This window comes from Brassica napus, chromosome A1 (assembly GCF_020379485.1).
Source record: "Brassica napus cultivar Da-Ae chromosome A1, Da-Ae, whole genome shotgun sequence".
In the NCBI taxonomy this organism is placed as follows: domain Eukaryota; kingdom Viridiplantae; phylum Streptophyta; class Magnoliopsida; order Brassicales; family Brassicaceae; genus Brassica; species Brassica napus.
Genome location: NC_063434.1, coordinates 18,863,872 through 19,004,213, shown reverse-complemented (window position 1 = coordinate 19,004,213; position 140,342 = coordinate 18,863,872). Strand labels below are relative to the sequence as shown.

At 36.9% G+C, this 140,342-nt stretch overlaps 13 protein-coding genes, 6 long non-coding RNA genes and 2 pseudogenes across 51 annotated transcripts; 10 read left to right on the top strand and 11 right to left on the bottom strand.

Annotated features, from left to right (window-relative positions):
- Nucleotides 1-5,593: 5,593 nt before the first annotated feature.
- Nucleotides 5,594-6,856, top strand: LOC125610208. The gene has a single exon (XM_048782308.1). The coding sequence runs from the start codon at nt 5,594-5,596 to the stop codon at nt 6,854-6,856; it is 1,263 nt and encodes a 420-aa protein (XP_048638265.1).
- Nucleotides 6,857-11,513: 4,657 nt separating this feature from the next.
- On the top strand, nt 11,514-13,054 carry LOC106449227 (putative F-box protein At1g53550). Its single transcript, XM_013891021.3, has one exon. It carries the CDS (start codon nt 11,550-11,552, stop codon nt 12,861-12,863), a length of 1,314 nt encoding a protein of 437 aa, XP_013746475.2. The 5' UTR covers nt 11,514-11,549; the 3' UTR covers nt 12,864-13,054.
- A 333-nt stretch (nt 13,055-13,387) lies between these two features.
- Nucleotides 13,388-15,612, top strand: LOC106449216 (phosphoglycerate mutase-like protein 2). Of its 2 annotated transcripts, none has more exons than XM_013891014.3 (10): nt 13,388-13,631; nt 13,825-13,886; nt 13,955-14,062; nt 14,148-14,227; nt 14,377-14,539; nt 14,635-14,709; nt 14,787-14,875; nt 14,987-15,106; nt 15,195-15,239; nt 15,309-15,612. In XM_013891014.3, exons 1-10 carry the CDS (start codon nt 13,520-13,522, stop codon nt 15,397-15,399), a joined length of 945 nt encoding a protein of 314 aa, XP_013746468.2. In that variant the 5' UTR covers nt 13,388-13,519; the 3' UTR covers nt 15,400-15,612. The 2 variants fall into 2 exon arrangements, with proteins under 2 accessions (XP_013746468.2, XP_022575131.2); XM_022719410.2 differs by having other exon boundaries at nt 13,522-13,692.
- Nucleotides 15,613-16,520: 908 nt separating this feature from the next.
- Nucleotides 16,521-22,006, bottom strand: LOC125576246. 10 transcript variants are annotated; one of them, XR_007314675.1, is made up of 14 exons: nt 21,531-22,006; nt 21,310-21,451; nt 20,841-21,185; nt 20,661-20,725; nt 20,552-20,562; nt 20,397-20,443; nt 20,140-20,296; nt 19,885-20,065; nt 17,853-18,224; nt 17,534-17,760; nt 17,332-17,383; nt 17,132-17,243; nt 16,877-17,053; nt 16,521-16,779 (listed from the first exon to the last, which is right to left on the bottom strand). It is a non-coding gene; the product is annotated as an uncharacterized LOC125576246 (long non-coding RNA). The 10 variants fall into 10 exon arrangements; XR_007314674.1 differs by having other exon boundaries at nt 20,552-20,725; nt 20,841-20,933; nt 21,063-21,185; XR_007314663.1 differs by having other exon boundaries at nt 20,552-20,725; nt 21,531-21,610; nt 21,720-22,006.
- Nucleotides 22,007-25,796: 3,790 nt separating this feature from the next.
- Nucleotides 25,797-28,626, bottom strand: LOC125576236. 9 transcript variants are annotated; one of them, XR_007314634.1, is made up of 8 exons: nt 28,330-28,567; nt 27,968-28,119; nt 27,774-27,886; nt 27,479-27,676; nt 27,175-27,285; nt 26,764-26,840; nt 26,611-26,672; nt 25,797-26,475 (listed from the first exon to the last, which is right to left on the bottom strand). It is a non-coding gene; the product is annotated as an uncharacterized LOC125576236 (long non-coding RNA). The 9 variants fall into 9 exon arrangements; XR_007314641.1 differs by having other exon boundaries at nt 26,769-26,840; nt 27,158-27,285; nt 27,774-28,119; nt 28,330-28,626; XR_007314639.1 differs by having other exon boundaries at nt 27,158-27,285; nt 27,774-28,119.
- Nucleotides 28,627-30,442: 1,816 nt separating this feature from the next.
- LOC125576235 lies at nt 30,443-32,760 on the bottom strand. Its single transcript, XR_007314629.1, has 5 exons — nt 32,037-32,760; nt 31,785-31,960; nt 31,620-31,693; nt 31,354-31,449; nt 30,443-30,993 (listed from the first exon to the last, which is right to left on the bottom strand). It is a non-coding gene; the product is annotated as an uncharacterized LOC125576235 (long non-coding RNA).
- Nucleotides 32,761-34,301: 1,541 nt separating this feature from the next.
- LOC125576234 lies at nt 34,302-35,342 on the top strand. Its single transcript, XR_007314628.1, has 3 exons — nt 34,302-34,657; nt 34,750-35,201; nt 35,273-35,342. It is a non-coding gene; the product is annotated as an uncharacterized LOC125576234 (long non-coding RNA).
- A 7,966-nt stretch (nt 35,343-43,308) lies between these two features.
- LOC125576233 (putative nuclease HARBI1) lies at nt 43,309-46,115 on the bottom strand. Its single transcript, XM_048735735.1, has 3 exons — nt 45,568-46,115; nt 45,271-45,499; nt 43,309-45,192 (listed from the first exon to the last, which is right to left on the bottom strand). The coding sequence occupies exons 1-3, from the start codon at nt 45,814-45,816 to the stop codon at nt 44,945-44,947; spliced, it is 726 nt and encodes a 241-aa protein (XP_048591692.1). The 5' UTR covers nt 45,817-46,115; the 3' UTR covers nt 43,309-44,944.
- Nucleotides 46,116-46,476: 361 nt separating this feature from the next.
- Nucleotides 46,477-48,919, bottom strand: LOC106362163 (annotated as a pseudogene).
- A 267-nt stretch (nt 48,920-49,186) lies between these two features.
- On the top strand, nt 49,187-61,043 carry LOC106449195 (protein SABRE-like). Of its 5 annotated transcripts, none has more exons than XM_022719408.2 (23): nt 49,187-49,499; nt 49,656-49,767; nt 50,024-50,290; nt 50,407-50,669; nt 50,832-51,051; nt 51,193-51,363; nt 51,445-51,522; nt 51,922-52,173; nt 52,355-54,460; nt 54,583-56,386; nt 56,528-56,625; nt 56,885-57,241; nt 57,333-57,451; nt 57,707-57,953; nt 58,173-58,397; nt 58,568-58,707; nt 59,019-59,091; nt 59,252-59,353; nt 59,451-59,600; nt 59,685-59,984; nt 60,057-60,224; nt 60,309-60,657; nt 60,761-61,043. In XM_022719408.2, exons 1-23 carry the CDS (start codon nt 49,429-49,431, stop codon nt 60,868-60,870), a joined length of 7,782 nt encoding a protein of 2,593 aa, XP_022575129.2. In that variant the 5' UTR covers nt 49,187-49,428; the 3' UTR covers nt 60,871-61,043. The 5 variants fall into 5 exon arrangements, with proteins under 5 accessions (XP_022575129.2, XP_048591666.1, XP_013746462.2 ...); XM_048735709.1 differs by having other exon boundaries at nt 59,007-59,091; XM_013891008.2 differs by having other exon boundaries at nt 56,522-56,625.
- Nucleotides 61,044-63,249: 2,206 nt separating this feature from the next.
- LOC106449178 (BEACH domain-containing protein B) lies at nt 63,250-76,656 on the bottom strand. 2 transcript variants are annotated; one of them, XM_013890976.3, is made up of 28 exons: nt 76,460-76,656; nt 75,875-76,327; nt 75,610-75,768; nt 75,376-75,525; nt 74,792-74,947; nt 74,639-74,680; nt 74,205-74,549; nt 73,693-73,866; nt 73,438-73,598; nt 72,935-73,253; nt 72,405-72,831; nt 71,797-72,127; nt 71,482-71,670; nt 70,461-70,722; nt 70,140-70,331; nt 69,843-70,061; nt 69,584-69,760; nt 69,046-69,161; nt 67,272-68,637; nt 66,886-67,191; nt 66,351-66,803; nt 66,219-66,265; nt 66,041-66,134; nt 65,736-65,942; nt 65,261-65,386; nt 64,751-65,122; nt 64,438-64,669; nt 63,250-64,184 (listed from the first exon to the last, which is right to left on the bottom strand). In XM_013890976.3, the coding sequence occupies exons 1-28, from the start codon at nt 76,487-76,489 to the stop codon at nt 63,502-63,504; spliced, it is 7,788 nt and encodes a 2,595-aa protein (XP_013746430.2). In that variant the 5' UTR covers nt 76,490-76,656; the 3' UTR covers nt 63,250-63,501. The 2 variants fall into 2 exon arrangements, with proteins under 2 accessions (XP_013746430.2, XP_013746436.2); XM_013890982.3 differs by lacking the exons at nt 75,610-75,768; nt 75,875-76,327; nt 76,460-76,656 and having other exon boundaries at nt 74,205-74,544; nt 75,376-75,396.
- Nucleotides 76,657-81,219: 4,563 nt separating this feature from the next.
- Nucleotides 81,220-86,166, top strand: LOC106449145. Of its 6 annotated transcripts, none has more exons than XR_002664520.2 (7): nt 81,220-81,422; nt 81,513-81,757; nt 81,907-82,021; nt 82,101-84,617; nt 85,199-85,260; nt 85,334-85,426; nt 85,763-86,045. It is a non-coding gene; the product is annotated as an uncharacterized LOC106449145 (long non-coding RNA). The 6 variants fall into 6 exon arrangements; XR_002664518.2 differs by having other exon boundaries at nt 81,233-81,422; nt 81,497-81,757; XR_007314623.1 differs by having other exon boundaries at nt 81,513-81,641; nt 81,907-84,617; nt 85,763-86,166.
- Nucleotides 86,167-87,020: 854 nt separating this feature from the next.
- Nucleotides 87,021-89,800, bottom strand: BNAA01G21670D. Its single transcript, XM_013817420.3, has 3 exons — nt 89,599-89,800; nt 88,257-88,400; nt 87,021-87,394 (listed from the first exon to the last, which is right to left on the bottom strand). The coding sequence occupies exons 1-3, from the start codon at nt 89,684-89,686 to the stop codon at nt 87,183-87,185; spliced, it is 444 nt and encodes a 147-aa protein (XP_013672874.1). The 5' UTR covers nt 89,687-89,800; the 3' UTR covers nt 87,021-87,182.
- A 6,539-nt stretch (nt 89,801-96,339) lies between these two features.
- LOC106362142 lies at nt 96,340-100,286 on the top strand (annotated as a pseudogene).
- LOC106449123 (protein NETWORKED 2A-like) lies at nt 100,257-103,547 on the bottom strand. The gene is made up of 2 exons (XM_013890933.3): nt 103,205-103,547; nt 100,257-103,114 (listed from the first exon to the last, which is right to left on the bottom strand). Exons 1-2 carry the CDS (start codon nt 103,377-103,379, stop codon nt 100,401-100,403), a joined length of 2,889 nt encoding a protein of 962 aa, XP_013746387.1. The 5' UTR covers nt 103,380-103,547; the 3' UTR covers nt 100,257-100,400.
- Nucleotides 103,338-104,350, bottom strand: LOC106447358 (protein EMBRYO DEFECTIVE 1674-like). Its single transcript, XM_048775922.1, has one exon. The coding sequence runs from the start codon at nt 104,348-104,350 to the stop codon at nt 103,541-103,543; it is 810 nt and encodes a 269-aa protein (XP_048631879.1). The 3' UTR covers nt 103,338-103,540.
- Nucleotides 104,351-105,485: 1,135 nt separating this feature from the next.
- On the top strand, nt 105,486-107,063 carry LOC111215875. Its single transcript, XM_022720079.2, has one exon. The coding sequence runs from the start codon at nt 105,486-105,488 to the stop codon at nt 107,061-107,063; it is 1,578 nt and encodes a 525-aa protein (XP_022575800.1).
- A 10,811-nt stretch (nt 107,064-117,874) lies between these two features.
- On the bottom strand, nt 117,875-119,938 carry LOC125579242 (high mobility group nucleosome-binding domain-containing protein 5-like). Its single transcript, XM_048743161.1, has 2 exons — nt 119,858-119,938; nt 117,875-119,774 (listed from the first exon to the last, which is right to left on the bottom strand). Exons 1-2 carry the CDS (start codon nt 119,936-119,938, stop codon nt 118,044-118,046), a joined length of 1,812 nt encoding a protein of 603 aa, XP_048599118.1. The 3' UTR covers nt 117,875-118,043.
- A 137-nt stretch (nt 119,939-120,075) lies between these two features.
- Nucleotides 120,076-121,053, bottom strand: LOC125610179 (uncharacterized protein At3g43530-like). The gene is made up of 2 exons (XM_048782176.1): nt 120,886-121,053; nt 120,076-120,792 (listed from the first exon to the last, which is right to left on the bottom strand). The coding sequence occupies exons 1-2, from the start codon at nt 121,051-121,053 to the stop codon at nt 120,076-120,078; spliced, it is 885 nt and encodes a 294-aa protein (XP_048638133.1).
- Nucleotides 121,054-129,820: 8,767 nt separating this feature from the next.
- Nucleotides 129,821-132,174, top strand: LOC106360673. 4 transcript variants are annotated; one of them, XR_001272809.3, is made up of 7 exons: nt 129,821-130,021; nt 130,398-130,510; nt 130,663-130,722; nt 130,795-131,115; nt 131,204-131,380; nt 131,466-131,501; nt 131,675-132,174. It is a non-coding gene; the product is annotated as an uncharacterized LOC106360673 (long non-coding RNA). The 4 variants fall into 4 exon arrangements; XR_001272808.3 differs by having other exon boundaries at nt 130,647-130,722; XR_002653518.2 differs by having other exon boundaries at nt 130,398-130,722.
- A 2,352-nt stretch (nt 132,175-134,526) lies between these two features.
- LOC106360674 (mechanosensitive ion channel protein 3, chloroplastic-like) lies at nt 134,527-139,279 on the top strand. 2 transcript variants are annotated; one of them, XM_013800311.3, is made up of 14 exons: nt 134,527-134,761; nt 134,836-134,967; nt 135,054-135,107; nt 135,443-135,603; nt 135,817-135,940; nt 136,031-136,128; nt 136,197-136,310; nt 136,566-136,626; nt 137,085-137,234; nt 137,316-137,426; nt 137,581-137,748; nt 137,837-137,950; nt 138,034-138,090; nt 138,343-139,279. In XM_013800311.3, exons 2-14 carry the CDS (start codon nt 134,896-134,898, stop codon nt 139,018-139,020), a joined length of 1,962 nt encoding a protein of 653 aa, XP_013655765.1. In that variant the 5' UTR covers nt 134,527-134,761; nt 134,836-134,895; the 3' UTR covers nt 139,021-139,279. The 2 variants fall into 2 exon arrangements, with proteins under 2 accessions (XP_013655765.1, XP_013655764.1); XM_013800310.3 differs by having other exon boundaries at nt 135,814-135,940.
- The last annotated feature ends 1,063 nt before the right edge of the window (nt 139,280-140,342 follow it).

The following is a 140,342-nucleotide window of genomic DNA, read 5'->3' as shown; positions in this document are numbered from 1 at the left end:
TAGGATAAGAAAGGCTATCCAAGTTCTAACTAAGAAAAAAAAAAGAAAAACAAAATCTAAATAAAAAGAAAGCTAAAGACAAAAACATTTTACCTTAGGGTTTCGACTTTTTCGAGCTTCTATGGTTAGGGTTCTAAGCATGAGAAATGACTAAGGGGGTGGTCTGCTATTTATAGGCTGGAGAATGAGCTCAGGAGAAGGTATAGGTCGTGGGTTACAAGCAGGAGCTGTCCTGGATGTCCCATGCAACCAATTGGAGAGATATTGGTGTGCAGCCACAAATCTATCCAATTAAAACAAGTTTTGTGGCCAGCCACCAATTCAACCAATAGGACATTAGCAAGAGCTTCTTGGAGGATTCTCTAGTAAAGGAGTAACACATGTCTAGCTGCTTAAGAAGGTAGACAAGCAGCTGCATCCTCCAGAAGCTTCCAGATATGCGTAACACATCGTAGATGGGCCCGAATGGGCCGTATTTAAATCCCGAACATGTTATAAGCTTATCCGAGCTGGCGGAAATGTTTCTCCTTGACAAAAACCTAGATTTCTTAGACCAAAACATTTCTAAAATAACTCTAAGGTCATTCCTATCTTAAGGCCTTATAATAAATTTTCGATTAATTTTCTCGTCCGACTAGGACATTCTAGGCCGAACCGCGAGCATTTTCAATCCACTAAACTTCCTGAAGAATTTATTTCTTCAGATGCAAAACTATTCTAAGACTTTCTAAATCTTTCTTATGTACCTTGGGATCAACAAACATCCACGGGAACAGATCAATCCGACTTCCATTTACTTGAGTAATTTTCTTGGCTGTTACAAGATTTTTCCTTGTCTGCGTTTTACTCTTTAAAGAGGGTTATTACAACACAAGTCCCATCCGGTCCTACCGAACCAAGAAGCATTGACGTCGACCTTCCCAGATCTGACACAAGAAACAAAATGCTAGCTACAGGGACATAAAAGACCAACCAAACCATCATAGGCGCTAAAGCACAACGAGCACCACTACCAGTTGGTTTGGAATCAATCTGGTGCAAGACGGAACATCGGCAACACGACCACTCGTGTGCATCAAGGTGATGAGGACGTTTTGACGACGGCTTAAAGCATCAGCCAGTCGGTTGGATTTGCCAGAATGATGCCGAATAGAAAAGGTAAATTGTTGTAGATACGCGATCCATGAGGCATGACGAGAAGAAACCTTGGCATGGCTATAAAGATGACCCAATGCATGATTTCCAAACAAAATAAATTCGTGATGGACCAAGTAATGGTGCTAATGCTTGATAGCTTGAATGATCACATAGAATTCCATATTAAAAGTGCTATAACGCGAATGTGGACTGGCTAGTTTCTCGCTATAATAAGAAATCGGCCATCCACGTTGACTGATAACTGCATCGATTCCAAGTTTTGACGCATCACTATGAAACTCGAAGGTCTCGGAAAAGTTAGGCAAGACGAGAATATCAACAGTTGTTGGCTTTGTTTTGATGAGTTCGAATGCTGCAGTTGTTTCTGGTGTCCAATGAAATTTGCCTTCCTTTATAAAACTAGTAATAAGAGTCATAATGGAGCTAAAATGGCTAACAAACCGTCGATAAAAGGATGCCAATCTATGGTAGCTCTGGACCTCTATGACGGTCGTAGAATCAGGCCACGATCGAGCTGCTTCCATCTTTGATTAATCCATCACCGTCTGTAGTTGTGGTCATATTCCCCCAATGAAACGAGAAACTAAATGAACTTCGCTGTCATGAATCTCATTACGAGTTAATAACAATGCCAATTCTTCAGCATTTTCGTCCAAGCTGCGGCTACATTATCGCAGGTTTTGCAGCTTTGTGTACATGGTTCGTTCTTAGTTATGTGGTAGAAATGTTTGGTGAAGATGTTTTGTCAATTTTCCCAAGAGTGAATCGGTTTATTGCCCGTACATGAACGTGTCTTCTTAAGTTGTTTCCAGCGTTGCAGCAAGGCGACAAGAGAGATACGACGATCCAGAGGTACTTGCTTAAACTCAAGGATTTTTTTTCAACTGAGACTAGCCAATCAATAAGATCGTCACCACAAAGACCTCCATGGAATTCCGGTATATCTACTCTAAAAATACCTTCCCAGCGGCTGTCATAGTTATCACGTTCCCTCAGATCCTCATGATAAATGCGACGATGAATTTAATCTTCGTCGTCTACGATTGAATTTTGACGTTGGTTCCTATGTTGATGTTGTCTGTCTTGTGGGTGGGGCGGAAGGAATTGTTGTTGACGGTCCTGTTGGTGTGGCATAGGAAGTTGATGTTGATGTCGATGTTGGTGTGGTGGTGGGTTTTGTTGTCGTATTTGATGCTGTGGAGAAAGTTGTTGCTGAGCTCGTGGTGGTGGATCATGAATAACGTGTTGGATTTGAAGGTCCAAGCGAGTCGTCAATGCTGTGGTTAAGGCGTCCAGGCGATCTGTCAAAGTGTAGCCTAGTTGTTGGATCAAAGATTGTGTTGCTGTCTACAGCACGACGAGTAGAGTATGTAACTCAGTTAGCTCGGACGTGCTTCCCTCCAGGTTCTGATCCCGGTTGTGACCATTGTGACCAACTGCGCCTCCCATTTCCTTTGTCATTGAAACGTGATTTTTTTCCCGAAACATACTGATTCTGATACCAGCTGATGGAGAGCGAAAGCTATGAAACATAAAGATCAAGGGTTCGATCTCTAAATCATTGACATGCTGGTGAAGGTAACTCAAAAACAAGAACAAGGTCGTGAATATTCTTTGCAATGCTTATCAAATCTCTTAAAAACTCAACATCTTATAAGTTCAAAAGTGTCTTTCAATAATTGATTAGGTATCTTTATATACTAGCTAAGAAAGTCTTAATCCTAAAAGGATTAGTGAGTTTCTTTTTCCTAATAGAAAAAGTCAAACGATAAAAAAGAAAATAAAATCCAACTTAATTAAAAGGAAAGTCGTATTCCAACGTGAGGAGGAGTTGTGATTGCTTTTGTTGAGCTGCATCATAAAGTCATGGGATCGCATACCGAACCATTGCCTGTCGACTGGAGCAAGCCGAGAGATAGCTCACCGCACATTGAACCAAAGCTTTCGAGCGGTCAAGAAATCGACCAGATCCAATGAACCAATCACGCTCAGGCCGCCTACCTACCCAATAACAGAGCACAACCATAAGAAAACACATCCCACATACTGATACGAGTTTTAGAAATGCTGATACGATTTGTGTTAATTTGCCGATGGAGTTTCTTTCGAGACCTGCAAACCATTCTAGGGCATGTATGGTAAGGTTTTCGGCAAAGAAAAGGCAGTAGCCAGCCTCTTTGTCATTGTCATTGAGGTGAGCTCTAGATATGGCCATTGGCAAGGCTCAAACATGGGCTTTTGGGTTGGTGTTTCCGGAATATTCTAGGAATTTGATTTTTCCCACATCATGTAGTCTTATTCTAACTATTTTTTTTGTGAAGAGAGTTTTTCGTGTCTTTTCTATCATTCCATCGATGTAAGAGTCCAAGCTCGTTGCCATGTGCATGATGGCGTGTATTTTTCGGAGCTCCGCATTGTTTCTTTCTACGTAAATCTAGAATGCTCAGAATCAATGAATTTTCTTGGGTACTATTCAAGCGTGTACGGACATACATCAACAGAATTCAAAGCCAGAATTTCACACCTAAATAAAAGATCGCTCTTGCGGCACTAAAGAACGGTCTATGGTTCTTCTCCAAGTTCAAAGAAAAAATGTAAGTTCAAGCTTTCATCTCGCTCGACGATGCACTTCATCGAACCTCATACTTCACATCACACAAAAAAAAGGCAGCTCTAAAAGAACAGTATAACACAAACAAATATACATCAGCATAAACAAAAGACCACAAGTCTCAAAGAACCAGCTATCCGAGAACAATATTTTTTCGGGACCAACAGCCCAACCCAAAGTATACCGTTCACTTTCGACCCCAGCAAGCACCTGATAACCACCTAACAAATTTATCTTTAAAACAAAGTGAATGAACAAATACGAGTTTAAAGTTTTAAATGATTTTTTTTTTAAATTGATTCTTTGAAAGAATAGTTAAATATGTATTTTAAAAGCTACGTAGCATGGAATCGTCCGTTGTCAAGCGTTTCGTGCTTCCGAAGCGGAACCGGAAACGGAATCGTTCGGAATCGCTCGGAATCGACATGGAATCGAGATTCGGTTTATGAGACGTTTGGAACCGTAATGGAAGCACGCGATTCAGAATTGGAAGCTTCGATGGATATATAGCCGGAAGCATTTTGAAGAGATGAACTCTTTAGGTTTATAGAAGCTGAAAATTGTTTTGGTGGGCTTTTTAATTTTAATTTGTTTTGTGAATACGTGACCCAATTATCCCATTGTAATAACAAAACTCTACTTAACAAATAAATAAAAAGATTTAAGTTTTTGAAATTCACTTGCGTAAGAAGTTTCTGATACTTCTCCAACCTTTGTCCAGAATTGTGAGAGAAGAGAGTAAATGTACGTAACTCTTGATTTGATAAATAATCAATTATTATATTTTGCTTGATGTGTTGTCACTTGTTTGTATATTACGTTGTTTGATCGTGAGTCACGACGTGTTTCATGTAATATTATAAAAAGAAAAATTTGTAAAAAAGTGATATATTATAAATTGCTTATTTGTATCATATTTAGTAGCTTAAGCTATTACTATTCATACAAGCTTGAACTCTATTTTTATGTTATGTTTAGTTTTTTTTTCTCTTTTCAAATTTTATCCGAATTACAATATTTTAATTATGTTTTAAATGTTTATCATTTAAAATAATTTTATTTTTTGCTTTAATATATATATATATATATATATATATATATACATGCTTCCAATACGTACCCGCTTCTTAAATATTTTTAAAAATGTGCTTCCACGTTTCCTTTCGCTTCCGCTTCTGCGTACCCGCTTCCGTTTCCATGCATCATAGTTTAAAAGTTTCTAACATATGGGTAAACAATCATATGAAAGATTTGAATAATCGGATAACCACTTAACAAATTCATAGCTAGCGAAAACATTTGACCAACTTCTAATTGGTTAGTCAAATACGTTAAAAATATAGTCATTAGTTATTATTTCAGGCTACAATATTATAAGATCCCGAATACATAGCTTAATTTCTCAAAATAATTTTTTAATTAAAAGTCTCAACTAAAGTACATTTTCCTATTTTATTTTTGGTAAATAATCCTAAAATTCAATTAATAATGAAAGTGTATATTTGCGCATTTATCTATTTTCCAAAATAATTAATATAGCAGAAAATAGTTAGTTAAATTGAAAATAAAAGTTAATGATTTCACTCCCTCTTTTGGGCTCCCGTTTTCTCTCTTCTCGTTAGAATATTCCACCTAAGGGAAGTAGAGCTTTTGACTAGGGTTTTTTCCTCTTTTGCACCAAAAAACACAAAATCTCTATATTTTGGGTGAGAATCTACCAAATCATTAGGTTTTTCACCGGTTTTCCTAGGGCTTTCCGCGAGCCGCCATCTTTTTCTTAAAAAAGTAAGAACAAGGGTTCTCAAACCCTACGCTAGAGAAGAGATGGGAAATGTCGATCATGCGTTTGAATCAATGTCACTGGAAGAAGATGAAGTTCCTTTCGATCTGCCTGACTTACCGCAATTCAGTGCGATAGAAAGAAACAAGATGAGTATTTTGGGACGTACTTTAAACCCTGATAATCAGAACATAGCTGATCTTATTAGGGATATGCCAAGGAAGTGGCAGGTGTATGGAAGGGTACATGGGATTGTTCTGTCAAAAACAACTTTTCAAATTGTCTTTAAGTATGAGCATGATCTGGAGGAGGTGCTAAATAAGAGGGTATGGACTTTCAACGACTGGAGCATCGTAATAGACCGCTGGACAGAGACGCCAGACGAGGATTACCTTAAGTACTTATTAGTGTGGGTTCGGATTCGCAATATTCCGGTGAACCACTACACGGAGGGAGCGATAACAGCTCTGGGGGATATCATTGGGAGAGTGGATGTGGTTGCTTTCGACCCAGATAAACCGCAGACAAACGACTATGTGCGTGTGAGAGTTTTCTTTGATGTTTCAAGACCAGTGCGAAGATCAAAAGTGGTGAACCTACCTAAAGGAGGGGGATCTGTCACGATTTTGTATGATTTCGAAAGGATCCAGAAACGCTGTTATCATTGTCAGCGCTTGACTCATGAAAAGGATAAGTGCCCGATACTGATCCAGGAGCGGCAAGATAAAGCAAAGGCATGGAGAAAAAAAGTAAGCGAGGATAACCAGAAGGAAGAAGAAGGAAAGCAAACCTTTATGGTTACTATCGACAAAGATGATCCTTTGTTTGGTGTTTTAAATGAAGATCAAGTGGGTGTGGATAAAGCCACTGGGCGGAGGAAGATCAACCCGGAGGTCCTACAACAGATGAGGGAGTACATCTTGGCTGCTGAAGGAGGAGAGAAGCGTATAAGGCAGGAACGGGTTCGTAAATCTGTATCTGACTTGGATAACGATCCGCTAGGGCAAAAGAAGTTTCTGCGCCTAGAAGCGGCCCCTCTGATTATCCATGAAGTGGACAAAGGGAAAGGTTTTGTCTTTGGTTACTCTAATCAAAATGAACAAAACCACAGCAGGGAAGATGGATCACGGGGGTCTAGCTCGTGGGTGGAGAAGGAAAAGGGTCCCCTACGGTCAGGATCGGGGGTTGGTAGAGGAGACAGAGACTCAAACCCAACAGAGAAGGGGAATAATTTTTTCTTTGAATGTTCAACGGGTTTTAGTAGTGGATTCTCTACTGCTAGCTCTTCCGGGACAAAAAAAGACTAAATTGTTTGGGAGACATAGGCCTCCCAAGAAGTTCCGCAGACAAAAATCAAATCCAGTCATATCTCAGATTGATAGAGGAGAGGAAGGCGAACAGCAGGCAAATCTAGAATCAAAGAGGAAGGCGACAGAGGCAGCAGGAAATTTCTCAAAAATCGCAAGGCGTAATAAACCAGAGGTGGTCCCAAATGGGGGACTGCCAAATCAGTAATGAGTATACTGAGTTGGAATTGTCGAGGCTTGGGACGGTCTCAAGACTTGACGATTCCCCATCTCAAGGAGATACGTAAAAAATATCTTCCTGAGATAGTTTTTTTGATGGAGACAAAGCAGAGAAAGAACATGGTGGTAGATTTGCAAGTGGTTTTGGGTTATGATAGAGTGTATACGGTAGAGCCAGTCGGGTTGAGTGGTGGATTGGCATTGATGTGGTCACATAAGGTGAATCTGTGTATCAAATATGCAGATAAGAACCTCATTGACGCAGAGGTCAGTTTGGGTGGAGTGAACTTCTCTATGTCCTTTGTATACGGTGAGCCTGGATATCGGGGCAAGGAGATAGTATGGGAAAGACTGATGAGATATGGGGTGAATAGAAAAGGATGCTGGGGTTGGGTGGGGGATTTCAGTGAAATCCTACACAACGGAGAAAAGATAGGGGGTCCAAGTAGGAGTGAGGGATCTTTCGAAAGTTTCAGAGACTGTGTGAGGGTTTGTGAGATGGTGGAGCTTAGTGGTTTTGGTGATGGGTTTACGTGGTCAGGAGTGCGCAACAAGAAATACATACAAAGTAAGCTTGACCGCTGTTTTGGGAATAAAGAGTGGAGGTGTAATTTTTCCCTTGCAGTCCACGTATTTATGGAAAGATTGGGTTCAGACCATAAACCGGTTTTGGTGCGTCTGTTTGGGCATCAGCCGGGACCTCGAGGATGTTTCAGGTTTGATAAGAGAATGGTTGGTAAACAGAAGGTACGGGAATGCATTGTGGAGGCATGGAACAATCAGAATGGAAATAATCCGGGATCATTGGTGGAACGCTTTGGGAATGTGCGAAGGAGTTTGGGGAGATGGAAGAGAGAAAATGGCATAAATTCAAAGGAGCGACTGTGTGTTTTGCGGAGTGATCTAGAGGCAGAATACTCATCTGGATCTCCTGACTGGGAAAAAATAAAATATCTGAAATCAGAAGTGGCAAAGGCATTTCGAGATGAAGAAGAATACTGGCGCTAAAAAAGCAAAGACAAATGGCTAGTGGCAGGAGATAACAACACCAGCTTTTTTCATGCCTCCGTGAAAGACTCAAGACAGAAGAACCAACTGTTGAAACTAGTAAATGAGACGGGGCAGGAAGCAACAAATGTCAACGCAATGGGTCAAGTGGCTGTGGAGTACTTTACTTCTTTGTTCTCTACGGGGGATGGTGGAGATCTCTCGGATATGCTCGATGGTTTCACTGCGAGGGTTACAGCGGAGATGAATGAAAGATTGACAAGGGAGGTTACTGATGTGGAGATTCGTGAGGCAGTGTTTGGTATCAAAGCGTCGAGTGCACCGGGTAAAGATGGTCTGAATGGACTTTTCTTCCAAAAGTATTGGGACATCATTGGGCCTGATATTACTAAGGAGATAAGGACTTTCTTTACAACGGGTACTTTTCCTCAGGAATGGAATGTTACTCAGCTATGTTTGATTCCGAAGGTAATAAGTCCAGAGAGAATGGTTGATCTGAGACCGATCAGTTTGTGTACGGTCGTGTACAAAGTTATATCCAGGGTCCTAGTCGCTCGTCTGAAACCGTGGTTGGACAAGGTGGTGTCACCTACACAATCGGCTTTCGTTCCAGAAAGATTGATCTCTGATAACATCATTATAGCGCATGAGGTGGTTCATGGATTACGCACTCATAGAGTGATCTCAAAGGAGTTCATCGCAATCAAAACGGACATGTCGAAAGCATATGATCGTATAGAATGGAGGTATATGGAGAAACTCTTGACGGTTATGGGTTTTGAGAAAAATTTTGTGGACTGGATTATGTATTGCGTGACCTCTGTCACCTACTCGGTTTTGATTAACGGAGAGGAGAAAGGAAGCATAACTCCAAAGAGAGGTTTAAGACAGGGGGATCCTCTATCTCCCTTCCTATTCGATCTGTGCACTGAAGGCTTGTCTCATCTCCTGAATAAAGCCGAGAGTATTGGAGCCATTGAAGGGATCAAGTTTTCTGAAGAGGGTCCTGCGATTCACCATTTGCTTTTCGCGGATGACTCTCTGTTAATGGTGAAAGCGACTGATGAGCAATGTACAGAGATTCGTAAGATCTTGAGAGTGTATGAGGAGAACTCTGGACAGATGATCAGCCTTGCTAAATCGTCCATTACTTTCGGTGGAAGGATTGAGATGTCCAGGAAGGTAAAGATAAAAGAAATTCTTGGTATAGAGCCTGAAGGAGGTACTGGAAAATACTTAGGTTTACCAGAATGTTTCAGTGGCTCTAAGGTGGAGATGTTACACTACATTCAGGAGAAGATGAAATCCCGTTTTCATGGGTGGTACGGTAGGTTCCTATCTGCTGGGGGAAAAGATATTTTGCTAAAAACTGTGGCGATGGCAATGCCAGTCTTTGCAATGTCGGTGTTCAAACTCCCAAAGACCACTTGTAAGAATCTAACAAGCGCGATGTCAAACTTCTGGTGGAATGCACAGGAGGGTAAGTCCAAGATTCACTGGTTGGCCTGGGAGAAGCTAGTCTTGGGGAAGGATCAAGGAGGGATGGGTTTTAGAGATATTGAAAATTTTAATCAAGCTTTGCTTGCGAAACAAGGCTGGCGGCTACTGATGCATCCTGATTCTCTATGTGCACAAGTCCTTCGTAGTAGATACTACCCAAACGGGTCTTTTATGGAGGCATCTATGGGGTCAAGGCCATCTTACGCGTGGAGGAGTATATTATTTGGCCAACAGTTGTTGGTGAAAGGGCTGAGAAGGACCATTGGCTCAGGACAGGATACTTATGTGTGGTTAGATAAACGGCTTTTCAGAGATTCTCCAGTAGCTCCCCTACGTAAGCCTATTTTGTTTGATGTGGATTTAAAGGTCTCTGGTCTTATTAACCCTCAAACTAAGTTCTGGGACAGGGGAAAATTGGAGGAGAATTTTTTCCCACCTGATATTGAACTGATTTTAAAACAGAAGCCAGTTCTGGAAGAAGTTGATGACTATGAATGGGTTCATACTCATTGGGGAGGGTACACTGTAAAGTCGGGGTATTGGTTGGTTTCGCGACTAGAGTATTCTGATGTTCAAAAGGAATGTCTCGCGCAACCTTCAAACCATGGTCTGCTTGGGAAGGTTTGGAAGGTGAAAACAGCCCCAAAGATCAGGATATTTATGTGGAAATCCCTCTCAAATGCACTTGTTGTAAATGATGGTTTGTTGTCTAGGGGTTTAAAGATAGATTCCCGCTGTCAAAGATGTGGTATGGAGGGTGAATCTATCAATCACGTGCTTTTTACCTGCCCAGCGGCTCGGCGTGTATGGACTGAGTCGAATTTTCCTTTTCCCCGTCGAGGTTTTGAGCATATGACCTTGTTTGAAAATTTCAACTATCTTCTCTCCTTGCCAAGTAATCTTGATGTGCCAAGTGAAATTACTCGCACCTTCCCGTGGATTTTGTGGATTTTATGGAAGAATAGAATCTATTTCTATTTGAAGGTAAGGAGTACTCGGCGATTGATACGGTGGCAAAAGTTGTTGAGGATTCAAGTCACTGGTTTGAGGCTCATAAAGGTAGGGATGAAGAGGTGGAATCGGAAAACAGAGAGATGAGGGCTAGAGACAGGTGGGAGGCGCCAAAAGCAGGTTTTTTCAAATGTAATGTTGGCGTGCAATGGTCAAAACGAAATAAGATGACTGGAGCAGCATGGGTTTTAAGGGACAGTGGAGGAGGGACTGTACTGCATAGTAGGAGGGCTTTTGAAAATGTAGGTTCTTTTCTGGATGCGAAATTCTATTCTTTGATGTGGGCGACAGAATCCATGCGAAGTCATCATGTGGAAAAGGTTATCTTCGAAGTAGAGTCTGCGGATTTGTTTGGTGCGGTTACCAAGCCCAAGGCTTGGCCTGCTTACAGATACCAAGGGACGGAACTGAGGAAAGCTTTGGTGGGTGTTCAGGGGTGGGACTTCTCGGTCGTTAGCGCGAAGTCAAACAGATGTGCACATGCTATTGCACAAAGTGTGACGAAGGAGAAGAGGCACCAGTCCTATGTTGCGATGGGTAACCCACAATGGTTGAGGGATCTTTTTGAAGCTGACAGACAAAGGCTAGGTTAACTGCGGAGGGCCTATTGGGTTCATAAAATGTGGAGGTTTTGGTTTTCGTAAGGGTAGAGCTTCATGCTCGGTTCTTGCCATGAGGAGTGCACGGGTTTTCTATTGGTTCTGTTTGGTTTTATTTTGTTCTGGATGATGTTTCAGTTTCACATTCTCTATATCAATGTTACACAAGAGTTAAAAAAATTGAAAATAAAAGTTCAAAAGAAATGAAATTTCTTATATATTTACAGATAAATGTAAAGTTATCAAAAATCAAAAATACCGATGACCAAAAAAAAGTGACTGGTTTATTTATTTAGTTGAACCGCACCATTCATATTTAACAAATTAGGTGGTGTGTAAAATTATAACACTGCCTGATGTCCTCGTGGTTGAAAGGAGTCTACAAAAGTAAAAGGAACGGAGACGCCGAAGTCCTCATGGCACAACGAAAACAATCAAATTGGTCAATGATCTCCGCCGATAACCTCTCCGGATCCAACAAACGGTCTTCAATCTCTGGGCAAGAAACCCGTTACTCCGTTTCGATTCCCGTTGATGTAATCATCAATATCTTGTCGAGACTCCCATTGAAGTCTATAGCTCAATCTCGTTGCGTGTGTAAGCTCTGGTCTTCCATTGCTCGCCGTCCTAATTACAACCTCTTGTTCCCTGCCAAGTCTCCCGACGATCCACCCAGGATCCTATTCGCCTTCAAAGTCGGATCTAGCTTGTTCTTCTACTCCTCGCCCCAACATCATCAAAACAACCCTGATAACAACAACAACAGTTCAGCCATTGTAGCCACTCGTCACGACATCAATCTCGGCTCAGATTTGCAGCAGTTATGTCGGCCTGTTCGGGGTCTGGTCTGTAGTCAACACATTGGTAAGAACTGTTCCTGGGCTGTGGTTTCTAATCCCATCACGGGAGAGAGTGTAACCACACCGAAACTGGCAATAGAAGGGATTCACTTGAAGGAGCGTGTAAGAGGCAAAGCAGACTATTGTTTTGGGTATGATCCAATCGATAAACAGTTCAAGGTGTTGCGTATCACCAGGTTGTGTGGCAGCCCTGAACACAAAATATCTTTTTACGCAAAGTATCATGTCCTGACATTAGGGACGGGAGCTTGGAGGAAGCTCCAATGCAGCACACTTCATTACCCTCTAGATGAAAACGGGATATGCGAGAACGGGATTTGCATCAACGGTGTTTTGTTTTATCCAGCGTTGGTCAAACATAGAAAACATATGATTGTTTGCTTTGATGTTAGGTCTGAGAAGTTCGGTTTTGTCAGCGTTGATGACGTTTTAGGATTGCCCATCCATAGATATTCGGTTCTGATAAACTACAATGGTAAACTAGGTGTTAACTTTTGTGACGCTGCCTGTAAGCATTTTGAGTTGTGGGTATTGGAGGATGCCACTAAACATACATGGTCCAAGCGTGTCTACGTATCGCCTCATGCGTCGCTGAACTGGGACAACTATGTGCGCCCTGCTGGAATGATTGGCAGCGGAGAAATTGTGTTATACCGAATGTATACACACAATCCTTTCAACATCTTTTACTACAATCTCGACAAGAAGATTATCAGAAGAGTAACATTTGAGGTCCCAGTATTGGAAAAGTTTGATCATTTTGGAGCTTTCACATTTGCAAACTATGTAGAGGATGTGAAGCTTATGTAAGTGCTTTAAACAGATTAATCATTTGATCTGTCTCTGTCTCTGAAACAAATCTTGAATTAATAAAAAAAATGTGTTTTTACTTTGGAGAAAATCTTCTTTTTTGCCTCTTGTTGGCTTAAAACAGATAAGAGGTTGGTTGTAAATTTGTAATTTGATGGCTTGAATATAGCAGTCCTAGTATTTCAAAACCCTGATATTCTCTGTTTTTGGATTCCTTAGTTCATCTTCTTTCTTCGTGTATTTGGTCCATGTGTTCCTCAACCCTGTCTACAAAACAGAGAAGAAAGATTCAAACAAAATCTCTTTCCTTTTTTTTTTTATGGTAAAAAGAAGCAATTAGTAAAAAGATACTGACTATCTAGTTTTCCTAACTCGCATAGGCATTAAAGAATGATTCGAGAATCACAAAAGCATAAGAATCAAGATCAGAAAATTAAACAGGAAATATGGACAAAAGTTTTTTTACTCTTTTTTTTGTCATTCATTAGTTCAAGCCAAACAGAACAGAACCACAACAAAAGGTGCTGCTGATGGATCCGGAATATCCCGAAAAGTCTTACTCATGTAATGACAAAAGAGAGAGTTAATAAAGGAAAAAGCTTGGACACACGGATCGACCACAGTTCCCGATATTATTTATTATTAAACTCTCACCAATGAACTCAACTCTTTCATTTCCCCACTCCATTTCCATTTCCTCTATTTCTCATCTTCCATCGCCTCGGACTCTCTCTCCTCCTCGTTGTTGCAACTCTATTCCTTCTCAAGGTATCTCTCTCTCTCTTTCTGTTTCTCTTACAGTCTCTTGTCGGAATCTGGAGTTTTGTGGGTATGTTTTATCTTTAGAGAGTTTAACGCTTAATTGTTTTTGCTTTCCATTTAAAAACGCTTCATGGGTTATATGTGAATCTAAATGATCTTCTTTTTTTTTCATTTTCTGGTGGATGAATCCGACACTAAGATATGGAGGCAAAACCAAGTCAAGGCCTTTACCCACTTCACCGTTGCAAAACCATACATCTGGTTCGTGTTTCTGATCTGGCTCTGTTTTTCTCAGATTCTGATTCGAGATCTCTCTCGTGTGTGTTTAGGTGAGACATGCTCAAGGGGTTCATAACGTAGAAGGAGAGAAGAACCATGATGCTTACTTATCTGAGGATCTATTTGATGCACATCTTACACCTCTCGGATGGCAGCAGGTATCATCATCATGTTCTTTTATGGGTTTTGTTACTCGGATTTTGCATAGAAATATGAATGATATGTTGAATAATGCTATTGTAGGTTGATAATCTACGCAAGCATGTTAAGGCAAGTGGGATCTCTAACAGAATTGAGTTGGTTGTTGTGTCTCCGCTACTCAGGTAATGATGGGCTTATTAGTATATATGATCCTTAATGACATTTTTTTCATGGTTGGATTCTTACTTCACACAAGTCGTTTAGAGTGAATAAGCTTAGTGATTTATATTATGTTGTTTACCCTTCACCACAATACTTTCTTTTGTTTTAGGACTTTGCAAACTGCAGTTGGAACTTTTGGAGGGGAAGGTTATATAGATGGCGTTGATGCACCTCCGCTTATGAAGGCAGGTGCAGGAGACAGCGACCGTCCTGCTATATCAAGCTTAAATCGTCCACCGTTCATTGCAGTTGAATCTTGCCGTGAACATTTGGTATGTTTTTATTTTTCACACACATTTTGTGCACTTGCAGTTGCACGAGGGTAATAGAAAACCAGTTGTAATGAATGATATTTTTTTGGTTTCAGGGTGTTCATCCTTGTGACAGAAGAAACAGTATCACCAAGTACCGCGAATTATTCCCTGCAATTGATTTTTCATTGGCAAGTCTCCCTAACCAATTCTTTGTGCTCTTCTCTCTTTTGTTTTTACTATTATCTCATATTCTGCCGATTTACAGGTACAAACTGATGAAGATGTTTTTTGGAAGCCTGAGGTCAGAGAGGAGGACAAAGATCTCGCAGCCAGAGGCGTGAAATTCATGAACTGGTGAATATCTGCAACTCTTTTAAACATCTCTATGTACTTGATAGGTTTATTCTCACATAAGACTAGGTTAGTATGATAGTCTTGACACATGATCTTTCGATTGATCTACAGGTTGAGTACAAGGAAAGAAAAGGAAATTGCGGTTGTTACTCATAGTGGGTTCTTGTATCACACATTAAACTCATTTGGAAACGATTGTGATCCAGCTGTGAAAAGCGAGATTTCTTCACAGTAAGCTTCCTCTTCTTCTTCTCTCTTTTCGATCATTTAGTATTGTAGTATTGTTTTCTCAATACCCCCTAACTTATAACTGTTGCAGTTTTGCTAACTGTGAGCTTCGTTCAGTAGTTCTTGTGGATAAATGGTAAGTTTATTTGATACATACACAGTTTCTATAGTCTTATTTTTGCCTGATCTGCCTGTTGAATTGCAGCATGAACGGTTCGGATCCTCCTGTGACTAACTATCCCGGAAAAATACCGTCCGGGGAAGATCTTCCGAGTGATATTGCTGATGAGAAGTAGTTGAAGAGACAGAAGTGATGATGAATTATGTTAAACCTTATTATGAATCTCAAGAGTTTTATTAATGCTTTTTAAAATAAACTAACAAAGTTGATTCCTTGACATTGACACTGAGAAGGCCTCTTTGTGATGATATTTTGGGATTCAAATATTTGTTACTAGGGTCGGCCCGGGCTACGCCCGAGTTTTTTGTTTAAATTTTAATTTTGATTATATATTTTGTATATTTATTTAATATATATATATATAGTATAACCTATTATAAAAATATAAGCTATTAAATTATTTATAACTATGCATTTTTTTGTCTTATGAATTGAAAAATTTTAAATCCAAATTTTAATATCCAATTTTTTATATTTTGTAATTGGAAACTTTATATAAGGTGAAGAGAAAAATTAACAAAAATTAATTAAATTTTAGTTATAGTGTTTGATTGGTTGGACTATAGATATGTTTCATTTCACTTACACCTTTTTATATCTTTTGTTTCCAATTAGTTCTAAGAAATTTAATTGACCATCCCCCTTGAAATCTACAATCTTACTTAATGTTTTTTTTTTCAAAAATCAGCGGTTAAAATGTTATAATATTTTCTACATCAAAAATTTACAATTACATCAGCAAAAATTACATACTAAATTATTTAAACAAATTTTCTGCATTTATAACTAACTAATCGGACCTATAATCTGAATATTTTTTTATCTCACTTATATAAGTTTTTTGATTACATATTGTTAAATGGACAACCCGATAAAATTTTATTTAAGTTTTAGAACCATTGAATTCTTAACTTTAATAGGTGTTTGAAAATTTGTCTTTCCAATTTTGTATGTTCCGCTTCATCATGCAATATATTTTGATGTAATTGCACCATCTATGTTTATATATATATTATTTCAAAAAAAAATCTTCTATATATATATATATATAAAGTGGATATATATAATCAATTTTGAACAATGACCATAATCGTATAACAAATTGTCGTTACCAAAGTATAACAAATTTTGTGTTGTTGTTTTTATTTATATTATAGCAGTGATGTCACATGATAATGCACAAATATGTGGAACTCACGTTTCTCCTCTTTAAACAAAAAATATAGACTGCCAAGCTAAGCTATTAAAGTATGTATTGACCTGTGAAACTCAGGTTTTTTTCGTTTTTGGGGTTTTTGCCTGTTCCAAGCAGCAGTAAAGTAATTCACAGTTAACAAAAAAAACAGATGATACATGATAGAGCACCTCCAACAATCTTGGAGGTTTATGCTTGTAGCAACAACTATTAGATCAACACAGAAGCCTTCCAGGTGGTTGTGAAACGATACAGCTTGAGAGTTGTGAGTGGAACAAACTCAAAGTCAGAGAAACATCACTAACAATGGAAAATCAGAGAAAGATCTGTTCAGACGTTTTGTTTCTTTTCTTTAAAACGTATGAAAGTGATAAGGACCACAATATGAATCAAATACCTGTCGATTTTAATTGTTGCCATAACATGACTGAGCACCTCGAACAATCTTGAGGTTTATGCTTGTTGCAACATCATCATAACTGGGAGCAGCTGGAGCCTCCGGTCATGACACGATGTTTTCCTTGTGTAGGGTCACTCACAATACTCTTCACAGCTGTGAGCTCACAGATAAGGTCTACAAAGAAATCAAGATGTCAATATCTAATCACTTTCCAATGTTGATCCTGGGATAAAGAGATATGAAGACGATTACCGGGAAGGTGTGTGTTCCTGTTGGCCAGCCAAAGTACCTCACTGTGATTATGGAACTTGAAGCGTTCTTTAGGAATTGGTAGAACCGTATCTCTTCAAATTCAGTTGAAACACTGAACCGTAAAAGTAGAGGTGAGTCAGAGAGCCTGTAATTCTGATTGCAGCGAGTTATATCAAATCAGTCAAAGGAGTACATCAAACCTGCCTTAAAATGATGCCGGTAAGCCGTGAGACGGTGGCGGTATGAGGGTTGCTTGAAACATTAAAAAAATGAAAAAAATAATCAATAAGGGGATTCAACACCATCAATCAGAAAGGATTAATATATTGTTGAAAACATAAGCTTGATAAGATTATAAATGCTGTCCAAAACCGAGGATGATAATAAGGTTAGAAATCAGACCTCAGAGTCGAGGAGAAGCTTGTCCACGCCCATCAGCTCGTCACCTCCTTTCACGTTTCTCGAGAAGTAACACCACCACAGTGGAAAAACACTGACGGCCTCCAAATCAGCGAGCATGAAAGTTTAAGCGATGAAATCGAAGAAGATGAGGTTTTGCTGATATTAGGAGCCGGGAGGATGATTTTCGTAAGGTGAAGTCTCCCCTTTTTATAAGTGAAGATCACTGCCTGCAAGGAAGATAAGAAGCATTCAATGAATCAGTCGTGGTTGGCATGGGTCCAAAGGTTAAAGAACATGTTAGGGTGATCAATCACTTAACTGCGTAACAGATCAGAGGAGGTCGAAATCAAGCGTAACGACGGGAACTATAAACGACACAAAAGTTTATGAAGATCTGACTTGAGGTTCCTTCCAGAACATCCATGCTTGTTTGACATGGTCGGATCTAGGGGAGATGACGAACCCCTAGCTTCTTCTGTCGACATTCTCGATGAAGGTGCAAGAGGAGAGACGAACTCAATTTTTGCGTAATCAAACTTAGGGTTTTCGATTACAGGCTGCCGGGCCGCAGAAGAAAATATCAGCCCAATCACGTTTCACAGTCAAAGCCCATCGGATTAAATGAAGTGATGCGTTTTGCTTGTCTGGAACACGTGTCACGCTCACATAACTCGATTTTCTGACCTGTATGCTGAGGTGGCATCACCAGGAGAGAGCAAACCATACTTTATATATAAAGATTCCTTGATGGATTTTTTTAAGAGAATATAATTTTAAATATAATCTTTATATTACACTAGTGGTTTTCCCGGGCTACGCCCGGGTTTCTTATATAAATTTTAGTTTAGTTTAATATATTATATTACTATTTGATTATATATAATGCATATCTATCAATTTTTACAAAACATAAATTATAAAATGAATTTAAAATTATCTGAGTGCAAACGCTAATAATATTGAAAATGGATATTATATGACTTTTACTTTTCTTATAAGTTTTATTAATGTTTTAGACGTACTTTTCAATTAATTGTATTTCCTTATTGCGATATTTTTATTTTTTTAGAACTACTTGTTTTCATAAAATTAAATATTTTTATGATTCGAGAAGGGGTTATAATTATTGATATAAAAATAAAAAAAAAACTAAATCAAGTTGGGATTAAAATCAAGTAAAATTTGGGCTTTGTTAATTTACGGCGTTTCTTTTTTTACGGTATTCTTCTTTATAAATACGGACCTCTCACCCAAATGAAATAAAATGTAAATATATAGATTGTATTTTTACTTGTCATCATTATTTTGTTGTGAAGATAAAACAATAGTTTAACAGATACTGAAAATTAATGTATGATGTTTCAATTCTTAATTTTCAGTAAAAGAATAATAATTTATTTGAAAAAATAATTTTTATTTTTAAAAGTGTATTTTAAAATTTAATCCTTAAATTATATATAACTTCTAATAAACTCCGCTAGCTTGCTTTTTGAAGTATTATCTTAAGATATAAAAATGATTGACCGTGTGTGTATCGAATGAAATAGACGAACTTAATATTTGTTAGTGTAGCATTGATGTTTGTTTTGGACATTTACTCCGTATCTGTGAGTTGCAGTTGTGTTATTTTTTTTAACATTATGTCAAGAATGTTAGTCTATTTACTTTTTGATGTCATTTATGGGGTTTCACATATTTTTCCATCGTCTAAAGATACATAACTTTTTTTGGGTTTGTTTTGGTTGAATCTGGTTCTAAATGTTAAAGCATAGAAGGTGGTTTTGTTTTATTTAATATGGTAATAGATATGGTGGACAAATATTCGTCAAATGATGAAAATAATTTTGGTAATTAGCTTGTAATAGTAACATGTGCTGGACCGGTCAACTATATTGTAGCGGTAACATGTAATAGTTTCTCTTATACCTCTGTAATTTATCAAGTAATATTCAAGTCCAGTGACTTTTATCTAATATTAGAAACAGGTTTATTACTTGTAGAACTCAGCAAGAATTTTTTTTTCTTCGAGTATATTTATTCTAATCATATTATAGTCAAACTCTTGATTCGAAATAATGACGTGGTTGGAAGTGTGAAATGGATGGAGGTGATGACTATGGACTTATCAAAAAGCTTGGGATTTGTAAAGTAAATATGGTATGTAACAGCGTAGCTAATTCATTCCATCAAGTACTTTGATATTTTTTTTTGGAAGGCAATGACTTAGTTGCGGAGGAGTTGATCAAGTGAGATAAACCAAACATTTATCTATCGAAACCGTTAAAGTTTAAGCTGGTAAAAGATAAGTACCAGAACAAAATAATCAACTGAAGATGTAGACGTAATATTACCTGTGTGTAATATGTATATTGTTGTGATAACATTTAGCATAATGGACCAGGAACGGAATGCACATGCGGTTGACAATGGAGGACATAAGCGTTTAGCTCAGAGACCGTCATAGTTTAAATTTTCTGAACACCCCCATACTTTGTCGAACTTGTCGAGCAGTTCATGTCAGGCTCACCAAAACTGCTGTGTGAATATACCTTTAGTTGCAAGTTTAAAGACATTTAACCTCGGGACATCACATTTGAGCAACTTACCAATCTGACCTGAGCTTAATCATAATGAGCTTCTAAGTTCCCGGCTGATTAACATTTTATCATGAGGAAATTTCCTTAGCTAGATCAGCACACAAACCTGCTGCTAGATTAGCAGCAGGTGCTCAATACTTATTAGTATGTGTCGGCGGTGAAGTAGCTGGCAAACAATAGGAAATTATGAGCAGTGAAAGACAAAATAACACAAGCAAATCATGTTTTGCATGATGACCCCTGGAACGTTGCAGGTAAATTCAAACCTATAGAGAAGCTGGCTTGTGAAATTAACATGCTCTAAAGTGTAGACCTTAAATTGAAAGAAAAAAATCAGTTAGTGACTTGTTTGCAAAAGTAAGGAAATAAACAAACTACGCGCAGTTAGATATGTCTCTAAGACAATTAAGTAGCAGCTCACCATCTGGAGCTCTTGCGAAATAATTGCACGAAGAAAAGCTTTGGAGGTAAATAAATTGTATTGACGTCAACAGATATCTCATGAAACTATAACAGGTACAAAATCATACTTCTGAGTGCAGCAACATTATCTCCTCAAAACCAACAGCTGTTGAGCTAGCTGCAGATGAATTTCCTAAGATCAAGATAAAAGAGACGTGAGCTTGCTTAGTGTTACTTGAAGTTAGGTAATGTGGTACCGAAATAGCAATATATCTTAACGACATGTTCAAAAAGAAGCAAAATCTTACCTCCACATTTCTCTTCGACTTCGGTGAGAGACCAGTGTCTTTTAAATAACAGAGATGCAAAATATCCATGCCTCAGCCAAGTAATTGCAGACGCTGGTAATGATAAGATCAGAAACAAAATTATTCAAACATGAAAAAGTAAGCAAAATATACATAACAATGAACCATATCACCAGGATTTGCCATAGTGCAATTGAAGCAACACCATTTCACAAACTCAACTGGCATCTTCTGCTGCAGAGGTTCCCAATCACTATAGCCGTCCTCATCTTCTGCATTCAGCAATGCCTCTGCACCGTAAATATTTTGAAAAGTCAACTCTCCTCTTGAAACCATAGCTGTTTTCTGCATAAGACATTAACAGATACATGAACCCAAAATATTTGTGGCATAAATAGTTAAACGTACAGAGGAAAATCAATGGTTTAAAGTTACGGATGATGATACCCCAGTGACCGGAACTACTAACCAGTGTCTCCATTGCTAAGCTCATTGAAATGTGTTTCACCACCATTGCCATGTTTTCTTTTTGAAAACACAAAAGAACTCTCGAGAGTTTCTACACCATTGTTACCTCACCAGTGACCGGAACTACTAACCAGCAATCTTCTCTGGGACAAAGTATAAATAGGGTAGCTATCAAAAATTAATGTGGAGAGACAAATCAAAACCGAAACTTGTTTTATTAACCTGCATTGCCTCCAATTGTTTTAAATGTCGTCACAGTGGTGGCTCTATATTTCTATTGTAACCATGGATTTTCTCCAAACCTTTTCGAAAAGCATAAGATTCTTAAGCCATATATATGATAGAAAAAAAAAATCAAAGAGAAGCTAGCCGGTTCTCTGAGTCAGGCATCCGTTTCAGTTTCAGTCTCACTTTCACGCTTCACACCTTGCGAGCTTCCCGCCTCACACCAAGTATGAGGTTGCAGCCTAAAAAAGAGCAATCTAAAAGATAGAGATTGCCACCAGCAGGTGTGTATTAATCACGTGCTTTACTGTCCGTGTAGGTAAGGCATATAAACAGCACGAAACATTACTAAATCATTGCACTTCACAATTCCTGTGAAGTGGAGCTGATTGGTCTAGGGTTTGAAGGTGAGAAGACGAAGTGAATTGGGATGAGGAGAAGAGCCTCGCAGCCTCGCGACTTCCTCCCGTAGAGAGCTAGGTTTAGGAAAAAAAAATTGTACGGCAAAACAAAAAACAAAAAGACCCATAACCTGTAATTGAAACGAAGCCCATAAAATCAAATCCGAAGCCCAATCCGAAAGTAAAAAAACTCTGATTGGTCGATTAATAAAATGATGTGGCATGCTTAAGGGGAGAGGAAATTCCCCTTTTAGTATGACTAGATCATTTCTCCGCGCTACGCGCGGATAATATATTTAAATTTGTTATATTTATCATTTTTATTTCTATGTAAATTTTTGTATATTAAATTATATATAACTAATTTTTAAATTTGATTTTTTTATATTATTAGTTTGAAGTAAGTATTTCTACAATATGTAACACAATTAACTAATAAAATATGAAGAATCAAGTCCGACATTTTAAAGTTATGTAAAAAAAAATATAATTATGTATAGAACATAAATTATCTTAGTTTAAAACATCGGAATCTCATCTCAAATAAATTCACGAAAAGAAAAAGTACTCCAATAACCTACTTAAAATATAAAACCCCCTTTTCAAAAAGAAAGTGTACTTAATAATATTTTTTTATGTGTAATAGTTGAAAACTGACAATTGAATATCGATCTAGAATATTATTTTAATATATCTAATGGTAAAATACTAATTGTAATAAACAAATTTTGATTTTTTTAATACTTCATGAATTAGAAGTCTTTAAAATATATAATCTATTTTATTAACATAATCTATTTTTTATTCATTTATTATTTTTACGTTACAAAATATTGCTTTAGTTTTATTTGTATATTATTTTTTTTAATAATTTAGTTTCTTTTTAAGTATTTTAAAATTATCAAGAATATAATATATTTAAAATTATTTATTTAAATATATCCAAATATGATGTCTCATTTTTATGTGTGTTTGCGTTAAGCATATTAAATTTGTAGTTTGTATATTTAATAACACTTTGTGGCGTGTTGTTCTATGGTTTTAATAAATGTGTTGTCATTTCATTTTTATTACTACTAACATGATGTTTTAGTGATCAGTGATAATGTATTTTTAACGTTATGTTTTATATTTTATCGTATATTTTCTAACTCTTTATGTTGGCACTTTTTTGGAATCATTTTAATTAGATAATATGTTTAAAGATGTAAATAAAACTGTGTATGTTGTGAATTTAGACTTTTTAGTGTAGCTGAGCACTATCAATTATGGAAATTATATTATGATTTTATTTTACTAAATTTTTCTTTTATTGTATATTTTTTGTTTTATTTTTTTATTTTTAAAATTTTATTACCTTATTCTTTAATTGTAGATAATTGCTATTTCTAATTTTTGTTTCATATACCTTAAAAGTCTTCGGTTGATTTTTTATTGTTTTCTTTCTTCAATTACAATGTACAGTTCAACCGTTTTTTTTTTGAGATCAAACTACTAATATCATTAGATAGAAAAGCTTAATCTCCAAGAATGGAGTGAGTATTTGTGCTAGAGAAAACTGATTTAGCCACTAATATAGTGAGATATTATAATATTAGAAGGTATGAAAACTCTTCTATGTTGGATATAATTAAGTTGTTGTCAATTGATTATATATTTGTGATAACTGGAAATACATCTTTATGTCTTCTTACATCATCCTTCATTGATTTACGGTTCGACCATTTTTTAATATACTGAAAGTAACATAATATTAAATGTTGATTATCTCCTTCCAATTAGGAATGCACAGAATCAGAGAAATTTAAGGTGATACCACTTTACAAATTTGTCCTCATATCTATATAAAGTTAGTCTATATGTTTCAAAATGTAATCAGTTTTAATTAAAATCTATAATATTTAAAAGTTATTACTTTAGAAAACTGTCATTTAATATATAAATTTAATCAATTACACAATAATTTACATAATTTAATTGGCCACACAATATCAATAAATATAAAGTTACATTGAAATATAAAAACAATTTATATAGTGAAACAAAAAACACTTTTAAACCATTATATTATAAAACAAAAGAAATATTCAAATTATATTGAAGCATTAGAATAGTAAGAATTAGAAAAGCTGAAATTTCAACGTCGATCATTTACGTCGGTCATGCCTTAGACCATCTCCAATGTATTCCTCTATTTTTTTTCTCTAAAATAGAGGAATTTCATAATAGAGATGGATTTGTCTCCGATGTATTTTTCTATTTTCTATCCTAAAAAGGAATATTCTTGATATATTCTTCTCTAAGTTTACAAATAATATATTTTATTTGTGAAAGTTGAAACCAGCCCAATTTCTTTTAGTATTTTATAAAATTATGATATTATTTACACTAAATATTTCTTTACAAACTATTATGTAAATAAAAAATATAATTATATTTATATAAATAATATATTTCACTAAAAATATATTTTCGGTTATAATTGCTTAAGTAAAAAGTTAAATGATCATTTTGTAAAAAAAAAATAGAGGAGGTGACATGTCAAAAAATATAGTTTCTCATTGGACGATTATTTTCGCCTACGTGGACACTCTATCTGAGGCTTATTTCCTCCAGTTTTAATTAAAATCTGTAATATTTAAGAGTTATTACTTTAGAAAACTGTGATTTAATATATAAATTTAATCAATTACACAGTAATTTACTTAATTTAATTGGCCAAACAATATCCAATTAATAAAGTTACATTGAAATATAAAAAAAATTATATAGTGAAACAAAAAATAAATTTCCATATCTACGAAAATTCTACATCAGAAAAGGAAGGTAGTATAATTCCTTGAATCGAGATTTTTAAACACAAACATCCAAAATATAATCAAGGTATGACAATGTTTTACTTAAGAATTGAGTTATTGGTATATCAAAAAATTTGAGAAATAATGAATTATTAAACAAAATAATTCAAACTTTTAACATTTGAAAGATAATGAAATATATGAAGTCATAACTCAACTATTTTAATAGTAAAATTTGGGCTACGCAAAATATCCAAACCCAAAGATCCGACTTAAATCAACCCGAAAATCAGGCTTTCGAACTCGATCAGATATGTGATAAATAACCGAATGGGTCTTAAATTGATGTATCTGAAGATCTGGAACCCAATCTGGTCTAAACCAAGAATCGAATGAGTAACCGAAGATATCCAAAATTTATATATATATCTAAAAATATTTGTTACAATTGTACATATAAGTATTTTAATAATTTAATTTAAAATCATAAGTTAATTATATTATTTAATTTCAATATTTTGTGTGTTTTCGGTTAAAATAGGATAGCGTGAATAAAAATGCTCAAAAGTGTATATAATGAATTTTTTTTGGTTATTATTGGTACATTTGGATAGTTTGGATACAAAATACTTGAACTAAATTGGGTAATATGGTTACTTTTAGTACAAATATCTGAACATGTTTAAAATACATTGCTAATTCGGTTATTTTCAGGGTAAAAAACATTTTGTAATTTTGTATAACATTTAATATATTTTAATTTTGTTAAATTATTTATTTTTTACTTCTATGTCAATTTTTATCGTTTTACATTGTATTCAAATTAATTCTAAATTTTAAATAAATAAATTTTATAATATAATAGCTGAATTTATTTGATTGGAAATTGTTTTTTTTAGTTAAACTGAAATGAATATTTTTCTTTTCTTTTCTTTTTAGAAAGTCTCGATCTCACCGTGGAGCTTCGAGTTACGATTTCAGAACCTTGTAGCCAGAGATTACTCAGAAGAAGCATATGACAATGGTTCCATCAAGGTTTTGCCGATGAGTATCTCAACTCGATCTCACCGGAGAATCTTGTTCTTTTAATGTAAAGAACACATACAAAGAAGAAAAGTTGGATTGTATTAGCTTTACTAAGTTTAACACTGATACGTTTGGTATTTGGCACAATAGCAGCACAGAAAGTCATCTGACACTGTAAGAGAACTGACCAATTCCCAATTGTTGATATCTTCAGAGGTCCATGAGCTTTCATAAATGACTGCAGGACGTCATCGAGAAGCCAACTTGATTTGTCATGTGCGATTCCAATTATGTGGAAGATACATTCAACTCCGAGCAACAACTCCCATCTGAGCAACTGGCAGAAGCTTAGTAGACGGCTGAACAACTTCACAACCTTAGCCAGAAGGCTTTTCAGCGCTAGTGGCGGGTTACGGGTATATCACGTCTAACAAAGGAAAACCCATCCCTATCATCTTCTTCAAGGTTACTGCCCCTTTAATCTAAATAAGATGAAGAAAATGAACATCTAAGAATGTACATATCCTGCAGGAGTACGTATCAGTGTACCAGTTACATGCCCCAAACTTATGGAGAGTTTTCCCATGTACGATTTTAGAGACAATGATGGTTCTTGAAGTACTCCTTCTCGAGTGTGGTTGGATATCAGGTGGAAGGTCGAGGACGTCAAGTCCTTTTCTACACGCCAGATCACACACAGTTTGTGTTCTATTGTGCCTGCACACAGTTACACCAATTCGTTACAAACAGTGAAAGTCACTGACACATGTCTTTTAGAAATGGTCACTGAAACATCAAAAAATACAGGGTATTGATGCCGTTTCTGGATATGATTTGGGATGATGCTTATACCAGTCTTATAAAAAAAATCGCTTTAAACATGAGTCCTGCTTTAGTTTCCATTTGCTAATCAACTGCAATTGTTCATTATATGGTTAACTGAACAGTTTATATGGTGCAGAGATACAAAGTAAGAGAAATAAAAAAAATTTGATGAATGCTGACCTTACAGATTTTTAAGCTGAGACCAGTTGCCAATACACTCTGAGATGGTTCCCTAGAAGTGATTGTCACTTACCCTTCTGCAGTTGAAAACACAAAAACAGTTTAGGACTATTAAATTTACCTTCTTGGACTACTTATAGGTTTTCTTGACGACCTCGTTGTTAACTGAGGTGAGAATTCATAAGTTTCAAAGAATTTCATACTACAGAAAAAAAAGTATACATAAAAGTCAGGAAGAATTCAACATGAAAACTTAAAAGTTAAAACCCAGAAAAGGTTTAGCTCAAACTTATATTACAACTCTAAAAATTACTCCACTGCATCCAATCAAGAAAAATATTCAAATTTACACACACAGAATTAATATTCTTATGAGGGCTAATATTGATCTCACGGTAGACGGAACTGTACTTGATTCTGACTATGGTCATCCGTGTTGTTTTGGGAGCTCTGACATGATCGGAACACGGGTTATGCTTCAAAACCAACAATCGTTCTGATCTTATATCCATGCCTAACTCCCTGCTTAAATAGAAAGGTGATTATGTGAATGAAAAACAATGCTATGATTTTGCTGTTTTTTAAGAATTAAGCTAACATCAATGAAAGGGTTCAAAAAAAAAAAAAAGCTAACATCAATGGATCACGCAAAAAGAATCGAAGGAACTATTTTGAGCAGAGTAAAATAATGAATATGAAGAGAGTAGACACAAACCTTGATTGTTATAATACAGGACGATGGGAGACCTTCCCGTGGAGACAAAAGACTTTCGTGGATTAAGCAGTAGGTACTTGTAAATGGTTATTCTCAAAAGTGTGTTACAGGATCCGACTAAACTATCATATGAAGTAGAACAATCTGGTCGTTGTGCCATCAATACGCCTCAAGCCTCAACTTAATCACTATCAAAGTCTACATAAATCAAGTATATAGTTTTTTTTTTGATCAATTAAGTATTTAGTTTCTACATTAAAACCAGAGAGGAAGGTAAAACCTGGTTACAACTTACATTAGGACGGCACTGGCTTCTTTGGATACCGATGGTGATGAAGGTGGAGCCAATAGGAATTTGAGTTTCCAGACTGTGTTTCACCTCAGTTCCATTTTGGTGAAGCCATCTCGCTGTTAGAAAATCTTGAAGGATTTAACGGTGATGAATCTGATGTAATGGAAGATCAAGAACCCAAAGAATGAGAACTTAACGATTAGGATAAACACGTAGTTTGGAGCTCATGGAGACCAGTTGCAGAAGTCTGGAAAGTTGGATGATGACTTTCTGTTATCCTTGGCTTTTGAAGATGGGAGTTTGCTGATTTCTTCATGATCAGTGTTTGGTTGATGACAGAGATTTAGCGCTGGAAATACAAACCCAAAAATCAACTCGACAGGTTCAATCATCAGTCGATTCAAAATAAATAGAATCACTCAAAAAAAAAATATCAGATCCAATCAATCTTTAAACTACAGCTTAATTTGGTTTTGACCTAAAAACCCAATATCCAAATACACAGAGAGCTTGCATATATATTATAAAACAAATTTAGAGGGGGAGAGATGAGAGCCACCTTGATCCAGAGTTGATGACATTGGCATGACCGGGGAAATATAGATTCTACGTTGTAGTTCTTCTTCTCCTCAGCAAAATTGGATGTGAAGAGGTAGATTATATAGTGATTGCACTAAATGATAAAGCTTTATGAGTCACAATTTTAATGTTACAGAGGAGAAGAGGTGAAACGGTTGGGATTTCTTCGAGGAAAAGGAGGAAGACGAAGTCGTCGAACTAATTTTGGATGTGTGAGGAACATATGACATGGCACAATACAACTCTATGATTGGTCTGAATTATTAATGTGACGTGGATCCCTTCTCCATTGAGAATATCTGGCTTTTAGTATAGTATAGATGACTAGATCCTTTCTCCGCGCTACGCACGGATAATATATTTAAATTGCTTATATATATCATTTTTATTTGTATGTGAATTTTTGTATGTTAAATTATATATAACTAATTTTTAAATTTGATTATTTTTTTATATATTTTTAGTCTGAAGTAAGTATTTCAATTATATGTAACACAAATAACTAATAAAATATGAAGAATCAAGTCTGACATTTTAGACTAATATCAAGATCGGAATCTCATCTCGAATAAATTCACGAAAAGAAAAAGTACTCCAATGACCTACTTAAAATATAAAACCCCCTTTTAAAAAAAATATACTTAATAATATTTTTTACGTGTAATAGTAAAAAACTGACAATTAAATATCGATCTAGGATATTATTTTAATATATCTAATGGTAAAATATTAATTATAATAAACAAATTTTGAATTTTGTAATATTACATGAATTAAAAGTATTTAAAATCTATTTTATTAACATAATATATTTTTATTCATTTATTATTTTGACGTTACAAAATATTGCTTTAGTTTTATTTGTATATTAATTTTTTAATAATTTAGTTTCTTTTTAAGTAATTTTAAAATTACCAAGAATATAATATATTTAAAATTATTTATTTAAATATATCCAAATATGATGTCTCATTTTTATGTGTGCTTGCGTTGAGCATGTTTAATTTGTAGTTTGTATATTTAATAACACCTTGTTGTGTGTCGTTCTATGGTTTTAATAAATATGTTGTCATTTCATTTTTATTACTACTAACATGATTTTTTAGTGATCAATGATAATGTATTTTTAACGTTATGTATTATATTTTATCGTATATTTTCTAACTTTTCATGCTTGCACTTTTTTTAGAATTATTTTAATTAGATAATAGGTTTAAAGATGTATATAAAACTGTGTATGTTGTAAATTTAGATTTTTTTAGTGTAACTAAGTACTATCAATTATGAAAATTATATTATGATTTTATTTTACTAAATTTTTCTTTCTGTGTATATTTTTTTGTTTTATTTTGTATTTTTACAATTTTATTGTCTTATTTTTTAATTGCAGAGAATTGTTATTTCTAATTTTTGTTTCATATACCTTAAAAGTATTCGGTTGATTTTTATTTGTTTTCTTTTTCCAATTACAATGTACAGTTCGACCGTTTCTTTTTTTGGATCAAACTACTAATATCATTAGATAGAAAAGCTTAAACTCCAAGAATTGAGTGAGTATTTGTGCTAGAGAAAACTGATTTAGCCAATAATATAGTGAGATGTTATATGAAAACTCTTCTCTGTTGTCCTACGCTGTACATAATTAAGTTGTTGTAAAAATTGATTATATATTTGTGATAACTGAAAATACATCTTTATGTATTCCTTACTTCATCCTTAATTGGTTTATGGTTCGACCATTTCTAATATACTGAGAATAACATAATATTAGATGTTGATTATCTCCTTCCAGTTAGGAATGTATAGAATGAGAGAAATTCAAAGTGATACCACTTTACAATTTCGTCCTCATATCTATATAGAGTTAGTTTATAGATTTTATATCTATTTTAAAATGTATTCAGTTTTAATTAAAATCTGTAATATTTAAAAGTTATTACTTTAGAAAATTGTCATTCAATATATAAATTTAATCAATTACACAATAATTTACATAATTTAATTGGCCACACAATATCAAATAAATATAAAATTACATTGAAATATAAAAACAATTTATATAGTGAAACAAAAAATAGTTTTAAATCATTATATTATAAAACAAAGGGAATATTCAAATTATATTGAAACATTAGAATATTAAGAATAAAAAAAGTTGAAATCTCAACGTCGATCGTTTACGTCGGCCATACCTTAGACTATCTCTAATGAAAAAATAATATTTTTTATTTGTGAAAGTTAAAAACTAACCCAATTGATTTTAGTATTTTATAAAATTATGATATTACTTACACAAAATATTTTTTTTCAAACTATTATGTAAATAAAAATATATAATTATATTTATATAAATAATATATTTCACTATCTCCAACAGTGCTTGTCCTTATCTGCAGGGTCTTCATCTCCAGCCTGCTTGTTTTCACCACCACCACCACATCCTGCTCTCAGAAATCTCGCCTCTAAAAGGGTTTTTTTACTCGGATCATCATCACGGTACGACGTTTACCTCAATCATTATCTGTTGAAGCATTTCTATGATTTCCTCAAACTCTGGTCTGTCTTTTGGGTCTTGGTTCCAGCATCTCTGTAGAAGTCCCTTCACTTTTGGATGTGTCTTCTTTGGAATCTTTGGTCTAAGACCCTGTAGAAAAAAGAAGAATTCAATTTAGCCAAAAAAATCTTGTATGTGACGTTCTTAAAATAAATACAGTATCTTCTGAACAACGCCAACAGCCGCTTGTAGTGGAGTCAAATAAGCATATGGGATCTGTTTCCATTTACAATTTAGTCATAGTATCTTTAATTAGCATGTAGAACAATTCAGAGAAAGAATTGTAAGCAGAACTGTTACATGACCAGTCAAAAGTTCCCATATCACAATCCTATAACTGAACACATCTGCTTTGTGACTGTAAGGTTTGTGTTCAATCACCTGGATCTCAGAAGTAAATTGTCAAAGTGAGTGAGTGAGAGATTAAACAGAGAGTTATGGACTTCATACCTCCGGAGCCATCCATCGATGTGTCCCTGTTTCAGCTGTCATCACCCCTGATTCAATCTGTACTCTGACAACTCCAAAATCAGCAACCTTGACAATCTGCTCAGAAAATAAACCCAAATTTTAGAACCCCAGAGAGAGAGAGTCTCTGTTGCTTCTACATGAATAACCAGAGAGAGAACAAATCTTACTCCGTATCTTACAAATCTTACTACGTAAACAAATCTTACTATGCATTCCACATCATGATTCAAATTAATTGCATTAACCTCATAGCAACCTTATACGCTCAGGTTTGAGAAATTTGATAGCAACCTCCAAACTGCAATAAGTGCCTCTGTGCCTGCATAGGAATCAAAAACATATTAATGTCACTTCTGGATAAAAAGTTAAAACACTTTTTAAAACAAATCTTACAAAACAATAAAACTCACAGATCCCCCCATATGAACCAAGATGCCACTTTCTTTTCAATTTGGAACTGTTTCACGTCAATTTCCCACTCGTCAGTTCCATCCGTGGGTATCTCAATGCAGGCGGGTATCAGATAGTTGCTTGAATTGTCACGCTCAAAGAAAGAAATAGCCTTCTGTCTTGAACCAAGTTGATCCTGTCGAACACACAGCCAAAGGAAACTATATGTACAGCCTCCAAAATCAATTTGAGAATCAGGATAGAGAAAATACCTTAAGCTTCAGTATCTCATTGCCTAATGCATCCTTTAGACAACCTGTTTCCTATAATTCCAAAGTTTATCAACCAGTTTAGTCACAACAAATACATAAAGTTATAATAACTTACCAAGGCATTCACTAAGTAATAAACATTACGGCCAGAGAAAATAGAATTATGATTCTAAGTTCAATTAATCTGACAAAAAAAATTTACTATTCCTCACAAGGTCTAAGAGGAGAATAGATATGCAACAAAAATAGGAGCCTCACCCCCACATCGTTAAACCAAACCGAGCGAAGACTTACATTACCTCAACCCTTACCAGGAAGCTAGGCTGCAAGAAAAGTGCTCCCAAAATCAACCCCTGGTGTGAAAAAAAAGAAGAGAATCAAATCAGAATTGATGAAGCATAAAATCAATGGAAGCCATCGCAAGAGCAATGGCAAAAAATGGCTTCTAGGATCAACAGGGCAGTTTAATTGAAACTGGCACTATTTTGGTTAATTGAATAACAAACAAAAGCAAGATAGTGGGACATATTGAACTTGCCGTTTGGTTTCTTTGCTATAGTTTCAGCAGAGGAGGTTTTCGGGATTGAATCGGATCAACTTAAGACAAAGTGGTTTATACGGAAGGAGATAAAGAAGGAGGTGAAACGAAGTGTACTGAAGAACACCATTGATTGATGGTAGATGAAGCTCAGTAACGGAGACTGGATGAAGAGGAAAGGAGAAGACGAAGTCGAAGGATAGAGTCGATAGGGTTTCTTTACCTGTGTTGCTGGGCCGCAGAATGACGAAGTCCACTGAAACAATAATTTTTTTTCTCAGACAGAAATCAATATGACATGGCACTTTGTAAGATTTTTATTGGATGATTTTTAAATCTGACGTGGCAGTCTCACCATTGAGTATATGCTGCTTTTAGTATTGTGATTACTAGTTATAGCTGGTTCTGACCGGTTTCCATAGATTCAAGCCTAATTGTGTTAGCCATTGATTTTGTTTGTGTTTTTATTTGTTGAAACGATGTAAATTTGTTTGTGAAAAGGAAGATCATTTTTGATTAGTGCTCTCCTCAACTGATACATGTGACCGTGTCGAATCACAACTTGAGAACAAGTTTCCCAAAGCAATTGAACAAGCTGTAGAAAAATACTAGAACACATTCTTTTGCGAAGTTAATTATTGTATTTTTTTTTTGGTTTTTATTTATCTATCCTATACTAAAAGGGGATTTCCTCTTCCCTTAAGCATGCCACGTCATCATAAATAATTGGCCAATCACAACATTTCATTTTCGGTTTGGGTTTCAATTTTTTATGTATGGGCTTGGAATTGGTTTTGATTTCGATTGAGCATTTCAGGTCTACCTAAACCTACGTCTACGAGACCAAGTCGTGTATCTCTCCGCCTCTTCCCCATTTCTCTTCGTCTTCTTCCTTGAAACCTCAGCGTTTCAGTTCTGATCATCCCCTTCTTCACTTTTGGATTCTTCCCAATCAATTTCGCAATCAATTTTTTCAAGAAAGCCAAACCGATTGCTGGTTCTGCCTCTCAGAAGAACATCCAGTATCTGAGCATGGAAGCTGTGATCTCAGCTCCAGGTAAATTCAATAATCGTATTAGGTTGTTCAACCATTACAGACCAAGCAAAAGCTAAAGAAATCTCCTCATGTTACTTCAGCCATGCCGTTGATGACCGTGTAATCAATCTATACAAAACCAATCACGTCCTCTTCTTGAAACATTCATCTGCTCACGATTCGGTACGACGAATCTCTCTCTGCCGTGAAGAAGACCCTCGAAGGAAAATCAGATTCGGCCAAGTGTTAAAGTCGGTGCTGATCTCTTAGTCTTCAATAAGTGCTAAAAGCTGCCGATGAGTATAGTAGGAGCTTAACATCACAATACTAGGCAGCTTTGAGAGGCTTATGAGGTAATATACTCGCAAAACTTTTTTCTTTTTTTTTTCCTTTTGTTCCTTGAAGAAGTAATGTTTCTTTCAATAACTCGATTTTGTCATGAATGGAATCATGCTGATGTAATTTTTATCATTGTAGAATGTTGGAAACCACAGGAAAGAGAGTATCCAGATTGAAGCTTTTGGTCAGTAGACACAGAGAAAGACGAAGAATACTTTTATGCTGATGGGAACTTTGTAGAATATGTTAGGGACAAGGAAGTCAAGGTTCGAAGTACTCATCTCTAATAGTACAACTTATACCTGACGTGCTTTTTAGGTTGTCTTACAAGGTTTGTTTTGTTTTTAGGATGCATGTCCTGACAGTATTGACATTAATCCAATGTAACTATGTCGATGTGCTGCACATGATACTGAGAAGAATGAAGATAATGGGGACAGTAAGGCCATAGGATTAACTTTCTCAAGAAGATATTGGAGTCATAAAGATGTGTATTTCTTAACCTGTAGAAAAGGCGAGTCATTTTGGAAATATTATTTTCAGATTAGCATTGTCGATTATGCATACATCACACACTTAATCTACCTCGGGTTCATTATTACAGGTTTTTCTAGCTTTAAGGAGATTGAAAGGGAACTGGAATAGGATAAGATGACATTTGAGACACAGCTTATCATTAGTTTTGCTAATTCCAGAATGGTGACTTCAGTTAAGTCTCATATTGATTTTGCTATATCAAAAGCTTTGCTAAAATAAAAATGGTGTCCAGTTAACATTAGTTTTCTTTGCATGTATTCAAGATATTTATCATGAGGAACAATAAGTTTTCCAGCGTGAAACTGGTTAGAGCTTTCTTTTTTTTTTTCTAAGCAACAGCTGGTTAGAGATTTCTAAATCTCATGATATTTATTTACTCACAATATAAGGGAACAATGGGTTTTGCTTCACCTTTTCTTCTCTATTGTAGTTTGCATAGATAAATATGCAGCGACGGCGGTGACGAAAATATTAATCGAGCTGAAGCCTTGCAATCTGATTATGTTTATATATACCTTTATCTCTATCTCTATTGCATTGGACTACAATAAACGAGCTCAACCTTTTTCACTTGAGTTAATGACGACTGATTACCACTGCCTGGTCGATGCTCCCTTCCATTTGAACTTAATCGTTCCAAAGGAAACTCTACCACAGAGCCTTAAATTTCCCTACACACCCTTCTGCTACTAACTTATACAAGAAACAATCTCAGGTTCTTTTCTTTGTGTCTTCCATATGCACTACTGTGTTTAGCTAAGACAGTATCTCCACTTTATTACACAGCACAAGCAACAGGGATCGGTAGGCATTGGCATATACATATACGGTGCTTTGACTGCTGTCCCCCTAACTAGCTTAGTTAAGGAATGATAAGTTGGCTGTTTGTTGGATATAATATGGTATCCTCTTTGATCTAATGTGCTCGAGTTGATATGGTGTACTAGGTAAATGTCCGAGAATGATCCACTTGGGATTATCCAAGAAAATCAAGAATGTGGCGCCAAAACATGTTCTTGAGAAAGCAGAAGAGGCAATGGATTATCAGTTGGTGGATGGATCCTGGTTAATGCTGCTTCCACTTCATATAAGCCACACCATTGACTTGAGCATCCTGACATGGAATCTTTGGCAGATGACGAATGACACTCAAATTCAAACATAGATAGGTAATACCAGATTGACTATTAGCGGAATGAAATTGTTGTATGTCGTATCTTCTAATGACGATGTTGAAGAAGAAAAAAACCATAGTATAAATATCTATTTATCTTTTGTTGGTTAGTCTACCATCACAACAGAGTTAGCTCATCATTATTTTGTAAATTCATTCATTAATTTTTCTTTTTAACTGTTATAGGAGGTAAATGAAATACTGTCCCCAGAGGCAGCTGAAGCTGCATATCGCAATGGCAGGTGGACGAATCAGATTCAGATGTTTGCCAAAAATGGTTGCTCAAACGCTAGCCCTTTGTTCAGCTCTTTTGCTCAGTTGGCGAGTGGGTTGATTGCCTCATCTGCCTGTGAGGTGTGAGCTGGCAACACTGAGCAAAACACAGAATATGAAGCGCATTACATTATCCATTGAAGGCGCTTCCTTTCTCCGTGTTCTACAGCTATTGATGATAGCAATACTGGAACCAAAGAGGGAACAAAACATGAAGAACAAACATTATGAAAAAACTAAACGTTGTATTAGAGGCTTAGAGCTCCTTCGGCAAGAACATAGCCAGTGTATCAGTATGACTGAGTTGCAGCTGGATCATAATGCAGCTACTACAACCATATCCAATGTAAACCCCGGTGATCATGCCCTTGGAGTCTCTTCTGTTCCCCCTCTTTCTTTGGGAACTCAGAGGTTTCTATTGAAATTTTCTTTGTTCTAAGTGAGACAATTCGAACTCCATCAACAGCAGGATCATGCGAGTGTGATAGGCAGAGAAGTAAGGAATTCCGCTTATAGTTCATCATCTGCAACGCTGACCTTATGTGTTGGAAGATTCATAGAACCAGTTACCTATGTGATCCCCAGAAGATATGAAAGGACGTCTGATGTGCAGTTTGAAGTTGAGGAATGTATTGATGTTGGTGCTGTTACAAGAGAATGAAATCAGTTAATTGTTAAATAATTACAGTTGTTTTACGTAAACAGTTTGATAGTTTAATTGTTTTAAATAAAAAATGATTTAAATATATATTTTGGACCGACAACTTAAAATTTATGTTGTCACATTATTAAGTTAAAGACATCAATTTATCATTTAACTATTTTATATTTGATGGACATATATAATTGTTTTAAGAATTACAGATTAATAAATATTTCATGATATTGTTTCTTCTGTATATCTGAATTACAAAAGTATTGATAAATACGTTTGATGTGCGTAAGACTATTAGATTGCACTGAATCATAGAAGTTTTCCAAAAATCAAAGTAGTATTTTTCTAAAATAGCTCTTACATGCCAAGTACTAATTTTGTTATATATTTCCTCTATTACATAAATGTCTTATTTCAAGTTTATTTATTTAATTTCAAAAAAATGTCATCCTACAACATCACTATAACTATTTTGAATAAAATAAGAGAAGTGAACTAGCAATATAAAATTAAATACACATATGTTCGGTTATTTTTGGATATTCATTCGGGTTCATTCGTCGGGTTAGGTTATTACACGTTCGAATTTAGATATCCAATTTTTTCTAACTCAATATATGTTTAAATATTTTACTACTTCGATTTGAATTTGGTTCGATTTTTCGGATCAGAATCAAATTCAGGTATCAGGTAAATGCTCAGCCCTAATCCGAAACATCAACTTGATACGATCTCTCAAACATATTTGCTATAAAAAAATGTTATTTATATATTTTCTATAGGAGCATCCACACTCATCCATATAACATGTTTGAGTTTTTGTAGATATAATATATGCCTAAATATTATAAGTGACTTTTTGTAGATATCATGTCTTTTACCGCATTTAACCTAAAAATATATAAATTAAAACTTATATTCATTAATCATATGTGACATATATTAAAACTAATGTAAATAGTGCAGAAAAATTAGTATTCACCATAATAACATTAACACAAATTTACTTCAACAATTTCATAAACATTACTCAAAATTTTAAATGGGAATTAAAAAATACAATAAAATATAACATTATATCATGTATAAGTCAAAAGAGAATAACAAGTGAAAAAGATATATCAAACTAATTTTCCTATTTAATGTGTTAGTCATGTTATCCATTATTTTGTTTCACAACTAGAGAGTCTATTTGATAAAATTAAAACATATGTGGTACAGAGTATAAATTTTTAAACATATATCTAATTTACTAGAAAAATAAAGCAAATGTAAGAAAATTATATAGCTCATAAAGATTTATAAAAAGAAATCCATACTTAAACAAAAAAAATTATATAGTAACAAATTCAAAATGCATAAACCGCATAGCGCGGTGAGGATGTTATCCTCTAATACTAATATGTTTCTATTATAAAACTGTTCAATATGGTTTTAAAAGTCAATAATTATAAAGTTATAACAAAGTTTAAATCGGCTTTAAATTTACAATTGTTTTATAAAAAACCTAAATAATAAGACAATAACTAGGTCTAATTAACACTCACTCATCTTACTTATCAATCTATATATGATTTTCTTTAAAAATAAACAAAAAATTGTGAGTTAAATTATTTGAGATTTTTTATACACAAGGCAATGAATAAATACAAACGAATTTAAATTTCTTACCAAACTAATAGTTTAAAATCGATTGTAAATGTATAAACACTTCGTATTCAAATAATATTGTAATTTTCCGAATTTAACTAGAATTTATACGAATGTCCCGGGCGTAGCCCGGGAAAAGTCCCTAGCTTAAATAGAAGGAAGAACACAAACAAAAGTGGACCAGGGATCCTTTAATTCTATCGAAGTTTAAATTTTATCAAGAGAATTTTGGAGACTAAATCTAACTACACTAGGTGTTTTGTCCGCACAAGCAGACCTATTTTTTTTTTTGAATATTTATTAGTTTATGTTTTATTAATTCAAAAATCAAAATGATAATTTTTTATTTATATTTTTCTTAAATTAAATCAAACATCAAATTATTTATATATGACAAATATTTTTATTTATACAAATGTTTTTTATTAATATTTAATTATAAATAATTTCATATCTTAATTTTCAATTTCTATAATAGAAAAATATTATTTCAAGATAATAATACAATATATAAGATAACAACACAATATAATAAGAATTATCTTATTCTAAAGTATATATATAAATTATCTTTTTTTTTAAATATATTTTTGATTTTAGATAATTCTTAGCTAGTTTTAATCACTTATAATATTAAAAAATTAAATTCGTTTTTATTTTCTACTAATTTATATATTTAATTTATTAAGAGTATAATTGATATTAACCACTCTAACTTTTACCGTGGGAGCTCCGTTGCTAAAAATTAATTTTTTTAATTATATTTTTTACAAAATTAAATCAAACATCAAATTATTTCTATATATGACAAATATTTTTATTAATATTTAATTATAAATAATTTCATATATTAATTTTCAATTTTTATAATAGAAAATTATTATTTCAAGATAACAATACAATATATAAGATAACAACACAATATAATAAGAATTATCTTATTATAATATATATAGGAATTATCTTTTTATTTTTAAATATATTTTTGATTTTGGATAATTCTTAGTTTTAATCACTTATATTATTAAAAAAATCAAATTGGTTTTTAGTTTCTATTAATTTATATATTTAATTTATTAAGGGTATAATTGATATTAACCACTCTAACTTTTAACGTGGGAGCTCCGTTGCTAAAAATTACTTTTTTTCATTTATATTATTTTTTAAAGTTAAATAAAACATCAAATTATTTATTTATGACAAATATTCTAATCTATACAAATGTTTTTTATTAATATTTAATTATAAATTATTTCATATCTTAATTTTCAATTTTTATAATAGAAAAATATTATTTCAAGATAACAATACAATATATAAGATAACAACACAATATAATAAGAATTATCTTATTATAATATATATAGGAATTATCTTTTTATTTTTAAATATTTTTTTTGATTTTGGATAATTCTTAGTTTTAATCACTTATATTATTAAAAAATCATATTCGTTTTTATTTTCTATTAATTTATATATTTAATTTATTAAGGATATAATTGATATTAACCACTCTAACTTTTAACGTGGAAGCTCCGTTGCTAAAATTTACTTTTTTTTATTTTTTTATTTTAAAATTAAATCAAACATCAAATTATTTATATGACAAATATTTTTATTTATACAAATGCTTTTTATTAATATTTAATTATAAATAATTTCATATCTTAATTTTTTCAATTTTTATAATTGAAAAATATTATTTCAAGATAACAATACAATATATAAGATAACAACACAATATAATAAGAATTATCTTATTATAATATATATAGGAATTATCTTTTTATTTTTAAATATATTTTTGATTTTGGATATTTCTTATTTTAATCACTTATATTATTAAAACATCAAATTCGTTTTTATTGTTTATTAATTTACATATTTAATTTATTAAAGGTATAATTGATATTAACCACTCTAACTTTTAACGTGAGAGCTCCGTTGCTAAAAATTACTTTGCAAATAACAGTATAGATTTCTAATTTTACATGAGGCGTTTATTAGATATAATATAAATTCAATATACCAATATAATTTTAATTTTATCTAAGTTTAAATAAAAATAAAATTAAAAATCCTACTATATATTAATTGATAAGTCACTTAAGTGATTTTTGTTTAGGTGTCATTCACAGGTGAAGTTTAGAATTAATTCTCTTAATTTGATTAGTTGTTAGTATTTGAATTTTTATTTATTAATTAAAATTTAAAAAAGGAAACTAATACTAGAACTACCTAATCTAATCTATATTACCATAAAAATAATTAAAAAATTTAACGTTAGAAAAATTAACATAATTCGTTTGTATAAACTATTAAATATCATAGATTACATTATAAAAACTTAAAATATACATATAAATATATATGGTATGATAGAAATAATTATATAAACGATTTTAACATATTTATATTAATAGTGGATACAATAAATTATAGATTAGAGAAAACTAATTAGCCTAAACCTAATAATATTTTTTATACTCACTATATATATATATATATATTTAAATGTGTCCAATGATTGCAAAACAGTCAAATATACAACTATAAAAAACATTTAGTCATTTTTCAGTGATAAATGTTGATTGTATAGTTGGGTTATTACTTTCAGAAATGATTAAATATTTGTATATTTAAAAACAGAAAAAAATTATGGTAAGTATTTTAAAATAATATGAATTAATGAAAATATTTATTATAAAATAAAACTGAAATATTGGAACATTATACTAATACGAGACTAAAGTTATTATACTCTATTAATATAATGCTTACAGCTTTGATTATAATAAAATTATATGGTAAATTCTTTAAAATAATATTAATCAATGAAAAAGTTTATTATAATATATAAATTGAAAATCAGAAACAATATATTAATACGAGACTAGAGTTGAGACTCTATTGATATATATTGTTTTGATTATAATAAAATTGATATGCTTATTTTGTAATAGGAAAAAATAAAGGATACATATATAAAACATCAGTGAAGAATAATAAAACTGATTTGTTGTATTCTTGGTTTTATTCTTTGTTATTTTATATTTTTACGTACTTAATGTTTTATATTTTTTGCCGAAATACATGTGTTTTACGTAGTACTGTAACTGTTAATTAATTATTTGTAACTATTTTACTTCTAAATAAAATAAAGTGGTAGAAAAAATAATGCAAAAATAGAATGTGTTATAAAATAATTTCTTGTTTACTAATCTTTTGTTTTTTTATTAATAAAAAATTATGTCATAAAAAACTTTTGAAAACATTATAAAATTTATAGAATTAACACTATATCTCAATAATCTTTTAAGATTATACAATATCAAGACTTTGATTTTTAAACTATTTATAATAAAAGGAGTATTTTTAATATTGATATTGTATAACCTCTGAGTTCCCATTCGCTCTATGCAGTTTTTCTACCTTCCTCTAGAGAGAATTTTCTCTCGAGTATCGCTTTTTATCAAACACACATATTTCAAAAGGGAAGGGAGAGCTTGATTTTGTTTTGTTATGTAATATATTCGATCATTAAGATCGATTTTGTCTTCGCATGGCGAGTTTGTTTGTGTGTTCTAAACCAAAAATCCGATTATGCTGTTATTATTTGCTTATGGGTATCAATCTTTACTCCCACGTGTGTGAGCCATAAGAGGCGTATGAGTAAAGTTTCCTTGATGCAAAGCAGTATGTATTTGTTGGATTGACCTCAATTGTTTTTTTGGAGATTTAGTAGAATCGATATCTCTATCTCTAGTGATGGTCCGATAAAAAATCTATCTTTGAATAAAATATGAGTTTCCCAATGTAATCAATCGGCGTTAAAGGAACCCTGGCCATAAACGACGGCTGAGGTGAAAGATTGGAGTTAGGTGAGATCGGAAAGGGATTTATGAATTTCATAAAAGGCGAGGTTCTAAAGATTTGTGTGAATCGACTACGGTGGATCTTGCGGTAAAGGAACATCAAAACGGCAAGATAGATGTCGTCTCGCATGAAGACCATGTGTTGATACACAAGTCATACAGATGCATGTGAAGTTGGCACGTGTAGACTGAAGATGAAGTTGAGTTGGTGTTAACACAAATGGGTTAAATTATATATTGTTATTGTAATGGGCCTCGTTTAATAAGTCCGATTTCTTTGTACTTTGCCCTTTGAACCTGATATTAATAAAACAGGTTTACAGAAGAAAAAAAGAGAGGATATTTACCCTATAGAAATATTCTTTGAGAAAAATATTAAAAAGTTTTAGGTGCATATCTTTAATTAATTAATTTTCTAGACATATATTTACAAATTTATTTACTATTTTTCCAACTAAAGGAATACTAATAAAGTTTTGGGTGATTATTTTATTTAGAAATGGGCAAGATACATACTCCATCTGTTTCAAAATAGATGATGTTTTAGAATTTTTTTTGTTATTTTAAAATAGATGAGGTTTTGATATTTTATATTATTTTTAATTTTACTCAAAACTTTGTAACCAATTAGATGATGCAAGTCATCTATGTAATTGGTTGATTTAAATTATATTTTTTAAACTAATTTTTTGAGAAAAGTAAAAATTTTAATATTTGTGCATTACAGTAAAACATCAATGTATTGTGAAATGGAAGGTGTATTAATTAATTAATTTACTCTTTTTCCAACTAAGGGGGTGTATTAAATTAAGGGGTTTGGGAGATTTTGGAGAGTTTTAATTTTGGTGAGATTTAGGTGTGTTTTGAAGTGATTTGAGTGATTTTAGCAAAAAATTATAAAATAAAAATAAAATTTAACTGAAAATTTTAGAATTGTTTAGGTAATTTGGCAAGATATTTACTGAAAATTTTAGAATTGTTCAGGTGATTTGAAATAATAATATTTAACTCATAATATTTGAAATAATAATATTTACCCTAGCAACACAAGGTCGATGGTGTTTCATAGATGGTTCATGGAAAGATAAGGATTCTTTTTCAGGGCAAGGTTGGTATAGTACTTTACCGGGGTTTGATGGTCTGTTAGGGGCAAGGAATGTAAGGGCATGTCTTTCACCCCTCCATTCGAAGGTAGAGGCTTTGATTTGGGCAATGGAATGTATGAATAATTTAAGACAGTTACAGGTAACGTTTGCGACGGATTGTTCTCAATTGGTGAAGATGGTTTCGGAACCAGAAGAATGGCCAGCATTCGAAAGCTATTTGGAAGATATCAAACTTCTCAAAAGAAGTTTCCTCAACTCAGACATCGTTCATGTTCCTCGGACGGCGAACCTTCGGGCGGATAGCTTAGCACGCAATGCTAGGAAACAATCGTCCTTTGTCGTTCACATGGATGCAGAGTTACCAACTTGGTTTACAGAGTCAACATGAGTCTGTAAATTCTTTGCTGTAAAAAAAAAACTCATAATATTTTCTCCAGTGTTGAGAAAATCAATTCTCAAATACGCAGATCTATGAAATAAGTACGTATAGTTCTAATCATGTGAACACATGAATTCATTTCAAAGTTCACTTTTTTCCCTTTTGATTAATCAGTGTTTCTGAAATAGTTGCTTTATGTTGTGTTTGTTTGTGGTAACATGTCCCTAGCTTGCATTGTGGTAATGACATCTCCCTTTTCTTTCATCATCTTGCATCGTGGTAACCTGTCCCTAGCTTATCTTTCTCTTCTTGATTAATCCATGGCCTGATTAGATACTTTGTTCATGATGGTCTTATAGAGTGGGATGTCTTTCATCAATGAACCATTTCCAGCCTCAGTTATTGCAGGTGATCTAGGCTGTCTGATTTCATCCGAGAATTTGTTTTCAAGTTCCATCTCTTCAAACAGCCTGCGGTCTCTGCTTCTGTGCCAAGAGCGCTTATTCTCTGCTTTCCAATCCTCTTCTTTTCCCTAACAACTGCTTGCTCGATACTTTTAGTTCTTTACTTCATGTCCTGCAATAGCACACTTCCATTGTCTTGGTTGGTACTGCTATACCCTTTAGGTTCTTCAGATATTACTGCTTCTGGATACTCACCATCATGAAGAAATTGAAAGAGTTTAGCTACTGAAGAATATAAAGGCATATATGCAACATGCTCATGTTTCACCAAATGGAAGGCACCAACAAGGTCCAGCAATAAAAGTTAATCGCTAGAGGTGACATGTCATTTATAATGATATGAACATGTATATTTGTCTACAACAATCTCCCTTTTCCCACTAACAATTGGTGTTGCCATCACTATGACGTATACGTACTTTCTAAATGAAACATGGTGGAAAAGTTTAGTTATCTCAAGGGGAAAACACTCAAAACAAAGTTTATGTCCATAATTTTATGAAAATCAACAAAAAGACTTGTGACTGAGAGCTTACTGCCAAACCGGTGAAGAAAAACATGACCTTCCCTTTGCCAGCTATTATTTTCTTTGTGGAAACTAAAAAATTGTCATTACAAATAGTCTAGAAATAAGAAAAAAAAATGTTGTTGCAATCAAGATTACATTTGTGTAGCATATGCCCACATAATTACTGCAATATTTGCTCTCCAGTTATTAGCATTCACTCTTTGTTGTTATTCAATACCCTGAAAATTTTCATCAATTGTTTTCCTCTTCGACTTCTTCATCTCTACTTTCTTCAACAATTACGTCTTCAGGAAGAAACATATCTGAACAGCATTCCTTACGAAGATAGCTGTGTAAAACAACACATGCAAGTACTAACTTTCTTGCGTCTTATACGTAAATGGTGGTGCACATTTGAAGATGAGAAATCTAGATTTAAAGATGCCAAAAATTCTCTCTATTACATTTCTCAAGCTTGAATGACGATGGTTGAACAATTCATTTTGATTTACCGGATCTTTTCCTTGTCCTCTAAAATCTTGAAGATGATAACGGGTACTTCGATATGGAGCTAGAAAATTACGACGATTAGCATATCCACAATTGACCAAATAAAACTTTCCTGAAATTTTAGAATGTATACAAATATGAGAAATACGTAAATTAACATAAGATTTTTTATCATAAGAAAAATATGTACCTTCTGGAACTTTTAGCCGGTTGCTACTTCTTGTTAAAGCATCTTGTAATATTTTTGCATCATGAGCTGAGTCTTCCCATCCACTAAGAACATACATGCATTCTAAATCAAAATTACATGCAGCTAAAACATTTTGCGATAGTTGTCCTTTTCTGTTATGATAACTAGATGAATCTTTTCCAGTTATCATGGAAAGAATATGTGTACCATCAATAGCTCCAATGCAATCCTAAGAAAAATATGAAGTCAGTGTTAAAATTTAATTACACTTAAAGAATACAAAAAAAAACTATTTACCTTAAAGTAAGGATAAAACCTTGTGATGTCTCTTATGTTTTGAGGCACCGTAGTTCCATGTTTAGCTATATAGCTTGAAGCAAGTGCATTTAATACCTTGAGAATTGTATTAAAGCTCCTACTTATTGAGAAACATGGCTTCTTGAATCTATTTTGAGCTTGAATATATCTTGAATTTTGACCAACAATAAACATAAACGTGGCCAACATTTCTTCGACTGAAACATATCTTGTATCTTTTACTCCCATCCGTTCTCTAATAATAAATCATAGCTTCATAAATACATCAGGATACATACGATATAAATGTCGAAAATGAGCAGGATATTCAACCAATGCATTTTGTATGTATTCATGTCCAAGTCTTGTAGTTGATCTTCTAATTGGGTGTTGTATTTGCAAAATCTGCGAAGTCAAATACCGGATCTTTGCGATGATGGACAAAACCAGGATCATAATATCAACATCTGTTTTAAAATTTGCCATCTTCTTTCTTTTCTTCCTAGCTTGTACCTCTTCACTTGCATACACAACGTGATTCATTGTATATCCTCATTCATAAACTCACAAGAAAGCAAAGCGGCGGAGAGAACACTCTTCTTACTCTAGAAGGATGAGGACAAATAAATGTACATGTAACCCTCACTCCACCCGCCAAATTAAAACATAATCTTTGTTGGTTTAAGAGATCCACTTCATAAGGAAATCTCTCTTTTTTTTGTTATTTATTTGCTAGATTCTTCGGTTATATATGGTAACAACATAAAGATATTGGAACAAATCAAGCATAACAAAATCTAAACATCTGAATCGTTGAGAAACAAGATAGAGAAGAAATTGATAAGGTCAAATAAAATTAATAAAGGTAAAGGTAACAACCATCCCACCGCCAAATTAAAACAGTCTTTGTTGGTGTAAGTAAACTTTATAATGTATATCTATACGTTTCTTCAAGAAAAAGCATATTTGTAGGAGCAGAAAATATTTTATTGAATGATCTGAAACTAGATAAATAAATAAAAAAACTTTGAATTGTTGCTAAACCAATGAAATAACCATAGCAATTTGCTAAAAGTAATAATAAAAACTCAAAACCTAAGAAAATTGAAAAGCTCCACAAACGGAAAAACCACCCGTAACACTTCAACCCTTTGTCAATGCATTGAACCTCATCAACTTTGTTTACGAAGATTTTTTTTTATCCATCCACGACGATCAGCTACAGAAATCTTCACGAATCCAGATTTCATGCCTAAACTGTGAACAAGAGTCATAGCTTCATACCGTAAATCATCATCCAAATCAGGAATTTCGTTGATAGCATCCCACACATTGTTAGCTTTGTCATCAGCTTCTTTCTCTTCAGCTTCTTTTTCCCATCGTTTCTGTATCATGCCAAAGATTTGGCTAGTGATTTCTGTCACCTCCTCACAAGCCTTATCTAAATAAGAATCAGTTCTGGCTTTTTTTCTTGGGGGAAGTTTTTCTCCAGTACTTTTTTCTGATGAAGAAAAAACTACGTTTTCATAACCTTGTTGGTGTATTATATCTTCTCCACTATTCATCATATGGACAAAACTTATATCATTTGCCTTCTCACTGTCTTCAATTTGGGAGTTAAAAGGATTAACATCATCATCTAACAACACATCATTATGCCATGTTGCAGTGTTTTATCCAAATATCATTTGTAACTCCTCAAAATCTTCAAATGAATCCTCACGCAAGTATTTATTATTGGGATTAGCCTAATTAAAAAAGAAAAATATCATTACAATAAGATTCATGCATATAATCAACATCAAAATATTCATAAATTTCTAGATATAATTTATACTTTTAAATAGACTTTCCATACTTCATCATCTGCTGTGAACTTGTTTGTTTTCCCACCCAAAACCAGAATTACAACGAAGAAAATCTGTCAAATTATGGTACCTGGTTTTCAGGATCTTCATCCTATTTTTGTCGTAGCCATATGTTTTCTTCGATCCAAGTTGTTGGTGTAGAACTGATAATACTCTTGTCTCGATCGTTAGCTTATTGAATTTACCACTAGCATCACGGAAACCATTGTTGATCGCATCCACTAGTGACCATAATAACAATCTGTTTTCAGGTCCAGACCATGAATGATATTGACCCTTACCTTTTGCATCTTGGGAATCTCCCATTGTATTGTATGGAAGCTAACTAATCACAAAGTACAACAGGGATGGTAAGAACATTATGCAAAGAAAACTATATATATTCATGAAAACATAACAAAGTATTAAAACAAACGTGGATGTAAAATAAAGTAAATAAAAATACTACTCACTATGATAGAAAAGAGGATGATCTTTGAAGTTCAATAATAATTTGGAAGCCTCTCCCTTTTAGAATATAAGATAACTACGTGATATTGAACATATATAAACACTGATATCTAACAACCTAACCCTAATAAATAACAAAGAAGCCCATGATTATATTTTGTCAGAAAACAGCCCATCATGCATAAAGTCCAAGCTAATGTTTTTTGCTCAGAAAACAACCTATAATTATATTTTGCTCGATGATGATTATGAACAGAGAAAAAAAGGAACAAACCTTGCAAGGTTGAGGACACGGTGGATGTCAAAAGAGAAGAAACAGAGCTTGATTCATGACATATAATGACGATAAGAGACAAGTTCCTTCAAGTAATTAGTGAAGGTTGGCCTCCAAGATCGATCCTTTTAATTGCGTAGCTGCGCGTGGTGGAGGATGGGGACATCATGAGTGAAGAAGAAGCCACAACGAGGCTGCATCGAGTCCATGAGAGGATGAAACCAGCCTAACGACTAGCCTCATAGAGGTGGACAAGGGATTAAGGATTAGCGAGCTGGAGATAAGAAAAGCTAAAATCCTTGACACGTCGGTGGCACGTTGAACCGAATGGAAGGGATAGAGAGGGGTAGCTTGGTTAGGAGAAGAGAAGAGCAGGTAAGGGTGGGGTGGAGAAGAGATCGGTGGCTAGGTGAGGAAGTGTGGGGTGGTACGGAGAACTAATTCATATGTGCGTATGTTGTGTTCATACATATATTCAAAATATATTAATTAATTTATTTCAAATATCTTCAGATAACATCTATAGAGATGTTATTTTACAAGACCTATTTTTAACTAAAAAAGAACGTGAAGTCTCCTAAAATCTATATCACAAATTTTTCTTGTTAAATATTGTTTTCAATTGAATAACAGGAGATTTGATATAGTTTATACAAATTGTTAATTGAATAACAGAGGATTGTAAGAAAATTGAAATAACTTTTCATAAATCACATATTGAATAACAGGAGATTTTAAAAGATTTTATAAAATGTTTGATTGAATAATAGGGGATTTTAATAAAATCTCAAAATCTCCTAAAATCTCTTAAAATCATTAAATTCAATACACCTTCCCCTAAAGGTGAGATGTAAAAGTTGTACAAAAAAAAAGAAACAACAATGACTAAAAAAGAGAACAATGAGGGACATTCTCTCTAAAAAGAGTCCTCAAAACTGGTTTCAATTCAGACACAACTGAAACCACAGACCTTACCATACACCTTACCGCACTGGATCCCAACTACCCTCTCTCAACCCGCACCAGTCCACACATGGTCAATCATCAGACCACGAAAAGAGTCTCTCTCTCTAGCGATCACACTTGACAACTTCGCTGGATCTGATCTTTAAGGAAGAAGCTCTATATACTCTCACACTCTACCAGAATTTCGATTGATTTTGAACGATTAGGGCTTTTGTTTGCTTAAAATGGTCTGTTGCTTGGAAACCGTTTGGTTCAGTGCCGGCGGCGGGTGAAACTCTCTCTCTCTCTCTCTCTCTCTCTGAGATGGCGGGTTCACCTGCTAAGTTCTTGTTCGGGTTCCTGATTCTTTCCATGGTCTTGTGGATGATCTTCGTGTGAGTTGTTAGTTCTAGTGATGATTTGCACATTCTCTAATTTCCTTCAGTAGCTGAGATTGCATTATATGATTTAGCTGCTATAGTCGGTGGTGGTGTGATTGTTTGTAGCTTCTTATTATTTATTTATTTATTTATTTCATTTTGACTCTCCAGACTTTGTTCAAGATTCTTTGCCTGGATTCTTAGCCGAGTGCTTGGAGCATCTGTTGTCTTCCGTTTTGGCGGTTGGAAATGCCTCAGGGATGTCGTCGTCAAGTTCAATAAGGTCAGAAGCACCCCAAACTTCTCTTAACAAACTGCTTCTGTAGAAGATCAATTGCAGGTTTTTTACATTATCTTGCTAGTGCTATGGTAATTTTAGTTTTCTTTTGCTTTATTCCTTGTGTTTCTACTGTGTAGTTTTATTTCTTCTGTGCATTTTTACATTATCTAGCAGTATCATTTTTTTGATGATTGATTGTGTTTCTTCTACTTGGACTATATAGTTCATTTGCTTTTGGTTTGAGTGTTTTTTTTTTCAGGGTGCTATTGAGTCGGTGTCTGCTGGTGAAATTAAACTAAGCTTACGACAGTCCTTGGTCAAACTCGGCGTTGGTTTTCTTTCTAGAGATCCTAAAGTGCAAGTCTTGATATGTGATCTTGAAGTTGTAATGAGGTCATCGACTTCAGCAAAAAATGTACCCAAAGCCAAAAGTCAGAAACCTCGTAATTCTGGCTGGGGAAAGTGGATGCTGGTGGCTAATATTGCCAGGTTTCTTTCAGTTTCCGTCGCAGATATGGTTGTCAAGGTTATTGGTTTGAGTTTACCATCTTTCTTTCTTCATGTTAAATACAATACGGAGATTTGATTGCTTTTAGGAGAGATCTCTGGAAATAATTTTCTAACAATCTTGGTGAAATGCAGACCCGAAAGGCAGTAATGGAAGTCAAGGAACTGAAGTTGGATATATCGAAAGATGGTGGGACAAAGCCAAATCTATATGTAGAGCTGCATGTATTACCGATTCTGGTTCACTTATGTGAGTCACGCATGACGTCTGATCAGTCGTCTACCTCAAGCTTTGAAAGGTCTACTGCTTCCCAAACGACCTCTGCCACAACAGACAGATCCTCTGCTGCTTTGTTTTGTGATGAGCTCTCTCTTTCTACTGAGTTTGGACATGACAGGTACCTGCTTTACTAGATTACATCTATAGACTGTTTTGGGAAACTTGCACTCTCTAGATTGCTCTCTGACCTTTTAAGATGCTTCTGCCCTTATTTGTCAGAAGATAAATCTTTACTCAATCAGTGGTTTGCTCAGTTTTTGTTGTTTGTTTTTTAACATAGGGCTGTAGGTATTTTTTTACGAAATGTGGAAGTTATATCTGGAGATGTAACACTGACTTTTGATGAGGATTCATTTCCAAAGAGCAAACAGTCATCATCTACTCTTCATTCAGATGAAGTTGTAACGTCAACTAGTGCTGATTCATCTGCCAAGAAATCTCCTAAAGAGCATCAACTGGTGGCAGCTCTCGCAAAATATTCTTCATCTTTTCCTGAAATGGTTAGTTGGCATATGAAAATTGACTTGGCCAGTGATTTTACGTGTCTTCAGTGAGTCTGCGTTACATAGATTAATCTTATATAGAAAGTAAAGTCATTATTTTCATCTAAGCTCTACTGATGCTTTGGTCTTGCTGACCAGATCTCATTCAAACTACCCAAACTGGATGTGAGATGTGTCAATCGAGAACATGATCTGGCTGCTGAGAATAACATCACAGGAATTCAACTTAGGAGTGTTAAATCAAAATCTTTTGAAGACACAGGAGAGAGTACACGTCTCGATGTTCAGATGGAACTCAGTGAAATTCATGTATGATTGTGTAAGGTCTTTCAGATATATGATTTCCAAATCTCTTATTTACTAATTCTATGCTCTTGTGTTTCCTTGCAGCTTTTTAGAGAAGCTGAGTCCTCTGTTGTGGAGATTATGAAAGTTGATGTGGTCTCTTTTATCTACATCCCAATTCAGGTTCGAAATCTCATGACATTATACTTTTTCACTTTCTATTTCTCAAAGCTCTTTTTATTTGACTCAACACTCTGACTTGGGAAAGCTGTGCCTACTTTCTTGTTTCCTTACAACTGACATAGGTTTCTGTTTGTGGTTTTACTCCTCAATTTTCCCATTAGATCATGGGCTCTTTTAGTTCTTGCTTGACATTGGTAACATCATTTCGATCTCCAAAATATTGGTTGATCTAATAAATGGACAATCTACTTCATATCACCATAAAGGAAATGCACTTTATTATTGTATCACATGAATTTATGCAGAACGAAGAGTATCTTATGTTGGTATGCATCAGTTTGAGTTATACTCTTTAAACCATGAAAAGTTTATGTTGCTACATATTATCTTTTTTTTCAGCCGGTTCTGCCTATTAGAGCTGAAGTTGATATAAAGCTGGGAGGTACACGATGCAACCTATTCATCTCTAGGCTACAGCCATGGTTGCGTCTTCATTTCTTGAAAAAGAAAAAACTGGTGCTACAAGGTCCCACTCACACACTCGGTAAATCAAAAGCTGCTGATACGAAAGCCATTATGTGGACAGGCACAGTTTCAGCCCCTGAGATGACTGTTATGCTATATGGTATTGATGGTTCGCCTATGTATCATGTAAGTAACTCAAGTATATCTCTCTGACACAGTTTTGATTAAATTTAGACTGTAGTCGTAAGATAGGGCCACACAAGCCTTTTCACCTGATTGATTATTTTTGTTGTTCGTTTGTTGCGCACATATGAATTTGCTTTACTATATGCTAAACAGTAAAATGTTCTTGGTGTCTTATATGCAGTTTTGTTCGCAGTCGTCGCATGTGTTTGCAAATAACATTTCGAGTACGGGCACAGCAGTTCATGTTGAACTTGGTGAATTGAATCTGCATCTGGCAGATGAGTACCAGGAATGCTTTAAAGAAAACCTTTTCGGAATAGAGCCGAACTCTGGTTCGTTAATGCATATAGCAAAGCTTAGCTTGGATTGGGGAAGAAGTGACAGGACATCATCTGACGAAGTTGGTTGCAGAAGTAAATTGGTACTCTCAGTAGACGTGACTGGAATGGGTATTTACTTTTCTTTCAAGCGTGTTGAATCCCTCATAACAAATGCTATGTCCTTCAAAGCTCTCTTCAAGACATTATCTGTTTCCGGAAAAAAGATGAATCAAACGGGAGGAGTGCAACCATCCAAAGGATCTGGGAAAGGAACTAGGCTTGTGAACCTGAATCTTGAACGTTGCTGTGTGAATTTCTGTGACGATACAGGATTGGACAACACACTTATTGACGATCCTAAAACCGTCAATTATGGATCACAAGGTGGCCGAGTTACGTTTAGTTCATTGGCTGATGGCAGACTACGCACAGCGAGCATTCAGTCTACTGCTTCTAAAGAGTGTAAAAGACTGAAGTACTCGGTCTCTCTGGAAATATCACATTTTAGACTTTGTCTCAACAAGGATAAACACTCAACGCAAATGGAACTTGGAAGAGCAATGTCTATCTACCAGGAATATTTGGAGGAGCATAAACCTTGTTCAAAGGTCAAGTTGTTTGATATGCACAACGCGAAGCTTGTACGTCGATCTGGTGGTCTCAATGAAATAGGTGTCTGTTCTCTTTTCAGTGCTACTGATATTTCACTGGGTTGGGAACCTGACGTCCATCTGTCTTTCTATGAACTGTTTTTGCGGTTGAAATCCCTGGTTTTTGCACAAAGGCTTAAAGAACATGAAAGGGAATGCATCTCTAGTGTGAAAGATGGTGGCACGGGTGAAGAAATAAATCTGTCCAATTCTGTTGACAAGCAGAAGAAAAAGGAATCTATGTTTGCTATTGATGTGGAAACGTTGACAATATCAGCTGAGGTAGGAGATGGGGTAGAGGTTAAATTGGAGGCACAATCAATATTTTCTGAGAATGCCTGTATAGGAGTGCTTCTTGAGGGGCTTATACTTGCTTTTAATGGATCTCGAGTGTTTAAAACTACAAGAATGCAAATATCAAGAGTTCCTTCTGCCTCGTCGAGTTTATCTGATGCAGTCCCTGTAATGACAGGTGGTCCTTGGGACTGGGTAGTACAAGGGCTTGATGTGCATATTTGCATGCCACACAAACTGCAGTTGCGTGCCATAGATGATTCGATTGAAGACATGTTGCGAGCCTTGAGACTTATAACTGTAGCGAAAGGTAAAAACATTTTTCCAGGAAAGAGAGAAACCTCGAAGCCTAAGAGTAAGAAATCTAGTCCAAAATTTGGCCGCATAAGATTTTGCATACGCAGGCTTACCGCAGATATTGAGGAAGAACCAATTCAGGGTTGGCTTGATGAACACTATCATCTGGTTAAGAAGGAAGCTTGCGAGTTGGCTGTCAGATTGAAATTTCTTGAAGATTTTATTCACAAAACTACTCAGTCTTCTAAAGGTGCTGAAACAAGTGATCCTTCAGATGAAAGAAAGATGCTTTTTGATGGGGTTGAAATTGATGTCAAGGATCCTTTAGCTATTAACAAAGTCAAGGATGAGATTCATAAACGGTCTTTTCAATCGTATTATCAAGCATGTCAGGGTTTAGCTCCCTCAGAGGGTTCCGGTGCCTGTAGGGAAGGGTTTCAGGCAGGTTTTAAGCCAAGTGCTGCTAGAACCTCTCTTCTCTCTGTTTGTGCCACAGATTTTGATTTAAGCTTGACGGCAGTTCATGGTGGTGATGTTGGTTTGATGGAAGTCTTAAAGAAGCTTGATCCTATTTGTCAAGAAAATGACGTACCCTTTTCTCGGTTATATGGAAGCAACGTTGACTTGAAAACTGGAAGTTTGGTAGTTCAGCTAAGAAATTACACACTCCCTCTTCTCTCTGGCACTTCTGGCAAATGTGAAGGTCGTATTGTACTTGCTCAGCAGGTTTGATTATTTCTTGCCATCTGTATATTTATGATTAATTTTTGTTCTCTGACTCACCGGTTTCTGGTAATGGCCTCAACTGACTAATTATATGACTGCTTGTGATTGTTCTTTTATATTAGGCAACGTGTTTTCAACCACAAATTTCGCAAGACGTATATGTAGGAAGATGGAGAAAAGTGCGAATGTTCCGGTCAGCAACTGGCACAACTCCGCCGATGAAGACCTACTCAGATCTGCGCATACACTTTCAACAAGGACAAGTTTCCTTTGGAGTTGGATATGAACCGGCGTTTGCAGACATTAGCTATGCTTTCACAGTGGCTCTTCGTAGGGCTAATCTGAGTTATAGGAGTCCAAGTGTTCCACCTCCCGTTAAAAAAGAACGAAGCTTACCTTGGTGGGATGATATGAGAAACTATGTTCATGGCAATATCACTTTATCTTTTTCTGAATCAAAGTGGGATATTCTTGCTACAACAAATCCGTATGAGAGTCTTGATAAACTTCAAATAGTGACTGGTCCTATTGAACTTCGGCAGTCAGATGGTCGCGTGTTTGTCAATGCTAAAGACTTTAAGATAAAACTGAGCAGTCTGGAGAGTTTGATTAGCCGACACTCTTTAAAAGTTCCAGTCGGCACCTCTAGAGCTGCATTTATTGAAGCCCCTTTGTTTAATCTCGAAGTTACAATGGACTGGGAATGCGAGTCTGGGGATTCTTTGAATCATTACCTATATGCATTTCCAACTGAAGGAAAGCCTCGTGAAAAGGTTTTTGATCCGTTCAGATCAACATCACTCTCGCTTCGGTGGAATTTCTCCCTTAGACCGGAGAAATTTCACCAGTCTTCCTCAGGTACAGAGCAGTCAACAGACACTGGAACTGTCTATAGCTCGCAAGACAAGCCTGAGACACCCACAATGAATCTTGGAGCTCATGATTTGGCATGGATACTTAAGTTCTGGGGTTTGATGTACTATCCTCCTCACAAGTTACGTTCTTTCTCCAGATGGCCTAGGTTTGGTGTCGCCAGAGTTGCAAGATCAGGAAACTTATCTCTAGATAAGGTTATGACGGAATTTATGCTCCGTGTAGATGCCACTCCTTCCCTGATCAGTTACATGCCTTGGGACTCTGATGATCCTGCCAGAGGATTGACGTTTAACATGGCAAAGCTAAAATACGAATTATGCTATAGTCGTGGGAAGCAGAACTATACATTTGAATGCAAGCGAGATGTGCTTGACCTTGTATATCAAGGTCTTGATCTTCACGTGCCTAAGGCTTTTATTAACAAAGATGTGCATCCTTCCATTGCTTTGAGGAAAAGCACTCAAAGTGCTTTGATAGACAGAATACCCTGTGGAAAGAATCGCAAGAGGGATGAGAAGCATCGCGATGAAGGTTTTCTATTGTCGTGTGATTATTTTACAATCAGAAGGCAGGCCCCAAAAGCTGATCCGGAAAGGCTATTAGCTTGGCAAGAGGCTGGAAGAAGAAATCTTGAGATGACATATGTGCGGTCTGAATTTGAAAACGGAAGCGAGAGTGATGAACACATACGATCAGACCCTAGTGATGATGATGGATACAATGTTGTCATTGCTGACAATTGTCAACGGGTCTTTGTTTATGGCCTGAAACTCCTGTGGACCATTGCGAACAGAGATGCTGTTTGGTCTTTTGTTGGTGCAATATCGAAAGCATTTGAGCCTGCCAAACCTTCTCCGTCGCGTCAGTATACACAGAGGAAGATTACTGAAGAAAGCCAAAAAGAATCTTGTCAAGAAACGCATCAAGGGGAAACGATGAAGTCTTCTGCTAGTCCTGGAAGAAATATCCCTTCACAGCCTATGGAGATGGCAGGACCTCTTTCATCACCGTCACACTCGGTGAAAATTGAGAAATCATATGACAGAGCTGGTATGTCTTGATTTTATAATCAATGTCAGTTTTGTTCTTTTTTTATCTTAATCAAACTTTCTTTAAGCACTGGAATTTCTAAGAGAACTTACTGCTTTATTCGCGATACATCATACTTACGTATATTTGACCTAGATCTAGGTAAAGTTGAGAACAGTGAATCTGAGGAAGAAGGCACTCGTCATTTCATGGTGAATGTCATCGAGCCACAGTTTAATCTTCACTCTGAAGAAGCTAATGTAAGTAATAATTGTCTTAGAAGTTAGAAGAATGGACATTCGACACCATTACCTATTTTAGGGTCTTGTCTGTTTAATTCTACTTAGTTGGCCTTCAAACCTCTGGACGCATATATTAGAGTCTCGTGTTGGCAAATATATACTATTTGGTTGGACAAGCTGCATGATGAATGTAGTACCCACTAAAATTGACATGTTATTGTTTTATGTAATAAAAATCGAATTTTCTTACTGGTTGATTAATGTCTATGGATACCAGGGACGCTTTCTGCTTGCTGCTGTTAGTGGCCGTGTTCTAGCACGATCGTTTAATTCCATCATGCGTGTTGGTGTAGAAGTGATTGAACAGGCTCTAGGCACTGGAAGTGTCCAGATTCCAGAATGTAATCCTGAAATGACATGGACACGGATGGAAATTTCTGTAATGTTAAAGCATGTGCAGGCTCATGTTGCTCCGACTGATGTTGACCCGGGTGCTGGATTGCAGTGGCTCCCAAAAATTCGTAAAAACTCGCCAAAGGTGAAACGTACTGGGGCTTTACTTGAAAGAGTCTTCATGCCTTGTGACATGTACCTTAGGTATACAAGACACAAAGGTGGAAATCCTGATTTAAAGGTAACGCCATTTCTAATAGTTAAGATTTCTTTATATTGTTTGAACTTCCGTTTCAGAATCTTTTCAGAACCAAATTCCTGTTACCTCGCAGGTGAAACCACTAAAAGAACTCACTTTCAATTCACACAATATAACCGCTACGATGACTTCTCGGCAATTCCAGGTTATGCTGGATGTTCTGACTAATCTTCTCTTTGCAAGGCTTCCAAAGTGAGTATTGAAACCTGAATAAAAATTAAAGGCGATACCTATAGATTTGTTTACTGCAGTAACTAGCTTGAATAAAAATGAAACCTGAATAAAAATTCTTGTTTACTGCAGTAACTAGCTTGAAATAAACACAAGTGCTTTTCAGAATCCATACCACTTCAGTTCACCAATGACTAGAGCTACTTAATTACCTAAAGTATCTGTTTAGTTTTTGAAGTTTTCTAGCATTAAGAAGGATCTCCTTTGCTGATTCAGGCCTCGGAAAAGTAGTCTCCAATGTCCCACTGAAGATGAAGATGTTGAAGAGGAGGCTGATGAAGTAGTTCCATATGGAGTTGAAGAAGTAGAGCTTGCAAAAATTAACCTTGAAGAAAAAGAGCGAGCACGAAAATTGCTTCTTGATGATATTAGAAAACTGTCTCATTGTTCCGACAGTATGGCTGACACACATATGGAAAGGGAAGGTGAATTGTGGATGATTAGTACCAGAAAATCCACACTGGTAAGATATTACCGAGGGAAGTATGTTTAGATGCTATATTATGATGATAGTGTGAAGTAACCTCCGCTTTAGAGATTAATCTTTCAGTGTTTTCTTACAGTATGCAACTATTCAGCTAAGAACTTTATGTTTTTCCCAAGTGTCATCCTTCTGTTTGCCTCCTGTGAAATTAGATCGTTATGACAATATAAAGCTGATGTTGCATTTGGTTTGGTTTAGGTGAAAGGATTAAAGAAAGAGCTCTTACATGCACAGAAGTCTAGAAAGGTGGCTTCTGCATCTCTAAGAATGGCGCTACAGAAGGCTGCACAGCTGCGACTGATGGAGAAAGAAAAGAACAAAAGTCCATCATATGCTATGTGTATTTCCTTGCAATTCAATAAGGTTGTTTGGAGCATGATTGTAGACGGTAAATCCTTTGCTGAAGCAGAGATAAATGACATGGTAAGTTTATGCATATGCATATCATGTTTTGTTATTCACCATCACTCTTTAGAATGTGAAATGATGAGAGTTTACTTGATGAGCAGCTTGTTTAGAATCTGTTGCAGTGTACGTAGTCTGTTGCAACAAATTAAGAACCAGTACATATTTAACTGGATTTATACATGCAGATTTATGACTTTTATCGGGATTACAAAGACATTGGAGTTGCTCGATTCACCACCAAGTCCTTTGTTGTGAGGAACTGTTTGCCTCTTGCAAAGTCGGATATGCTTTTATCAGCGTGGAATCCTCCAAGCGAGTGGGGAAAGTACGTTCTCTCTTTGTTTGCTTATCATATCACATGCTTTGCAATGCATTTTAATCCTGAATGATGGTTTCTTAGATGCACTGGTGAAGGTTTTAATGTGTTGAGATAAATTAATGGAATCATAGGTATATAGAACTTAGCACCATAAACTCAAACTTCAATAATTACGAATTTGACACTAGTTCTGACTTTGAAAGTGTGCTTCTCTATCTTACCACATATGTTGGAAGAGACTAAAAGCATTCAAACTTTGTATCAGTTCTCATCTGCTAAGTGAAAGTCATTACAAGTGACGTTAGTTTTATTTGCAGGAATTTTATGCTACATGTTGATGCAAAGCAAGGAGCACCAAAAGATGGACACTATCCTCTTGAGCTTTTCCATGTATGTATCTTTTTCTCTTTCCATGATTAGTTACTTACTGGATTTGAAAATAGTGACCCAACGTAACCATTCTAATTAACAGTCTACATCTTTAACCGAACTATGTTTGATCACCGTGTGAATTTTAAAATTTGTACGATAATACCTGAAAATCTTGTAGGTTGCGATTTACCCCCTGAGGATTCATTTAACAGAAACAATGTACAGAATGATGTGGGAGTATTTCTTCCCAGAGGAAGAGCAAGATTCCCAAAGGCGACAGGTCAAAAATACATCACAATTCAGCATTTTTTAATGAAAATCTGATAATTGTTGGAAGTTTGTAGTGAATGTTTTTTGGTTAACTTTCTCTGCCGCAGGAAGTTTGGAAAATTTCGACAACAGCTGGTTCGAAACGTGTGAAGAAAGGGTTAGTAAGTCATGAATCTTCTACAACTAGTCACTCCAATGTTGAAGCATCTCGGGGGAGTTCTGCAGGGCTGTCACAAAGCAATGCTGACTCTGTTCAAGTAACCTATCACCTTAGCCTGCACTTGTAGTTTGAAAGAACTTTCACCATTCTTTTTCTGATTTAACTTACATTCTATTGGCAGAAATCAAATACTCTCAGCCTCAGGTCTAGCACGGGTGGTTTTGGTCAGGAGTTGAGAAGAACATCTTCTTTTGATAGGACCTGGGAAGAAAATGTAGCACAATCCGTAGCCAATGAACTCGTTCTACAAGCTCACTCTTGCACCGTGTCATCTTCCGTTGAACAACAGGAGGATTCCTCTAAACAGAAGATCAAAGAGACAAAACCTGTCAAGCCTGGCCGCTCTTCTCATGAAGAAAAGAAAGCTGGAAAATCTAGGCCTAGAAAGATGATGGAGTTTCACAACATCAAAATAAGCCAGGTAACTTGGCTAGTAGTCTCTACAACATCAAAATTGATTTGGTTTAATCGGTTTACAACATTTCATCTTCAGGTGGAGCTTCAAGTGACCTATGAGGGCTCAAGATTTGTTGTAAATGACCTCAAGTTGCTGATGGATACATTTGACCATGTTGAGTTCACTGGGACTTGGAGAAGACTGTTTTCTCGTGTTAAAAAACACATCATCTGGGGAGTACTGAAGTCTGTTACAGGAATGCAGGTCAGAAATTTGAATCATAGATAGGTTGTGAGGTTTTAAGGTTTAAAGATAAGTAAAGCTGATAACAATCAAAAACTATTTCAGGGGAAGAAATTCAAAGACAAATCACAGATTAACCGTGGGATTACTGAGAATGACCTTAATCTAAGTGACAATGATCACACGGGGAAACCAGTGACGTTGTTTAAGCGTCAAAGTGATGGAGCAGGGGAGGGATTTGTTACTTCTGTTAAAGGACTATTCAACACGCAAAGGCGCAAAGCCAAAGCATTTGTGTTGAGAACTATGAGAGGTGAAGCAGAGAATGATTTCCACGGGGAGTGGAGTGACAGTGATGTAGAATTCTCTCCTTTTGCTCGGCAATTAACTATAACGAAAACTAAGAAGCTCATCAGACGTCACACTAAGAAACTACGTCCAAGATCTCAAAGAGGTTAGCACATCCTGATGTAACATTTTGTCAGAATGGACATGTCATTAGAACTTGTTCTTTATTCGCTGGACTCAGCACTTTAACTTGTTTACTTTCCCCTTAGGTTCGACTTCTCAGCAAAGAGAATCACTTCCATCATCATCCAGAGAGGTTACTGCATTTGAAAGTGATTGTTCAAGTGGATCTTCACCGTACGAAGATTTTAAAGATTAAGATCATTCTTCTTGGCTGAGGTAGGAAGGGAAGGATAGACTTCTCAGCTTTTGACAAGACTTGTAAATTTTGTTTTTTCCCGGCTGTAATAGGAGAAGAACGAACAATATTGAGAGAGAGAGATCAACAATATTGTACAGACGTTGGTATATTGGAAAAGAAATTAGAAACCACAGGTCACTTCATCAGTCTTTACCGTATCCAAAACAGCAAGTGTTGCTTATCAGCTAAATTGCATATAAGCTTCGTTCAATTACAAATGGCTTATAGTTACGTGTTGATGTTGTCCGCATAATCATGAAGTAGGTCAACAAAAGAAAAAAGAACTAACATTGTCAAAATTTAAGGAATATGCTTACTCCTTCTCGATTTGAACTTAAGCTTTTGTCTTCGTATTTAAACGATTGATGTTATAGAGTTTAATTAATGTTTTTAAACTATGCAAATAAAAGAAAAATGAAAAAAAGAAATATGAGTGGTTGAACTTATTAGAAAATAAATAAAAATTTTAATTAATCAAAAATAAAATTGTTAATAGATAATAAAAAATACATTTAATTTTTATTAGTCTCTGTGAAATATACAAAATATCAAATATTTTAAATATGGGAGGTATTTTTCCAAAAATTTAGATCACTTTTTGGTTAAGAATTACGGAAATGTCCATTTAAAAGTATGCTTCACTGGTTGGACCATCACAGATAGAAGGCTATACTATACAGATTAACAGTGATAAGCGAGCCGAAGTGACAAATGGATTGTCCACGCTTAAATTGGCTTGCACAAGTTGATATTTTGAATATTGATTGTACAAATCCAAATATAACGAAATTCAAACATGACCACTGGATTGTCCACAAGATCGAAGTAATAAACTAGACGTGTCTAAGGAATTAGTCATGATAAGTGAACATTTTCTTTATTTAAATACTGATATTTTTTTGTCAAATCGATTTGATTTAAGTTTATAATTTATTTGGATAATATATATATTTGGATCATCCACTAACTGACCGGTTCAACCCACTTTTCTTCTTAAAAAAAAGGGTTGTCCCATTTAATTCACTTTCCGTATTAACTTGTTTCTGACCGGTCTATTATATTTTGGACATGAACCACCCATATACAATCGAGTTCAGATTGTCCGCACCAGCTCTAACCCAACGTTTGTAATGGTAGTTGATAACTTTTATATGATTATTGGGGGTTGACATCAAAATCTATTTACAAGTTTATGAGTAATAGTAGTTTGTAGAGATGGCAAAGTCACCTTGACCCCAGACCTGGCTCGCAAAGGTTTTTAGCTAGATGGTATTAGGCCAGAGTTTTCTAGACCCGCAAATTGACCAGGTTTTCCTGTATTATAAGGACTGGGTTTTTTCAGGATTGGCCGAAACGGATCATGCGGGGATTATAAGGACCCACATTTTTCTTTCTTCATTTATTGTTTCACCTGAAAAAAAACGAGAGAGAGAGAGAGTGAGAAGAAAACGATACCTTGTGACTTCGACCGAGAGATAGATGAATTCCGGCGACGATGGTTCGAACTCCAATGGTGTTTCGGTTTTCACATTGTCAGAAGTTCTGTAGTAGAAGAGTTTCACGGAAAGAACCGATGGAAAAGGTGATGGCAACTTCCACCGATAGAATCTTCCTCTCTTCTCTTTCTTTAATCTACTTGCATGCAACAAAATCATGTACAAATCTCATGTTCTTTCTTTACTTTTCAGTAGATCTACTTTTAATTGCATGTTCACTCATTTAAGAAAAAGGATTGAATTTTACTTTTAATTGGAAGAGTCGGCCTTATTACCTTGTTCTCGAGACAGGTTCGGTTTGTTCATTGTCTTATTGCATGTTATGTTTGCGTATTAATAATTCATTGTGTAATATGTGATTGTGCTTGTCTTATGTTGTTTGCTATGTGTTCTATGTCATTGTATTGTTCTAATGTTTGTCTTATGTTAATTATTGTTGACTGATCATGATTTGATAGCAACAGTATATTGAACGTTGCGCGGGCTGGTCCGCAAAGGCATACTAGTATTGCAGTACGTGATTGGGTTAGTCATTTCCGAAACTACAGCCCGTGCGGGCCAGATCTGCCTGAAGAAGAACCCGCTGCGGTACAGGACAGATAAACCTGTTTGCCATCTTTAGTAATTTGGATGATTTATTATGTTATTGAAAAGCTTCTGAGGGTTTTTGTAATATAAGATGATAGACTTTGAAATGCCGAAAACAATTGACGGATGTTTGAAGGATGAAAGACCATACAAATCTAGGGTGATTACTATTAGCTCTAAGACTGCATAAAGACAGTTTTCAACGCAATGGCAATGGGAAAGAGGTATAGATTCTTACTTTAATCCCCGAGCATGCATGCAAATCGTATTACCTCTTTAAACGCACCAAAGGCATATATGGTACTGTTACATCAATCAACACCTCTCTATTGTCTATGCATCTTTAATCTATTAAGATGAGATATATGGCACATTTACAAGGCTGTAAAAAGTTTGTAAAGTCCCTCTGCGGTCTACAAGATAAGCCACGAATCGAGAACCAACGGAATCATGGGACACAGATTTACACACAGAACATATCATTGACGTGCGATCAAGTTCTGCTTCAGGATTTTATGCTCCAGATTGGGCTTGGTTTCCGATGCTGAGGATTCTCGATTGAATAAACAAGAAGGGCTCCATCTTTTGTCCCTGCTAAGAAACACTCTTCTTGAGTTACAGTCAAAGAGGTGATTATTTTCCCGGCTCCGCTATACCTTCTTACTACTTCAAGGGTGTTCATAGACCGAACAACTATTTGTCCTTGGTCTCCGGCAGTAACCAAAAACTCTCCACACTTACTAAGTTCAAGACAATTGATGCGTCCATTTGACTCGGAGCTGGCGAGATGTTTTCCGTTAATGGAGTAGAGGTGCAGACTAAGATCATCATCACCGTACAGAACAATCCGTCCATGGTGCGACGCAGCAAGCTTCGAAACTGCGCTGCCTGAAGGATGTTTTAAGGATCTTATGTATCTTCCTTCTCGCAATGTGTGGAAAACACAGGTTCCATCTTTTGACCCACTGATGACTATGTCAAGATCAGTGCTGACATATAAGCATGTTATTATATCGTCATGACCACAAAGAATGTGAGAAGGAGCATCCGCGAGGACGATATCTCTCCGCAGTGCTTCTGCGTGCATATTTTTCACCCTCTTTTCAGGTGTTTTCATGCGGAGAATGTCCCACACCATCACAGTCGTATCATAGCTACCAGTTGCAAGAATGCTTGAATCAGCAGTCACTGCAGTATTAATGATATAATCAGTAAGGCATGAGTAGCTTTAGCAAAAAATGAAATGCTAGACGTGGCCAACGAAAACTATATTTGAATGAAGCACCTAGCTTGTGGGATTGAGTGATTTTCCGAGTCAAAATAATGTTGTTATTCTTTTCCATAATTCCAGATTCGAATACTTTCTCGAACATTAAGGAAAACCTATCCTAGAGCCTCATATCATTAACCAGGCAAAGGAAGCAGAGGACAAATAGCATACCTGCAACACAGCTTACGACGTCTTTATGATGTCGGATGCTCTGGACTACCCGTCCATCAGTCAAGGATATGACATGAAAACTGTTCTCCCAGTTCCCACATGAAACCAGAAAGTTTTCCTGTGGGGTTTGCATTGTGGCAAAGCATTGTGATCCAAGTTCAACATTGTCTGCAAGGGGACTTCCAATGTTGCGGGGAGAGAGAACATCAGAACCAACTCCGAAGTATGGATCCTGCAGTAAAAGAGGCCTCAGCTAATGTCGTACAATGTAATATTGAATTAATGGAATCCAAAAAGATAATGGACAACATACCTGAGAGCTAGAGAAAGTAAAATTTCCGCCAGAATGTAGTTGAGTTGTCAACCAAATCTTGACTGACAAAGTGAGACCCTGGTTGACAAGAACTATATTTGAATCTAGAACACCGACATATAGAACTGATGATGGGGGGTTAGTCGTAGCGGGAAGAATGGAAGTCAAATTGATGGACGCAGGAGCAAAGTACAAGGGATGTGCAATTGGAATAGGCGGCCCTCTTCTCGGATGTTTCTTCCGGAAGATCTGGATTGGAGTTTGACCAAAATTAGCAATCTGATCTTCAACTGCTGATATTTGCAGTTCGTCTTCCATATTTTCTACGTCAACGGCACCTTCATATGTAAGGTAATAAAAGATATTTGCTGCCTGCAGTTAAGGAGTATTTAATTTTTAATAAGAACCGAATAAGAGGCTACAACAGAAAATACGCGAGCTTATGAAATATGAAGTACCACCAGTACCGAGCAATAAATAAAGCTAGTCTGAGAAAATTAATCGGGGTACCTCCACAGCTGGTTTGCCACGCTGTTTGTGTCCAAATATCAAATCAATCCATTCATGGAGATGTGAGCTAACATACTCGCTCTCTAAGGCTTCTCTATTGCGAGCAATAAACATTTCTGGAGAACCCTGCATATATAATTGGCTATGAAGTTCTCAAGGAGATTAAACAACGGTACATTCGGGATGTCTAGAAAACAAATCAAAACAAACTGTCAATACAATCCTTAGCGCCCCCACACTACCAAAAGAAAGTTTCAAGTTTAGTTTGTTACTACTCCGCGCTAATCTCCACATAATCATAGTTCTATAGGTGGTCTTCTTCAATAAGGACCAAACACACCTCATGAACATGTTTTCCATACCACAACAGTACTCTTAATATATATACAACATACTCAGTTGTCCCACCAAACTCCACAAACTAATTCAGCGCTCCACTAGATTACCCTGTATATAATGCGTGTGAGAAGCATACCTTAGCCCAAGGAGGTAGACAAATATCTCCGAGAGGTTCACCGTCTTGTTTCACTCCAAGGTGGTAGGAGTTAGAATTCACCAGAAATTCAGGCATGTAGAAGAACTCAGGGATCAATTCTTTTACATCGCTTGTATTTGACAGGCAATTTCGATATGTCCCCTCAATACTTTGAAAAAGACGATCTGCGTGATCAAATTTACCACCCTGGCCACAAACAGAACTGTTATGTGATATGTCCGTATACAGCATTTTTCATTATACACTCCAGAAATCTGCTAATTGTTAAAGTTGGACGCAAGTACCTGCAGACTACGATGAAGGGATGTAAATGGCTCTAACCTCAAAAGGTAATACAACACACTTCCCATACTTGAATAATGGGACCCGTAATAGAAACTGCATTAAGTTCATTAACAAAAATTACTAAGGTGCAAGGGAAAAAGTATCTTTTTAGTAGAGAAAACATTCTTCACTGTATACCTAGGTATATCAGGATCAGAGAAGCTGTGGTATCTGTCCTCAAAAACCTGTTACAGCAACAAATCATTTTGCATTATTAAATTCATGCCATTAACATCAGAAACTAAATATATGTCAGTGCTTTATACTAACCTCAAATCTTCTTGAATCTAAAGCTCCAACCGGTTTAGAAAGATCACGAAAGGTAGATGCTTTACTAAAATCAAGAGTCTCAGATGAATAGTCAGCCACCACCCAAGGGAAAACAGGATACTGAGTCAAATCATTATAGGATCTGCCTGCAAGGGTGTTGAGAATCATCAAGTATTCAAAGTTTGTAATCTCTCTCCTTCTCCATCTGTCTCTGGCTGCTTCTGCCATCTCCATAGCTACACGTCTGTCAACAAAGGAAATCACTGCTGTCCTGTCCCTAGCAACACTCTTCGGAAACAGAAATTCATTCCTGGTAGAAACTATTAACATTCCGACCTCCTTTGCATTCTTTGGCGATGCAAAATTTAGAAAAACTGGGGGCACCGATTCCTGGAAGAAAATTTCCACAGCTGTGTATTGAAGCAAATATCTCGTCCAATGAACACTTTTCACCTATCAACAGACATACATGAAAACACTATCAAATACGCGGACACTGATGCACGAAATAGCAAATTAGTTTGATGTTTGTTACCTTCCCTATTTTCCATCTTCTGTGACGCTTAAACTTTTTTAGCGGTTTCTGATTATTTTTTTCAGATTCTAAATCTAAGGATGTCTCCCTCTCATAAGGTGAAGACCATTTAACAAGGTTCTGTTTACTGTCAGGTTTTGTTACATCACCACCCTTTGAAGTGCTAAAGTTCTTGAAGACAGATGATCCACCAGTTCCTTCCACCAAAAACTCCCCAGAAAAATGCAAAACATTTTTCATAACTGCCAAACAACCAGCCAGTTTCCTCTTGGGAGTTATAAGAACACAAGGAACTGATGTCAAAACCTGAGAAAAATATAAAACGAAAAGCATGTTATATATAGACACTGTATTGTCTACTCCTTCAAAATCTGTGAAATATGCACCTCGCTGGTTTCAACTTCTAAAGAAGAGGCATCTACTTTCTCTTGTACAACATCCTTGAGATCACTACTGCTTCTCACAAGCTCAGAGAACTGGATTTCTGCAGACGTATCCAATAAATTTTGCTCACTTTGACTATTGTCGTTCTCACAAGATTCTGAGCCACCCTCATCGGTTATCCTGCGAATGCCTTTCAGCAAAAATCTCTTCATCTGTTCAGGTAAATGTATCACACCAGACTTGCTTTCATTGATAACGTTTGTGGTCTCATTTTCAGTGGAAGTGGAAGTAGAAGGTGGATGGCACAGCCTTTCATCAAAATGATAATTCCTTCTCAACTTTGGTCTACGCCTCCAAGAATCTTCTGTCCTATCGAGTTTCCAGTGATTTACAATGTTATTAGGAAAAGGAGTTGCAGACCAAGGACCTCTTTCATCCATCAAAGATCGCAGCATGTGAATCCATTTCTCAGTAACGTTTTGCTGTTGCTCTTCATGGCTTAACTGCACTGCAACTCGTCTATTTTCATCCCATGTAAGAACAGTTTTTAAACCGCTTTGCAGCTCATCATCAAAAGGTTTCTTGCTGTTGGATTCCAAAGATGATGCTTCATAATTCCTTTCACCGAGGGCTTTCACTTGACGAGTACGATCAGATAGTAATGTTTTCATGTATGTCGTTTCATCAGTGACAGCAGCAAGCACACGGTCTTTGTGGATAAGATTCTGGATAGAACCCACTTCTTTGAAGATTCCACCAGATTCAGAACTGTCATCCTTACTCATACCACTGGTGGCCAGGATGGACTTTCCACAACTTACAGTTTCACGTATCAGGTGCGATATTACATGAAAACGAGCACCATCATCTAGCTTTCCATATTGGGATCTTACATAAAGTAAACAGCCAATAAAGAGATGCAATCTGCTCTTGCTTTGTTCATCATCAGCAGATAAAAAGGAAGGCAAGAGTGAGGTCACCTGCTGCACACATCTAGTGGCTTTTTCCAGCGACGACATGCACAGATAAAGGGTGACAAGCCTAAACACGATTCGTGGGCATTTCTCACTTCGTAGGAGCATAGCTTTATCAACGTTTTTGTTAATTTTTCCACTTAATGCATTGCCTATTCCTCCTGAAACAACAACTGCGGCCATTTCAGCAGCTGGAACATTTAATGACTCTACTAATCCTCTCGCTCTTTGACCAATAGAGGGACCAGTAGCTAAAGATTTGGGAGACATCTTCATCGGACCCCTTCCATTAATATCACATATTATTCTCCACAAATTGTCATACAGATTCCACCATCTTTCATTGGTCATTAGTTCAGTTATTGTGGTGCAAGAGTGCTGACTTTCTGTGTTTCTGGAAAATGAATGAGGAAAATAACATCATCACCAAAGATAGCAAGCAAGAGAGCAAATACTAGGATCAGTCACTGAAAAGCTTTTAAAACAGCTTCACATATAATGAAAAACAAATATTAAAAACTGAAGAAAAAAACTACTAAGAGCAGTGAAGAGAGAATTTAAGTAATAGGCTCTCTTTTAAATAGTAAATCACTATCCTGATTTACCCAAACTCCCATGTTAATATGTTATTGTTTTGATCGGAAGGCAGTTATGTTTCTCTACAACAAAATCATGGGCTAAAAGTTACGCTACCACTACATGTATCCTATTATTGGTTTCAGTGGGTGTAAAGTTAGCAACATAGGAATTGAAGGCATATCTTGTCACCAATTTATACATTTGAAATCCAGAAAGAACATACCTAGAGGTTTCTTCCGTCAACAGTCGTTGAAAATTCTCATCTAAACCCAAACTGTGGTCCTCACGGTTTGCAAGTTGTAATAAATCCTCTGAAAAATCAGCACTATTTGCCGGAAACTGCAAGGAATACATTTGACATTAAAGTTCCTATAGATAAAGTAAAGCACAGATACGCTTTTAACAGGAACAGAAAACTGGATCAAACCATTTGTGAATTTAATTTTGACCTTAAATAATGAAGTTATTTGGGTTTAAAGAGATTCAAGTGAGCTTAATTTAATCCAAGATGTGTCACTGAATTTAACTAAATACCTTCTCTAACCTGGCTTATTATTCATCGCGGGTACAGGTAATGAATGAATGAAAGGATCGTTACTATAGATAATCTAATATTCATCAAAAGATCTAAAGCACAACCTGGTCTAACAATACGGGAGAACGTGAAAATACCGACCAAGACATGATTTAGGGGTAGTAACACTTAGTTCAAAAATCAACTGCATGATACGAATGAAAAAACAAAAGTAGGTTGGTCATACCAGGAGCCTACTGCCAAATTCACGAACAAGCATCTCATCAACGAGCCGCAAGAGGTACAGCACATTGTCGCGACATGGGTGCGAAAGAAAAATATTATCTTCAGATGAGAGTTCCACCAACCGCTGAATCAAGTCTTCATAGAGGTCACGGAGAAAAGACCGGTATGGTGCATCATTCTGTGACGAAATAGAATAAGCAAAGATCAACAACAATCTTTTTCTAAGGTATAAGAAAGAAAATCAGTTTTGATTAACCTACATGCTCACAATGCAAGAGTATGAAATTCACAGTTTCCTCCAACTGCTGCCAGCCTCCCTTCACAGATAAGATATAGTGGCAGAGAACGACACAAAAGAGACCCCTGACAAAGTGTTGCTCATTTAATGCCAAGTCATCATGATTGAGCAGCTCAGATCTGTAGTCCTTTATCACATCAAGTGTCACGGACGCTGATAGCCATGCACTCCATCCAAATTCCTACACATACCGTTTTGTATTTTAAAGTGGCGTTTTAACACTTGCATATCTGAAATTTTCAGTCATTGGTGTATATACCATCAAAGCTTCAACATTCATAGGATTTGAATCAAGAAGATCCAGAATGTCACTGATTATTTTTATTCGCGCTGATCCATCCTTGCAGCCGGACAGGAATTTAAAAATAAAAACAAAAATTTGTGGAAGAAAGAAGTGAGAGTTGCTTGCTTTGCTTCTCTGCTTATCAACTTGGTTGTATTTCTGCAGAACCTAAAAGGAAAAAAATCCCCCATTGATCTCCATCAAAATACTTAAGAAAGTTTGTAGAACACAAAATTGAGTAGGAAAAATGATTAAAATCAGCACTCTTGATTAAAATTAGCACTCTTGAACTGATACCTGTTTGGGGCTGGCACCACCAAGAAGAACATCGAACAAGGTTGCACGCAAGTTATCTGTCTGAGGATATTGGAACAGTCTATCTGACATGGCAACAAATATTGGTTGCGTTCTACCACCAATTTTCTTATGCCCTTGTGAAAGAAATTTAGCTCTTCCAACGGGAAGAGTGAAAAACCTTGGTCCTTTTTTCTCTGAAGGTACATCATAAAGAAGCCTTCCAAGGAACTGCAAGCTGAGTAACCTTATAGGCTCGTAATCCCTGCCAAACCCCAAATGTGGAGATAGATGAGCAAGATTTAGTATGCCTCAATAAATAGAGGAAAATTTTCTCCCTGATCTAGTCTAAAGCCAAAATTATTAGTTATGCTCAGCGCAGACCATGGACAAACATTGCTTTAGCTACGAAAGTCTTCTGATTTTTCTATGCAACTATTGACTCAATATCATTGGTTTAATTTACAAGAAGGCATGCAACTGTCAAATCAGTACCACATGTTTCCTTTACAAGAAAGACGCAGATGCAAACAGAAAAATTTATCTTTATCCAAGACTCCAGCAGGAACAGACCACCTCAATAAATTTACCGAATGAGAAAAAGCAAGGAGGATCTTTTGTTATGAAAGGGTTTTAGGGCTTACAGTTGTCTACACTTAAATTCACCAGCCCCCATATTTTCAACAATACTTTGACGGGTAGCAAGTACGTGTTTTAAAACAAAACAGAAACATGAACAGATGATGTTTGAGCCTTTGCTCTATCAAATGATTGAGGTTCTTGTCAGTTTTACAATCTGTTAACATGCATAACAGAGGAGCATCTATCGCTGCAAATAAACTATATATTTCAACTGAATCAGTCCATTGATGTACAACAAAGCCCCTTAAAAGTTCGGTAGCATGAAAACAACAACGGCTTGCAGAAAACAGCAGACCCACCCATATTTTCAAGATTCATGTATATTTGGAAATTGAAATCACATGTACTAACCAACCGATAGGATAGGATTAAAAAAACTAACCTCTGAAGAAGATTGACGAAAATGTGGCATCCACCAATAAGATTGACTTGTTCAAGAAAAGAAGCAAGGACTGATGTTTGAGAAATTGCACGGATAACCATATGCAGAACATCTTCGATGCATGCTACATCCTGGCATGTCTCAAAAAATGCTATCAAAGCTTTTACATCCCCTGATGTGATATTCTGCCTGAAATACGGATGAAAAATCGGAATAAAACTGAGAGCAAAGACTTGAGTATAGTTTCAAAAGTTTATCATATCATGTATTTTATAGATGACTGAAAAAATGTAAAATTGATAGTGGATGACATGCCTTAGGCTCATTTCACCTAGGCTCAGCAAAAGGAGACGAATTTTATGAATTTCGTCCCTACTTGGTCTTTCTGCAACAGTTCTTGCTGGTTGCAAAAGAGGCTTGCTTCCTTTAGCAGAACGGTATCTCTCAGATTCCCAGTAAAAGTTCCATACTATGTCAATAACTCTTGGGAGTCGACAAAGGCTTCCCAGAAGTCGCGGATCATTATCCAGCTGTTGAATGAGAAACATGTAAAGTTCACGCTGCACATTATAGGTTGCACGGATCCAAATGTGAGGATTAAGGAAAATGCTTGATATAGCATCCTCCACAAGCTGCTCAGCAAACCCTGGATAGAGATAGAAAAATATAACAAGAAGTTTAAAATTGACCAGCCCCTGATTTATAAACAACTTTAATACTGAATTAGCGAAAAGGTAAGAATCTGACTAAAGGTGCAAGATTCAGAGAACAGTATGTGAAGAATAGCCATTAGAATGTCAGAAAAAGTCCAAACATAATTAGAAATATGTTTCTACTTCATGTAAAAACAACTGCAATATATAGTATCAGAAGTGATGCAAACTAGCTGCAGAAAATCAAAATGATGCACTCACAACACGTACCAGAGCTTGAAATAACATTGAATAGGTGTTTCAAGGATGAAAGAGTTTCCAGATTGAGTTGCTTCGGTTGAATAGACTGTAACAAAAATCCTAGTATGGGGAATCCAGAGAGAAGATGCATCTGTTGCTGATTTCCTGGATTTTCATCCAAGACCGAAGCAATAAGTTCAATAACTTCTGCTGTCATACGCTCTTCTGGAGCAGGCATTGATGAAGCTTCCTCTTGAAGTGCTTCACTTTCACATCTATCTGTTTGTGTAATCAAAGGGAAAAAAACAGATATCCCTCCGACACAGTAAATTATCTGCTGAAGCAAGCGCCGCGAACATAGCTGAGTGCCAACCATAATATCAGCCTCAAATACGAGCCTATCTTGTAAATGATCTGACACCCGAGAGACATTAAACAATCTCCTACCATCACTCGCCTAGAAGTAGAGAAGGAAAGTTTTTTATTACATTGGAAATAGAAATTTCTTATTAAAATTGGCATAATTGGATAGAAAAGAAGTACTTGAAGAGGTGTATGACCTGTGCATTGAGTCCAAAGGAAACCTTAGGTGCAAGCCCATCTTTTCCATCCAGGATAGCACTAGGAAATGGATTATCAGAAAAGGTACCAGTCATCTCATTCTCTAAGAATGCATACATATAGCTTGGTCCTAGCGAATAGATGGCCTGAACTTGATCCGAAGACAAGGCATCATTAAACAAGTAAATGGGACCGATCTGGCCAAAAAATGGGAACACGTCTCGGATGGATTCCAGGCCTTCGTTATCTTGGATATGTGGCAACGTGATACTTGTACCAATGAAGCAACTGGTAAGTACATCGGTAACTTTTGGATAGCTGAAACAAAGATGACGAAATCAAGAACTGTACAAATAAAAATAGAGCACCCAAACATACTCAATGTGACTAGTCAATATTTCTAACGATGTTAAAACGAGCCTTTAATCAAATTGGTACAAATATATATATATATATATATATATATATATATATATATATATATATATATATCTTGAATCACCTGCATCTTTCAGATGACACGAGCTCCCCATCAACATAACACCTCAGGAGGCTACCACCCCAGAAAGCTCTTCCAATACTGTGGGAAACACAAATAAAATGCCACTTCTTACTGACCAAATTGGTGTGCACATTTACACATTGCCGTTTCAGATTCAGTGACTGAAAAGGAAGAAGAAACTTGTATTAGGGCGAGTCATAAGAAATTAGAAATAGTGAAGAAAAAGAAACAGAAAAGTCATGTCATTTGTCTTACAACATAAGACAATCCATCGTTCCCAACAGCGGCAAAGCAGCCCTTCCCATTTTTTGACATAAAACTGAAGATACCCATTTTTCCATCTCCACGAAAGCTTTCTACCCTAAGCCAACAGCAAAAGGAAAACCCCTTATTCACAGGCCACTGAACAGGTGTTTTGATCACAATGCCCTGCAGACGGAAATAATTTACAAAAACGGTAAGACGTAAGAATAAGAAATAGCAAGAGTTTGTCTACTCACCAACAAAATTGCAATACTTAAAAATGAATATTCCGACAGATTATCACCACTTCTTGGTTTCAAATTCAAAATCTTTCAACTTCACATAGCGCCCACGATGTCTAAACTTTAACCAATTAAACTTGCGGTATGTTCAAATACTGTTATAGCACCGTTCACTAAACACTGAAAACTGATTTCACCGAGAAAAGCTAAAATAAATTGTAGCAGTACCGAAAACACGCAGATTTTATGCATATAAATTTTCGCAGAGGGAAAAGCACTTACAGAATCAACCCCATTCATGTCAAAAAAGCCTGTTGGTCCTTTCTCATTCAGCATTGACAACAAACAAGCCAATAACAGTGAGCGGTATTTCTGTTGGTTACCCACTCTTTCACTCCGGAGAAGGGCAAAGATCTTACGAATATCCTTCCCAGAAATACTGTGGCCACCAATTGTCCGAGTTAGCTGTGTTATTTTCAAGATAACACTCTCAGCATCTTCCAGAGAGAACCAATCGAGAAGAAGGTTGAGCATTCCTGCCCGAACACATGAAGCACGATTTGATATGGAATCCCTAAGGAGTTGTTGAAACAAATTTAGCCCATAACACTGCAAAGACTCGCTGCTCTGCCAAATTATAAACATCCACAGTAAAGATATATCCCACAACCAGAATTTAGGAGAAGAAAAATCCAAGTAACATGAATAGCACCAACCTTCTGAAGTACATTTAAGTAAAGTATGATAACATCTTCATTCTGAATAGGGAAAAAAATTGGAAACAGGGCAGTAGAGTTAGCCGCCATTAATTAGGAGTGAATTAAAAAGAGACCATTTAAGTAGCAAAGTAATAATAACTGCATCATCACCTTTATAAGAGCACTGCCTTTATCATCAAATTTGCCATCAACAAGCATGTCAAGTAGAGCATCTAGGAGTCTTTGGGTAGGTTGCCATTGGAAGAAATCCAACAATAAGCTTTGCAGTGTCTGATAACCCTTGCCAGCAAGGGCTTTGAAAGCAAACTGAAGGCAACAACAGGAAGCAGTGCCAAAAACAAATTATACTAGTGCAAGACTGCAAGTAATCTCTGGGTCCAACTTAACTCGGAAAGATTTCCTAAACGGTAGAATACCCATCTGGTCTTTTGTTCTACTATATTACTAGTTTAGATCCAAGTTTTCTTGGATTTCTTTCACCACTACTCGAGTCCCAAATCAAGTTAAGCTAAATTCACATGTCATCCAGAGAAAAGCCTTATCTACAAAGAGGTCCGATGTTTGTAATTTGCTAACATGAAAATGAGGAAGTCTTACAGAATAAACATTTTAATGTTGCTAAATATGCTAGAAAAATCAACCCATGTTATTTTTCGCATCCTAAGGTGATAAGTGAAGAAGCGTTTTTTAAGTGACCCTTATTGTAGTGAAAAGAAAAAGAGCAGACGAGTCACCTTTGAGGAGTCGTTATTTGCAAGCAGAGAAGTTAGAGTTTGGAGGACATTTAACACCAACTTCTCTCCATTTGCTTCATCGAAATTACCATTTAACAGAGACACGATGTGTAAGAAACACTCCCCGTCACGAAATAGGGCTTGGTAATACTGAAGGGAGAAACAATAGAAGACAAAATAAAGATGATGTCCAACAAAAGTTACAAGCACTAAGTAAGAAACTTAGGGTCATACCCTCGAGTCAGTTTTAATCAAGTCCCTCATACCGGCTAGTAGATCAACAGATAAGTCAACAAAATCATTTTCTCTTTCCTTCACTTGAGTGAATGTTTCTAGATATTTGGAACACACTTGTAATTTTGCTGTTTTGTCTTCGTCGCACAGAGGCGTGATCTGAAAATTTGGGTAAGAAAATCTTTGTTTATGCTTCTTAAGAGGCTAAAAGATCAATAGAAGTATAGTAAAGACTTACAAGTAGTAGTTTGAAAAGAAATACTACCTTCATGAGATGAATAATGTGCTTCATCACATTGTTCCTAACGGCCTTCTCCCAAAAGAGCTCAAAAAGGCAATCAACACAAACAGAGCTCCGCAAAACATATACTTTTGCATCATCAGTTGACGAGAAAAACTCTGAGAAAATCCCAATGCATGTTTCCACGCATTCAAACGAACAATCCTCTGAATGAGACTTGTTATGAGGTGAATCAACTAGAACTCCACTGTCGTCACTACTTTCTAGTAAAGGGTCAACACACAGAGACTTCCTACTTTCCCTGGCTTGAGTGCAAGCCAACCTGAGGACACGACAGGGTCCATTCAAGGCCTTGAAAGAGAGTTTATTCTCATTTGAAAGCTGCAACGAGCGTAACAGACGCTGTGAAAGACCATTTGCAATACTGGGCGTAGATACAGACTGCTCAAGAGCATCTAAGAGAACAGATACACTCGGCTGCAATCACAACACAACAAAAATATTACTTCATCAAAGAGAACTTTCACACAATACTCCAACTAAACCCACATTCTTATCGATTCTCAAGCAATCAACAACAAGAAGCATCGGAGAAATTGAAATGCGTACCGAATGAGACGCACTTGCAGGCGATTCCATTAGGGCGGGCGCAAAATCGGTTTCGTGTCAATGATTTGATGTGAGATCTATATAGCCTACGTACGGTTCGATCCAACGAGAAATTATCCGAAGCTCTCACATAACCCTTCTTCTTGGATCGGTGCCAAGGAGAGAAGAATAAACCCTTCTTCAAGTCTAATGAAGCATTTACCCCCAAATTCTGGAAAGAAAAAGAGTGTGTAGAATTTACAAAAGCAGGTCCTTCCTTTTACTAAATGTTTATGTAATTTTCTCCATCTATTATATGTATCTCAATTTAACCCCATTTTCTTGAGGAAGGTTTTCTACCCAAACCGTCCAAATTTCATTGGTTTAAGTAAGAGACTGAAGTAATCTTTTTTTATAAGCTACTAGAAGCTCACACAATAAAAAAATGTAATTCAAGAAATGCAAAGCTTCTACAGAAAGGTGGAGAGGATATTTAAGCAAACACGGCTAAGAAGTTTTTGTAATACAGAGAGACGAAAAGATTTCTGAGGTATATCAGTACGAGCTATAAGATCTTTTATTTTTATCGTCTCGACACAGACCGCTTAACAAAGGAAGAAATTTAAAAACTCAATTTGCGATGCCAAGTAATAAGTCCACATGACATGATGTGGATTTGTAAGGCTGCTTGGTCAATCATAGAAAAAATTTTGCGAATGTGATTTAGTTCTAAAAGGCTTTTTCCAAATATATGAAATTCAACAATATTGTTTATAATTCTGAAGATAGACAACGAATAAGAGAAGAAATATCATTGTATTATATTTATGTGCAATGTGAGTTACAAAGTTATCTCGGAAATCTTGGCAATTCTCCAAATTTCCTAAAGATGTTGTTGCGAAGGTTCATTTGACAAATTTTGTATAAGGAGCTTGCGAAGGATTTCCACAAAGAAATGTTTCCTCACAATGCGTCATGAAGATCGATATGTCTAAAGCATTCGACGGTCCAATTAATTTTCATGTTAAACACATTATCAACTCTGAATTTTAGGTTGAGGTTATATATTGGATCAATCTTTTCATATCAATGACTTCATTTTCGGTAGTAGTAAAGGGTAAATTAACTTCAGAGTCAGAGGAATGTTTGCTTTCACCATATTTATTTGTAATATGTTGAATTTGTTCTCTAGACTGATCAATAAGCAGCGCCAGCAGAAAGAAGAATAAGATTCCACCCTTAGTGTAAGCAAATTCAACTGACCCATTTGTGATTTGCCAATAATCTAATAATATTTGCTGATGGGAAGAAGATATCTAAAGCAAGCTACATTCCTTTGACATAAATAATTTGATCTAACATGGGTTTTTTGACAAATCAATTCCTCTCATATGCAGGAGACTTCAACTTCTAAACTCATTAATCACCAGCATATTGGATTAATGAATTTCAGCTTATAGACTTCTCAATAGTTGTGTGGATGAGATAAACAAACTCTGGTCTATTTTCTTATGGTTGGATTTGGAGCTAAACCCAAGGAATGACAAAATAGTATGTATAGATCTATGTGTTCCAAAATTTGGCAGAGGCCTTGAGATAAAATTGGTAAACAAACCAAACAAAGTATATTTGGAGACTCATCTCCTCTCAATCAGTTTTATGGATTAAATGGATTATAGAATTCAAGTAGAGGATCAAGGATGTGGACAAAACTCATGTAATTCAGAGAAACTACATAATATTTCTATCGACTTCATATTCACAATGTTGTTTGGACCTATTAGTTAGACTAACACCACATAATTCAGCCTATTTTTAAGCCAAAGTAATATTCCATACATCAACTCATAATTTTCTTAATGTACAAAAAGAGATATTGTAACTAACAACGATATTTTACGTAAAGATTTTATTATTATTTTCTTAATACAGAAAATAACTTAAGGAAATAGTCATAACAAACGGATCAATATTAATGTACATATTTTTGGACCCTACATATAGATTATCGAACATATGATGCATACCTTTGTATTACAAACTTAACAATATTCATTGCACTTTTTAAGTGATATGTTATTCATGTATTTCTTGACTCTTTTTATGAAATGTTATCACAAATTTAATATCTGAAATTGAAAACTATATCAATAATTAAAATAATTGGTTTTATAATAATGTAAATTGATAGTTGTAACTATGATATAAATATATGCGAGGAAAATTCATTTTTAATTTAAAATTGATAGCTTGTGGTTAATGACAATGTTTTGAAAACCGAACGGGACACTGATTCAACATTGCACCTGGATCAATGGTCGGACCGGTTTAACCGCTTAATTTTAAATTAAGTAACTATATATATGTAAGTATAACTATAGATTAATTTTGATATCAATGTTATATTTTAAAACTGAAATGGAAAATTAAAATGAAAAAATCAAAAATTAAAACTAATTTATTTATATATGTAGCAGAAAACAATATTAAATTTTGATGAAATCTTATTAAAATTGCAATTTTTTTAACTTGAATTTGCAAAAACTGGGTTGTAATATTGAACTAGGTCCGATTTAACTCGAATCGATTTTTAGCACAACTCAGAACCAGTTAGAAGAGCGAGTCAGGATCCGACTGGTTCGATCATACGGTCCGATCAGATTTTCAAAACATTAGTTAATACAGTTCAATAATTAAAATATATATTTTTAATAATGAATATTTTTACTACTAAAAACATACATATCATCTTTAAATCTATTTCAAAAAATCTCACACTATAAAAAATAATGAATAATAAAAACATTAAAATCAATAGTTATAATGTGAAACAAAAAAAATTATACTAGATTTAAAATTTATTAAAGATTAAAAACCTCAAACCCGCGCTTCTTAAGCGCGGGTCAAAATATAATTCTTTCTTATATTTTGATCACTAGTCATATATGGGAAGACTGCATGAGATAACAAGTCCTAGAGGATTATATTGATATGTGTATGTCTGTTCACAGAACGGTTGGCATGGTGTGAGACGCCTACATCAGCAAAACACATGTCAACAACCCTAAATGAAACAGAGATTGAGAAGTTGAAATGTATGGAACAAGTCGAGGATGTGGTCCTATGAAACAATGCATCAAACAAATTTTCAAGGAAGTTGGATTCAAAACGGACTTGGGAACTTCTGAGAGATGAAAAGCTGAGAACTAAATGGTACAAATGGGTATGGTTTAAACACGCAAATCAGGTATACTTGTTCGAAGTAAGTCTTTGCACTTGGTTTATATACATTATTTCTAGATTAACACAAAGTGTCCAATAGATTGAAAAAAGTTTCCTCTTGGATTTACATGCGGAAATGGATGGACTGTTATCATGTCTAAGAGAGCTACAGATCCTCGTGGTTCGTTTTAAGATTAACTGTGGTAATTTGGACTATTTGGTAGACATGATCGGCAACCCGGTTGACTGACCGGTATTTACTTTAGAGCTAGCTTATATTTGTTTTTAGCATATCAGCTTTGAAAGTTTCAGTATTATCGTGGGGGCGGTTTTGTGGGAGGTCGGTGCTGTCTGGTTCGTCGCTGCAGCTTCCTCCGGTGAGTCGGCAGTACCAAAGTGGTGGAAAGGAGTGGGATTGGATCGGCGTCAACCCAATCTCTCGCTTGCTTCATTCGCCGGAACGGGGTTTCAGTTTTTGGTCGAGCTAGGGTCTGACCTGAGCGCGTGACGGTGCGTAGAGTTCAGATAAGGTATGTTCTCCTTGGATCTGTTGTGGCGTTGCTTTGGTGTAGCCTGCTGTGGTCTGTCGCTCCGGCGTGGGATTAGTATCTCGTTTCTTGGTTATTATGGTGGTTGTGGTGGCTCTGGTAGCCAAGTTGTTCATGTTCTTTGTGGATTCTGCGGCTGGTTCTCAGCAGTGGAGGCGTGAAAGGAGTTCTATTTCTCAGAGTTGTCAACCGAGTGAGGTAGGTTCTTGTGGCAGCATGTCGTGAACCGTGAGACTGCATCCGCGTCTCATTGACGGTTCTGTCTACCTAGGATAGTTTCTGAGCTTTGGCAGCGGGCTCGTCTGTCTCTCCCCCCAATAAATGCTTAGTTTGGTTATACGGGTGTGTGTGGCTGCTGCTGTTGCTGTTTGTTCGTATGGGCAGGTGCTTTGAAGCTCTCGGCGAGCTGTTTGCAAGTGGGCCATTATTTTTAAGAGCGGATTATCGGGGAGGCCAGAATTACCGGGTTCCGACTCTCAGTTGAACTTGGTTTATCTTTTTGCGGCAAGTGGATGGTGCGAACTTGGTTGAGCCTTGGGACTGCGGTGGTAGTTGTTGTGTTTGCCTTACCTGTTGTAACCAGATCGAATTTATGTTTAGATTTTTCTTTTCTTTTTTGTTTCTTGTTAATTTTGTGCTTCTGTCAAAAACAAAAAGTTGGTAATAATATCTTAACATTTTTACCAAAAAAAAAAAAGTTATCTATATATATAAAGTCTATCTATCTATATATATATATATATATCTATAATAATAAAACAGGATTTTCTCTTTATATATATATATATATAAAGGAGAGTTTTCTCTCACATCCTGCTGCCACATGAGCATGGAATAAAGGGCAAATGAGGACACGTGGCATACTTTTTTTTATTCGTTTAACGTGTTTTATGATTGTTGTCTCGGTAAATTTGTTTAATGGGCCAGATTTTGTTTCTCAAAAATTTACTGGGTTTTTACTGTTTTACAAACAGGTCCATGGGCTTTCCTGATCACATTGTCTCTTAAGACGCCTCTTCGACGTTTCAGATTTTTTTTTGGTTTCAGATTTACCACTAATCTTTCCATCTATTGATGATTCTCTTAAGTCTTCGCGAATCTCATAAAAACTTACCTTTCCCACAATCCTCTTTGGAAACATCTTCAGCTTCCATGATTGGAAGGGCTTGCCTTTGATGATTTCTGTTTTAAAGCCATGGTTGGAAGATCTACAGGTATTGCTTATTTCTTTCTCTCTGGGTTCTGTTTGATTTCAGACATAAATAACTTACTCCTGGATTTCCTTGAGATTGATGCGATTTTAGGTTTACCGGACAAGCCATGTGAAGAAGAGGATGGAATCAGATTTCTGAGTTCATGAAAATCTGACCGAAGATGCATTAGATTGAATCAATGATATTGTTTCCACCATTTGTGAAAGTCGCGACTCTTGCGTAAGAATACTTGTCTTCTCAAAAAATTATCCAAATTATGTTGTAGATCTCCAATAGTTCGACTTGGATCCAATGGTACTGTGCAGCATGTGAAACCAATTGAAGTCCTATCTCTGGTATTTTTCCATATATATATATATATATATATATATATATGCAGCTATGCTTCAGCATTTGATGATACTCATTGGTCTTATATGATTGGAGAGTTTGATGATAACACATGAGAAGTACTCTTTCTTGATTTTTTTTCCTGGCTTTGTAGCAGGTCTGACATCTTTTGCACGCATCATCGAAAGAGCCATGACGATTGTGGAAGAAAGTGGAGGCCGGTACCATGTTCTTCTCATAATCGCTGATGGACAGATAACAAAAGACGTGTTAGAACTGGAACTTGAGTTCAGTTATAAATATTCGCAGACATTTATATAGCTAATTTCTGAGCTTTTTGTTTAATAGGTGACAAGAAGTGTTGATACAGAGCATATGGCAAGCAGTCCACAAAAGCAGTAAACCATTGAAATAAACTAGGTGCTGAGACCCCGCGCAAGCGCGGGGCTGGTTACTTTAGTTATCAGTGGGGTGGTATGATTTACGGGATGTTGGTGTTGTTTACGATTTGTGCAAATTAAAGAATAAAATTTATCGGAAGTAAGACAACAAAATTGATCTTAGCTTTTGACGATTAACTCAAGTTAGAGACATCTCCCAAAACAGAAGGAAAATTCAAAAAGTATAATTAAGGTAAAATATAGAGAATGTAAAAAGGGCCTAAACATGAAACAGAGAGCGTGGAACAACGGAAAGAGAAAGAGAAGAAGATGAAGAAGCTTACGTCATGTATATGAAATTAAAAAGATAGATATTGTGACAGCGCAACACCAACTTATTTGGGGGTCCATATCAAGTTATCAACTCTGTATATATCCGTTGTTTGAATAAATACTCAAAGTTTCAAACTACTTGCATTACAAAATTATTTTATTTTTTCAAAATACACATTATTTGCTAGTACTTGTTAGGGAGCTCAAGGACCGTAGTAGCATATATTAAAGCTACACTAATCTTCATCGCTAAGATCACACATTGTCTACATCCTCAACGTTAGGATATTCTAAGTAACACTTCTCCTCGTCTTCCTCGTCACGGGTTCCATCTTCATCTTGTAAACTCCAAGTAACCAACTTCCAAAACGCAGCACTCCACTTCTCTTCCCTCTTCAAGCTTAGCGGTGGTCTGTGATAAAATTCAGCCGTTGGATTTAAACAGAGCTCTTATATTGTCTTTGTGGTTCATAAGAGTTTCAAGAATGGTGAAACTGGAAGCATCGTGGCGAGTGACTCCCCTTCTAAGGAGATCTGCCCCCTGTGTGAAATAGTTTAACAAAACATAAAGATTAAAATAGTTTAACAAAATATAAACGACGGTTGACGTTTTTACATTATTAAAAAGTAATTGTGGTTTTAAAATGTTTGGGCTCAAATTATGTTGGGCTCTATGTCTAAAACATGACTTGAACTTAAAAACTGAAAAAAAAAAAACGTTAGGTTATCTTTCTTTTTTTGTTTCTCCGTCGTCGGGACAGCATCACCTGTGGGATCTCTGGCATGATTAGAGCTTAAGTTTGTGAGATTGGGGAGCGATAATAGTGTGATGCGTTATTAAAGAGGAGTTTACTTACATCAGTTAGGCTTCGTCCGCATCATTCCATTGTCGTTGGTCCTCGGGTGCTTCGTCGTCGTTGAAATCTGTAAAAGAAAAGGTTTTAATTTGTTAAGTAAGATGTCTTTTATTTCTTTTAGATTCGGTTGCTAAAAACATAATTCATTCAGTTTTTCTGTTTTGTTTGGAGATTGCAGGGATGAAACCGTAGATCACAGAATCATGTAAGAAAAACAGAGAAAAATCATTAGTTGTTCATAAAAAAATCCATAGACAAAACCAAAACAAAAAGATGAAGACACGTTTCATATATGAACAAAGATTAAGCAAAGCAGAGTTAAAGTGATAAAAAATAAGTTAGAAACAATCATCACCAGTTCATCGAGGAGGAGAATGGTGATGCCCATAAACTCTCCATTCTTGTTAATGTTCCTGGAATCCTAGAATCGGATGAGCCGACCAACAATGGATTGAGTGGACCTTCCAAGGCGGAGAGAGTTGAGGGTGGAGTAGGGAACGGCGGCTGAAGCGGCTGGAGCAGTTGGATAAGTCATTTTCGTGACGGATGTGAGAAAGTAAAGCGATCGGAAAACTGAAAAAGAAAAGTTCGAGACAAGATGAAGCTTTTACCTCGAGCGATTCTATATATATGAGAGCTCTGAAGGCGTTAGAGGAGAAACTAAGCGTTTGGTAGGCACAAAACGTGCGTAGAGCCTTAAAGATCGACAATAATAGCTGATTTCCGAAAGGGGAATCGCAAGCGACGAAGGAGATGGTGAAGATGGCGGCTTCCCTAATCTTCTTAGCTTTGTCCGTATCACCACTTTGGGCAGATACAAAGTCTAATAAACAGAAAATCAATAAGCCCAAAGCCCACTTTTTGTCGAAGTCCATTCGTTACCCATCAATTAAAAAAAAAGAGGTGGGGATCCATAATGTTATATTAGTTTCCAACCTTTATAATATATATTAGTTTCGACCATCAATGTACAAAGTATCCTTTAGTGCAATGGTATAGTTGTGGGTGTTTATATCTCAATAACCCGGGTTCGAGCCACATATTTGACATTTTTTCACACTTTTAAGAAGTGGGACCCACAGACCGCTGACGTGTCGCCTCAGGAGGAGAGAAACTCCCTCATTATATAATAGATTGGAAAGTAAACTATATTCTAACAATCATGGATCCAAACAGATCAGCTAAAGACTTGCTTGTATATCTTCGGGCAATTGTCAATAATAGCACCTTTTGAAGTTTATTTCTCAAAAAGAGCACTAGAAGGAGAAAGTCACAAAAATGACATTCGTTGAAGGGTAAAATGTCCCTAATATCCTTGGTTTAAATTAAATAAACAAATAAAAATAAATAAAAATAAAAATAAAAAAAAATAAAAATAAAAATAAATAAAAATAAAAATAAAAATAAAAATTTATAGTTTCAGATTATATGTTTTCAGATTCGAAATTTTTATAATTCTTTTTAAAAAAAAAAATTTTGAATTTTTTTTTTATTTTTTTTTCAAATTTTCTTTTTATAGTTTAAAAATAATTTTTGAAACTGTTTTATAAATTTTTATTTTTTATTTTAGTATTTATTTTTTATAAAATTTTAAACCCTAATTCCAAAACCCTAATTCCAAAACCCCACTCCCTTAACTCTAAACCTTAAGGTTTGGATTAATTAACCCAAAGGGTATAAGTGTATATTTACCTCTTTAATGAAACCTATTTTTGTGACTTTGAGCCTTGAGTGCTACTTTGGGAACAAAAACTTGGTTTGGTGCTATCCTAGTCTTTTTCTCTATATCTTCTCTCTCTATATATATATATATGAATTGTCAAGGACTATCCTCGACGTTAAAATTATTCTTAATTTATTTCCTCTTAAATGACAGGAGAAGTACCAGGACTACTTGAAGCTCAAATCAAGAGTTGAAATCCTACAACATTCAGAACGGTACTGATTCATTACACATCTTAAAGTAAATGCTTACTCCAAATCTCAAGCTACTTAATTCTTCTGTCTTTAGGCATTTGCTAGGTGACCCGGTATGGGAGTGGATGAGCTTGAGCAGCTAGAACTTTAAGTAGATACATCACTAAGGCAAAAATGATCCACAAAGGTATACACAATCTCAAGAAATCACAAGCTTATATTTGATTTGGTCCAAAGAGAATTTAAAACAGTACCAAATCTTGGATTTGTTTTCTCATTGGCATGCTTGGTCGATGCTTGATCAACTATCTGACCTCAAAATAAAGATACATAAAAAACCTTACATTGTTCAATAATCTCAATACAACACTCTCATATTGATTTATTCACAGGAGAAAATGATATTGGAAGCCAACATAGATCTTAAGAGAAAGATAGTGCATCAAAATCTTATAGCCCAAGAAATTGAATTCATTTGAGATTTTTTAAAACATTGCTGTCTTTCTCTCTCTATAAATCTCAGTTGGAGGAAAGTGATGCAGCCCTTAATCAATCACTATGGGGAGCTTCTTCTTCCGCAGAACATCATCAACAACAGCAACAACAAGGGATGAGCTCTTATCAAGCAAACATTCCGAGTTAAGAAGCAGGTTTCTTCAGGCCTTTACATGGGACGTTTGTTTGTTTTTATGGAAAGATCATTACAATCATTTGTATGACAAATGCAAGCAACTCTGCAACATCACATAATATTATTAACGGGTTCTTCCGTGGATGGATGGTCTGAAAAAATTCATAGCAATCTATACGTATGTGTTCTATAGATAACATATCATGGTTGTGCCATTTGGTTTTTCCAAGAGAACAATAGTTCATGACTACAAAACACTGATATATAACTAAGGCTGTAATATCATGGTTGTGCCATTTGGTTTTTCCAAGAGAACAGTAGTTCACGATTACAAAACGCTGATATATAACTAAGGCTGTAATATCACACTCCAGATTCTTTCTTTTAGCTCCTAAAATATATAAATTTTCTGAACTTTTTAAAATAAAAATTTTTGTGGGAGAATTCCTTTAATTATTATAAAATATGATAGAAACTCAGTTGGATTATGATTAAATTCTTTGGATTATAATTAAATGGTGAAGCAAGTATTGCCTGCATTTGTATTTCTATCAAGTTTTTTTTTAAATGTGTTTGTACATATAGTCACATGTAATGAATTAAATTCCAAACTATTGGCTTTTAAAACTTCCCATTACATCATACCATTGAAATCAATTGGAAAGTATATACATTTTTCCTTAACATCAATTTTTATTTTAAGTTTAAATTTTAATTAAATTAATTTTGTTAAGACTATCAGTTTTTTTATTTTACTTTTATTAAAATCGATCACAACCACTTATATTATTCCACTTTGATCTAAACAACTTAAAAAAAAATACACTTTGGCCGCTAATCATTATTGGATCGAAAAAAAAATCACTTTTCCAACATATTTTCATCTTTATATTTCTGAACATATATTCTTTGCTAAAATCATAAAATAAATTGTAAATTTATTTAATAAAAATATATGAACCCGGCGCTACTACCACTAGATATCCATATTCTGAGGAACATAATTAATGTTCATGCAGATTCTTTTGTAAATGAGGCTAGGAACCAAGGCGTTTCTCCCATGTAGTAGACCGAGTAGACTAAAGCTGGTTATTCGAACAACTTTTCTATCGGCTTAAACTTGATCTCACTGTATGGGTTATTGACAAAATAAAATAACATACTTAATAATATATTAAACTTTTTTGCAATTGGTTGACAAAATATTATTTTATCAACCATGTAGGTCTTCTATATCTTTATATATCCAAATGTCACTTACATGTTTGCGTACATATAAAACAACCACACCTTGTGTGAAGATTAAAAAAAATCATAAAGCGGTGTCGTTAGACATTGACGAGACTGATCGTGTTAATGTAACCCAGAAAATAATTCGAGACGTCCAAGAGTGATAGACTGGAGTTACAAGTGATATTGAATATCTATATTGCATAAGCTTTGAGATGAAAAAATGCACTGATTTGATGCTCAAAGTGATGAAACCATCTCTACACCTGCTTCTTATCGTTTGCCAAACTTGAACTGCATGCATCCCAATGTAAACTCTGAGTTAGAATAACTAAGAAGATGATATGCAAAAACCAGAAAATTAATTTTTTGATGTAAAAAAGTTTTTAATACAAATTTATTATTAGAAAGATATTCTAGTATAGTATTTAGAAGAATTTGGAAGGATTTGATTTTTAATAATTAGATTATATCGAGGAAATTGCAACGATTTCAGTTAAAAATACTCTAAAATTATGTAATTTAGATAACTTATAAAAATCCATCAAAACATTTTAAAAGCACAATAAATTTCTCGATGTGCATTATTTAAACATTTTCAATAATATTAAATTTCTCGATATGCATTATTTAAACATTTTCAATAGTATAAGCTCAATAACAAATATTTTTCTTTAAATGTTATGCTTGAGTGGCAAATAATTTGTCATTTTAGTACAAAAATACTAAAAATTCCATGTTAGGTACAGGGGCGAAGCCACAGCCAGCACACTGGGTGCATGTGCACCCCCTATTTTTTCAATTTTTGTTTATTTTGTAAGGTAAAATGATAGAAAATATTAGATAAGATAAAAAAAAACTCTCTTTATTGCACCCACTAATTTATTTTATAAACTTGATGCACCTAGTAAATTTTATGTCTAGATTCATCCCTGGTTAGGTACGTCTATTTTAGTTCTTTTTTTTTGGACAACACATCTATTTTAGTTCTTTTTATTAATTATATATGTGATTTCTTAAAGAAAAATATAACATTTGAAATATGAGTAGCGATTCAAGATCTATAACAAACATACTATTCTTTTTTGGGCAAAAAGGTCCCGTACTATTCATTAGTAGAAAGAACAAGTCAGAAATACTTTAAAGAAGAAAAAACCTGTCGCTAGGTTGAGTCTTATGTGGTACTCATTATAAGATGGCAACGATTTCAGCATCTCATATTTGTTGTGGAGAACAAAGAACCTTCCCGAAATATAACTTGTAACTGGTTCATAAGGTGAAACAGCGATCGAGATCCCGGCTGATACAAAACGATGAATTATAATTAAAAAAGGTAGAATATATCTAACAATAAGTTTTTAAAACAAAACAATGATTTGTTTTCCTTTTTGGAACATAACAAAACAAAACGATGAATATAATTTGTTTTTGGTAAAGATGAATATAATATTTAATCAGTGCCAGTCCGGATTCGTCTGGGCGCTTAAAGAGGATAAAACAAAATACTGCCTCTTTTTTTAACAATATATACTGTTATTATTGTTATCAACATTGTACGGATGCAACAAAAAGTACCAAATAGATTAAATTGTATATGCTATTCTATTATAAATATTATAATATATTTTGTACGTAATCAAAATAGTACAATATTATAAAAAGAAAAAAATAGTACAGTGCTAAATATTATTAAAACTTAAATCTATTAAAAACGTTATTTGGAGCTCACCTATGTGTTTTTCTTTTTATATTTGAATTCCAAAAGTTTCTAAAAAATTTACAAGAACTTAAAAAAAAAAGAATGAATTAAAAAAATTATAGGAGATGCAGCAGTCCTACTAAAGTCAATCACGATTAAACATGGAATATCCACAATTTATAATTCAAATTCATTGTTTATTGCTTGTCAACAGAAAAAAAAAACTGGAAAGAAGATAAATTGTCTTCTAATAAAGTAAAACGTCTAATAAACAAAACTACGGTCGTTGGAACATATAATGAAATCCTCTGTATCTTTAATTATTATCAGAAAAGGAAAAATATTATTATTATCAAGGGGAAAAAAAAGGACGCAGGATTCGAACTGTTGGCGGTAAGTCAAAATAATATATTGACCGGCCACTAGACTAAAGAAGATTTCTAAGAATCTGGTGCCCCTAAACGAATCATTTTCTGTGGCGCCTAAAGCTCATGATTTATGGACTTTAGCCCAGGACCGGCCCTTTAATTCGGAGACAACTCTTATTTCGTATGAGACAGTTTGATATAGAAAATATTTCGTTATGTGCAGGATATGTCATATCTAAATAACATAACACCCTATAAGTGATATCACCTTAGCAATTAAAATAACAGATGTGATCATTAAATTGTAAATAGTATTTTCTGATTCTATATATTTAATTTATGAATTTTTCAGATATAGTACAACTTTTTAAATACAAGATAAATTTAATTAAACAATTATATATTTATATCTTGAAGGAGAGGAAACTTACTCATATTCTCGAAGAAGCAACAAAAGACTAGAACCAATATCGCAACAAAACCTCCTTTTCTTGATCTCTCTTTCATTTTTAAACCCATTTCTTCTTCTGTTGTTTTTTTCTTTCTTTCTTCTGTTTTTAAGTGTTTCTTTAATACTTTTGTGATGTTTTGAAGTGGAAGGAAGTGTGATATTAAGCTCTTCACATGAGTTATTTATATAAGATGCAGATGGATCCAATGGTTCCAAAGTTTCTTCAAGTCAAGAAGATAAATAGTTGACCGTTGCTATCATCAAAACAGTGATTAATCGTGCTCAACACGCTTGACTTGGATTAACTTATATTGTTGGTCAACTGTAACTTACAATATGGGTTATGTTGACTTTGTGTCCTTTGAAGAATTCATGTATGTTTATAGTGAAATGACTTAACCCTTAGTTTAATTAAAAAGTATGTATTTTGTTTTTTTTATATGTCATATTTCTTTCACTTAAACTAGTTATATACTATTCAGTCGTTTTGTTTGCTTGTTAAAGATTACTGTTTAGTTCGTTTATCACCAATTAGATATTGATAACAACGCTTCTTTCTTACCTCTATTCTACTAACCTTTTATTAAGCTCCTTGTTAACTAGCCACATTATTAGACCAATCTTGTTCTTATATTTTGTTTAGAACATAAATTCATTTTTAAAGGCCAAAGTGTCCAAGACCATGTCTTTGTTTTCTTCCATTTAATGGCTTAGAGGTGGACACTTTACCGATATCCGAAGCCGCACTCGAACTCGATCCGAAAAACCCGAATCGAAATCCGAACCGAAGTAGCAAAATATCCGAACGGGTATTGAATTAGGAGAGATTGGATATCCGAATCCGAACATGTAATATCCAAACCCGAATGGATATCCGAAGATAACTGAACATATGTATAATTAACCATATATTTCTAATTTACTTCTCTCATTTTATTTAAAATATTTATATTGATACTACACATACTTTAAGTTCATATGATATACATAGAATTACTGAAAAAATGATTTGGTACTCACTTGAAATGCATGTCAAACTTTTTATTTCAAAAATTAACAAAAAGTTACATCCAAAATTCAAAAACAATAACCAAATTAATGTCTTTTTTAGTTTCAAAATGTTATGTCCAAATCTATTAACCATTCAATCTATCAAAAATTAAAAATTAGTTAAGTAAAAGTTATATTTTTAAATACAAGAAATTTGAGAAATGCAAAATTTAAATTTTTCTTTTTTCAAAATCTAAATATCCGAACCCGATCCGAAATAACCGAACCCGAAGTAAAAATATCCGAATCCGATCTGAAGTACATAAATACCCGAACAAGTTCTATACCTCTATACTGAAATATCCGAAAATCCGATATACCCGACCTGAACCTGAATGGATACCCGAACGCCCATCCCTAAATGGCTACCATTAAATGGCTAAAGTGTCCAAGACTATTCTTTGTTTTCTTTCTCAGGCACAATTATTTGGCCAGGCTCATGTATTTTTCCGAGACTGGGTCTTTGTTTTCTTCCACAGGAACAATAATTTTCTCAAACATTTAATTAACATTTAACACCCTTCTTATTTTCTCTCGAGAGCTGCAAGAGCTTTGCCACCGATAATAAGTTATAACTCATTTGCACATCTTTCAAATCTAAATAACATCCAAATGAAAAACTATTAAATAACACCGATCCATCCGAATATCATCTATTCGTTTGTCTCACTTGAAGTGAAGAACAAAAAGGGGTGAGAGCAATATAGAACATTCAGTAAGATATGAAATACTAAACGCAAAGTTTATAGATTTGTACATATCATGCCGGATATAAATAATTTAATCTTAACATATAACAAATACGACACTAATACACCCAATGAACAAAAATGGTCTTATTTATTAGATTAGTTTTTGCACACTCCAATAAAGGGTTCTCTCCATGATATTAGTGCCCACACACTTCCCAATTGATGTTTTATCAACTTCTTAATCTATGACTCCACAGATCGATTAAATTAGCCACAACATCCACACAATTTCAATTTGGCATATAAAAGCACATTTCTGTATCCGGATGACATCTATACTTGTCTTATTATTCAATTATATTTATTACATTAAATGAAAACAATGTTGAACCCTTTAACTTTTTGTTACTAGTTTAAGCAAACAAATCTAATATCTTAAACAAGAAACTCCAAATAGACTAAACTCATAGAGTGTACATACTATAGTTAAATTATGTATATTCGAAGTCATAGTTAGCGTACAAAAAATTACGAGAAGGACTCTTGTAACACCCTAGATCCTGTCAAGGGTCAGGCAGACGTCCTATGGACAAGCGTAGTCAAGGTTCGATTGAACCGTCGACCCAGATACTCCATAGGCGTAATCCTTAGGTCAAATAAGAAGCTTGGGTAGTTTTCTCGACCTAAACTAAGTTGCCGTTTAGCTCAGGATTGTATATGGCAGTGTAGAAAGCTGAGGTTAGGTCAATATATTGTAGTCAGCTCATCATAGTTAGCTAACCAGATCGGCCTGCTCAACAAGCTAAGGCGGTTGGGTTAAGTAGTGTGCAGTACAGGCTGGGTCCGGTGTGGTCTGGTCGGTGGTAGTTGAGGGGTGCGAGATCTGGGCCAGGATGACTCGGGTTGGATTAGGATTGGGCTTAGCCGAGGTGGTTGTGGGGTAGAGGAAAGATGGGAATGGGTATGGGTGAAGGGTCGTGATGCCTTGGTTGAAGGTTCGTGATGCTTGGGTCGAATGGTTGCAACATTTGGGTTAAGGGACACAATGGTTGGGACTAGTGGACACAGCCCTTGCCATTGGTGTCCCATCGACCAGATTCCCTTGTCTATATAATCTACATCGCCACTTCCTCCTTTTTTGGCATAAGTTCTATTTGACCATAAAAATTGTGAGAGAAAGAGTGAGAGGAGAAAGAGAAAGAGAGATTGATAGAGAGATCAGTGAGAGAGAGAGAGAGAGAGAGAGAGAGAGAGAGAGAGAGAGAGAGAGAGAGAGAGAGAGAGAGAGAGAGAGAGAGAGAGAGAGAGAGAGAGAGGTCTAATCAGAAAAGGGTTAAGGCCGAGTGGTGGGTTCAGTTAGGCGAGTGCTCGGTTGGTTTGAGGCTGTCCGGCGAGATGGTTTGTCGGATTTGGAAAAGGAACGAAAGGGTATTTTTTGTGTTTGTGAGTTCTCTTATTCTTCTTATTCTCTTTGATTGGCTAATGTGACTACGATGGTTAGGAACGAAGGTCTATGGCTGGCCGGTTCATGGTCATGGCCTTTGGGTTAGATTAGGATTGTTTGGTTAGATGATTGAGAGTTGAGGCCGAGTCACTACAAGAAAACACACAATTAACGACGGCGAAATTCGTAGTAGGTTCGTCGTAAAATCAGTTTTACGAGGAATTAGCGAGGAAACACGTTTCGTCGTTATTTGTTCGTCGTAACGCATATTTCCTCACTAATTCGTCGTAAACTAACGAGAAAACATTTTCTCGTAAAGACGAAGCAAAGTATTCGTCGTAAAAACCATGTAACCCTTCCACGTAAGGGGGACGCTACATTTCCTCGTAAATACCTTGAAAACATTTCCTCGTAAATAACACGTAAATGTTTCCATGTCAAATACTCGTTAATCTTTCCTCGTAGTGTTGACGTAAATATTTTACTCGTTAATTCCTCGTAAAATTTCCACGTAAGGTTGTCGTAATTTAGCTAAGAATTTACTTTGACTTTATATTTTCCAGATTAAAAAAAACAATTTATTTAATTATTTAATAAAAATCTAATTTAATATTAAATACGAAAATAATTTATACATAAATAATTTTTGAATTTATAATACAACCAACGAAAAAAAAAAAACTAAGGGTCGTTCATCCCCGGTAGAATTCCTCACTCCTCCTCTCTACATCCGCGTCGGCATGTGTGACGGATGATGATTCGCCTAAAATTAACATCAACAATAATTAACAAATTCTATAAATCTAACTAAGTTCCCTACATTAACCACCTAATCAACACTAGTTAACATAAAATCCGTAAAACTATCTAAATTTCCTACACTAACCACCTAATCTACCTAAACTAATCAAATTAGAGAGGAAATAGAGAGCGTACCATAGCTACAAAAGGGAGAGGAAGTTGAGACGAAATGGGAAGTGAGAACTCGCGTGTATATATAGGAAATTATGAAATGTCGTAAATTCCTCGTAAAGTTACGAGGAACTCGTGAGGCCCGTGTTTTTATTTACGAGGAACTCGCGAGGCCCGTGTTTCGTTTCCTCGTAACATCGTCGTTAATTTACGAGAAATTAGCGAGGCCTGCTTTTATTTTTACGAGGAATGAACGAGGCCCGCGTTTTTTTATTACGAGGTCTTTACGACGATTTCTGCTTACGTGGAATTAACGAGTGTCACGTTCTTTATTTTTAAGAATCGTCGTAAGTTCCTCGTTAATTTACGAGGAAATAACTACGTTTATGTTTAAATCCCTAAAATCCGAAACCCCAAACCCCTTCTTCCTTATCTTCCTTATCTTCTACTTCATATATTCCAAACCCCAACCCCATCCTCCCTTTAACCTCAATCTCTTCTATCCATTCCAAACCCCAAATTCTGAAACCACAATTCCTTAACTAATAATCTCAATCTCTTTCTTTCTAATTCAAACCCCATTACAAAAATTAAATTATATAAATAGATTTCCATGACTAAATCCATCAAATCACATGCATTAAGTCTGAAAATCAATCATATTAAAACATAAATACATCAATCAGCTACATCGACATTCTCGTCATTACTAGAAACATCATCATTTTCATCAAACTCGTCTTCAACAGCTTCGTCCGTGGCATCGTCGGTAATATCTTCGTACTCATGATTATGCGGATCAATGAGAAGGATGTCATCAATTTGTTGTTCAGGTACCTCAACTTCATCTATCTGTTCTTCTTGCAATGGTGGTTCTTCACCACTGATGATTTGTCTACGAGGTGTAACTTTGATCACGGCAAACCAATTTATTCCCGTTTCGTTTCCTCGTAACATCGTCGTTAATTTACGAGAAATTAGCGAGGCCCGCTTTTATTTTTACGAGGAATGAACGAGGCCAGCGTTTTTTTATTATGAGGTCTTTACGACAATTTCTGCTTACGTGGAATTAACGAGTGCTGCATTCTTTATTTTTAAGAATCGTCGTAAGTTCCTCGTTAATTTACGAGGAAATAACTATGCTTATGTTTAAATCCCTACTGAAACCCCAAACCCCAACCCCATCCTCCCTTTAACCTCAATCTCTTCTATCTATTCTAAACTCCAAATTCTAAAACCACAATTCCTTAACTAATAATCTCAATCTCTTCTTTCTAATTCAAACCCCATTACATAAAATTAAATTATATAAATAGATTTTCATGATTAGATCCATCAAATCACATGCATTAAGTCTGAAAATCAGTCATATTAAAACACAAATACATCAGTCAGATACATCGACATTTTCGTCATCACCAAAAACATCATCATTTTCATTACTCGTGATTATGTGGAATTTAGTAAGGTAGCCGAAACAAAAAACGTGTTACAATTACAAAGTGGGTGGACTCGAAAATTCCTCGTTAAGTAAACATAAAATATTTCCTCGTAAAGAAGATGCTACTTTTACGTCGAGTTTACGAGGAAACAGTTTTTCCTCGTAAAAACGAAGTTACCTTACGTGGTTTTTACGAGGAAATCGTTTCCTCGTTATTTTACGACGAACTAACGTTGATTGTAAATTTCCTTGTAAGATTCTCGTAAAGTCAACGTAAATTTACGAGGACCAGTTTTTCTCGTTAATTTTCATCGTTAATCTTGTGTTTTCTTGTAGTGAGTGTATTATCTTTGTCTGGTGCATTCATGTAGGCTACTCAAACCAGCTATATTAGCCTATAGACCCTAAGTATGGTCCTATCCTTATGGATCGATGGGTCGCATATGGTGTTAGGTTATGATTAAGGCAACCGGCAGATGGGATGATTTCGCTAAGGTAGTAATATGAAGTGTTGTTGAGTCTAAAACATATCATGTATATTATTGGGAGTGGGTTTAAATGAAAACCACACATCTCATTTTTATTTATCATTTGTTATCAAATATTTGTTTTTGAAATAATTTCGTTTAGTGAGTTGTAAGATGATTGTTTTTTTAAATAATTTTGTTTTGAGTGAGTTGTAAGATGATTGTAGATGAATTAGAGAGTTTACATAATTTTAGTTTAAATCGTTATAGAATCTCATTTAAAACCATGCAATTTTAGTTTTATTATTTTTAACTAAGAAAACACACTAAAATAATTTAAAATTACTATTTTTTTAAAGGTTCACAACTTAAAATACTTCAATAATAATGAATTTAAAAATAATTTCTTAAATACAAGTTCAATAACACTATTTTTTTTTCAAAAAAGTAAAAAGCTTTATAAAAGTTTAAATTTAAATAATACATTAGTCATTCAATACAAATCAATTCAAATTCGCAACTGAATACACCCTCTAAATTTTTGTGAAAATAAAAAAAATACTAATGTTGCATCGACCGATTAGATTAAGTTTTATATTAAAAGATATAAAGGTTTTAATATATGCATTTTGTTATTGTATATTCTGTGAAGGTTAGCAAGTCTGTTATCAAAATTTTAAATTTACCTAGTTTTTTACTTTTATAGTTTTATGGTTGTTTCCAAATAATTACTCTCGTATAGAAAAGACATCAACAAGTTACCACGAAACTTTGTTCGGTGGGAATGTTAAACAGTAGATTCTGATATGTTTAGTCGCCGAGCAATACTGTAACCGTTCCTCAGAACAAAGAACCCAAACCGTACGCGTGTAACCCACGCGCCACCACTATCCTCTCTTTGTCTCGAGCATCCGCTTCTCTCCTGTCATCCAACCGCTCTCCTTCCCCAATATTGCTTGCTCTTTCGCCGCCGTTTCGTTTGAACTAACTCCGCCGCCGTGATTGGTGTTTACAAACACGAACAAAAATGATTGATAGGAAGAGGAAAGAGTTCATCAGTGAAGAAGACATGGCCACTCTTTTGCAAAGGTCTCTCTCTCTTCTAACTTTCGTTATTCGCTTTCCTTCTCCCCGCTTCCATTGATTCCAGGAAGGAACACTCTTTTATTTACAGATACGACACCATGACGATACTGCAACTGCTTCAAGAAATGGCCTATTACGCTGAACCCAAGATGGACTGGAACGAGATGGTGAAGAAGACTAGTACTGGAATCACCAGTGCTAGAGATTATCAGTTGCTATGGCGGCATCTTGCTTATCGAGACTCTCTACTCCCCAATGCTCAATCTTTGGTCTGTTATTATTAGTAGTATCATTTGTCTTGTTGTGCTTTTGTGGGCTTTACATTCTACCATGATTTATATATGCATCTTGTTACAAACTCAATTTAGCATTGCTAATGATTCTATTCATAACGGGATCCCTATTAATAGCGTATCCTTGCAGATAGCTGCTGTTCGTTAATTGCAAACTCTTGCTTGTGTAGGATGATGATAGTGACATGGAGTGTGAGTTGGAAACTTCCCCTGCAGTCAATGTTGATGCAGTATCCGAAGCTGTTGCGCATGTCAAAGTAAGATGGATAACTATTCTGAGACCCTTGTTCTTTTTTCTTGAACCCCCCCTCTTGTTCAGTTTCTAGAAAAGAGAGCTGCTTCTCTATGCCTTTGCTCATAACTGCTGTTTCTCTGTGGTATTTTATCTCATGAGAGATATATGAGTTCCTGATGTTTATCTATTTTCCTTGAATTTATTATTCTGTATTATACTATATTCGTATATATGATTCCGTTGATAGCTTTCTCGATATTCAGAAATTATTTGGTGATTTTATATTCCTACTTATGAGAGAACTAGCAGATCATGAATGCATTTTCCTTTGGTTGGATCTTTCAGTTTTGTTTTTTGATAAGCTCATGAAGGTCAGTAGAAACGTTCAGTATTATGTTCACCAAAATTGGATTGGATTCTTCCTGTGGCAAGGAGCTTACTTTTGTATCCTCATTTCTCTAGCTTTCTCATTCTCCGGCAGTATTGGTCTTGAATTTTTATCATGCTAAGTTCCAAAAAGTAATTGGTGGAGCATTTATTATTAGAGTCTCAGCTAGTGGCTTCCATACTACCATGCAGTTTTCCTAATAATTTAAGTGGTGACTACTGTTCTTGGGTATATCAATTTGCCTATTCTGGGTTCCTAATGATTCAAATGCTAAGTTTTCCTGATTTATCTCCGTTTTAGGTGATTGCTTCTTCCTTTGTGCCAAGTGATTTAGACATTCCTGAAGACTCAACTTTTGAGGCTCCCTTGACCATAAATATACCTTATGGCCACAGGGGGCCTCAGGAACCATCAGACTCGTATTGGTCGTCAAAAGGGATGAATATCACCTTTCCTATTTCCCTTCAGAAAGCAGCTGAGGGACATAATGGAAATGGGCTAGCCAGTAGCGTGGCTGCTCGTAAGAAAAGGAAAAAATGGTCAGCTGAGGAGGATGAGGAGCTGATCGCTGCTGTGAAACGACATGGTGAAGGAAGCTGGGTGACTATTTCTAAGGAAGAATTTGAAGGAGAGAGAACAGTCTCACAACTCTCGCAGGTTGTAATTTTACTTAGCTGATTTGTTTCATATTTTTGAATAATCTCCATATACGTTGTGCATCCTCTTGTGTCAGCATGAATGAGCGTTCTTGTGTAGTTTATGCATTCTTTCCTGTCACCATTTTTGTTTTTTTCTCGTCAAATTATATTTGATGGTGTCAGGTATAGTAGTATGAAGAAAGATTTACGAGGACTATTTTGGATGAGTATCTATGATGGTTTTTGTATATAGCATATTTCTTTCATCGTGTTGGTGGTAACAAACTGAATTTTCTTATTTGCAGCGGTGGGGATTTTTAAGGAAAAGGGGTGATACTTCAAACTCTTCTACCCAATCTGGCCTACACAGAACAGAAGAACAAATGGCAGCTAATCGTGCATTATCTTTGGCAGTGGGAAATCGAGTTCCCTCAAAAAAGGCTGCAGTAGGTATGGCTAACAGAAGATCCTTTCTAGCTAATTCTATTATTTATAAGTTCGTCTAGGCTCTGGTTATGTTATAATATACTTTCTTTGATTGTTCAAGTCCCAACACTTCTCTGAGTTAGATTTGTCATATGACTGTTTGTTTAGGCATACCTCCAGTGCGTACATCCGGTACCATCACGGGAGCACAAGCCAATGGTGCCAACAATGGTAATTCATTGCAAGGTCAACAACAGTCTCAGCCAGTAGTTCAAGCAACCCCCCGGGTAGCAACATCGATTCCAACTACAAAATCTCGAGTACCTGCAAAGAAAACAACAGCAAATTCCACTTCGAGGTCAGCACTAATGGTAACAGCTAATTCAGTAGCTGCTGCAGCTTGTATGTCTGGCCTGGCAACTACCGCATCAGTGCCAAAGGTTGAGCCCGTAATAAAGGCTTCCCCTGCCGCAGCTTCTTTCCCTCGCCCATCAGCTATATCATCAGCACTGAATGCTGAACCCGTAAAGAAGGCTTCCCCTTCTGCCACGTCTTTTCCTCGTCCATCTGGTATATCATCAGCACTGAATGCTGAGCGTGTAAAAGCCGCTTCTGCAGCCTCTTTCCCTCGTCCATCAGGTATATCATCAGCACCGAATGTTGTGCCTGTCAAAACCGCTTCAGCAGCCATTTTGCCACGTCCATTAGGCGTTACATCAGCATCAAAGGCTGAACCCTTTAAAACCGCTCCGGTAGCCTTTTTGCCGCGTCCGTCAGGTACTATATCAGCACCAAATGCTGAGCCTGTAAAAGCCGCTTCCGCGGTGTCTTTGCCTCGTCCGTCAAGTATTATATCAGCATCGAAGACTGAGCCAGTAAAGAGTGTTGCTGCCGCTGGACCTTCGAATGTAAGGAATGCAGTTACTGGAAGCCCAAGACACGTGCTATCTTCTTCACCTATGGCTCCTTTCTCCAAAGGGCCTACAATCTAGAATAATCCATCTCCTGGTTTTGCGTTGTCAAGATTGGCCCCTACACAGAGAGTTCCTGCGGCTAATGTAATTCCACAAAAGCCAAATGCGGGAGCGGGAGTTACTGCTACTTGCAAGCCTGTTAGTGTGCAGACACAGGGAAACATAGCAAACCCCATAGTTACACCAACACTTCAATCAAATAAAGCCATCTCAACGAACTCAGTGATTACCACAGCAAAACCGGTGGCTGCAAAGGTGGAGACTCCTAGTCTTTTGCCTAAGCATACCCAAGTACCTCAGACTGAAGTTGGTAGTGGTACCGAGAAAAGTTCGTTGGCTAAACCATCTGGAAAAGAGAGTAGTACCACGGTTTCACCGCTTGTGGTGGCTGAGGCTGAATCAAAATCCAAGGGAAAAGTCCGGATGTTGCAACCGTTACAGGGACCGAGAAGAAGGGGTTGTAGTTTATATTTCGTGCATTGTTTTAGTGCTTTTATTCTTGTGTTTTCTTAGGACTGGAATACGATAATGTACAGTAGTAATACTCACTACTTACTCCAAAGAGATTTTTAAGGTCTAGTAGAAAACAGTAAAGCAGAAAGAAGATACAGTTTGATTTAAAGCAATAGTTTTGGTACAAAGACAGTAAAGCTAGAAAACAAGGAACTAAAAGGAAAGGAAAATAACAGACACATGACTTGATTGATTATTCAGGGAGGAGCTTTCCAGGTTAAACCTAACTAGACTCTTGTTGCGGAGCTGGAAATGGACTAACACAGGAGAAGAGAGATGCTGAAGCTTGCTTCTGTTTTGTCTGCTTCTTTAACTTGACACCAAACAAGAATGACCGTAATGGAATCCTCGCTTTTCCACTCGAAGAGCTCTTGCTCGGAGTTGTCCTTGCTTCTGTTGCACTTGAGATCCCAATATCCTCTTCCAGTTTACTTAGAATTCTCTCTACGTCTGTCTTCAACACTCTTACACGATCAAGACCCGATTGAAGTTCGCTTGAAACCCTTTTGTTCTCTTGTTTCATGTTAAGTATCTCTCCATGGAACTTTGCAGCTTGGTAACTGCTAATCTCTGAATCACTTACTTTACTACCACCCGAGTGAGCCGTGACTCTCCCGATTTCTTCTTGTATATTAGCTAGCGATGCAAACCTTCCTTGGAGTTCGTCTTTAAGAACTGCACTTGTTTCTAGCCACAACTGCAGCTCTGTTCGAATTTCTCTTAGGTGTCTATAGATAGGTTTTGCCTCTGATGCAGCTGCGTGCTTGCTTCTTGAAGATTCTTGCTGTTGTTTGCTTTGGATTTTCAGCTTCGTTAGCTCTGACTTCAAATCCTGAACTGTTGTTTGGAACTTCTGTATCTGATGCACCGATGTGCTAAATCTTAACCAGAACTCTAGATTCTCTTCCAAGACAGCGTCGATATCTGCACGCACTTTGTCTTCCACAGCTGGAATCTTTGTTCTCGGGCTATCATCAACGTCTGCAAATTTCACCCTAACCTCATCTGAATTTGTCCTTTCAGGTATTCTCTTCACCTCTCCTACTTGATGATGCGGTGTAGTGGAAACCGAAAAATTAGAAGTTGGTGAAATGCTCACACTTTCACGCTGTCCTTGATCATGTTCCATCTGGTTATTTCCTTCTACTTGATGCGGAGAGTCTTTCTCTAGCGTGCCTAGTTTTTGGCGTAAAGACTGAATCTCTACGTCTTTGTACGCAACAGCATTCTTGAGTTCTCTTAACTGTAATGCCAGCTCGAAGAATCCTTCTCGGTTCTTCTTCTCGACTTCGCCTAACTTTCTCTTTACTCCTCTGTAGTCCCTTAGCACTGATGTGTAATCATCTAACAGAACCTTCTCTCTGTCCTCCATGCCATCTGGTAACAACTGTCTCCAGTTTGGTGTCTCTTCATCTTCGTCTTCTGTTACCAGCTCTTCTCCCTCTGTTCCAAAATAAGTGCTTGCTGTTTCTGACAAAGCAAAGGAATCTTTAGTCTCAGGTCTCTCTTCTTGAGCTCCTTCAGTGTCTTCACTATCTTTAACTACAATGGCATGTTTCTTCCTGTCTTCAACACTACTTTCCCTTTCCGTCTCCTTCGTGATTGACTTCAGATAATCTTCTGATCCTGAAACAGCTGGCAATTCCTGGAAAATTCCGGCTCCTTCGACATCTTCATCCATCTTCACATCTTGTAACTTGCCAGATAAATCATCAGCAGTCCAATTGGCTTCCTTGAATTGTTTCTGTAGACTCTTGTTCTGATCTTCTACCTTTTGGAATAGCTTTCTAACTTCACTCAGCTCCTTTTCAAGAACTGCTATCCTCTGTTTCATATCCGTGGAATCTGAAACAAGAGCCGCCTTGTCCTCCTCTAGACCACGTATATGTTCATGTAAACCATCTGTCTCTGATCTTAATGTCTTCACTAATGCAGTGTGAGACGAAGCATTGCTCTCCAACGAAACAATCTTCTGCACAAGATCATCAATCTTCTCTGCAAGCTTCACAACAGTTAGATTCTCATTTGAATCTTCTCTCTCAGATTCGTAGCTCGATTCTTGAACCACATCTACTTTTGCTTCTGTCTTAATGAACTTATCATGATCATCACTTTCCGGTTTCTCAAACTTGTTCCTCAAGGCATAAAACCTCTCCTTAGCAGTGGTGATTCTTTCCTTCTCAATCTCTGCTTCTTCAACAGATTGCTTCTGTTTCTCTTCAAGCTTAGCTAGTGTGTCCTTACAAGAGCTCAAGGCGGTGCTCGCCATCAATGTCCTAGCGTCACTATCATCAATGGCAGCACCGAGACCAAACTCATCTTGTAAGCTACAAACTCTCTTCTGCATCTCAGCAACTTCATTCTCCAAATCCCAGTACCTCTCATAAGACTCCTCATATGAGCTCCTCACAAACTCTTTCTCCGTCTGCAACGCCAAGATCCCCTTCTGAAGGTTATCAATCTCCTCCAACCCTTCTTCTTTACTCAATCCTGAACTCACAACCGCCGCTTCCCGCTTTGCTAAAGCAGAAGAAACTGTCCTTTTCAGACCAGCTGGTCCTTTTCTTGACAACATCATAGACTGACTCCTGAATTCTTTCATTGGCATCTCCGGGACTTGAGGGATGTTGCTTCCCTTGGGAATCAGATGAAGATGCGGTTGTTTCCGTGGATTCCCTTCGAAATCTTCAGTTTCATCATCCTCCAAAGGAAACTGAACATGTTCAGGAAAGGCAGTGGCGATGGTGCGGTTTGCGCTTTGAAGCTCTCTAGACAAATGATCATAGCGTTCAGCTAATGCACGGTATGATCGAAAAGCCTCCTCCACGAAACTAACAATCTCTGGTCTTTTACGGTAGTACATCTCAGCTCTTCTGGCGAAAGTGTCTCCATCTTCATCTATGATCTTAAGAGTATATTCAACTTTTTCTTCCATATCTAAATCACAAGAGGATTCTTTGTTTAGTGAGAGATTAAACAAAACAATGGGCACACACACACACACACATGATGAAAAATAGAAGGTACCTTGAAGATTGTGTTCGAGCCATTTGGATTGCTTTGTACGGATGTGGCTGGCCCACCACCATGAATACGCATTGCTCGCTGCTCTCTGCAACATGTTTTTGTCAGAGGCCGAATGTGATGCTTGACAAAGAAGAATCAAACATGGGCGTATATGCTTGCGTAAAATACAAAACATTGATCAGACAAAAAGAGAGAAATAGTCTTTGTCCGAGTATTTTGGTGGGATCCTTTGATCAACCTCATTTCTAGGATGACAAATAACAAAAAACGATAAGACCAATAAAATAAGAAATTTCACATCCCACAAAACAATCCAAAAAAATATATTACTAAAAGCTAATTCAGTAGAAACTTGTTCTTCTTGGACGATCTGAGGACTCTTTCCCCAATGGAAGCTTCACCCTCCTCTCTCCTTCTAACCATCCCTCGAGTCTTCACTCCCACAACACTCAAAACCAAACTCTCCTCGTTTCCACCATCCATTCTTGGTGTCCGACACTCCTTGTCTGGCTTCTCAGTACTAGAACGAAGCAAATCTCTCAAACTGTCAACAGCATCATCCAAGATCTTAGCTTGAAAGCGAGGAGAAGCCGTAAAGAGAACATCTTGCAACCTATTCACAGGAATATCATCAAAGGAAACGCAGTGATCTTTCTCCTCCTCCACGAACCTTTCTTCAGTGTAGTCTTTCCAGTGGTAAGGAAACCCTAAGAGGAAACGGTTGCAATCCTCAGACGAAAACCCGTTTTGGAAAGAACGAGAGCGGTTGATGAAGCCGCTGATAGAGACGGTGAGGCCATCAGATGTTTCGAGAGTGGTACTGTCATGCCTTGTTGAGATTGCTGCTGATGAGAAGAGTCTCACCTCAGGCCCGCCTTTTGATTCGAAGCCTGAAACGCCCAAACCCGTTTCGTTGGCCTTCTTAGTTAGCCACCAGTCGGACAAAGAGACGGACTTTAGGGTGGTGGGTGTGATGGACTTGAAGGAGAAGGGCGTGCGTGGGGGGATCTCGTCCGAATTGGGTTTTGGCACAAATCTGGAGCAAGGAGCCGCCGGTGTGGAAATAGGTTCTCGCACAGCTCCCGAGCGAGTACGCGGCGAGGAACGGCGTGCTGAGAGTGACTGGAGTTTTGACTTCGTCGCCATCACAGCGTGCGTCTCGAGAATATCCCGAGAAAAACAAAAGAAATGGAAGCAAAATGCTCATAAACTTACAAGAGTCAATAGATTAAAATAGCTCCAAGAGAAATTTCTCTCTATCTCTCTTGAATCAATTGCTCCAATGCCCCTAAAAAAGAATTCTCCATTACTCGGACTTTAACTCCAGATGCCCTCATGAGAAAAAAACTAACCTTCATATCCCCTCTCTATTCTCAATACCCCCATTGTCATTGCAAATACCAAATTAGCCTCTCATTTCTTTAATATATTTCTTCCACCTCATTAACTCATTTATTTCTTCACTTAAATAAACCAACAACCAAGATGGCCCACCAGAGACAACCTTAACCAATCAGAGAAGACCTGGCCCACATGTCTTCAAGTTTCCCTCTTTCTCCGCGTGAAGCTCTCCTTCCTCACTCTCCATTGGCGAATTTGAAGCTTCATAAACAGGTTATTCTTGTCCGTTTTTGATGTTTTTTTTTGTGGAATAGCATTTAAATGTTGTGTATATCATGGGTAATGTAAAAAAAGTAAGAATTAATGAAAGTTTTGAGAGAGTAAAAACGAGTCTGAAAACTGTGAATATAGATTTCGGGTATATTTTATGTCCGGTTTTGATGAAATTTTTGCTTGACTACTATTAAAAAGAAGCGTATATCTCGCCTAGTATTTAAAAAGAAAGATCGGATGCAAATTTTAAGAGATTTAAAAAGATTTTGAAAACTATGTTTATGGGTTTATGGTATATTTTATGTCCATTTTCGATGATCTTTTGTATGTAATTTCATTAATATAAATTATATATCATGGGTAATGTAAAATCTGAACAAAATCGTCCTAAAAATTTCATTAGCTAGTGCAAGGATAATTTCTGGGTATTACTATGATAACTAAAGTTTACTAAGGTAAAATTGTTTTACTAGTAATACTAGTATTACTAAGTATATTACTGAAATGAAATGAAAAAGTATTAGTAAGAGAGTACAAGCTTCCTAATAATGGTAATTAAATTGTAATATAATTAAAATTTTATTTTATTTCAGGAAAAATGCAAAATCCACCTTGCACAATCATTTGTTTTGACTACGGGGGATATTATATTAAGGATGGGGCCGAAATGAAATGGATTTCGGGAGATGGTGAAGGAGAAGATGAAATTCACACGATTGTGTTTAAGGAATCAGTGGAGGAGATCACATACTCTGCTTTGGTTGAGCGTATTTGCAGAAAGATAAAGGTAGATGGATATAAGGTGGAAACGAAGATTAGTTACTTTCCAATGGTCTTGTATTCAAACAAGCTATCATATGTCTGGAATGATGAAGATGTTTTTGGTTATCTACTGCAAGTAAATCATGAGAAGTGTAGAAGTGTTCTACATGTGGAGTTCAACAAAACGGTTCAAGAAGAGGATGATGAAGCTGATGTCTATGTCGGTCTATCCGATAGAGAGGCTACTGATGGAGAGGCTACTGATACATGGGCTACTGATAGAGAGGCTTGTGAAGCAGATGGTGTGCTCACACTTTACGATGACATTGAAATTCATGGTAATGTCACCGAAAGAGATGCGATTGTGATTGAAGATACAAAAGCAAGACCATCAGTTGAAGTAACCCCAGCTGTCAAGGAACGGGATGATGGTATGGATTTGGCTGTAGGTCAAGAATTTAGAACCAAGGAGGAAGCACAAGTTCATATTCAGACGGCTTCACATCTGAAGTGTTTTGAGTATGATGTAATTAAGTCGGACACTAAGAGATATGTGATAAAATGCCGAGCAGCCAAAGAAGGCTGCAAGTGGTATGTGCGTGTTGCAAAGTTGATGAATTCAGATAGTTGGACGGTTAGAAGTTACATCAAACAGCATAGATGTTCTGTTGTTACTACAAGAACACTTCCTAATAGAAGGAGAGGCACACCAGGAATCGTTGCAGCTGTTTTGGCTCAAGATTATCCCGGTAGTTTAGACACACCAGCTCCCAACGCCTTGATCCAGCTGGTTCATCACAGGGTGGCTGTGAAAGTATCATACACAACGTCATGGAGAGGAAAAAGATTAGCTGCTAATAAAGTGCGAGGAAGTCCAGAAGAGAGTTATACTTTATTAAATTCTTATATGCACATGCTAAAGCAGTCGAATCCTGGCACAGTAGCTCGAGTGGTTGTGGATGAGGCCCAAAAGTTTAAATATCTGTTTTTTGCTTTGGGAGCTAGCATAGAAGGGTTTATCGCTATGAGGAAAGTCCTCATTGTCGATGCAACACACCTGAAGAATGTTTATGGTGGAGTTCTATTTGTTGCGACTGCTCAAGATCCCGATCATCACCACTATCCAATTGCGTTTGGTATTGCAGATGGTGAGAAAGAGCATAGTTGGGTGTGGTTTATGGAACAGTTGAAATCAGTGATATCTGATGTTCCTGGATTGGTGTTTCTTTCAGATAGAAACAAAAGCTTGATCAAGGCAGTAAGTCTAGTGTTCCCTCAGGCCGCTCATGGTTATTGTATATGGCATTTGGCTCAGAATGTTAAAGTACATGTCCGTAACAACAGAGAAACTTGCACGTTTAAGTTTATGGGCTGCGCACACGCTTATACAGAGGCTGAGTTCTTGAACCTTTATAATGCTTTTCGCATGAGGTATCCTAGCGCAGCGGAGTATCTTGACAAAAGTGTTGAAGAGAGGAAATAGGCGAGATGTTACTTTGAAGGAGATAGGTACAATGTTGACACCACCAATTCAGTGGAATCTTTTGTTGGGGTCAAAAACGGTTACGACGGAATTACCACCCGAAAATCCTCAGAGATCGTATTTCCGAAAGAGTTAGTAAAAGAAGGGATGTAATTTTCGTAAAAATAACCTATACGAGGTTATTTTTACGAAGAAGTATTCTTTGGGATTCAAACCGAACGATCGTCCCGCTCGGTCGCTACGTAGCGACCGAGCTCGGGCCAAAGCTCGGTCGCTACGTAGCGACCGAGTGATCGTCCCGCTCGGTCGCTACGTAGCGACCGAGCTCAGCCAAGCTCGGTCGCTACGTAGCGACCGAGCGATCGTCCCGCTCGGTCGCTACGTAGCGACCGAGCTCGAGCCAAAGCTCGGTCGCTACGTAGCGACCGAGCGATCGTCCCGCTCGGTCGCTACGTAGCGACCGAGCTCGAGCCAAAGCTCGGTCGCTACGTAGCGACCGAGCGATCGTCCCGCTCGGTCGCTACGTAGCGACCGAGCTCGAGCCAAAGCTCGGTCGCTACGTAGCGACCGAGCGATCGTCCCGCTCGGTCGCTACGTAGCGACCGAGCTCAGCCAAGCTCGGTCGCTACGTAGCGACCGAGCGATCGTCCCGCTCGGTCGCTACGTAGCGACCGAGCTCGAGCCAAAGCTCGGTCGCTACGTAGCGACCGAGCGTTCGTCCCGCTCGGTCGCTACGTAGCGACCGAGCTCAGCCAAGCTCGGTCGCTACGTAGCGACCGAGCGATCGTCCCGCTCGGTCGCTACGTAGCGACCGAGCTCGAGCCAAAGCTCGGTCGCTACGTAGCGACCGAGCGATCGTCCCGCTCGGTCGCTACGTAGCGACCGAGCTCAAGCCGAAGCTCGGTCGCTACGTAGCGACCGAGCACTCGTTTCGCTCGGTCGCTACATAGCGACCGGGCTCGAGCCAAAGTTCGGTCGCTGTGTAGCGATTGAACCTTTCCGAACATCGATACGACACCAGTCCTTGCATTCTCGTCAAACCTTCGAATGCTATCTCCCGAAGACCGTAGCAAGCTCAGTCCATGTTTCCCGCTATTCTAATTCATCGATCAAACTTCGCGGATTAGAAACCGCGGAAAACTCGTAGTAAACGTGTCGAGTCGGAAGACGGCCCAAAGGGACCTAAAACACGACTCGAGGCCCATCCTACGATTTTTCTTAACCAAAAGCCCGTGAACCACAGCATGGTTCGCGCTTGGCCCACGAGGAAGGATAAATGTCAAGTTTCCGCGGATAAATACGGAAGTTTTGAAGATAATTGTGAAGATCGGGAAAAATGGAATATCTCCATTTTTATGCTATGACGGCTTAAGGGCAGAAGAGTAAAAGCGTAAACCGACCTTGGAGCTAGTATATAAGGAGTCCTAGGCGAGGAGCAGAAGGGAGAACTTTTTCAGAGCAAACTTAGCACTTAGAGCGATTTAGGCAACTTTCCGTTTTTGTTATTTCGAGCTGCGACTCAATTAGGTTTAGCCGTCTTAGGGTTGCTAGAACTAGGAATCTCGCCGACAGCTCTCGAGCCCAGGCTTATACCTTGTTGTAACGCTCATACGCAGATTCGGAATAAGATCTACTTTGCTCTCTTTTCGATTTCTTATTTTTATCGTTGTTATTCTCGTGTTCTGATTGCTTGACGTGTGGTAATTAACAGATATCCGGGTCCTCTGGGAAACTAGGGTTTTCTTAGTTTCCTTATTTAAACGGAAATCGACAGTGCGAATTTCGGTTCCCACAGTTTGGCGCTAGAAGGAGGGGGCCTTACGGATCAATCTAACCCGCAAAAGCCACACACAGTCAGACATGTCAACCAACGACGCGGATAACGTGCAAACTCCCCTTAACGGAGGCAGCGGCACCGATCTCCACACTCCGGTAGCGGACGTATCTGCGGCCAACGCGCAAGCCAACGCCGCGACTCTCGAGGAGTTTAAAAAGATGTTCGCCACCTATGAAAAAAGGTCGGAAGAACAGGATAAGCTCGTGAATACCTTGACCAAACAGGTTGAAACCTTAACGGCAAGGACCCAAGCTATCCGTCCCCGCGGAACCACCAAAATCCGCGGGAAGAGGCTCGATTTCGCCACCCCACTCGATAGAGCAGGAGTCGCGCGGGAACGACCTTCCGGTCAAAACCCCAGCGAGAAGTCTCCCATCGAGAAGGGGAACTCTGAAAGTCTTCCGCTCCCTGCAAAGGACTCGGAGGATAACGAAGCCGAACACATTGACCTGGATCCTAGCGATGTCTCCAACGACACCGACGAGGATGTCGACAGACATCCAAGAAGGACCAGAAGCCGATCCGCTCGGGAAGGCTCCCCGTTCGAAAAACCAATGACGGAAGAAGAAGAAGTCGCCTATTGGAACGAACAAGAGGAGCTGGCCGAAAGGCAAACCGAGCTCACTCGCAGTAAGCGCCGACAGGCTCGGAAATCCACTGACGAGACATCGGATATCCGCGATCTTCGCGACTACATCACCAAGACTGCGGCAGAAGTGAGAGCCGTAAAGTCTCAAATCCATCATGCTACTAGTGCTGCCCCCGAGATCGATCGACTGCTGGAAGGAGCTCGAAAGACCCCCTTTACCAGTCGCATTTCGGACATGAGGGTGTCCGATCCGGGAAAGATCAAAGTACCGAAGTACGATGGTACGGCCGATCCAAAAGCGCACCTTCAGGCTTTCCACATCGCGATGGGAAGAGCAAGACTGAAGGACGGCGAAAAGGATGCCGGCTATTGCCGCCTGTTCGTCGAAAATCTTGAAGGAGCAGCGCTCGAATGGTTCGCACGCCTTCGTCGCAACACCATCGGGAGTTTTCGACAGCTCGCATCGGAATTCCTCAAACAGTACTCTGTATTCATAGACAGGGAAACCTCCGATGTTGATCTCTGGAGTCTCTCCCAGAGGGAAGACGAACCCCTCCGCGAGTTTATCAGTCGGTTCAAACTGATAATGTCCAGGGTCAGCGGGATAAGCGACAAAGTGGCCATCGACGCGCTGAGAAAGACGCTCTGGTACAAGTCGAAATTCAGAAAATGGATAACTCTCGACAAACCGCGAACGATCCAGGACGCCCTCCACAAAGCAACGGACTATATCATAGTGGAGGAAGAAACTAAAGTCTTATCGCAAAAACATAAGCCGGCAAGACCATCCTCGAAAGACGCAGATCCGAAGGGGAAAAAGAAGAACTCTCGTAACGACAAGTACGTCCATCACGAGGGGGAAGATCTCCAAGGAGCGCATAACTATGCGATCAATTCGGATCAAGGCCGGACCACGGGCAACACATGGACTCGCAATCAAGGGTATGACGAGAACACCTTCTGCGAGTTCCACCAATCCCGAGGACACTCCACGACTAATTGCAAAGTCTTAGGAGCAAGACTGGCCGCGAAGCTGCTCGCTGGAGAGCTTTCGGAAGTAACTAGCGTCAAGGATCTCATCCTCGATTCTGATCGGCCTCCAAAGACGGACAGAAATCCGCCCGCCGAAAAATCTCCTCAACGAAACCAACCTGGGGATAAACGCGGTAGGAGGCCGGATGACAAAGGGAACGATAACAATCGTCGCAGAGTCAATATGATCATCGGAGGATCTCAATACTGCGGCGATACCGTGTCAGCCATCAAGGCTTACCAACGGAAGGCAGAATCAAGCGCAAATTGGCCTACATGGTCTCCTCCTCGAGACGGCCAAAGTTGCTCGATCACCTTCACGGAGGAAGAAGCCGGCGGTATCGACCAACCTCACTGCGACCCGCTCGTCATAGATCTCGTCATACGAGATTTAGAAGTCGGAAGGGTACTCGTCGATACGGGAAGCACGGTCAACGTAATCTTCCGCGACACTCTCAAGCGGATGAGTATCGAACTCGGAGAGGTAATTCCGACGCCAAAACCACTCACGGGTTTTTCAGGCGAAGTGTCGATGACTCTCGGATCAATCCAATTGCCAGTCATGGCCAAGGAGATCACGAAAATCGTCGAATTCGCGGTAGTCGACCATCCCGCTATCTACAACGTGATCATGGGAACCCCATGGCTCAACGCCATGCAGGCAGTTCCGTCAACTTACCACCTGGGTCTCAAGTTCCCAACGCCGAGCGGAGTCGCGGCCATCTGGGGATGCCAAAAACAGTCGCGACTATGCTTCCTCGCGGAGCATAAGTTAAGGCAAATCACGGCTTCTGCAAACGGCAAACGCGCGAAGATAGATCGATCTTCGGCCAAAAGCGCCCCGCACAAGGACGAAGTAAAATCGTCTGTCAACGCAAACGCATCGGACGTCGAAGCTCGACATAAATCCGAAGCCCACGCGACAACTCAACCGGAACATCCGGAAAATAGCGTCGACCCAGCCACGATCGACACGGTCAAGGCGGACATCGCGACACCAACCGCCGAGTAAGAACACTCGCGGCATGAAACAGAACTACGAGATGGCTTGATCCTCGAAAGGGGTACGTAGGCAGCTTGTCAAAAGACGAGTTCAGCTATCCCCCTCTCTAAAAAGGGGGGGGGGGAGTGGGTGCGTATACTCGTATACTCCCACAATCGCCATTATTGTAATCGAGTTTTTAGAAACATAAAATTTTTTTACAATATACACTGTCTTTTTATCGAAAACGCTTACGCTTCAGTTTACGCTCGTCTGCGGCCTCATCCGGCCCAAAAATCGTAAAGATTATCACCTTTCAAACACGCAAAAATACACGCATAATCCTCGAAAATAACTGCGAGACGTCGCAAAAAGTTCGAGGACAATGCTAAACAAATTGTCCGAACGCGACCACCAAAAACTTTACACCCCGTTCGTCGATTGGCCCCGACGAACACGCCAGCCGTCTTAAACAAACGCAATCCGATCACTCTTTTGATCTTTAAAAACGTCCAGCACAAGGACAAAAGCGCGCTACAACAAAAATCCGAAATTTTGGTTTAGCACTTCCAGTTGATTCTGAGAAGATGCTCGATTCGTACCATACAAGTCATATAAGCCGAGAACATATCGCGGACTTTAAACCGGTGCGAGTCAGGAAGAAATCGCAACAGGAAAAACGATAGCCGGCTAGTCACCGCACAAACCTTAACCGAAAGTAAACCTAGGTCTTGCCCTAAACCCAACGCTCTGGTCTCAAACATCTCAAGGCATGATATCTAAAAGATACGAGATCATAAACCATGCCTCTCCGTTCGTATCTCAATGTTCTCGAAAATCGTAAAGACAGATAAATTTTTACGAAAATCACGAACGAACCAACAGATTGAACGTCTAATTAGAACTACATACGAGACGACAACTCGTATTTACTTCAACCCTACTCAGGAAAAACTCGAAACAAAACATTTATCATATAAATAAACCGCGTAAAGCGGCAAGGGATTCAAAGCCACCAACGGCCAGTCCCGGAAATACAAATACGGCCATCTTGGCCTAAACGAAATCCAAATTCAAAGGGCCACATTCGGCCGAAAACAAGGATAACTGATCCATCCCTCATAATCCAAAGTCAAAGTCCCCGGACAACGAAGCACCAAACGCATCCGCAGGACGATCCACTTCCTCGCCACCATCGTGAAAATCGATCGGGACCTCCTCGGTATCAGGAGAAACCGGGATGGAATCCCAGAACCCTTGAATCCTCTCGTCGATCGGAGGGATAAGCGCCTCAGCGTGGGCACGGTCACTCATCCCACTCTTCATCAAGCTCATTTCCTCTTCAAACACATAGTCGTCGGCTTGCGTCCTCCAAAGACTTCCGACCGAACCACGGCACTCGCGAAAGTCCCCACCGAGGTAAAGGCATTCTTAAGGTTCCCGTACTCAACCTGGAACTGAGATGCGCGAGTCTTCATCACCTCGACGATTTCTCTTTTGCCTTTCCTCTCCGCTCTACGAACAGCCCGCGCATGATCACGAGTAAGCTGTGCCTCTCGCTCCAGCATCTCGCCTTGCACCCGAGCGAGATCGCGCTCCGCTTTCTCCGCCTTGAAGCGGTAGACCATGGCTTCTCTATGACCCGCCTCGATGGCCGAGCCCAGCAAGCTCAGGCCCTGCAAAATCAATGGGCGTGTTACAAATCCATACATAGGATAATCACTAAAAAATTCCCAAAAAAAAACTAACCCCATTGATGATGCGAGATCCTTCCGCAACGACTCTCGGCCTCGCCGATTCTTTCGTAGGAGGAGGAGCATCGAAACCCGATGGCAGCCCAGCAAAGAAATCATCGAAGTCCGGAATGGGGGCCTCGCTCGAACCGCTTCCGTCGCCGTAAGCAAGGTTCGGATCCCATCCTGGAAGCATAGAGTCGTCCATCGAAAACTCTATGTCGCCAAGATCGACATCTTTTCCCTTCCAAGAGCTCGACTCCGGCGCAGCTGTCGGAGCTTCGACGGGATTCTGGTCGTCGGGTTCGGAGTCGCTTCCCGTATCCGCGTCCAAAGCTGGACCAGGTTGCACAAATTTCAGTGCCTTCCGAACCCTTCTCGGCGTGAAAGAAGTCCAGAAGAAGGGACCATTCCTGAGAAGATCCCTCACCGCGATAATGTCCTCAGGGAACGGAGCAAGAGGATTGATGAAGGGACGATTGTTCGGCAACCTCCGGAACAGTGGAATGCAACTCTCTTCGACGGACGCAGCGTCCAAACGAACAAAGAAAAAGAACTTCTTCCACGAGTTGAAGTTCGAAATGAACTTCTTAACCACCGACATAAATTTCCGAGGGACAAACCTATGCTTATCCGTATCCTTGACAAGTTGAAGCCTCAAAAGCGCTTCATAATGATCGACGGAAAGGGAAAGGCCATGCTCATAGCTTAGGATCAAGATCCCAATAAGGTGCTGAATGGCAAGGGGTGTCAACTGACTTATCGCGACTTCGAAGCGGTCCAACACTCGGACGAGAATTTCGGGTATGGGGAACCAGAGGCGACAACGCACTATGAACGCCTCATAACAAGTAAAGTAACCCTCCGGGGGGTTGTTAGCACATTCCCCGCGGCAGGGAACCCGGAACTCCACAACATCCGGGATGTGGTAGAACGACCGCATCGTCGCGAGAAACTCGTCAGTAGTCCTGCTTGCGTCCTCTTCCTCGACTCCACGATGGACCAGGACCGGGAATGGCTTCTCCTTGGGAGGGATCAACGAGCCATAATGAGCAACCCACCATGCCTCGTTCTCGGCAGGATGCACCGAGTGAGGCACGAACTCCATCTTCGGAACGACGAGCTCTTCGTAAGGACTCGCGGACGAAGACCCTTTTTTCGCAATCTTTTTCTTGCTCGACATCTTTACACTTCTCTTAAGAGAATAGAGGAAAAGGGTGGAGAGAAAGATAGAAAGTTTTTTGAAAGATCTTAGAGAAAAACAAGAAAGTGAAAAAATTATGGAACAAGTTACCTCTCTTCTTATAAGACATGAGGATTTACTATTCAAGCTCGGACTTTCGCATATTAATTCCATCCATCACGCCTAACTTGCCAAACATGCCTAACCGCACGCTAGGATCCCCCCATGCATGATCCTAACGGGCTGGGGGGCTAACTGTTGGGGTCAAAAACGGTTACGACGGAATTACCACCCGAAAATCCTCAGAGATCGTATTTCCGAAAGAGTTAGTAAAAGAAGGGATGTAATTTTCGTAAAAATAACCTATACGAGGTTATTTTTACGAAGAAGTATTCTTTGGGATTCAAACCGAACGATCGTCCCGCTCGGTCGCTACGTAGCGACCGAGCTCGGGCCAAAGCTCGGTCGCTACGTAGCGACCGAGTGATCGTCCCGCTCGGTCGCTACGTAGCGACCGAGCTCAGCCAAGCTCGGTCGCTACGTAGCGATCGTCCCGCTCGGTCGCTACGTAGCGACCGAGCTCGAGCCAAAGCTCGGTCGCTACGTAGCGACCGAGCGATCGTCCCGCTCGGTCGCTACGTAGCGACCGAGCTCGAGCCAAAGCTCGGTCGCTACGTAGCGACCGAGCGATCGTCCCGCTCGGTCGCTACGTAGCGACCGAGCTCAGCCAAGCTCGGTCGCTACGTAGCGACCGAGCGATCGTCCCGCTCGGTCGCTACGTAGCGACCGAGCTCGAGCCAAAGCTCGGTCGCTACGTAGCGACCGAGCTCAGCCAAGCTCGGTCGCTACGTAGCGACCGAGCGATCGTCCCGCTCGGTCGCTACGTAGCGACCGAGCTCGAGCCAAAGCTCGGTCGCTACGTAGCGACCGAGCGTTCGTCCCGCTCGGTCGCTACGTAGCGACCGAGCGATCGTCCCGCTCGGTCGCTACGTAGCGACCGCGACCGAGCGGGACGCTCGGTCGCTACGTAGCGACCGAGCACTCGTTTCGCTCGGTCGCTACATAGCGACCGGGCTCGAGCCAAAGTTCGGTCGCTGTGTAGCGATTGAACCTTTCCGAACATCGATACGACACCAGTCCTTGCATTCTCGTCAAACCTTCGAATGCTATCTCCCGAAGACCGTAGCAAGCTCAGTCCATGTTTCCCGCTATTCTAATTCATCGATCAAACTTCGCGGATTAGAAACCGCGGAAAACTCGTAGTAAACGTGTCGAGTCGGAAGACGGCCCAAAGGGACCTAAAACACGACTCGAGGCCCATCCTACGATTTTTCTTAACCAAAAGCCCGTGAACCACAGCATGGTTCGCGCTTGGCCCACGAGGAAGGATAAATGTCAAGTTTCCGCGGATAAATACGGAAGTTTTGAAGATAATTGTGAAGATCGGGAAAAATGGAATATCTCCATTTTTATGCTATGACGGCTTAAGGGCAGAAGAGTAAAAGCGTAAACCGACCTTGGAGCTAGTATATAAGGAGTCCTAGGCGAGGAGCAGAAGGGAGAACTTTTTCAGAGCAAACTTAGCACTTAGAGCGATTTAGGCAACTTTCCGTTTTTGTTATTTCGAGCTGCGACTCAATTAGGTTTAGCCGTCTTAGGGTTGCTAGAACTAGGAATCTCGCCGACAGCTCTCGAGCCCAGGCTTATACCTTGTTGTAACGCTCATACGCAGATTCAGAATAAGATCTACTTTGCTCTCTTTTCGATTTCTTATTTTTATCGTTGTTATTCTCGTGTTCTGATTGCTTGACGTGTGGTAATTAACAGATATCCGGGTCCTCTGGGAAACTAGGGTTTTCTTAGTTTCCTTATTTAAACGGAAATCGACAGTGCGAATTTCGGTTCCCACATCTTTTAATGGTGTTATTAGTGACGCGAGAAAGTTAAACATACTACCAATGTGTGATTTCATCATTGGGAAAATGGCTGAATGGTTCAACATACATAGGAAGGAGGCAGCTGAAATACCACCCGCACTAAAGCTTGTTCCTATTGTGGAAGCGGAAATGTCTAAAAGATGTGTTGATGCAGGGTTTCTTTCCATTGTCGAGTTAAACAGCTTCCATCTTGAGTACAGTGTCTCAGGAAGTGACGGGAAGCATTATACCGTTGATATGGCTATGATGACTTGTAGCTGTGAGCAATTTGATAAAGACAAATACCCATGTGTCCATGCAGTAGCTGCTGCCACATTCATGACTGATAAAGCGGGAAAGGAACTTCATCTATCTGAGTATTGTTCTAAGTACTATTTAGTGGAGCAATGGGCTTTGGCTTATCACAGGACAATATATCCTGTTCCTCATATGTCTGATTGGATTATACCTGAAGAAGTTAAAGCAATGAAAGTGCTTCCTCCAGATTATGAAGTCAAAAAAGGAAAACCGCAGCAAACTCGATTTCCATCGGCAGGAGAATCTCGTGGAAGAGGAAAAAGAGGCAAAGGGAGAGCCAGCGGCACAGGTAGAGCCAGCGGCACAGGCACCGCTAACGGCACAGGCACCGCTAACGGCACAGGCAGTACCAGTGGCGCTGGCAGTTCCAGCGGCACAGGCAGAGCGAGAGGAGGAGGTATGGGAGCGTATTTTGAATGTGGAATTGGTGCAGGTCCAGGTGTTTGATTTCTAGGATTACTGGGTTTACTGAGTTTACTATGTTTTGTTTGGATTACTGAATTTACTGAGTTTACTATGTTTTATTTGGACTACTAGATTTTCTGGAATTACTATATGTTATTTGGAATACTAGATTTTCTGGAATTACTATGTGTGATTTGGACTACATATATATTAGTACGAGTATTTATGTTTAGTATATAGAACCCTTATATTTTTCATGAGTATTATCAATTCGTAGACTATATATTTGATAAATATATATATTAAAACTATTTTGATTATTATTTTCAATAGTTTAAGAAAAACCTATTCAGTTTTCTAAAAAATGTCCTTAACTTATATTGTTAGTGTGTGAATGGTTAGACTATAGCTAGGAAAATCTAACAAAATACATATTCCTGGAAAACTTCTGCTGCAAATGTTTTCTTTGATGATAATCATAGTGTAAAATCATTGGTTTTACTAAAAAAAATTTCATATTCTACGGGTTTAACTAGAAAAACCTAAAAATTGCCAAAGAATTACTATGTGTAAGTAGTATTACTAACTCCTTGAAGGATACCAAGAATTACTAAGTGTAATTTGAATATTATATTTATGTATATACCGATTGCACGTTTTACATGAGTACATTTATTAACATGTGCTATGAATATATTTATGTATATACCGGTTGCACGTTTTACATGAGTACATTTATTAACACGTTTTTGGCCTTAGTAAACCTAGTAGTAAGATTAGTTATCCATCTGAATCATTTTTGGACATAGCCTAACTTGAAAACAGTTTCCAAACCTGTTTTTTAACATCCAAAACACATTATACAACCAAGTTTAAACATCCAAAAGCATACCACAACCAAGTTTAAACACCCAAAAGCATATTACATCCAAAAGCATCCTACCAAGTTTTAAAGACTTCAAATACATAAATAATTTTCAGACGCCTACTTAACCTTTGTTTTACGCTTCTTCTTAGGCCCGTCAATGTCTTCTGTCTTCACCTGCGTGTAGGGACTCTGCAGCCGTTGAGGTTTTCTCTTCTCCCTTGGCGTACGTGCAATCACAGGTGCTGATTCTTGACTCTGGGGCCGCTGAGGTTTTTTCTTCCCCCTTGGTTTGCCATACATCATTATCTTCTGTTTGCACCTAAGCTTGAACCCTGTCCTCACCTCATTGGTTCCATCTCTCCTCACCTCAGTGGTCCCATCCGCCATCTCCTCACTAGCCTTGTAAACGATTAAGGCCCACATTTGCTTTTCTTCATCAGTGTATTTATCACCCTCTTTCTCGACAACTGTCTCAGCCTCTTTCTCAACCACTTTATCCGCCTCTTCCTCTGCTTCCTCAGCTTCCTCTGCTTCCATAGCTTCCTCTGCTTCCTCAGCTTCTTCTTCCACCATTTCTTCAGCATTTTTTTCGGTGGGACTCTCCTCCACAGCTTCTTCTTTCTCCACCATTTCTTCAGCAATTTTTTCGGTGGGACTCTCCTCCACACCTTCTTCTTCCTCCACCATTTCTTCAGCTATTTTCTCGGTGGGACTCTCCTCCACACCTTCTTCTTCCTCCACCATTTCTTCAGCTATTTTCTCGGTGGGACTCTCCTCCACACCTTCTTCTTCCTCCACCATTTCTTCAGCATTTTTTTCTTTGAGACTCTCCTCGTCACTTTCTTCGGCTTCAACTGCCATCTCCTCACCCTCTTCCTCGATAACTGTCTCAGCCTCTTTTTCAGTCTCGATAGGTGATGGCGCAGTTACCGTTGGTCCTCTTAAAAACTCCTCTGGTGGTGTAAGTACTATTTTTCTCGCGGCCAATCTCTTCGGTCTACCACGTGGTGGTGTAAGAGTTCCCTTGGCAACTTTCTCAGCCTCTTTCTCTAGATACTCAGTCTCTTCAGAAAGAATACTCTTCCATAACGCATCCGCCTCTACTCTCCTCTTCTCAGCCTCTTCCTCAGTATCGTAATCTTCTTCAGAGACCTCATCTTTTTCTCTAGTTCCCAGCTCTGTTTTATCAGCCTCGTTCTCCTTCTCTTCTTCTTCCTCCACGTTTCCCTTGTCTTTCTCACCATCCTTACTGTTTTCCCCACCCGAGACCACATCCTTTTCCTCGCCAGACTCACTGTTTTCCTTGTCTTCCTTAGCCTTCTCACTGTTTTCCTTCCCTTCAGCTCTACCATAATCTCTATCATCCCATCCAAAATCCATATCTTCACCATAGTTCCTCTCCTCATTTTTGTTGCTCTCAATAGAAGTCAGCTTTTCTTCTATTTTCTTAGCCCTTCTTTTAAGTTGTCGCTGGTTCTTTTCAAATTTACTCATCCTCACATCCATATCACCCAGCTTTGCCTCCACCACTGATTTAAGACCAGAAAACCCTTCACTCATGGCCCCCAAAATCTTTTCTTCCAGAGCTTTCAAGCTCTCCAACCCAGATTTAGAAGACGAATCTTCTAAAAACGTCACCTTTTCTTTGTCCTTCTTCTTCTTAAACACTCGTGCAGCAACATCTAAGTCGTATAGCTCTTTCCAAAATATCTTCTTCTGCTTCACATTTAGCCAGTGGTTCCAAGTATCACTTGTGCTTCCCTCACAATGATACTCTCGCTCCTCATCAATTATACGAGCCAGCATGATTTCCTCACCCACAGTTGGCACCAACACACTGTTAATAACCTGAAAAAAAAACGAAAAAGGAAAATCAGTTTAAATTTTATTATATTCTTCTAGTTTCTACTACAAAGTATATATACATATACCTTTGTGTGTCCAAGTGCAGCATATATATCTTCCAAAGGATAGCCCTTCATGCTACTCTTTGTAAACCGGCTCTTGCACATCCTAGGACAATCTTCAGAAGGTGTGTCTGTAGATAGTCGAAATGTTTTCCCCAGCTTAGGAATACATTCAAAAGCCAAAATCTACACAAATATTGTAGCGCTATCAGATTTACGGTTATAAAACAACTCATATTTGACTAAATTGTATGCTTTACCTCTAATGGAATTATGAATCCAGGAAAGCCGCATGCCGAGTGCACTTCACCCTTCAGAAGCTCCATCATATGCTTGATGTTCTTTATTGCATCTTCAAATGTCAAACGACCCCATGGAAATGTTCTGCAAACATCCAAATCTTCCACGATCCTTAAGATGAACGGGTCTACTGGTCCGCAATCCTTTGCCTGTCCTCTGATAACCCGACCAAGGAAGAACAAGACAGCCATCTTCAATCTATCATTGCATGGCGTCTTCATAGACAACAGCTTGTGCTCCACATCTGTTATGGTGATCTTCTTTAGTCCACCGAAGTAATAATCCACAAACTTCGTAATCCCGAGCTTCAAATATTTCCTCGGATACTCATGGCAGTCTAAGCCCGAGATGAGGGCATGCTCCCTCATAGAATAGCGGATGGGAACACCATTCACACCAAACCATGCAACATCTTCTTCTTCAGTCGAAATGGTGCGCAAGAGTAACATCCACATTCCTTGGAGCTTCAGGTATTGTTCATCAGGCATGTGGAAGAAGTTACGAAATTGAGGATGGGTTGTGAACCATTTAACCTCCTCCTTAAGCTTCTTAATCACGTCCACTGTATTCTTCACAAGGCACTTGGTTTGAATCTTGCAAGTCTTCGTGAACTCTGTGCTCTTGAAGCATAATTCAAGGGGCTGTGGTGGTTGCCTTGCCTGCAATCATAATATATATGTATTAGTCATTTGTTACTACTAAAATTAGTATACTTTCACACTGACAATGATTAAAACGAGTGCAAAAACTACCTTAGATGATACAGCAGACATGTCATCACTTTCTGAATCAACAGAGAGAGAAACTACAGTCGTTTCTCTTGCCGGCTCATTCCCAGCTGAGACCGCCTTTCTAGCTCTAGTTCTACTGGAGACTCCAACGCACGTAGTAGATGGATTCTTTCTTTTTCGGCCCTTCATTTCCTGTACAAGAAATTAGAAACGCTGTTAAAAACACAACAAGTCACTGTCAATTACTCCAAATGCAAACCGCATAGCAAACATCAATTATTACATCTCAACAATGTAATACTCAAAGGAAACTACTCACTTACGAAAAGGAACGAAGATGGAGACTAGATTTCGTCGGAGAAAGAAGAAGAAACGAAGCAGTTCTCGACTCTAGAGAGTTGAGACCCGAGAAATAAGAGGGAGAGAGGACGTCCACAGAGAGATTGATTGATTCTCGATTTAGACGGAGGAGGACGACGGAGAAAGCCACAAAGCACGGAGGCTAGGGTTTCGCGCAATCGCAAGAGAGAAGCCGGAGAGGGAAGAGACGGGATTTAGATTTAGGTGGAGAGGGAGAGAGACGAAACGCTTCGTTTAGAGAATAGGATCCGGTTCAGTTTGGTTGGGTCGGGTAGAGCAGGTCGTGTTGGTAATAAGTTGGTTTCATTAAGGTCCCTAGCGTCTTTAACCACGATTTACCCGATTTTATATCTAAAAAAAATAAAAAATATATTATTTTTTATTACAGGGTGAAATCAGCATTTCTAATGGAGAGGGAGGGGCATCTCGAGTTAAACTCCCCATTACTCCCCAAAAAATTAATTAAATAAAACTTTAATTAAATTTGAAAAATAAGTAAAAAACCAAAAAGGACTTGCATAATTACAATCCAACCAAAGATATTGGCGCAAACCATCCAGATCCGGTCCATAAAATTTGGATTTGTTTCTCCATAAGTTCCGTAAGAGTTGGTGTAACTGTAAATATTTGTGTTACTGTGTAACTTAATAAAACTTCAACTAAGTCGCACTTTTCGTAACTGTAAAACTTAGTAAAAGTTCAACTAATTTTGATTGTATCTTTTACATTGACATTTATTTTCTTGAAACACATTGGTAATATGCTCTTCTATTATATCTTTTACATTGGCAATATGTTCTTTTATTGAAGTTAAATAAAAAAAAAAGATAATCTTATAGAGGAAAAGTAGAGACATTTGATTAGGAAATATATTTTACCGACATTACATTAGGAAATGTATTTTACATAAACTTAACAATAATAGATAAAAATTACATGTCATAACTCATAAACACACAACTAATCTCCAATTGGCCAGCCACGAGCAGTCAAGTGAATTTCATTGCAGAAGTCCCAAGCTGCACATTGCCAGAAACAACAATTGCATTTCCAGCGTGTTCTTGATCCATATATGGAGACTACAAACACTGGTTCTATTATTGCGGAGAACCAGCAATCATAGCAGACGTTGGGATCTGTTCTTTCCAATAGAGACATAAACATCTCAGGTTTATCGTAACCCCAATGGCCAGAGAGCGCCCAACTAGTGGTCATGTGATACATCCGATCAACATATTCACGAGTAAAATCAGGATAGTTGTGAACCAATCCTCTATGATCAACGCTAAATGCTAAGTTCATCATATCATCTACATATTTGGCCAACATGCATCCTCTCTCACCAACAATATGAATTTGTTCCCTTCCTTCATCAAGTAAATGGAGGATGAAGTATTCATACATACCTCGCAAGTAGATGGCCGGATTACACAGTTGGTAGCACTTAAGCATGAATGTTCTAACAACATTGACCTGATCTGACCAATTATTCAAGAAAATGAGATCGGCAAATTTGTAAAATTAATCTTCTCTGCCAAATGCGTTAAACCCGGGGAAAGCAACTCTTGCACAACCAAAGTCCCGGATACTGGTTGTTGCTACCTTGGATAGAATCTTGTGAAGCATGGAAGGAGGGAGAGAAGCCAAGTTGAAGTTCACTATGGAGATATATTCGTTTAATCAAGTAAATGGAGAGATATTCATTTTATGAAGTAAATGGAGAGTATTCCCATTAAATTTATTTGGAGAAGGTGATAATGATCCTCTGACCCATCTACAAGTAGACACCTCGAGAAGACACGAGTTCATAAGACACAACTTGTCACTGCAATAGTCGCATGCCTTGGATTTGATACTTTTGGATTTGAAACTTTATATCTTTAATGGATAAAAATATATAACTTTGTATAAGTAAGTGAAATAACTGATTTAGAGTTGTCAAAAATCATGAAACTAAGAAATTTTTTAACAATTTAGATAGTCTAAACTCTAAATGTAAGAAACTATGTAAAATTTTATGAAATTTAGATATTATATGGTTATATTTTGCAGGAAATGATAGCAAGAAGCATTATCGGAGATAATAAATGAAAATGCTAATATTTAGTAATTTTAATTTCTGCTATTTAATGATTTATTACCCAAACTACAAGTTGCAACTCTTCCATTTAAGAGTGATTTGATAAACGACTCTAGAAGACACGACTTCTCATGGGAACAGTCGCATGCATTAGATTTGAAACTTTGTATAACTTTAATTGTTAAAAAATATAACTTTGTATAAGTAAGTGAAATAACTGATTTAGATTGTCTAAATATATGAAACTAAACAAAATTTTAACGATTTAGATCGTCTAAATATATGAAACTATGTTAAAGTTTAAGAATTTGGATATTTTATTGTTATATTTTGCAAGAAATTATAGGAAAAAAACAATATCGTAGATAATAAATAAAAATTATAATATTTAGTACCTTTAATTCATGTTATTTGATGAGTGTTCTTCAACACGGAAACCCATTTCGATGACCCTGCAAGGCCAAATATGGTGTTTTACATAAGGGACAACATGTAAGTAGAAAGTAACATATGATCAATGCTCCAGAATTTATACATTAGTCTAATTGACACATTTTGTTTTATTCATCATAGTGAGAGTCAGATAAAGTGTGTGGCAACTGGCGATCATGCTTATGCCTTCAAGGATGATCTTGAAAACATGAGAGGTCGTGGACAAGTGATTGTGGTCCTTAAGATGTGGAGGGTCTGGAGTTTTTTCAGTAAGTGTAGTTTATATGTTAAGTTTTAAATGTGATAGTTGGGTAAAACGTTTACTAAACTCATTTATGCATGCAAGTTATTTTGGTCCTGATGAACTATGGCTTGAGACCGATGGTGGATTATCTGACTTTAGGTTTAATCTGCTTTTGCCGGAGATTGAGGAGTTCAAACAGTCTCTACTATACAGTGACCCTTATGTTCAGAGACATAGGGCTATAGGGCCTTTGTAAATCTGGTTGTTCTCATTGTTCTTCATCTTTGTACTTGTCTTAAACCTTTTAGTTTGCTGTAAAATTGCTAACGTGTGTTGAAACTCCTATGTTAAATGTTGGTGAAACTTTATGCTTTTAACTTTTTCAATTTTCCAACTTTGTTAAAATTAGACAAACTTGTGTTCGTTTCACTTCACTTTCTCAAATGTCCAACATCGTACTAATTTTAGAAACTTTTTCAATATATCAAACTTCATAATCGTTCAACTTCGCATAACTTAGGCGAAACATACGAGAAGCTTAGAAAAAACAGAAATTTGAAGTTTTTGTTCGTATAAATAGGTCAAATTTTGTATTAGTTTCACCTTCTCAATTGTCCAACATCGTAGAAATTATAGACTTTTTTAATAGATCAAACTTCATAATCGTTCAACTTCGCATAACGTATGCGAAACATACGAAAAACTTAAAAAACAGAAAGTTTAACTTCATCATAGCTTTAGGAATTACTTGTACATCAAAATTCCTACAACTACAACGACACCGAGATCCAGAATAAGACAACCTCCTTTCATTATTTTGGGACCACTCATCATTGTTTCTTTGAGTACTTGAACTTCTTCTTCTAGCATTCGAACCTGGTAGTCCAACTGTTGTATCTCATCAGTGAAAGCTTCATCAACCCATTTGAAGATGTGATTGTCGTTCTCAAGCTATAACATTTTATTCAAAAAATTAAAGGCACAACTATTCAAAAAATATAAAGGTACAACTTCAGTTAAAAATCCTTCAATAGCTAAGGCTACACAAACGTACCTTCCTTTGAGGCGCATAGCGACACTGATAATACCGAGGATATAGATTTTAAGATTGGTTTTGGAGATGAGCTCCTTGATGTGCTCCCCGCACCAACACTTAATAGGTATTCCTGGAGTTCTTACTCGTATCCCACCACCGGCCGTGGAAGACGATGAATCGGATATTATTTCTTGGGAGAGAATGAAAGTTGAGAGATAAATGGGGAAGAGAGACAAAGGGGAAGATGAAAATGAGGAAAACCCGAAAAAGATTTTTAATACTTCGCTTAAACGATTTTGGAGTCTGCGGAAAAATTAGAAATTCAAAAAAGCTGATGGGCGGGAAAATTTATCCTTCGATTTTCGTGATAGAAGTTTCACCAAGTTTGCAGTTTTGCATAAAATATCAAAGTTGTACTTTTAATTTTTTTCCATTTATATTAGTTTTACTCTACTTGAATGACTGATTTCATGTTATACCAATTATATTATGTTTCCTAGATTCATTTATACTATGATTATCTAAACATAAAATTGATTCGAGGCCATAGTAAACTTTCAAATGTGACAAGGTGAATATTAGCGAAAAACCTATAAGAACACAATGTATTTCGTATATGATTACTAGTAAGTAAAGAAATGAAAAATTTATTAGTTCTGATTAAATCATAATTAGCTCTGAACACAATGTTTCTTGTGGGGATGTTCATTTACTTGTACCAACACAAAATACAAATCTCACTCATATCCAGTAAACAAAAAAGTTATACCCGTAAAGAAAAAGTTTCACTTAGTTGTACAAACACAAAATACAAATCTCACCTATATCCAATAAACAAAAAAGTTATACCAGTAAAGAAATGTTTTTCACTTAGTTGTACGAAAACAAAATATAAATTTCACCTTTCAACATTCCTACACAGTAAAAACATTAAAAGTGAAAGTTTTACAACCTACTCCTCTTGTATTTCTTGTGGGGATGTTCATTGTGTTCCTTATGTTCCAAATCAGTGGCCACATTCTCTTCTTCTCCATATCCACTCTCATGCTCACCATAGTTCCTACTACATGAGCTTTCTTTCTCAACTCTTGATAGTTGCTTGGCTATTTGAACTATTTCCAATTCTTGGATGTTCTCTATATGTAAAATACTTCTTCTTTGTTCTTTATCCACCGATGTTAGATAAACAAACACATCTTCATCATCCAAAATATATGATTGCCGCTTAGGTTCCACTACCAATTGAATGTAACCCAAATTCAACCTCTTTGTAAACGGGTATATTTCCATCTTCCTGCATATCCTCTCCTTCAACAATGATAAGAGATCTCCTCTAATGATGATGTCCTAAAGAATATAGCATACAAACGAGCATCGGTTGGAATTCATTCATAATCATCTCTAGACTTAGAATAATCTCCATCATAATCAAAGTGTATGTTTGTAGAAAAAAAGACACATCTTCAATACAAAAAAAAATTAAACCAAACCATTAAGTTATACCTTGTTATACAGTTATAGCATTTAAGTTATACTAAGTTATACATTCTTACACAATTTTGTCATAAACCAACTTTGCCCAATGTTTCCTAGTTCTAGTTGTTTTCTCCTCTCCAATTCGTTTCAATCGTTATCTCGGAGTTATCAGCATTCTTTGATTCCCGATGTTCTATATATCTTTTCTTATACAGTTGTTGATTATCCAGTTACCTAATAGGCATAACATTCACACTTTCTGATCCTCGATTAGTCCAGTCCAATTACAACTATAAATCTTGTCAATCGGAATCTCTGTAAATCGATCGTCTATGGTGGAAGAAGGATTCTAAACATTGGCTTTAAGATACATACCCTGTAAAACAGAATCAATGGCTCAATGATTCAGCATCCAAGCGACGAAACCGAGTTAGCTCAATGTGATGATAGCGAGGAAGAAGAGAACGAAGGTGATATGAGAGAGAGAAAATAACAGATTTGATTACTCCCGATTTGGAAATGGAATAATGATTTTCCCAATTTTTGATTGGTCATCTGACGTCATTCAATCCACATTCAATCGGTCAGGTAGAGAAAGTGCACTTTCGACATTAACCATCAATATGGAGAGTATTGGATTAGATAAGAGTATGACAGAATAAGTAAGAGTATGACATAATGAATTTCGTCTCATTAAGAACATCTCAGCGTTTCTCCCCTCTCTTTTGTTCTTTTCTTTTAGCACTATATCTTCTTCTAGATAGAGAATTTTGTTAAGGCCGATCCGATCCGAAAATCCGATTCAAAATCCTTCAAAACCATTAAAAGATAATGGTTCCACAAAAGTTTGAGTCCATGCCAAACTCAACAAATGGTCCATACCGACCAGGCCTGACAGACCATGTGCATGTGCTGGGAACACATTTGCACATGACCCATTACAATTTTAACAAAATTTAGCCCAGACTAGAGCCTGAAAATGTTTTAAATTATTATTTTTCTTAAGAAAAAAAGTCTCCAATTTATTTTTCTTCTCTTTTAAAAGGCCCCAATTTTGTTTCCAGCACATGACTCCATTTACAACCGAGGCGGGTCTGTTACCGACCTGACACATTCAAACCACAATATAACAAAGATCAAACCAGTAAAAAAAACGATCATAAAGACACCTTGATCCTCCCCAGAAATCAAGTGGGCGTTACAATACTATAAAAGCAAGACTAAGGACATGAAGAAAGGAGATCTAATTCTCTTTTGGCAATACTCTACTTTCAATACATATGTATGTTTTTCTCCTTAGATATCTCATATATTTGTAATCGTTTTTACTTGTATTATCAACAAAATACACTTTTTTATACAATATCATCAACCCTAAACCTAATTTCTGAAGTGGATTTTGAGATCCATCATTTAGCGCTAGAAAAAAGAGATTTAATAAATCTTTTGTAGATTCTAACTCGAGGACACATACTACGAGGGCTAGAGAAGACACAACCGACGCATCCACAAGCAACGTGAACAACCTCCAGGGTGTATTACCAAGGCTTAGTCCGGATGGTACACCATTCGTCCAAATACCCCAGCTCGATTCAGACAGAGATCCAACCACTCAGTCGGTCGAGACACTACATTTTGGTCATAATGGACACCTGGCTTAATCCAACACCACCGACAGACTTACAAGCAGCACCAGCTGTCGACCTTACTAAATCAGGTATATGTAGATGTATGACATGTCTTTTCTGTTTTTCTTAACTGTATAGGTCAGCAGCATTCATTAGGACAACAAACTCTGCAACGCCTATAACAGATTGCTCAAACCCAGGCCGATCAACAAGCTCAGATAAATAATTTGTTGGCTCAGTCGCCAACGACACCACAAAACGCGGCATTGGGAAAGCATACCGCTCCAACAAGGCTCAACATGACATACAACATCCATAGATCTGTACAAAATGAGGAAGCAGCAAACCCAAGATGAGCTCCTATGTCGTTATCGCTTCCGGCTCCTCCAGACTATTGGATCCATACTAATAAATTACAAATAATTAAAATTAAAACATTAATAATTACGTATATAATATCTTTATGTTCAAACATTTACACCCATGCATGAATACGAGAAAATCACCTAGTATAGAAAACATGTAAATGATAAATATATTAGATAGAGCTCGTGAACTCATGGTGCTTCATACGCTTCGTATAAACTTTCATGTATAACTTATGTACTATGTAGTTAGATATCTTTAGAAAATGTCATACGTTGTAATTACTCTAGGGATCTATGGATAGTTGTATTTGGATTAGGAATGATTTTGCAACTGACACGTGTCATAAATAAGTTCTAAAGAAGTAACCCATCATCAAGTTTATTTTATAATTAATACAAAACTGAAGGTACAACTTTAAAATGATCATCAATTAATATATAGGGGATAATTTGTTGTGTTTTAGGATTTTATAATTCGTTTTAAGGAATTTTAGACTACTATTTTTCTCTTATAATTCTCTTTGTTCATGATTTAAAAAGAAAAAGAAAAATTATAATTTCTTGAAAAGGAAAATTATTTAATATAGCTTTTACAAATTTTTTTGTTTTAGATTTAAAAAATGAAAATTACTATCAAATGTTTTTATTAAATTATTATATATTTATGATAATTTTTTAACACATGTCACAATTTTAAAATGTTTATTGCCATGTGGCCTGATCATGTTAATTAGAAACTTTAAAAAACCAAAGTTTATATAATAAGAAAAATTATACAAATATTTTAAATTTATGATTTTATGAAAGGAAATAACTATCAAATAATTTTATATTTATAAGGAAAATCCATATTAAATATTTTAAGAGAAATCTAATCTTGTAATTATTTTTTATTTATAAGGAAATTCATTATCTTAAACCAATGTCTATTGCCTTTGTAATTATCTTACACCCATGTTTTTTATTTGACCTTACAAAAATATTTGTTTTCTAAGAATACAACAATTAAAAATAAACTTATAGATTTTTAATTATTTTAAACTCATATTTTTTTTATTTGGCCTAGCTAATAAGATTCTTTAAAAAGGAATACTACAATTAAAATAAAATTATTAGAATTTTTTTACAGTTGTTTTTGGTTTAAGATTTTAGAAAAGGTAAAATAGAATATATCAATCTATATCTATCTATCTATCTATCTATCTATCTATCTATAACAATAAAGTAGACTATTGTCTCTCCTTATTGTGCCACATCAGCATCGGACCATGGGGCAAATTTTGCTACGTGTAACTCTATTTTAACGATCTAAAAATTCGCTCTGAAATTTGTTTATTGGACTTTCCTACTCATTTCAACGGAGGCCCAATTGTCATTATCGAAGACAAAGTAGCTTCTGAATTAAATAGGAGTGTCTCTTCGGATCACAGTTCCTCCGATCAACGCATGTATAACAGCTTCAGATTTCGTCGATCTTCTACATTAATCCAAGCATTTATGTTGTTTCCACCGCTTCTCCTACTCTCTCCAAAGGTAACCGATTAAAGCTCTGATTATAAATGTTTGCTTCGTAGCTCTTACCGGGAGGATCGAACAGTCCTGAGTATTCTTAGGTCAGTTTTACTAGGACGAAGCGGAGATTTTGGGTTTACTTTAGGCATTTGTTTCACCTACTAATTAGACTAAGATGATTAGACTTTGCTTTGAGGATTATCTCTTCATCTTTACTTATTTTCACTTTTGAAAGTTTTTGTAACCTTTAGTAGCGGTTCCTGCTTTTGCTGATTCGATGTCACTAAAATGATTTAGAGCAATGGACTTTGGTTGAGGATTGTCTCTGTAACTCGAGATTGTTATAAAGATGTTTGTTTGTTGTTTGTGCTGATTTTGTATTTTTTTTTTGAACAAGTCGTAGTATTTGGCCTGGCTACGCTCGACTGTCCTTGAGAACTTGAGTCTCACTGTCATGAAGCGAGGTTTTCAGAGAGACTCAGGCGAGTCAATCGTCCACGTAGATGAAATGTAACTTCTCTTTTCATTTGTGATATTTGATTTTGACTCCTCAATTAACAGTAAGACTTCACTCGGTCGTACGAGTATAATTGATATTGATGGTTTTCTGTTTTTCTACATGTTGAATCACATACATCCATATGAGATTGTGAATGGTGTAGTTGAATTTCAAGGTGTACCTGAAGAAGTAAAAACAGAACAAAAGGATAAAGATGTCGAAGGTGTGTTTTAGCTTCCAATGATGTTTAAATCATGTTTCAACTGATATGACCATCTATTTTTCTTTTCTGCAGAGAAAGGAGTACTGGCCTGGCTAATTCCATTGAATAACAAGGAAATTTCAGATAAGGATCTTCGTTTTCAGGATACTCTTCTTTTGTTTATATGAAAAGTGGATTCTCTTAATCTTGATGTTTTTTGTTCTCATTATTATATAACTGAGCGAGGTGAAGGTGCTCTTAAGTGATTCTTAAGGATATCAACAGGATTGAAGAACCAAAAGGGTTCAAGATTGACTTTATCTTTGAACAGAGCCCTTACTTCAAGAATACAATCTTGACCAAGACATATCACATGATTGATGAAGATGAGCATATCCTTGAAAAGGCCATTCAGTATGATCTTTGGCTCTTAACTTGTGTTTATTGTTTTTTTCCTCAAGACAAAGATGTCTTGTCTTATTGATCGTTAACAATTGTCTAGGACGGAGATTAAGTGGTATCCTGGAAAATATTTGACTCATCAGATCCTTAGAAAAAGCCAATGAAAGGGATCCAAAACAAAAAGCCGATCACTTAGACTGAAGACTTTGAGAGTTTCTGCAAATTCTTCATTCCACCTAAAGTTCCTGAGGAAGACAATGATCCTGATGATGAATAGGTATGTCCATCCCCAAAAGCAATTTAATATTTGATTTAGTACTTCAGTGCGTTAAGTGCTAACCTGATAGTTTCTTATTGCACAGGCTGGGGAACTCCATGGAGCACAACTCTGACACATGGTCTGTACCTTCTTTTTCATCTTCAGTTCTCTTTGCTTTTTTTTCTTTTGATCAACAGTTCTCTTTGCTTTTTAGTTCAGGTCTAGGATCTAAATCTATCGACTGTTTATTCTGAAGATCAACCATTAAAGAGAAAATCATCTAAAATTTTGTGTCATGGTTTACTGGTGAAGTTGTTGACGCAGATGACCTTGAGATGGACGAAGATGATGATGAGATTGATGTTGATGATGATGACACGGGGAGGGGAGGAAGATGAGGTGGATGACAAGGACGATGATGAAGAGGCTGGGCAAGGAAAGAATAGTAGAAAAAGGTACTGTGTGGTTAAAATGGCAGTTTTTCATCAGCTGGGCAGAAGGAATTAACAAGCACTCAGTCTAGAACTTATGTTCTATTTCTTCTTGGTTATTTAAAGCTGTGTATAACAAAGTGAGAGGCCACTGAAGTGTAAGCGTGAAGAAGAGTCAGGTCATTTTGTTTTTAAGTTGCCGAGTCATGGTCTGGTTTAATATGATATATAACAAGTTTTGAAGGGTGTTTTGCAAATAATTGGTTATCTGGTTGGTTTGTGTCTTATTTTTAATTTGTAATGTGTTTCTGATCAAAAAACTGCTTTGAGCAAATAGTATTTGTCGTTTTGTTCACAGTTTATATTTGCGAGTTTCTACCATTTTTGGCCTTCGTCTGCGTAGGTAACTATATTTTTAATGGTTCTTTCGGTTTGTTTAGAAAAAAAAGTACTTATGTGTTCATCTAACAATTCAGGATCCAAAACCAGTAACCTCAATTGAAATGTTTTAAAGACTTTTTCTATTTATGATGATATAAATTTCACTAATATCAACTTCTTAATTTATATAATGCATGCATCATATTTAGACACCAACTAATTTGAAAATTTTGGAAATCACAATGATGTTCAAAAAAGGTTTTCAGAAAAAAAGGGAAGAGCATAAACAACGGTGTACTCGTTTATTTAGTTATTTGTGGTGGGCTTTCTTCAGACAGGGATTCATGATGTGCATCCCTTGTTCTTTCTACTACGTTTGTGCTATGGCTTTATTTCAAGAGACTGGTTAGTCAAATTTTCTCACGTGTATAGGGAAGCTAATCGTCTAGCAGATGGATTAGCTAACTATGCGTTTTCTTTACCGTTTGGTTTACATTATTTTGAATCGGCTCCAGAGCATGTTGCTCCTGTTTTGTTGGAGGATTGTAATGGGATGTCCATAACTCGGCGGCTTTGCCTGTAGTTGTTGATTTTGTTTTGAAATAAAAAGTGGGAGACTCATGTCTCCTGCCGTTTACCAAAAAAAAAAAAAATAACACATAAATTATCGATCCAAATGATTGCTAAATTTCACACTCTACCAACGTCATTTTTCTACTTTTTCTGAAAAAGTTTACCACTGCGTACAAAAGCCAAAAACCATCCGATTAAGTACTATCACACTAAACAAAAAAAAGCTCACCCACATTTAAAGTATTTAGAGCAACAAATACCAATCTTAAATTTACAATGGCAATATACCCCGCCCAGTGCCGTGTGAAGAGTTTTAGGAACCTAAGGCAAATTTTAAAAATAAACTTATTTACAATTATAATGAAACAATTTTGCAATATGATATATCACCTTCACCAAATACACAGGTTTAACACTGCAAAAGAGTACGTTTATGCTATATTATGTTTTATAAGTAAAAAATACATGAATTCAGAAGGTTAGTTAGTCTACTGTATGGAAAGGGTTTAAAAAAAATAAGTTTAGATCACTAAAATTAGAAATTATTTTAAATTCCGGGACCCTAAGAAGTTCATATTAATCGGAGGTCTAAGATGAAGGTCTTTTTCAATACATTGTAGGCACGCCTCTGACCCCGCCCTTAGACCATCTCCAATGGGACTCTATTTTTTCCTCTATAATTTATACCAAAATAGGGTAACTCTATTATAGTGTAACTTTTGCTCTAATGGTGTTACTCTATAATAAAGTTACTCTATTTTGGTGTAAATTATAGAGGAAAAATAGAGTGCCATTGTAGATGCCCTTAGGATGGGCACGCCACTAGTTATATAATAAGATGCTCTATGCTAGGGGTGGGCGTTCGGGTACCCGTTCGGGTTCGGATCGGATATTTTAGATTTTCGGGTATTTCGGTATAGAAGTATAGAACACATTCGGGTATTTCTATACTTCGGATCGGGTTTGGGTATTTTTAGTTCGGGTTCGGTTATTTTGGATCGGGTTCGGATATTTAGATTTTGAAAAAAATATTAAATTTTTCATTTCTCAAATTTCTTGTATTTGAAAATATAACTTTCCCTTAACTAATTTTTTTTAATAGATTGAATGGTTAATAGATCTGAACATAAAATTTTGAAACTAAAAAGACATTAATTTGGTTATTTAAAAAAAAAAAATTGGATGTAACTTTTTGTTAATTCATGAAATAAAAAATTTGACATGCATTTTTAAGTGAGTAGCAAATAATTTTCTTCTTAATTGTATGTATATCATATGAACTTAAAATATGTGTAGTATCAATATAAATATTTTATATAAAATGAGAGATGTAAATTAGAAATATAAGGTTAATTATACATATGTTCGGTTATTTTTGGATATCCATTTGGGTTCGGATATTACCCGTTCGGGTTCGGATATCCAATCTCTCCTAATTTAATATCCGTTCGGATATTCTGCTACTTCAGTTCGGATTTCGGTTCGGGTTTTTCGGATCGGGTTCGGATGCCACTTCGGATATCGCTTAAAATGCTCACCCCACTCTACGCAGCGATTATGTACAATCCAATTGAAACTAATTCCAAAATAACACATTCGAGAAATTCCAAAAAAAAAAATGTTTAAATAAATGAACCCGTAGTTGTGCCTGGGTCCAAAATTGGGCCGAGTAATATGAATTGATAGGTGAAGAGGAAAAGCCTATAAAGAGTCAAATAAGCGTTTGGTAAAAATTGTATAGTTGCGGGACCACAAAATAAAAAAATATAGAAATACCCTCTGTTTTTTTTGTTTTGTCGTAAAAAAAAAAAAAAAAGAGTTGTTTCAACATCGTTCATTCACCCTGAGGCTGAGGCTGAGGCTGAGGCTGAGGCTGATGATTGCCACAATAGGCGTAGATGAATTGTCTTGTATTCAGAAGAAAGTAATAATCAAAAGAAGCTCACCCTATCTCTCCGATCTCATCGTCGTTTGCTTCCGATCGCTTTGGATTCCTCTTTTCCGAACGTCGTAGGTATGATTATAAAGATTCCAAGGAGTAATCTGAGATTGGCTTTGATTAGTTCAATAAGTATGCTATTTGTGCAGGTTGCTAGCTAGCTCGGCTAATTGAGATTGCACACATACATAGATAGGGTCATTGTTGTGATGATGATGATGCGAACTGTCTCTCTACCACTCTCTCATCATAAGATCCATCAAGCTTCTGGATACCATAATGTGCCTGCCTACAATTGTGTCAATTATTACTTACTTAATCCCCTGCGTTTTGATATCAACTTACAATTTTTCTCTGTTTCCTGCAGAGTCTTATTGCTTGTAAAAATCGTACACTGACACGTCTTTCATCATTTTCCACGGTATCATCTCTGCTCATACCATGCATTGTTTTTATGGTTTCGTTTCGTTTCTTGAATCGTCCACCTATTATTTGATTTTCTTCAACTATTGTTGTTGGTGTTATGAGGATGAACTTACCACTTTTTCTTATTAGTAACTTCCGTAGAAATGCTTGTGTGTCTGTTCCTATTGTATTTAACTTTGGTTGTGTCCGATCAATAAGTATATATATAGCTCTCAGTTTAAAATATGACAATAGATTCTCATCTGAGGGTCCCTTGCCAAGTGTTATATGTATTCTTTTACTTGTATAACCTTCACCTGGCCTTCTATGTTTCCTTTCCTCTTGTCTTAGAGACAAGAAGACGTTTGGAGTCTTCAGCTTCTCGAGACCTTGCGTGGTTCAAAAGCCCCTCTATCATCTTGTAGTAATGCATTCGTTTGCCGAGCAGCTCTCTTTCCAGGGAGTGGAAGCCACAGCCCCATTGTTAAATCAACTGCACTATTCCTCACAAGGTTATATTCCTTAACCTTTACTCACTTATACTGTTATGTGGCTGATGTGGGTCTACTTGCACACGCATCACATGTTCTTGCTTACAACTGAGACACCCAAAAGATCTCATATTTGAATAAGGGGAGTAGGATATACATTCCATATTTCGTCTGTCTTTCAAATACATTTTCTATATAATGCCATCTTACCTCAAATTTCGTCATTGATAGTAGGGCATGTGATGCTTTACATGGAAATCCTCATTTAGTGAAACTACTTTCAGCAGTTGCGATTCTTGCATTTGGTACATGGGGAATTAGGCCCCTCCTGGGCTTAACCAGAGCTACCTTGTTTGAGGTGAGATGTCTTCTCTCTTATGTATTCCTTCCCTTCTTAAGAGTACTTGGTATACTTTATTCTTAGTGGACGCAATTTTGATTCCACTAGGGAAATGATGCAAATTCACCAAAGAGCAGCACACAATACATTGTTGTGTCATATCTTCAGCCTTTGCTGCTTTGGAGTGGAGCACTCCTTTTCTGCAGGTTGACAATATTTTTGTTTCTTAACTATTATATGTTTTTACTAAAACCAATATGGAATTGTCTTTCAGAACATTGGACCCAATAGTATTGTCTTCAAGTGCCAGCCAAGCTGTTAAAACTCGCTTTCTTAGCTTTGCGCGGTCCATGTCAACAGTGTTGGCATTTGCCTGCTGTTTATCAAGGTGAGAAGTTTCTGAATACTGCTAGTCTACTTTTATAAGAACACTGCTATGTTGAGCTTCACTATTCAAGTACTTGCTTTGTCTTCAAAAGACCTAAATGATCTTTATGCAGTTTCAGCATTAGGTTCTTTCAATCAGTTGGAAATAGTGCAGTATATTTTGTTTCGGTCCTTGTATATCTATCATACCTTAGCTTTATTGAGTTTGAAATGTAAATTTAGTTTCTGAGCATGTTATACAATGTCTTTTCTGTAGCCTACTTCAGCAGGTGCAGAAATTTTTTATGGAGACAAATAATCCTGCCGATACCAGAAATGTATGTCTCACCTATCTTTAAACGGACTTGAACACTTCTTTTTTTTTTTGTATCGATGACTTTTTTTCTGTTGATGGATTGGCCCTCCTAAGATGCGATATGATACACTTCAGCTGTAGGGCTTAGTTTTCCTTAGTAGCTACCTCTTAGGAAGAGTTAAATATGTTATTGTATCACGTCTAATCTTTCCATTAATGAAAGGGATAAATACTATATATGAACTGTATGTCAGATGGCGATTCTCATGAAAAATAAGCATTTTATTCCTCCGAACTTGTATTCTTTTTTTTTTGTGAATTTGCATTCGTTTATTTTAGGTGTTCTGAAAGAATAAACTCCTTTAACATCGATATTGAAAAACTCAGTTGGCTGATGCACAAGCTGTACTTGAGATTGGATGTCTTTTAGCTAATTTCGTTTATTCGGAAGTATGTTTATCTATTTTTTTTTTATGCCAGATGGGTTTCAGTTTTGCTGGGAAAGCTGTTTACACTGCTGCGTGGGTCGCTGCTGCTTCATTGTTTATGGAGCTTTTGGGTTTCTCTACCCAAAAATGGCTAACAGCTGGAGGTCTGGGGACAGTACTGCTTACTCTCGCTGGTCGTGAGGCAAGATCCATTTTTGTGCAATACTTTGGCATACTAAACCTAATAACAGTGGGACAATAATACCTTTTGTGGATAGTGCAGATACTTACTAACTTTCTTTCAAGCATTATGATTCATGCTACACGGCCCTTTATTCTGAATGAGTGGATCCAGACCAAGATAGGAGGTTATGAAGTTTCTGGCACAGTAGAGGTCTGTTAAGTTGTCAATATATCTTAGTCATCACAGGCTGCCTTAGATTGATTTTCTTAATTGATAATCACGCCACTTGCTTCAAAGTTCAAACAGTAGTCTGTTTTTTTATATGACTTTTGTTCCATGGAAATTGACTTTGCTTCATTATCAGCACGTTGGTTGGTGGTCACCTACGATTATCAGAGGTGATGACCGTGAAGCGGTTCATATTCCTAACCACCAGTTCAGTGTTAACATTGTGAGGAATCTAACTCAAAGGACACATTGGCGCATCAAAACACATCTTGCCATCAGCCATCTTGATGTCAGCAAAATTAATGTATATTCTTGTTTACACATTCTTTTATCCCTGCACTTGTAGAGTAGCTAATGCGAGAAGTGGATGTATTATTTTTGAACTTTTACAGAGTATTGTGGCTGATATGCGCAAGGTGTTGTCCAAAAATCCTCAAATCGAGCAACAAAAAATACACAGAAGAGTCTTTTTGGAGGATGTAGATCCAGAGAACCAAGCCCTTAGGGTAAGACGATGCCCTTCTGTCAACATCTAATATATCTGTTTCGCTTTAATCAGATTTAACATCCATATCTAATTCTGTTGTAGATTCTCATATCCTGTTTTGTGAAGACTTCGCGTTTTGAAGAGTACCTTTGTGTTAAGGTATGTAAAACTTAACTACATATACCTTTTCATAACCTTAATGTATGTCATCTAAACTTAAGAATTGTATGCAATTTGGTGCATGTCATACCCGCATGCGTGTACAACATCACTTAATTAGTTCCCAAGACATGGTTTTGTGTAATGCGTCAGTGCATGTGTTTCTGAGCATATGTGCCTTTGTCACATGTGTTTTGTGTCTGTTTGTGTAACTTATGTGTTATTGTTGAATATTATGAACTTTTTTAACAGGAAGAAGTTCTCTTGGACCTTCTTAGAGTTATCAGGCATCACGGCGCACGTCTAGCAACCCCAATTCGCACAGTTCAGAGGATGCGTAATGAGACTGAGGCAGACAGTGCAGCATTTTCAGACATAGTTTTCAATCAAGCAGCTATGAACCGTCGACTCATGTTGATTGAGCCATCCTACAAAATCAATGGCGATGATAATGCCAAGTCCTCCCGTCCTAAATCATCAGAGCAGAAAGGTGAAGAAAAAGACTCTGAAGGAGAAGCAACAGACTCCAAGGCTGAAACAGAAAACAACGGATCAAACACTAAAAAGGAGAAACCGAAAGTAAGTCTTGATTCCAACTCTAGTACAGGCAATAAAGGTCCGAGAACCGCATCAACGGACCAGCCTGTAGAACATAAATCAGAAGAGAAGAAGAAAGATAGTGCAGGAGAGTCAACCAAATCAGAGAAGGAGAACGTTTCTGATGGCGAAAGTGCAACAGAGCAGACACTGAAACCAAAAGCAAGACAAGGGACCGAAAAGAGCAATGGAGATGATAAAGCTAGAGATGTTCGTGGATCTGGTACAAGTTCTTCGTTAGAGGAAAATATTGTTCTCGGTGTTGCTTTGGATGGCTCAAAACGTACACTCCCGATTGATGAAGAACTCGAGGCATCTAGTTCGTTAATGTAGTCTTAAGAACTTGGTGTTGGATCGGAATTAGTGAATGTAAAATCAAATTGTGTTCCAAGCAATTTAGTACATTTGTATAAAGTAGAAATGGAAACGAAGAAATGAGCCATTTCATCTGTGTAAATTATATCAGTGACTCAAACTCTAAGTAGGGTTATTGGTTGGTGTGTTTTGATGGATTTGAAAATCCAAACTAAATTTAGTGTTATTAGTTTCATGATTTTAAAATATGTATTAAAATCATATTTTATTCGCTTAATGTTTTATAAATTTTAATTTTTCATAAATTTTAATTTAAATCAAATGCTATTCAATCATACGGATTTACTAATAGATTTGATTTCATAATGTATTTGAATGGATTTTCATGGATTTCTTTGTTAAAAATACAAAGGCCCAAATCCGAGGGAAAACCTCCGGATTTGTAAATACTAATCTGAGAGAATTTGAAAATTTGTATATTTTATTTGGATTTATAAATACTGTATGGATTTCTAAATTAATCAAAATATATAAACCAATAAGGTAATTTGTTTTGGATAGTTTGAAGTTCCTTTGTGCTTTGAAAATTCATCAGGATCAAGAAGACTATTTAATTACAAGGGGAACACTTCAAAGAAAATATACCACATAGTGCGTTGCAAACTTTGAATTTAGAGATACCAAATGAAATAACATGACATGTAGTTTGTAAATACAAAACAAAACACACCAAATCAAACACATTTTAAACACCTGATAAAACCATCAACAAGACGAAACCATGCTCGGCGCCGAGATGAATCAAAGCAAATCAATTGATGTTTCGTCATCTCCGCCTTGAAAATCAGGTTCCTCAAAAATGACAGATTTGTTATCATCAAAACTTTTTTTTATGTCTGATCCACAAAGATGAGGATTAGCAATATAGTTGGATTCATCCAATGTAGAAAATTTTCCTTGACTTGGAAGTTGGAATGGAGCCTGATAGGTTGTTGTATGACACATTGAATACAACCATGTTGTATAACTTTCCTAGATTTTGAAGTATTGGTCCCCGCAACATGTTAAATGAAAGATCAAGGCTCTCTACATCCGTTAGATTGGAGAAGCTCTCAGGTATTAGACCTAAAAAAGAATTGCAAGACAAATTCAAAGAACATACTCTCTAAAGATTTCCTAGTTCATACGTGATTTCACCATTGAGTTCATTGTTTAACAAATCCATTCCAAACATAAAGTCTAAACTTCTTTCACTGTAAGACTCATATCTACTCTTTGAAGCAAATTCGAATATGAACTTCAAATTGCTATCATATGCCATCAAACTCAGGTTGTATATC

Coding starts and splice junctions, on each gene's coding strand:
- LOC106449178 (XM_013890976.3), bottom strand. CDS start 76,489: ATGGAATCGCCTGCAAGTGCGTCTCATTCG. Junction 66,266..66,350: donor TAGATTCAAGAAGATTTGAG/GTTAGTATAAAG, acceptor TTGCTGTAACAG/GTTTTTGAGGACAGATACCA. Junction 66,135..66,218: donor TCTGATCCTGATATACCTAG/GTATACAGTGAA, acceptor AACTTAATGCAG/TTTCTATTACGGGTCCCATT.
- LOC111215875 (XM_022720079.2), top strand. CDS start 105,486: ATGAAATGGATTTCGGGAGATGGTGAAGGAGAAGATGAAATTCACACG.
- BNAA01G21670D (XM_013817420.3), bottom strand. CDS start 89,686: ATGGGTTTAAAAATGAAAGAGAGATCAAGAAAAGGAGGTTTTGTTGCG. Junction 88,401..89,598: donor TTGCTTCTTCGAGAATATGA/GTAAGTTTCCTC, acceptor GTTTTGTATCAG/CCGGGATCTCGATCGCTGTT. Junction 87,395..88,256: donor AAGACTCAACCTAGCGACAG/GTTTTTTCTTCT, acceptor GGATGCATGCAG/TTCAAGTTTGGCAAACGATA.
- LOC106449216 (XM_013891014.3), top strand. CDS start 13,520: ATGAACTCAACTCTTTCATTTCCCCACTCCATTTCCATTTCCTCTATT. Junction 14,228..14,376: donor GTTGTGTCTCCGCTACTCAG/GTAATGATGGGC, acceptor CTTTTGTTTTAG/GACTTTGCAAACTGCAGTTG. Junction 14,876..14,986: donor GGCGTGAAATTCATGAACTG/GTGAATATCTGC, acceptor ATTGATCTACAG/GTTGAGTACAAGGAAAGAAA.
- LOC125610179 (XM_048782176.1), bottom strand. CDS start 121,053: ATGAAGGGCCGAAAAAGAAAGAATCCATCTACTACGTGCGTTGGAGTC. Junction 120,793..120,885: donor TGTCTGCTGTATCATCTAAG/GTAGTTTTTGCA, acceptor TTATGATTGCAG/GCAAGGCAACCACCACAGCC.
- LOC125610208 (XM_048782308.1), top strand. CDS start 5,594: ATGGGAAATGTCGATCATGCGTTTGAATCAATGTCACTGGAAGAAGAT.
- LOC106360674 (XM_013800310.3), top strand. CDS start 134,896: ATGATGATGATGCGAACTGTCTCTCTACCACTCTCTCATCATAAGATC. Junction 135,604..135,813: donor ACTGCACTATTCCTCACAAG/GTTATATTCCTT, acceptor CGTCATTGATAG/TAGGGCATGTGATGCTTTAC. Junction 137,427..137,580: donor AAGTTTCTGGCACAGTAGAG/GTCTGTTAAGTT, acceptor CTTCATTATCAG/CACGTTGGTTGGTGGTCACC.
- LOC125576233 (XM_048735735.1), bottom strand. CDS start 45,816: ATGGGAGTAAAAGATACAAGATATGTTTCAGTCGAAGAAATGTTGGCC. Junction 45,500..45,567: donor GGTTTTATCCTTACTTTAAG/GTAAATAGTTTT, acceptor TATTTTTCTTAG/GATTGCATTGGAGCTATTGA. Junction 45,193..45,270: donor CCGGCTAAAAGTTCCAGAAG/GTACATATTTTT, acceptor CTAAAATTTCAG/GAAAGTTTTATTTGGTCAAT.
- LOC106449123 (XM_013890933.3), bottom strand. CDS start 103,379: ATGTTTTGTATTTTACGCAAGCATATACGCCCATGTTTGATTCTTCTT. Junction 103,115..103,204: donor GCTCGAACACAATCTTCAAG/GTACCTTCTATT, acceptor CTTGTGATTTAG/ATATGGAAGAAAAAGTTGAA.
- LOC106449195 (XM_048735708.1), top strand. CDS start 49,429: ATGGCGGGTTCACCTGCTAAGTTCTTGTTCGGGTTCCTGATTCTTTCC. Junction 51,052..51,192: donor CTTCATCTTTTCCTGAAATG/GTTAGTTGGCAT, acceptor CTTGCTGACCAG/ATCTCATTCAAACTACCCAA. Junction 51,523..51,921: donor TTATCTACATCCCAATTCAG/GTTCGAAATCTC, acceptor CTTTTTTTTCAG/CCGGTTCTGCCTATTAGAGC.
- LOC125579242 (XM_048743161.1), bottom strand. CDS start 119,938: ATGTGCAAGAGCCGGTTTACAAAGAGTAGCATGAAGGGCTATCCTTTG. Junction 119,775..119,857: donor CTGCACTTGGACACACAAAG/GTATATGTATAT, acceptor TTTTTTTTTCAG/GTTATTAACAGTGTGTTGGT.
- LOC106449227 (XM_013891021.3), top strand. CDS start 11,550: ATGTCCTCGTGGTTGAAAGGAGTCTACAAAAGTAAAAGGAACGGAGAC.
- LOC106447358 (XM_048775922.1), bottom strand. CDS start 104,350: ATGGCGACGAAGTCAAAACTCCAGTCACTCTCAGCACGCCGTTCCTCG.